A 122,799-nucleotide genomic window follows, 5' to 3' on the forward strand; every position below is an offset into this window, starting at 1 on the left:
GTTCATTGGGCTTACTTACAAAGCAATGGGTGAGACGTTAGTTACAGGACTGTGGGTGCTCCACCTCCAAAAGACCACACTGGACAGTCTTTATATGGCAGGGGAAATGGGGTTCCCATAGCTGCCTAGATGGAGCCCCCTCCCCTAGTTCTGCCCCACGTATATCTTCTAACTCGTCCCCCAAGTCCCATTCTGTGTGCAGAATTAGGGCAGAATTGCATACAGCCAGTTGGTGGGGGCAGTTGGATACCCAGATGAGGGTCCCATGACCCAAACTGACCTCTCCTATGAGGGAAGGCGAACAGTCAACAAGCTCAGGTGAGATGATATTTGTGGAAATACCCAGCCAAACTCGCAAAGGGTAGCAGTTTGACTTGGGGTTTCATGCTATACAATAGGCATCTTGTATCACAGTCTACCTCATCATATCCTACACAATCACACTCACATAAGCTTACAAAGTAAAAGCAACTCACAGGTTCTTAGTACCCAAGACCTCAACTAATAAAGGGGATAAAGATCTCTATTCTTGGATCATTTCTGTGATGATAATTATCCTTACATCTATTAGAATTTGACAGTCACAAATATGAAGTGACTGAATATCATGAGCTAAGTAACTAATCCTTTAGGGTTATAGGCAGAAAACACCAGTTACTTATAGTAGGAATAGGTAAAGGTGAGTTCCAACCTAAATCACAGTAACAGTCAGTGATTGAAAAGAGAAACTATTATGACCCAACAGTTTTATACCCAGCTAAATTTCCACTTGTGTATAAAGGCAAACAAAACACAATGTCAGAGCTGGGGAGATAGCTCAGACAGTAAAGTGCTCCTGATGCAAGCGTGAGGATTTGAGTTTTGATCTCAACCCACATAAAAAGCCAGGTACAACATGTGCCAGCACTAGGGAGGCAGAGCCAGGAGGATCCCTGGGGCCTGCTGGCCAGCCAATTTATCCAAGTCAGTGATTGCAAGTTCAATGAGAGATGCTATACTAAAAAATAAGACAGAGACACCTAGAATTGACTTCTAGAGTCTATACACGTGTGCATATGCACCTCTACACATGAGTACACACACACACGAACACACACATACACTTATATACACCTTTTCAAAAAAATCAGTTTCAAGCACTTAAAAGTTTATACTGAAACACTTTATGAAAGTTATCTGATGGTGAAGTCCAGTCAATGAAGAAATTACAGGATGAAAAACTGAAGAATACAGAAAACATAGCCTGTCATGAAATGTCAGACTGCATAAATCTAGAAATGAGGGCAAAACAATTATAGATAACTTAAATTAGGATCCACATAGTTAAACAAGGAAGATCATCTACCAAGCAAACTGAGGTAGATTTCCATGTGGTGATGAGGACCAGGATGGAGCCTTCGAATCTAAGGAGAGAGAAGGGAACATTTGTTCAAGGGAATAGCTCAGCACAGGGTACCAGGGTCTGTCCCCATCCCTCTGTTGGAAGACAGCTTCAGAGTGGGGCGAGGTGATGTAAAGTAGTGGCGGTGGCTCAGTGTAAGATCAGAGTCTGAGTCAGATGAAACAAGTTGTCTACGCAGAAGGCAATGCTGTCAGGGCCTTGGCAGGGTAGGCAGCCCCATGGGAACGTATCCTGGGCTGGAGCAAGACAGTTTGAGAAGGGTGACAACAGTGACGATGATGTCCTTGGAAAGGGGAATGAAAAGGTTTCTTTTTGTTTCATTTTTATGGACTGAGGTGGGGACTGCACTTGACTAGACTGTGCAAGGCCCTGGCTCTGATCTCTAGCATTATAGTTTTTAAAAGTTTCTGCTATTTCTTTGCCATTTTTCTTAAACTTTAGGACTGATTTTTAAAATATGCCTTGGGCTGGGGATGGGATGTATCTTAGTCGGCAGAGTGCTTTCCTGTATAAACCAGGTGTGGTGGCACTTACTTGTGTTCCTAGCACTAGAAAATCCAAGGTAGGAGGGTCAGAAGTTCAAGGTCATCCTCAACTACACAGTGAGTTCAAAGCCAGCTTGGGATACATGATGCTCTTTCTCAACTAAAAAAAAAGTCTTGAATCAGCAGATATTTGTTTTTTCTTGATATTACAAATAATTACCTGGGAAAAAACATTAATATATTCCTAAAGTACTATTTGATGCACATGTATAAAAATGCAAGTTATATCACATTATTAATACTAATTCCTTTCAACTTTGTCTTGCTTCCCTAATACATAATTTTAGGTGCACCAATATGGAGATTTGTTATAAGCATTTAAAAACTACTCCAAGGGATCAAGGGGATACAAATTGGAAAAGAAGAAATCAAACTCTCACTGCTTGCTGATGATACGATAGTTTACATAAGCGATCCCAAAAATTCTACCAAGGAACTTCTACAATCATAAACACTTTCAGCAATGTAGCAGGATACAACATTAACTAAAAAAAAATCATTAGCCTTCCTGTACACAGATGATAAACGGCTGGGGAAGAAATTAGAGAATCAACACTCTTCACAACAGCCACAAATAGCATAAAATATCTCAGAGTAACTCTAACCAAACAAGTGGAAGACTTGTATGACAAGAACTTTAAATCTTTGAAGAAAGAAATTAAAAAAGACACCAGAAAGTGGAAAGATCTCCCATGCTCTTGGGTAGGCAGAATTAATATTAATATAGTAAAAATGGCAATCTTACCGAAAGCAATCTACAGATTCAACGCAATGCCCATCAAAATCCCAGCAAATTCTTCAACAACCTCAAAAGAACAGTACTCAACTTCATTTGGAAAAGCAGAAAACCCAGGATAGTCAAAACAATCCTGTGCAATAAAAGAACTTCTGGAGGCATCACAATCCCTGACTTCAAACTCTACTACAGAGATACAGTACTGAAAACAGCCTGGTACTGGCATAAGAAGAGACAATGAAACAGAATAGAAGACCCAGATATCAATCCACACATCTTCGAACACCTGATCTTTGATAAAGAAGCAAAAAATATCAAATGGAAAAAAGAAAGAATATTTAACAAGTGGTGCTGGCATAACTGGATATCAACATGTAGAAAAATGAAAATAGACCCATATCTATCGCACAAAACTCAAGTCCAAATGGATCAAAGACCTCAACATAAAGCCAGCCATGCTGAACTTTATAGAAGAGAAAGTGGGAAGTACACTTGAACGCATTGGCACAGAGAACCACTTCCTAAATAGAACCCCAGCAGCACAGACACTGAAACAAACAATAAATGGGACCTCCTGAAACTGAAAAGCTTCTATAAAGCAAAGGACACAGTCAACAAGACAAAACGACAGCTTACAGAATTGGAAAAGATCTTCACTAACCCCACATCAGACAGAGATCTGATCTCCAAAATATACAAAGAACTCAAGAAATTGGACACCAAAAGACCACATAATCCAATAAAAAAAAATGGAGTACAGACCTAAACAGAGAACTCTCAACAGAAGAATCTAAAATGGCTGAAAGACACTTAAGGAAATGCTCAACATCCTTAGTTATCAGAGAAATGCAAATCAAAACAACTCTGAGATTCCATCTTACACCTGTAAGAATGGCCAAGATCAAAAACACTGATGACAACTTATGCTGGAGAGCTTGTGGGGAAAAGGGAACACTTCTACATTGCTGGTGAGAATGCAAGTCGGAACACTTCTACATTGCTGGTGAGAATGCAAGTCGGTACAACCCCTTGAATGTCAGTGTGGCGATTTCTCAGAAAATTAGGAAACAACCTTCCTCAAGACCTAGTAATACCACTTTTGGGTATATATCCAAAAGATGCTCAATCATGCCACAAGGACATATGCTCAACTATGTTCATAGCAGCTTTGTTTGTCATAGCCAGAACCTGGAAACAACCTAAATGCCCTCGACCGAAGAATGGATAAAGAAAATGTGGTAGATTTACTCAATGGAGTACTACACAGCAGAAAAAAATGACATCTTGAATTTTTCAGGAAAATGGATGGAGCTAGAAAACATTGTTTTGGGTGAGGTAACTCAGACACAGAAAGACAATTATCACATGTATTTACTCATAGGTGGTTTTTAAAGATAAAGCAAAGAAAACCAGCCTACAAACCACAATCCCAGAGAATTAGGACAACAATGCGGACACTGAGAGAGACTTACATAGATCTAATCTACATGGGAAGTAGAAAGTAGAAAAAGACAAGATCTTCTGGGTAAATTGGGAGCATGGAGACCTTGGGGAAGGGTTGAAGTGGGTAGGGGAGAGGCAGAGAGGGGAGCAGAGAAAAATGTAGAGCTCAGTAAAAATCAATAAAAAAAACCCTACTCCAAGGGTATGGAAAGACAGACTGCACATACAGAACCTGAGATCTCTCAGGTCACCTCAGCCTGCCATATCCAGTTACCGAGTTCCTTGCCACTACTAATAGACACACAGAACTTAGTCACTGTGCCAACTTTCAGAATTTCATGGTTGAATGTTGGAACCAACTTTTAAATTCATTTGATTTCACACTTGTTATTTTCTTTCTTTTGTGGTAGAAGGCATCAAACCCAAGGCCTGCACATGCTAGACAAGCATTGTACCACTAAGCCACATCCCCAGCCCCCGCATTAGCTTTTCGTGCTACCTTGCCACCACCACATAGATGGAGCCTCGAGCCTGCATCAAACTTGAGTTGCTTCATTTCCTGGCTTCTCGGAAGCCAAGGTTGCAAGGGCTTTGGCTGGGGAAGCTGGTGCCACATCAAAGGCACACACGGTAGACTCTAGATACAGGATAGCCAGACGAGCACTTGTCTAAATGCTTTAGGCAAGAATGACCCATTTCCCCAGCTCTTACTCAGCGTCTGAAAGGGAGGCCTCTGTCTTCAGTCTTCCAGTAGCTGTCTGTGGGACAGTTTTGCATGTTTTTCTTCTATATCTGAATGAAAGCAGCTTCTAGGACATGGGGGAAAAGATACTTTGGGTCAAAGTCAAGTCCTACGGGCTCAGAATTTTTAATTGGTGGTAGTACCATCAACTCACTTTTTAATCTGTAATGGTTCCAAACTCTAATTCAAACTGAAGCTGATTGGAAAGATTTTTTTTTAAATTATTATTTTTTTTTCAAATGACTTAGATTTAATCACTGGAAGCAAACTAAATGGAAAGCTTTTTAAATTATTAACCTACAATGAAAAACAAACAAACAAACCCAAGACACTGTAATAACATAGGAGAATATAGAATATATCCAGGTATATTAGTCAGGGGGTTCTCTAGAGTAACAGAACACACACACACACACACACACACACACATACACACACATATATGATGGGAATTTACTAGAATTAATTACAGACTGCAGTCCAGCCAATCCAAGAGTGGTTGTCTTAACTGAAAGTCCAAGAATCCAGTTGTTGTCCAGTCTGTGAGGCTGGATGTCTCAGCAGCTCTTCAGGATACACGGGAATCCCCAAGAAGCAGACTCTAATGCCAGTGAAGGACTGGACAGATAGCGAAGGCAGGAGTGAGCTGGCGAAGAGCGGCTCTTCCTTCTTCCACCTCCTTATATAGGCTGCCAGCAGAAAGCAGGCCCAGATTAGAGGTGGATCTTCCCTCCTCAAAAGTTCTGAACTAAAGGTATGTCTTCTCACCTCAAAGATTCTGATTAGAAGTTATTTTTCTACTTCAAATGATTCAATTAAGTAAAAATCCCTACATTTTTTTCAGCCATTTTTAAGTTTTACTTAATTCCAAATGTGACCAAGCTGACAACCAAACTAGCTGTCACACGGGGTGTCATTGGTAAGGAGCTATATTTATTGTGAGGCTATGTCCTCTGTATGTTTTTAGTATAAAAGACATCCCTTGTGCAATGAAATATAGGTAGAAGATATTGGGCAGACTGCTTCTGGAGTCCTCGTCCAGCAAAGTGAAAAACAGGCAAGCTGACCTTGTCCTGTGCAACTGCTTTTTAGTACTTTTTCCAATGTGGTAAAAATACACACAACTTAGAGTTTTCCCTTTCAATCCCATTTAAGCATACGGTCAGTGGTGTTAAGTATGCATACCTTGTTGTACAGGCTTCTCTACCACTTGTTTCCAAATTCCCATCATCTTGCCAAATCGGAAGTCTCTGCCTTCTGCTGGCAGCCTATATAAGGAAGTGAAAGCAAGAAGAATCGCTCTTTGCCAGCTCGCTCCTGCCTTCGCTATCTGTCCAGTCCTTCACTGGCATTAGAGTCTGCTTCTTGGGGATTCCCGTGTATCCTGAAGACCTGCTGAGACATCCAGCCTCACAGTCTGGACAGCTGCTGGATTCTTGGACTTTCCGTTAAGACAGCCACTCTTGGACAGTTGTGCTGCTCCATCCTTTCACCACTGAGAATAACCTTGCTATAAACATGACTACATGAATACTCTTTTTTTTAAAGACTGGACAATAATTTATATATACTCAAATGTATGGATTCCTTTCTTATTTCTAATTTGCTTGAGACAAGGTTTTAGACAGCCAACTGGACTCGAACTCCTGATCCTCTTGCTGATCCAGTGCTGAGCATGTTGCCATGTCTATCTAAAACATACACACGAGGAGTTTGATGAGTTTTGACGCAGGTATTGGTCAGTTTAACTGTCACCCAGAGTACAATACAAAATACCTAAATTGTCCTAAGAAGCCCCCTGGTGCCTCTTTTCAATCAGTATTCTCTCCCAAACAACCATGGTTATGACTTTTGTCACCGTGGATCAGTTATCTTGTTAACTTGCTACAGATGGAATTATAACAGCATGGAAGTACTTTCTTGGGTTTGGCTTCTGTAGTGATATTTGTTTGTATTTTAACAAATAAAGCTTGCCTGAGAGATCAGAGAAGCAGGGTGGCCAGCCACTAGAGAACCTTCTGCCTCTACCAATGTTCAGACCAAAGGGGCAATCCTGTCCTCAGACTTTGTACCCTAACTGCAGGGCGTTCCTCAGCCTACAACTGTCTCCATCAAACTTTACACTGCACTGAAATCCTGTCTCCTTCCAGTTTATATTCCTCTCTCTATCCAGTCATATCACTCCCGTTTCCAGCTCCCTAGTGCTGGGTTTAAAGGCGTATGAGCCCAAGTGCTCACCTTTGTGTAAGCTCTGTTTCTCTTTGAGACAGATTCAATCTTGTGCAGTCCAGGGTGGCCTTGAACTAAAAGAGATCTTTCTGTCTCTACCTCCGAGTCCTGGGATTAAAGGTGTGTGCAACCTTTCCCTGGCCTCTAGTGGCTTATCTCTGCACTCTGATCTTTAGGCAAACTTAATCTGTTAAAACATAAACAAAGTATCATTACATTTCCCCTTTTTTGTCTAAAATAAAAAAGAAGGTTATACCTAATAAAAGAAAAACTATATATAGTAACTATATATAATATATAAGGCAATAAGTACATCAATAATGTCTAGTCCATTTGCATTTGTCAAATTCAGAGAAAATGCTCCATCATCTATCCTATCTTGATGAGTCCAAAGTCTTGTACCTAATTTGCTTTCTATCATAACTTGTATTTCCATCCAACTATCCTTTGATATCTCTCAACCTTGTACACTTTAGTGAGTTTCTTTTCTGTGTCTGATAACAAAGAAAATTGTAACTATAACTATCTAGTCTTCAACTCCCTCAGAGACCCAAGAAGTAAACACTATTAACTGAGTAAGCAGGAAGTGCAAGCAGTTAACTTCCAAAAAAATTGAGAAATGACAGAAACAGATGGCTGCCTGAACAGTCACCCAAGTTTCCTCTGCAATGTTGGTGCATCCATATTCAGCCTACTGGCCTAGAATATTTGACAGACTTTTCTACAAAACAGGATTTTGGAAGGACTTTCCCACCTTGTCTTGGCAAGGTTTTGTAGTCATTCTCTTTTGCGAATTTTGCTTATCCAATTTGGACAGCATACCATCAGCAATTGAGGCAAGAGTACTTTCTTGCTCAATGACTTACTTTTGTCACAAAGAAAATAAACTCCACGTGGAGTTTTTTCAATGCCCATTATCCTTGCTGAAGTAGATTGGTGCTGCCAGAAGCAGACATGTCTCATTGTCATAAGAAAAAGAACCTATGTTATTAAAATACCTTGACTGCCATATTCTGATAACTTTGAAGTGTTTGAAGATGATCTATTTAAAATATATCTCTGTTTGACCTTGTAAACATACCAAATATGACTTCAGGTTTGATTATTAATAGGTGACTAATTACTAGCCTGCATTTCTTATTATCCTAAATAGTTGGTAATAATAACTTTCAAGAACTAGAAATCTTCATTACATTGTTAAAAAAGTTGTATAGGTACAATACCTTGAACAAGAGTATAAATGTATGTATGGTGTGCTCTAACAAAATTAGTCTCAAATTTGTATCAATATATAAAACTTGTATACAGTATACAAAAATCCAATCCAATGTAAAATATTTAAAACTAGTAGTTGCTTTCTTGAAAGTAGATTCAATAATCTACCCTTTTTTCCTATCATATCTATATCATCTTTTTCCTTTTCAAAACAGGAACTCTGAATCTATTCTCCTTTGTTTAGTTTTTTTCCTGACTATTAACAATAACAACTTGTAATCAATCTCCCTAAACAATCACAAATATTTATAACCCAATGAAAGACCAAAAACCACCCACCCCACTTCTTGGGAATGTGGGTGTCATGTTCTTAAATTTACTTCCTGCTATCTGTGGGCAACAGCATCTTTAGGAGATCCTGAAAAGAAAAATTTGGGTTGTCAAGTCCTGGGAGAGGTAGCTGTATCACTTATTGTCCAGTCTCTGCACAATGGGAAAGTACTTGTCTTAATTCCTGGTTAGAGTAGTCTGTGAGGCTGGATCATCTCAGCTAGCTACCTTGAAATTGCTCTGAGAAGTTTGTAGTTCAAAGTCAATCTTTAGGTGGTGTTTTCCAGCTTAATGGTGTTATCACAGTCCTGGAGGAGTCATCATTGTGGGGCTCCATCCTTCTTTTGAGGACTTCAAAGGTCGCTGGTAGGCATGGTCATGGTTCACTGCAGAGAACTGATAGAGACTCAAACCCAAAGTAATGTACAGGAAGGTAGATGAAACCTTGTTTTAGAATTAGTTAGTACTCTATATGACCATTAATATCGTGACAAAAAGTTCAATATTATATATATATTAATCTTATACATCTTGAGATAATATTTATACCTTAAGGAAAGCCGGGCGATGGTGGCGCATGCCTTTAATCCCAGCACTCGGGAGGCAGAGGCAGGCGATCTCTGTGAGTTCGAGACCAGCCTGGTCTACAGAGCTAGTTCCAGGACAGGCTCCAAAGCCACAGAGAAACCCTGTCTCGAAAAACCAGAAAAAAAAAACCAAAAAAATACCAAAAAGTTGAAATAAAACCAAAAGTTTATGAGATTAGTGGTAACATAATAGCCCTTAAAATTTTGCTTTTCTTCTGTCCCATATCAGGTGACTCTTGACACTCTTTAATGTTTTTTGGATTCAGCTTCATGGTTATAATTCATACCTCCTCATTGAACACCATTTTTAAAACTCCATCTCATTTTGGTGGCTTCAGGGTTCAAGATATTATAAACTATACAAACTGTTTTTATATGTTAATGTGTGTGTGTCCACGTATATTACCACTGATTGAACCTAAGCACATGCTCTACCACTGAGCTACATCCCCAAACATTCTTGTAGATCTTTTTTTGATGTATTTATCTTATTTTCTAGATATGAATGTTTTGCCTGTATGTCTTTAATTGTACCATATGTGTGCCTGGTGACAGTGGAGGTCAGAAGAGGGCCTAAAGTAATTTTTTTGTAATTTATTTATTTTTATTTTATGTATACTGATATTTTGCATCCATGTATGTCTGTATGAGGATGTTGGATCTCCTGAAAAAGGAGTTACAGACAATTGTGAGCTGCCCTGTGTGTGCTGGGAATTGAACTCAGGTTCTCCGGAAGACCAGTCAGTGTTCTTAACCACTGAGCCTAAAAGTACTCTAAAGTAGTTTTTTAAATATTTATTTTTAACATTTTAAAATTATGTGTGTGCACGTACATGCCCATGGAAGCCAAAGGCACTGGATTCTCTAGAGTTGGGATTACAGGCAGTTATGAGCCACTTGGCATGGCTACTGGGAACTGCATTTGAGACTTCTGCAACAATGCTGCATTCTCAGAGTAGAAGGTTGTAGTACATGCTACAGCCATGAAGCCTTCTCTCCAGCCACACCATTTTTTTTTTCTTTTTGGCGGGTTGAGGGGGGAATCTCACATAGTCAAGGCCAGCCCTGAATTCACTATATTGTCAAGGATGATCTCGAACTTCTGATCCTCCTGCTTTTACATCTTAAGTTCTAAGCTTACCATCATTTACCACTATGCCTGGATTTAAGCAGCACTGTGGTTCAAATCCAGGGTTTCCTGTATGCTACACAAGCACTCTACCAACTGAGCTACATGCCCAAACCACTCCAAAGGGCTTTTGCTTTTACCCGTTTATTCTCTTCTCTCCCAATGATAAATAAGAATCTCATCCCCTTCCCCAAAGTTCACAATTTGGTATTGTCAGTTTTTAGAATTTTAACCATTTCAGTGTGTGTGTGTGTGTTTATTCCTGTGCATATTTTTATTGGTTTGCTCAAGTAATTATAAAAAATAAATCTAGGGGATTTGCTAGAAAAGAACTCTTTGGACAGAAGTCAAAGAATCACAAATTAGTTTATGTGGAGACCAGAACTATTTGTCTCCTCAACCAAAGAGGAGACACAGGCTTGGATGGTCTCTCTCTCTCTCCCTCCCTCCCTCCCTCTTTCCCTCCCTCCCTCCTCCCCTCTCTCTCTTTCTGTCTCTCTCTCTCTCTCTCACACACACAGACACACACACAGACACACACAGACACACACACACACACACACACACACACACACACACACACACACACACCACTTCACTTTACCCACAAGTTCCATCCATATAAGCTCAGTTGGCTCCACAATCCTAGAAGCCTGTCTTGGGGGCAGGGCTAGGCTTTCTTCCACACGGTCTTCTACCTGCACAGAGAGGAGAGCTTCCCCCTCCACCAGTAATAGCTGGAGAACTCTGATTACCCTGGCGTAGGACAAGCTCCGAGTCCAGCATTTGGGGTGAAGGCTAGCCTTCAGCAGTCCTATTGGGAACTGTGTATGGAAGGTTCCCAAAGAAGTAGCATACTCTCTGAGGCAGGTAAGACAATAGATTTATTTAGCCTTCCTGTTGTTTTTAAAAAGAGGTTTTGTATTTTTGCAAACTCCAAAAGTTTTAGAAACTTGTTCTTTAATCCACGGGTCAGGGATGTAATGTGGACACTTGTAATCTCAATACAACATCTCAGCCCTGAACTTATCTAAACCATCCACAGACATGTAAAGTTCTGACTAGGATAACGTAAGAGCAGGAAAAGGAGCCCGGAGAGATGGCTCCTAGTTAAGAGCGTTTGCTGCTCTTCTAGAGGACCTGAATTCAGTTCCCAGCACCAATTGAACAGCTCACAATCACCTGTAACTCCAGCTCCGGGATCCAGTACCCTCTTCAGTGACTCTGTGGGTATACATGTACACACACACACACACACACACACACACTTAAAGAAAATTAACTGAGGGGAATGGCTACTCTTATGCAACATTTTGGGGCGGCGGCTCTGATTCCATTGGGTTTCAAGTTTCAAGAAGTGACTTCTAATTCTAGTGTTCTAGGTTACAGTGAGCAAGGACTCATTAGATGGAGGCGTAGCTTCATGATTTGGGTCCTGTTGCCTCCCAACTTCTATATTCTCAAAAGCGTTAATGAAAACTTTGACTCACCCTAAGGTGAAGTTCTTCTGTCGTCCGATAGTTCGATAATCTCAAAATCTTTTCCATTCTTGAAACAGCCAGCAAACATCTTGCAGCATTGATTTTTGTCGTTCAGTAAACCGGTCCCCTTTTAAGAAAAGTAATTCCACCTCCTATTGCCACCTCTTCTCATTAACAGTCAAGGTGGCTACCAGGGATTGAGAAAAAGGACAGCCAGAGTGGTCAGAAAGACAGAGTCCCCAAATTTGTTATTTGAGATGGGGGTCATGCAATGTCGCATAGTCTGGCCTTGAACGCAATCCTTCTGTCTCAGCCGCCTGAGTGCCGGGATTACAGATGTGTGCCATTACGTCAGCTCCATGAGCTTTTGGTTCATTTTTTCTTCATGAACTTTTTCTAAAGGAGGGGAAATGTCTGTAGCTGGCCATCCCTTGAAGGAGAAAACAAGCGTGACCGAAATGCTTGTCTTTAAATAAAAAAATCTCGATTTCATAGCAGAGAAAGAAGTTATTTGATTTTAGCATATACGTAAGTGTTCATGTCATCCTCAGCATAGGGCTTTATTTAGAATGCGTTTGCTGGGAAGGGACACCCCCATCTTTACAGTGCAAAAAGTCCAAGGTTCTAATTAACCTGACCTGTCTTTTCTTCACTTCCATAAGGCCGCAGAGAGACTGTGCTTACTGGAATCCACTGGGTGAGCCACTCTGTGGACGGGAGACTTTGTAGGGCACAAGTAAGGACCAAGAAAATGGTAAAGACGGAGCTGGGGAGCAGGGTGGAAGGCAACGTTGGAGACTTGACCGGAGCCTCAGTTGTCCCTGGAAATCTGCTACAGTTTCTGCCAACCTTGTCTTATCTTTGGTTTCACCAGTTTTCCTGATTTTTATCTGGATTCTTTATCTGGTCAGAGTTCCTACGCATAATGAGCAAGCAGGCAGTAATTATTTCCTATGAGGTACTTTTGCAAGCCTCTGCCCTGCTCTGGGAGGGGGTCTCCTTGGGTGCCCGGGCTCTCATGCAGGCTTGTGGTATGTGGGTAACTGCTTTCTCCAGGGCTCTAAGCATCACTTTTCCCCAGACCTGTGACAGAGAGGTGGCTGCAGAATGTCCCCATAAATAGCATCAGTTTCTTCACCTTCTGGTGCTTCAGCCTGTCCTCTTGAGACACAATCCAGCTGGCTCAGGGTGTGACTGTGCTTTATGCCAACTGAGTCTCAGCAAGCATTTTCATCAACGTTGGAGGCAGAGATTTTTGCCTACTGGAATATCAGTAGTAACTGAACTTTTTAATTTACTTATTTTTATTTTTTGGTGTGTGTAGTTTAAGGGTTGTGAGTCTTACTCTGGGTTCTGTATGCAGCAGAACACAGTTCTGATTTCTTGCCATTTTTCTTTCTTTGGAAAATGCCTTTGACTCTGGGCATACTTTGTTATATGTGGGCAACAGAGCAAGCACTTGGGACCATTTGAATTTGCTGCTAGAATCTAGGGCCAGTCTTTGGCAAACGTATAAAATTAATATAAGATACAACTGAAGTTGTAATCTAATTGCCTTGAGTCCTAACAGGAAAAGTCACAAATAAAAAAAAAATCCAGTTCCACTCCTATAAAAACATTGAAAACTAAGTGCGATAGATGTTCACTGTGGTTATGTTCGGGATATCAAGAAGGAAGCTCTGGGGCCATCGAGATGGCTCAATGGGTAAAGCCACCTTGCCTAGCTATGCCGGCCATTTTAAAGAGCATGATCCCGTGACATTCAGTATACTCAGACTAGCCCTACCAGGCTCTATAAAGTTTGCCATCGAAACAGGAGAACTTAGGTAGCGTTGTCCCTTTATCTCCGCTTTCATTTTCAATAGTTTCAGTTACCATCATGAAGCAAGATTCAAAAATATGAGATGGAAAATTCTAGAAATAAGCAATCCACATGTTTTAAATCGCATGCCACCCTGAGAAGTATGATGGAATCCTACAGTGTCCTGCTCTGCCCAGTGTGGAACATGAAATATCCTTTGTCCAGTCTCCACGTTGTATATGCTGCCTACCTAGGAGTGAGTTGATGGCCGTCTGTCTGTGTTATCAGATCCACTGTTGCAGGATTAAGGTGTTTGGGTCCAATTAACTTTTATTTTATTTTATTTAGTAGTGGTCCCAGAGCATGAGAGTAGGGACACTGGCATAATACTTTAGTGAGGGAAGAACAAAACAAAAACAAAGAACCATCCAAAGCCTAGTGTGGGGAGATGGCTCAGTGGATAAAGCCACACAAACAAGAGAACCGGAGTTCAGATCCCCAGGACCCTTGTAAGAGCTGGGTACAGCGGTATACATCTGTAACCCTAGTGTTGGAAGAGGCTGAGACAGGGATCCCGGAGCTTTTCTGGTTTTGGGCACCTACCAGGAATCTTAGGATCTCTTTTTCAAGAACAAGGAGGACTAACCACTGAGCTGTCACTGGCCCACTGAACCTGGTTTTGTTTGTAATCCTTGGTTAAATTCTCATGGATAACTAGGATGAGCACTGTCACTTGACAGTGATCTAGTCTGCCCCGCCCCAGTCCACCCCTGGAGCCGAGAACTGAACCCAGGGCCTTGTGCTTGCTAGGCAAGAGCTCTTCCACTGAGCTAAATCCCCAAACCACACATGTTTGCCCCCACCCATCCCCTACAATCTAGTCTTCTCTGAGGCGTTCCTACACAGAGCTCCATTCATTTTCCAGACGATGGCCAGCCAAGCCAATGATCTACTTTAGAAATGGCAGACAAGTTCTGCTTGCCCGAGCCGCATAAGTAGCCATGGCAACCAAACCCTTCTCCTTTTAGTATTTTCCCTCGTTCTGTGTGCTCTCCCTGCAGTCTACTCTCAGGGCTCTGGCTCCTATGCAGTCCATTAAATCCTTTCTGGGGTCAGAGGACTTAGAGGAATGCTGTCTTCAAAGCTAACCACCAGCGTTTCTTCATCAGAGGCAGCCGCGACGACTTGCCAGCACCCAGTCAAGATCCAGCCTGTTCATGTGCTGGCATAGAGGCTTGGAAGAAGGGTGGGAAGGGTCATGACATCCTCACCTGAAATTCCTGACACCCCGCAGCTTCTCCTGTTCAGGCGGAGGTAGTTCTGCCGCAGCTGTGTGTGGTCTCAGGGTCTCAAAGAGGCTGGGTATATTTTAAGTACCTGAAAGAGAGACTCCATCTACTCAGCTTTAGGAAAGTCATTAGCCACATAGGGCTGAGACTTGGTGTATTGCCATTGTAAGGTCACCATGGACACTATCAGTAACTGCTCCCCCATGCTCTGTAATTAAGCCCAACAAACTTGCTGTTTTACCAAGCTAGACCTAGTGGGTTCTTATTAGAGGGTAAGTGGTTGTTTGTTCACACTTCCCCATTGAAAGGTCAAACGCAACACCGCATCCCTAGATATCAGCAGTCACATTCTCAATCCCCGTGGAGTATTTACTTCCCCCCTCCACCACTAGACAGGGTTTCTCTGTAGCTTTGGAGCCCGTCCTGGAACTCTCTCTGTAGACCAGGCTGGCCTCGAACTCACAGAGATCCACCTGTCTCTGCCTCCAGAGTGCGGGCTTAAAGGCATGCTCCACCACTGCCTGGCCTTGCTTTTTTTAATAATATGTTTAGATTTATTCATGTGTGTGTTTTGCCTACTTGTATGTATGTGCACCGTGTGCTTGCTTATTGCCCTTGGCGGTCAGAAGAAGGTGTCAAATTTCTTGGAGCAACAATTATAGAGTTGTGAGCACCGTGTGGGTGCTGGGAATTGAACCCTAAGAGTAACAAGGGCTCGGACTGCTGAGCCATCTCTCCAGCTCATTTCCTTTTCCTTTTTTTCAACATAGTACTTTTATTGATTCTTTGGGAATTTCATATCATACACCCTGGTCACACTCATTTCCCAGTCCTTCCACGTTCACTTCCCCTCTCTTGTCATCCCCAATAGAAAAAATAATAATAAAATAGTCCAGTTTGTATTATCCATATACATGCCGCAGCATGGTCAACCTCTCAGTGGTCTGCCCCTCAAGCAGAACTGAGTCCTTCCTCCTGCCCCCCGCCCGCCAGCGGCCATCAGTTGTGAAGAGCTACACTTCGGCATCCTTACCATACTTTTAAACACTTCTCTCCAATGGCCTCTCATTTGCTTTTTTTTTTTTTGAAGAAAAACTTCAGAAGGCTGAAGCCCTTTCCTAATGGTGGGCTTAGGTACCAGAGAGACGGAGCAGCGAGGAAAGGGTGCTTTTTGGAAACAAAGGATCCTGTCCTGTACTCTTAACCTTGAGCAATGCATATGCTTAAAAAAAAAAGTGATGTCTGAAGTTTCCAGAGAAAGGTGACAAACATGATCCTAGGTGCCAGCTATTAATATCGTAGAACCTGTACTCTCTCCTGAAAAGTGAGACTAATTCAGCCCTCCAAGGATTGTGTTTCTGCAAGTCGCAGCCCCAAGAAACTAGTTCTGCTGTAAAACGCGTCCAGCACAAAGATAATGGCTGGCTGGGAGGTGGCCCTGATAGAGCACTTGCCTGGTATGCACAAGATTTGGCACTGCCCAAAAGAAGATAAAACATAAGCGAAATTTGTTTCTCTGTAAGTGGCCTGAGACGATCTGCAAAGAATACTTCACTATTTACTTGACTTGGAAAACCCCACAAAAATACGAATATAAAGAGGTCCAAATTATCCCCGAAGAGAAGGCTGCACAGGAAAAACACAAACAAACAAACATCCCAGAAGAAACCAAACCTATGGCAAGGCGTGTGTGTGTGTGTGTATGTGTGTTAGCTTTTCATTGCTGTGCAAACAACTGAGGTTAAATCAGCCTAAACAGAGTAATGTCTCATTTGTGGCTCACGATTTCAGTTCCTGGTTGCCTGGGCCCTTGCTCTGGGCCAGCGGTGGTACAGCAGGGGCCTCTGTCAGCTCTTTGCTACTAGGGAACAAGAGCAGAAGAGGCCAGTGTTCCCATTTCCCCTTCAAGGACAAGCCTCAGTAACCTAGCTTTGTTCCACCGAATCCCTCCTCCCAAAGGTTCTGTCAGTTCCCAGCAGTGCTTCTGTCTGGTGACCAAGCCGTAACACATGGGACGCTATTTATGACCCACACTGTGACCACACACAAACACATCCAGCTGGAAATAAACACAAAGAAGAGCAGAAAGACACTGACTCATTCATAGATTTGCCAGGACGTTGGACAGATTATACACAGATCAGAACAGTCGAAGTGGCCTAATTCAAGACACTGCGATCACTACGTGCCATCTGTTGCGGCTTGTCCCACCATCACCTCTGGCTCTGGAAGTCAAGTGTCCTGTTTTCTGTGTTGCCCCAGAAACCGGATTTCTGCCTTCTCCATTCCACCCCAGCTAGAATTAGCCACAGCCTCTGCTTCACTGTGTCCCCAGCTCCCAATGTCAACTCTGTCACAGGTTCATCTGCTTGGCCAGAAGTAGGCTAATCAGCCCTGCGCAGGCAGGGCAAGCCTGACCTTTTCAGTTTGAGGAGTGACAGAAGACTCCTGGGGGTGGGGGAGAGCGTTGCCTCAGCGGGGGAGGGGCCCAGATACTGAACAGCCAAGAACAGGACACTTGTTTCCTTTCAAACTGTGGTAATTATCAAGACGAACTGGATGACATGCAGATTGCAAACTAAATTGCCATGCAGGCCCTGGCTGTTAGCATTTGTTCTTATCGTTGCTAACTTCGCTGCAAGGCTCACTTCTCTGGTCCTTCGCTCAGTCACCCTAACCTCCAATCCAGGCAAGGCATCCTGGTAGATGGTCCGTGAAAAAGATGCTCTGCAGGTCGGGGTTTACAGGTGGTCTCCTCAGATTCTGCTCCCTGATGTCTCCTTGCCACAACCTTGATTTCCACTGTGGATCCAGGTGGCTCGTGGGAATTAGACACCATCCCCAAGGCCCTCAAAGGTTACAGGTGTCTTCCCCTTGGTCACAGTGATTGCTTCATGGGTAGTCTAAGTGAAACCAGATATTTGGCTGCACCAAGGGCACGATCTGTTTTTCTTGCCAGGTATGAATGAGAAGACACGTGGCACTGGGAGCTCCCAGCAACCTTCTTGGAATCACGTGGGGGAGCCAAACTTGGAATAAAGTAAGCACTGTAGAAGGCAGGGCCAAGAGGCGAAAACAAACTGGGTGCTTGGATAAAGCAGTGCCTGGAACCAGATTTCTCCTTTGGACTTCTCAGTTATATGAGCCAATAAATTCCATTTATTATTTGAGCAAGACTGAGTCAGGTTTTCTAACACATACAACCGAAAGGGTCTGAAACCTGCTTGCTTCCCTGCCTGTCTTATAGAGACAGGACTGTCCCTGTTGTTGGCTCGCAGCCTTTTGGAAATAAAGATCAAAATCACTAACCTGCTTTCATGATTCAGTACCAATGACCTATGCCCTAGACACTAGTTCTAACAGACATTTAAACAGGACTGGGAGTCTAGCTCAGTGGCAGGGCATTTGCCTAGCTCACTACACGGCCTTGGCTTCCATCTCCAGCACTGGAAAGAAAAAACACCTTTTAAATAGAACAGTACTACCTATGGTTCTATTCTAGTAGTTTCAAGACCAACCTGAGCTACAGTGTGAGATCTCGTCTCAAAACAAAACAAAGGAATAAATAGAATAGACCTACTTAACCAAAACCAAATCTGAAACTTCAATAAACATATTTCATTTCCCTATGGCACAGAAGGAAGAAGAATCAAAGAAACTAAGAATTCTGTAAAGCAAAAAAGCTACAGAAGCATAACATCACTAAAATAGAAAACAAAACAAATTCCAGTTTTTAATTCTTTTACATGTATGAGTGTTTTCCTGCATGTGTGTACGTGTCCATGCACATGCCTGGTGCCAGCGGAGGCCAGAAGAGGGTGTTGGGTCAGCTGGAACTGGAGTTACAGGCAGTTGTGAGGTGATAGGTGGGTACCAAGAACCAAAGTCAGGTCCTCTGCAAGAACTCTCAGCCTGAGCCCCCTCTCCAGGTCCACATGGGGCTCCCTAAATGCAGGTTTTTTAGAAGCAAGTCCTGAGACAGGAAGCTGGCCTGAGGGATTTGCTGGGGGGGAGTGTCTTGAGGAGAAACCTTTGGAGTTCTAAAGGAAACAAGCTAAAGGAAGAAGCTAAGCAGGGACAAAAGAGCTCTAAGTACAGTCTGGTCCCCCCCCAAAAAAAAACAAGGAGGGGAAACTGTAACCTGGAAGAAAAAAAAAAAAGGTAGGTTGAAGGCAAAAGCCACTCCTGTCAGACAGGAGAAATCTGCCTGCGAAAAGTTCGGGTGGAGCGAGGAGGTTGGTAAAGACAACAGCTGCAAGAATTGCAGCCCATCGTGAGTTTTTCCTTCATTAACACTTAACCCTCTGAATTACAATCACTTTATTTTCCAACTTGTAACATTCTGGCAAGTACTTGAAAATTCTAGCTGTGCTGCACGGTTTCTGCCAGCTCCCCTGCTTCTTTAAGCTAGTGGGTCTCTGGAGTCCCGAGTCATTCTTCAGGTTTCTTCCTCCACAGGCTCTAACCACATACAAGCTCACCTACAGATTGCATTGCATGCCTTTGTTAGCGATCAGTGAACCTTAGCATTACTCACATGTAGTTCTCCCGACATGCATCTCTGTTCTAGGCTTGCTTGTGACTATCCTTCACTTTTTCTCACCGTGAGCCACACACTTGTGCAATGTGCATGTGCCTGTGGAACAAAATGCAATGAAGTCCATGCTGCCATAACAGGAGCTTCGGAGAGTCTCCACAGATGTGGCAGTCTGCAGCTCCACTGGGTGTCTTGCTGTATTCCTACCTGAGCTAGAGAGTGGCAACTTAAAGCTAGGACCCTCCAGGGTGACCCGCCAGCCTGCAGTGTTGCTGTGAGCATTGCTTGAGATGATGCACACAGGAGCACCATAAACATCAGGGGATGTTACTTTTATTATTATAAAATGTTTCATTTATTTTACATACCAACCACACTTTCCCCTCCCTCCCCCCACCTCCCATCTACCTGCCCCTTTCTCTTCTCCTCCATTTTGAAAGGGGCAGGCCTCCCATGGCAGTCAACAAAGCATGGCATATCAAGTTGAGGCAGGACCAAGCTCTTTCCCCTGCAGCAAAGCTGGCTGAGGTTTCCCGGGATGGAGAATAGGTTCCCAAAAGCCAGCTCAAGCACCAGGGCAGGCCCTGATCCCACTGCTAGGGGCCCCACAAACAAACCAAGCTACAACTGTCACCCACATTCAGAAGGCCTAGGTCGGCCCATGCGGGCTCCCTAGCTGTCGATCCGGAGTCTGTGAGCTCCCAGGAACTAGGGTCAGCTGTGTCTATGGGGTCAAGAGGATGCTAATACACAGACTATGACTGACATGATATTTTTCTTTCCTATCCCAAATTTGCTTTCAGACAGGTTGCTACTTATGGAACTACTTATCGAGTTTGAGGCCAACCTGGGCTACATGGTACCCTGTCTCATAAAACAAAAACAAAAGAAAATTCACCAGTAGTCTCTGCATTGCTAAGCTCAATGACTGAATCATGGTTGAACCTGGCCCTGAGTAACATTTAACACGATTCCTTCTTTCTCCTTCAAATACATGTTTCCCCGATCCCTCTCCATCCCACCTTTTCTCTTCCTTCATCCTCCCCCCCACCTTTCTTTTTCTTTTCTGAGACAGGCAAGCTCTCTCTATCCTCCTGCCTTACCTCCCAGACATCCAGGATCACACTTGACAATGACTTTCAAGAACTCCTGTTCTCTTGACCTTTCGCCCACTTACTGACCACCCAGAGGCTTTTCCTCTTTCATTCTTCTGTTTCCCACCTGCACACATCAAAAGGCCCCAGGGGGATAGGACCCAGTGTTCACATCTCTGTTTCCGGCTCTCTTCCTTCTTTCTCACTCCTATGGTGATCCTGCCTTCCTGTTTAAATGTCTCCTACCCTGAACTCAGATGAAGATCCTCCTCCCCGACCTCTCCTAGGACCTCAGATCTACATATCCGACTGCCTATTTCACCCCTTGGATGTCTAATAGGCATCTCTATAAGCCCTGCTTCATCTATTTCTCCACAAACCTGCTCTTTCCCCAAACCTTCCTCTTCCAGTAAACAGTAGCCCTCCCTTTATTGTTAGTTGAGCAGCTTAAATCCTAGACTTAGCATCAATTCTTCTTGTTCCGTCACACTAATCCATCAGTGAATTTTATCATTCTACTTTGAAGATATATTTAGAATACATCTACTTCTCAGCTGCTCGACTTCTACCATGGCCTGTTCCATGTCATCCGCTGGCAGGGATCCTGTAGAGAAGGAGGAAGTGAGCTGAACACCGGCATTCATTTCTGCTCCATGACTACAGTGATGACCGCTTTGCTCACACACGTCTCCATGCCGCCCCCCCCCCCCCGTGACAGACTGGATTCCTCTTACAACATCAACCCAAATAATTAATTTTTTTCTTCAGATGCTTCTGTCAAACGTGTCACAGCGGGGAGAAGAATAACTAATACGCTGTCTGAAACCCGTTTATTTTGAATATTCACTTTCCATCTGTTCATATTCATGCTTCTTGTATTATATAAGCTCTCCCAAAGGAAGGGATCGCTTTTTGTGGTGATGGTGATGAAATTCAGGGCCTCATGCATACATGCTAGGTAAGCACTCAGCCAATCAGCTGCAACCCTAGTCCAAGTATTTTCTTCTATTTTGCTTCTTGCTGTTAATTATGTCTGGCATATCCATTTAAATATGCATAATCAATATTTATTGAATAGATGAATATAGTGTCTCACATTTAAGTTGAGAATTCTTAGATTGCGGCTTTGATCTGTAAAGAGATTCATTTGCATTCAGATGGGCCCCAGTGCTTCCTTTAGGGCCTCAGCTATGTGAGCTCAGATATCATCCAGCCTTACTGGAAGACAGACTTCTGGAATACTGCTTCAGAAACTGTCCCCACTGCCTCCAAGTCATGGTCACCCCTCTGAGACCTGGTCTTACACACACACACACACACACACACACACACACACGCACGCACGCACACACACGCACACGTGTATCAGAAGTTAGAGGCAAGAAGAATAGGAGCTCAAGGCCATTCTCAGCCACATAGTTAGTTGGAGGCCAGCCTGGACTACAGGAGACTGTCTCAAAAGGAAGAGCATACAATGACAGGCATGCCCACTCTGGATTTCACACAGGCACCTCAGATCTGAAAGGTCTCCAGCCTAAGACCCAATCCCTTTCCCTCACCCCAAGATCTGCCCACTTAGCTTCCTTTCTTCTGAAGTCTTTCTTTCTGATAACAGCAAAGCCACCCACCTGGCACCCCCACTGGTTGTCATCTCTTTTTTCCTTCCTTCCTTCATTCTTATCCAGGCATTTGTTAAACCTTGTAAACCCGACAACCTAAACATCCTCCAAATTCCCCTCTCCTTCTTAAGTTTTGTTAATTTTATGTGTATGAGTGTTTTGCCTCCATGTATGTCATAAGGACACTTGTGTGCCTGGTGTCTGGGGAGGTCAGAAGAGGGCATCAAATCCCCTGGAACTGAATTTATGGGTGGTTGTGAGCCACCTTGTAGGTACTGAGAACAGACTCATGTCTTCTACAAGAACAGCAAGTGCTCTTGGTTGCTAAGCCATCTCTCCAGCCCACTCTTTTTTAAATTAATTTTATGTGCATAGGTGTTTTGCCTGCATGTAGTTATATACACCATACACATGCAGTGCCATTGAAATCCAGAAGAGGGAGTATGATTCCCTGAAACTGGAATTAAAGACAAGTGTGAGTCACTGTACTGGTACTGGGAATTGAATCTGGGTCCTCTGAAAGAGCAACAATCTCTCCAGCTCCAAATTGTTTTTTCGTTTTGAATTTAGCAGAATCAGCTCTTGTCTAAACAGGGCTTTTATGCCCACTCCACACACTGGGCCCGCTCTTGCTAAAGCACAAATGTTGTCTATACCACCCTCACATAGAGCTCTGCAACTCTTCCATTTGATGTAGAATTAAAGAAACTCTTCTAGGCATGACATTCTAGATCATTCATTATTTGACCATCCTACCTTGTGGTTTTGCCTTTTACTGCTTTTCCCAATGTGCCTTCTGTTCTTCACGTTGTTCCCTGCATACCTTGCTGGTCCCTCTCCCTGGAGTGCTTTTCTTCATCTTTTTTTTTTTCTGTTTGAGATTTTTTTTTTATTACTATTAAAAACAACACTAGGCATATGACTTATTGGTACAGCATTTGTCTAGTATGCACAAAGCTGTGGGTTCAGTCCCCAGAGCACGCATGCACACATGTGTGCACACATACAGAGAGATGACTTGTTATATAGTGTACATGTAAATCATCTCATTTGATTTTCATAAAAATAAAAAAACTTACTCAAGATGAAGAATCTAGAAAATGATTGTTGGAGGATAGAATCTCAGTACTGACATCAAAACCAATGGACTAACCACATGATGGAGGCTTTCTCTGACTCTTCATAAACGTTTTTTCTTTAGGGCTCCAAAAGCAAGCATTTGCTTTTCAGTTCATGACATTGAGACAATGTTTGTAACAGAGGTCAAACGCCCAGATTCTTGAAACAAGATTTCTAGAACTTGCACCTCACTGTCTTCATCTTTGAAGTGGAAATAGTACCTACCTCCTGAGTCCACCAGGGTTGTTGCAAAGTACGTGATACTAGCTGGCCCTGATGACATGTTCTTGTCATTTGTTATGTCTGTGCTGGTCCTTCAGTAGATTCTGCCTCTGAGAGAGAAGAGATCTTCCCCATTCATCTCCCAATCCTGTTGTGACCGCAAAGCAGAGCTTTCCTTAGCTTGTGAGCTCCATAAACGACTGTCACATTCAGTTTCTAAAAGTGTAGGTGTTATACCAGACAATGAGACATTTACAAGTGCATGATTATACTGTTTTAATTATCTATAAATCTTTCGAAGAAAGTGGATATTGACTAAGGCTGGCTGTCCACTGTCGTTTATTCTGTTTTTTTAAAAATCCAGATTACTACTCAGTTACTGTAAACGGGAAGCCAGTTTTTTAAAACCTTTTTAAGCTTTCCCAAAGTTTGCTTCTTTGTGAGCCATTGCTTTTGTGGGAGGTGGAGTAGGAAAGGGACACCTGTCCCAAGCTCCTAGAGTTCTGGAACAGAGGGTGGTATTCAGCTGTGGGTAACTACAAAGCCAGCCCTGCACCCTACTTCACTGAACAGTGGGTGACCTGGTCTGCAGCTTTGAGTTTCAAGACAGACCAAGCTGTACATGAAAAGAAAAAAGCTCCAGCCCTTTCAGAGCCCAGAAGTGCACCGTGGGAGGCCTAAAGTTGCCAGGGAGGGCACTGACTCAAGTTACGTACTATTATTTCCTTGACACTTGTTAACTATGAAAATCAAGTTACATTCTGTTATTTCACTGACACTTGTGGTTCAGCCACCCTTCCTAGGTGAAGCTGCTCTGCCAGGATGAGGAGCAGTCAAAGAAGCATGGACATGCTAAGAGAAGGAAGCATGAGATTCGAGGTTAATGTGTCCCCTGGGCTCCTCCGATTTGGGCGATTGCAGAAATGCACAGTGGAATGATTAAGCATCCCCAGGGGAGAAGAGGGTCTCTGCATGCTGTGGGGCTTTATTTCTGAAGAGCTACAGCTGTTGTGCGTGATGCAGTCAGTGTACGTGGGACATGGAGAAGAAGTGTTCCCAGAACCTGAATGATAGACAGTGTGTTGTGTAGCAGCTTCCTCTGAGATTAAACCCTTCCATCTTGGAGGAAATCTGATTAAGATGCAGAACGTCAAAAGGAGAGGAGAAACTTTCCATCCTGCCAGGAAGCTCCATTAGCTCCAGAAGTAAGCACTTCAGTGGCTTCAGGAAGGCCCTGAAACTGACCAGATTCAGTAGATTCCTTCCTCCCTAAGCATGTAAACCATAAAGACGGCTGAGAGAAACTCTTCAAACCTGCTGAGTTGCCTAGAGGAGGCTCAAAGCAACCGAAAGAGACAAAACACGGCAAGTTGTATCGTGCCCTCCAGTTTTCCAGTTTATGAACCAGCACTCACACTGGGTGGACTTTTGGTAATGCAACTGTTGTCTTTGAGTCATTTCTGCTCCTGTAAGTAACCCCTCACCCATATTCCTGTAGCCTCAATAAAATTCACTAGTTCACCATGTTGAACTTTGGTGGTGTCCTTGCTTTGATTCCATATCTTTGATTCCATATTTGGGGTGAGCAGACATTTGTTCATGTGTCTGTAGGAATAGTGTCACCCAATGCTTTCGTCACCATGGCGAAGTATTAGTTCAGTTTGGAGCCAGCCTACCATCCTTTCTGGGTTGGCAGGACCTGTCCCATTTCCCTCCTTTGCATCCATTCCATTTTCCCCACTTTCACCAGCTCTGCCCTTGTTCAAGGCCTCATCATCTTCTTGGATGATGTGTTTCTTGCTGATCTCTCAGCCTCAGCTCATAAGATTGCCTCTTCCATTCTCCAAGTTACTGCCAGAAGGGGATTTTTCTAATTAGCTTCAAACCCCTCCTTTGCTCTCCATGGGCTTCTGGACCAAATAGAGTCCCCAGATCCTGGTTTGCAGGGTCTTTCCGTTTTGGCCCTACATATCGTGTTTGTTGTTTACTCCACATCTGGGAATCTCTTCACTAGTAACCTGGACCCACAAACAATTCTAGAACACACAGTCTCTGCTCTCAAACTTTGCAACCTTGTGTGTTGGCTCCTCTTTCTACCCAGAATTCTTTGCTTCTCATAGCGTCTTCCTTGTCTTTCTGTTTTCCTCCTACTCAGGCTGAATGAGTTTTTCCTCAGGAATGCCCCCACAGATGTACCGCAGCATTTATGACAAACTGCACGGAGTCTCTCACTAGGCAGAGCTACGCACTGTTTCCCAGAATCCAGCACACACTAGTTACTCCAATAGATATTTGGTAATCAGTGAATTCCACTGGTCCCGTGAAGAGTCAATTATACTTCAGAAGAGAGATGTCCAGCACTGAAAGCAGGGGATAATGATGATAATAGTAGTAGAGTAGTAATAATAACTATCACAATTATGTTGTTAGACGGCTTAGAAATTCATTCTTCAAACTTCTTCAAGCTAAAGTGATTAACGTCTACTTAGAAGGATAGGTTTTCTGGATTTACCCAAACACCAGATTGGGGAAATTACGCTTGCCGAGCAGTTATTTCTAGAAATGCGAAGTCTATCTCTTAAAAACAGCATTCCAAAATTACAGTTAGAGCTGTACAGAGGTGATCCGGATGCTCCTACTCGAAAGAAGTGTGCGAGAAGGGAAGGATTACTAATAAAATGGTCTCTCCTCTATGAGGGCCGAGACCAGTACACACAGAAGACCAGTGGCAATCCAACACTTGCGGGTGTCCGATGAAACAGACGGCATCACCGCAGGGGGAGCCTACTACAGTTTCCCCTTCAGAAAGGAGTCATCTAGCCACGCCGCATATCAGAAATAGAATGAATTTATGCTTCATGAGGTATGCCAGGTGTTTCATTCTCTTCAATGGCATGCCGGCAGGTGGGCTCAAGCCCAGGCAGGAGGGGGGAAAAGGTGCAAAGAAGCAGGGACTAAGGAGGCCTTTGATTCTTCAACGTAGGTTCTTCCTAACTTACTAATTTTCTCAGGAGTCTTTTGCATTTTTGGAACCGTTTAATTCTTTCGATTATAGGCTCGAAAGCGTTAAAGTGTAGCTGAGAAACGCTGCAACAAAGAAGGGGGCTAGTAAAAGCTCTCAGGGAAAAGGGGGTAAGAATTTTAGGGAAGAAGCCATAAAGAAGAGACTGCGCGAAAAGAGAAGCCCAAGAGCAGATGTAGAAGAAGAAATAAGAAGGAGGAGAAGACAGAGAAGAGGACCTTACTGAAAGAAGGGAAAGTGACTCAAGTCCCTAGGGACTGGAGTGGAGGGAGAAGGCACGCCCAGAGGGAAATCGAGCACTTTAAGGAAAGCCCCGCCCCCTAGCCTGACGTCCAGACATTTCGGGCCACGATTGGCTGAGGCCGGAGGGCGGGATGGGGTTGCTAGGCGCGGAGGGGATCCGGCGGGCCGCCGCCGCCCGGAGTGCGGAGCCGCTGGAGCGGAGCGGTGTTAGCGGCGCTGCTGGAAGATGGCGAGCGGCAGGGATGAGCGGGCGCCCTGGCGGCTGGAACGCCTGCGGCGGCGGATGCGGTTGCCACCGCTGCTGTTGCTGCCGCTGTTGCTGCTCCTGAGGAGCTCGGCGCAGGCCGCGCACATCAAGAAGGCTGAGGCGACCACGACGACCGTCGCGGGCTCCGAGGCGGCCGAGGGCCAGTTCGACCACTACTACCACGAAGCGGCGCTGGGCGAGGCGCTGGAGGCGGCGGCGGCCGCGGGGCCGCCCGGCCTGGCCCGTCTCTTCAGCATCGGCAGCTCGGTGGAGGGTCGGCCGCTGTGGGTGCTGCGCCTCACGGCCGGTTTGGGGCCGCCGCCCACCGCCGCCGCCGCGGGACTGGACGCCGCGGGGCCGCTGCTGCCTGGCCGGCCGCAGGTGAAGCTGGTAGGCAATATGCACGGCGACGAGACGGTGTCGCGCCAGGTGCTGGTCTACCTGGCCCGTGAGCTGGCGTCGGGCTACCGCCGTGGGGACCCGCGCCTGGTCCGCCTGCTCAACACCACCGACGTGTATTTGCTGCCCAGCCTGAACCCTGATGGTTTTGAGCGCGCCCGCGAGGGCGACTGCGGCCTCGACGACAGCGACCCGCCGGGGACCAGCGGCCGCTACAACAGCCGAGGCCGCGACCTCAACCGCAGCTTCCCGGACCAGTTCAGCACCGGCAAGCCCCCCTCCTTGGATGAGGTGCCAGAGGTGCGCGCCCTCATCGACTGGATCCGCAAGAACAAGTGAGTGTTGCCTGACCCTGCTCTCGCACCCACGTGAGTGTTCAAGGGCAGGAGGCTGATTCCTGCACCCAGTAGGCGCTCAAGCAATGCTTGCCATCCTAAAGGGTGGGGGGCAGTCAGGGTGGAGAGTGACACCTTGTAACTGGAACGGAGGCCGGGCTGCAGTGCATCCTGGTCTTGCTAATTGTAAAGAAACCTGCCTGGAGCTGTCGTTTGTGCAGGGCATAGCCCGAGGGGAGACTTTCTGTCATTCTGTCCCGATTTTTGAAGGGCCGTCGTGTGGGAGCGCTGGGTAAGATTTGAAGGATTCTTAAGTTAGTACCTTGATTATGTAGCTAAGCTATCAATGTCATCACTAGAGACAGCGTGGCAAGCACTTTCTGTGACTGCATTATATCACTTGATGTTGACCACAGCCGGGCGACCTAGACACCACGCATATCCTCTAGACACTCACTCATACTCTTGTTTTGCATACGGGGAAATTGAGGGCAAACTGGCTAACTAGACTCCGGTAATCCAAGCCTGGTTCCTCATTGCTCCACCGCCAGGGAGACAGAATGTAGCTCCGAAATAGCAAATGACACCCCCAGTACTTCTGATATTGGAAGGGAACAGTTCTCCTGTCTTTACTTCTGATTCTGCTTCGGGGAGAAAGGGATAAGGGTTTGGAACTCCCACAGGTCGGAACTGTTTCTGCGCATCTTCTTATTGGGGTAGCACAACTAATCATTTACATTGATCACATATTAGCCTTGTGTGGGATTTTAAAACTTAAGAACTGGAAGGACCTTCAGAAATTAGTTTCACTCGGGAGGCAGAGGCAGGCGGATCTCTGTGAGTTCGAGACCAGCCTGGTCTACAGAGCTAGTTCCAGGACAGGCTCCAAAACCACAGAGAAACCCTGTCTCGAAAAACCAAAAAAAAAAAAAAAAAAAAAAAAAAAAAGAAAGAAAGAAAGAAATTAGTTTGTAACAAGAGCATGTTATAAATATATATGTGAGCTAAAGAGTACCTCTTGTGAAGAGGCAGAATGTGGTGTATAGGGAGAGGAAGGAGAAATGAAGGAAGATAATACTCCAGCTGGAATCGGATCTGAGGTGAAGAAGGTGCCTCTTTCTCAAGCATCAGCTTTGCCAGCATGCTCCCATGCCTGTCTTCATAAGGCGTTTGAAGGCGTTAGTTAACGATCTTTATGTCTTGAGTTGAAGGTTTTTTTTTTTTTTAACTGGCAGATGAGGCAAAGGTAAAAATGAACAAAGAAGTTTCTCTGTGAGATTTGGAATCTTTTCTTATGTAGCCCAGGCTAGCTGCGAACTGACTCTGTAGCCAGGTGTGACATGAGCTCCTGATCCTCCTGCTTCTGCTGTAGCTGGAATTACAGGCATGTGCCACCACCCTTGGTTTACACGGTGCCTGTGACTGAACCAAGGCTTCATGCATGCCAGCAAGCAGCGCACCAGCTGAGCTTCATTCTACCCCACTGAAATAATTTTTTGTAAGATTTCAGTCATATATTATAAGACCTAGAACATTTGTGGACATCTCAATGATTCCAAATGTTGTAATCCTCTGCCTTCCACTTTACTAGCATTTAGAAGGTCCCTTGTAATTCCTAATTTGTTTAAATGTTCTAGGACGATTTCCTTTCCTTGACCATGTCAGATCTCTGAACAGTTATATAGAAATCTGATTTTGATATAATACTGCCATAAGCTATAGTGAGCAGGGATTTTTATTTTATTTTTTTATTGTTGTTTTAAGACAAGGTCTCACTATGTAACCCTGGCTGTCCTGAAATTCGCAATGTAGACCAGAGTGGCCTCAAACTCACAGAGATCCTCTTGCCTCTGCTGGGATTAAAGGTGCTTGTCATTGCCAGCTAGGACTTTTTTGAGAAAATGTACCAGCTGCACTGTTTCCATTGCTTGGGTTTAAACATGTCCCAACATAACTCTTGTAGGGATTTTTGTCTTCGATTGTGACCAGTATGAAGAATTTCCCTTGGTATAAGTTACCTTAAAGTTGTCTTGATTTGCTTTGGCTATAGCCTAGGCAGTTTGGATGCTCACCTTACTAAACCTGGATGGAGGTGGGCGGTCCTTGGACTTCCCACAGGTCAGGGAACCCTGATTGCTCTTCGAGCTGATGAGGGAGAGGGACTTGATTGGGGGAGGGGGAGGGAAATGGGAGGCGGTGGTAGGGAGGAGGCAGAAATCCTTAATAAATAAATAAATTAAAAAAAAAAGTTACCTTGAGGCTATACTGAAAGTCTCAAACCAAAAAAAACCAAACCAAACAAAAAGAAACAAAAAAAAAAAAACAAAAAGTGAATTTTTTGCTTAACTCTTCCAAATTATTAGTATTATTTAATGATCATGAGTTACATCATGGTTTTGTAAAAGCTCATGGAGTCACTTGGTATTTACAGAGTTTTTTGCCTTGTGGCAGTGGTTTGGTTACTTTAGTCAATCCCCAGATATGTAGCTCTAGTCAAAAAGGAAAATTCAGTTATAAAAATTAACTCACAATATATGTTCATTAATGATTAATCAATAGCAAAGAATGTTGACATGTAAATAAAATTAGAAACACAATTAGAGATTGATGGATGGGAGTGATATTAAGAAAAACACAGACATTGTCTATATGAGAAAACTACTCTTTTGTTTGATTTTTGAGACAGGGTTTCTCTGTGTAGCCCTGGCTGTCTGTAAAGTAGACTGGCTTTGAACTCACAGAGATTCTCCTGCCTCTGCTTTCTGAGTCCTGGGATTAAAGAACCGTGCCACCACTGCCTGGCAAGATTCGTATATTTCATATTGTGTATTTAGCATTTTTTTAAAAATCTAAATTAGCCGGGCAGTGGTGGAGGCAGAGGCAGGCGGATCTCTGAGTTTGAGGCCAGCCTGGTCTACAGAGCTAGTTCCAGGACAGGCTCCAAAAACCACAGAGAAACCCTGTCTCGAAAAACCAAAAAAAAAAAAAAAAAATCTAATGAAATTGAAGCCAAGTATGAGAAATACTTGAGTATTTAAATGAAAATTTTAAGCTATCTTCCAAATAGGATTGGAATTGATACACAAAGCTGCTTTGACAAAGCAGTTTTACAGCTGCTGTGAGACCGATTGCTTTGTTTTGAAACTGGCCCCAGAAGAGTGACATTGTATTTTAAGGCTATGTAATTAGAATACAGAAAATAAAATTTAATCACGATCAGACACTACTATTGTTTCCCTGCTATAAAAGTAGTTGAAGTCTCAGGTCCTCTTTATGAAATTTCTGAGAAGTGTTGCAACAAATGTTGAACAAAATGATCTCCTATTTAGTGGAGTTTAAATTAAAATATATGAAGTGGCATGTCCACTTACACAGACTATTCAGAGCCTTTTTGTTGTTGCTCATAATGTATTCTTAGTGCCCACAATAGCATTCTGCTCACAGTTAATACTTTAAAAAAAATGCTTGTTGCTAAATGAAGTACCTGACCTGGAAGAGCATTTTTATAGTTTTCCCAAAGTAAGTAGAGGGGAAAAAATGCTCAAGTTGTTTTAGAAATGCAACCAGAAAGGAAAGAGTTAATACATTAGTGTAGGGAGGGTAGCTAGTAGAGTTAGAGAGCAGAAAGGAAAGAGTTAATACATTAGTATAGGGAGGGTAGCTAGTGGAGTTAGAGAGCAGAAAGGAAAGAGTTAATACATTAGTGTAGGGAGGGTAGCTAGTGGAGTTAGAGAGCAGAAAGGAAAGAGTTAATACATTAGTGTAGGGAGGGTAGCTAGTGGAGTTAGAGAGCAGAAAGGAAAGAGTTAATACATTAGTGTAGGGAGGGTAGCTAGTGGAGTTAGAGAGCAGAAAGGAAAGAGTTAATACATTAGTGTAGGGAGGGTAGCTAGTGGAGTTAGAAAGCTGGAGTGTGACCTTCATTGTTGTTTCTGAGTTGCTCTGTCACTCAAGAGGTGGCAGTGAAAGTCAGAAGCAGAAAGAAAGCATGGCAGTTATTCTCTGACCAGGATGCTAGCGAGCTCCAGAGAAATGAACGTTTGTTGAGAGGCTAGCAGGCAGTCATTGTGATCACGTGTGCTGTCTCCAGTTGTAACAGTCCCGAGTGGTAGGTAGAATATTCCCATTTTATAGATGAGAAAGAAATTGGGATTTAGAGGCAGCGACTTCTGATCATGTTGCTGTTGGACAACAGCTCTGGGAGACATTTGCCCATTCCAGAGTTTGTACTAATGCCACTACACCAAACAGCGGTCTCTGGTGTCTGGAAGGGAGCTAATGAGAATTATAGTCATTAAAACTAATCTCCCTTACCATCAGCTGTTGTCTTAGTCATCACTGGCTTAGTTCTTCTGTTATAGTTTCCATTGTTTGTTCACCTCAGAGATGGTACTGATGATGGTAAAGTGGCCTTTCAGATTACACAGATGATAATTTTAGTTTTCTGTCAAGCATATAGAGAGACATGTGTAGACTCTCTAAAGGTCAGTTTATTTCAACTACAAGTAAGCAGGCACAGGAGAATTCTAGTTAGAATGCAAAGAGAAAAATTTTAACATCAGTTTTAGTAATGGTTTGAACTGTTACATAAAGGAAAGATGTATAACTGGAATGTTTGCCTTTACTTTCCTTTTCTCCACAAAAGGAGCTCTTGTGATTTTTCTCTATCTATAAACTGGACCATATAAGTGGTTCATTTAGACATAGAAATGAAGCTGTGGTCATAGCTCAGTGTTAGGGCATATGGCTATCATGAGCATGGAGTTTGATTCCCAGAGCCCACCTCTGCCTCAAGTAGAAACATTTTAATAGATGCAGCCTTGTCTGTTGGTCAGTTTTTTATTCAGTGGCCCAGTCAGCAGCCTTGGTGTAGCAGAGGTGGCTCTGTGGGGCTGGATTGGTTTGCTCTGAAAGAAGCTCACTGTATCATGTTCGTTCGTACATTTCCTTCCTTCCTTTCTTCCTTCCTTCCTTCCTTCCTTCCTTCCTTCCTTCCTTCCTTCCTTCCTTCCCTCCCTCCCTCCCTCCCTCTTTCTTTCTTTCTTTCTTTCTTTCTTTCTTTCTTTCTTTCTTTCTTTCTTTCTCTCTTTCTCTCTTTCTCTCTTTCTCTCTTTCTTTCTGTTTTCCCTGAATGTCTTCAACTTTGAAAATATAATTTGGTATAAGGATTTTATGAAATTGGAATCAGATAAAAAATGTGTTTTAAATTAGATGCCTTAATCTAAAATTCTTCTTTGGGCAGTAAGTATATAAAGCATGATATTATTAACTTATTTCTTCTATTTATCAAGTATTTATTATGTTAGCTACTTCTCCTATGAAACTGAAACATTGTGAAACATAGGTTTGAGATTATGCTATATGGAATTGTCAGTTTTGTAGTTAGAGGGGAAAGGTTAAGTTCTGGCAAGTTCCTGAAGGTCAATCTAATTAATGAGTTTGAAATTCCTTATGCAACATGACACTTCCTAAAACATTGGTTAATGCTGTATTATTCAGGAACATGTTCAGTAATAGAAAACTCTGTAAAGTACTTGTGTAAAGTGGAACGCACTTGAAATGTTACAGCAGCTTTGTTTGTTTGTTTATTGGTTGATTGCTGGGGATCAAACCCAGGGCTTATGCATGCTAGGAAAGTACTCAGCCACTAAGTTATATCTTTAGTTCTGAAATTTTAAATAACTTTTTATATTTATTTATGGGGGATACATATGCCAAGTGTGCACGTGGCGGTCAGAAGACAACTTGTGGGTCTCAATTCTCCACTTCCACTATTGTGAAGGGCACAAGGCTCGGTGGCAGGCATTCACTGAGCTGTCTTGCTAACCCAAGATAGGTATTTATTTTATTTTTGGACCTGGAGGATGGAGTCAGCATTAACAACATACGTAGTATGTGGCCCGGCCGTGGGTTCATCTTCAGGACGGATGAATGAATGAATGAAAAAAAATGAAGAAAGAAAAAATTAGTTCATTTATGAAGGATCCTGTGGAATTTTTAAATGCTTAGTATTTCTGTATTGTTTAAAGGTGATATGTAATTTGATTGTGTTTTCAAAGGTTTGTGCTTTCTGGAAATCTACATGGTGGCTCAGTGGTAGCAAGTTATCCTTTTGATGATTCTCCCAAGCATGTGGCCACTGGAATCTATAGCAAGACCTCTGATGATGAAGTCTTTAGATACTTGGCAAAAGCTTATGCTTCTAACCACCCTATAATGAGAATTGGTCAACCCCACTGTCCAGGAGATGAAGACGAGACTTTCAAAGATGGCATCACAAACGGTGCACACTGGTACGATGTAGAAGGTATGCAAAGCCCTGAAACTGCTGTATTTCCTCTCGGTTGCTTTAGCTTTCTTGTGTGTATTTTGAATACAAGACAAAACTGTAGCATTCCAATTTTTAAAAAGGTAATTTCTCTGTATTTTTGAGGTTTCCAAAGCTATGGTAAAATCAAAAGATGACCACAGAAACATGTATATATTTTTCATTTAAGTTCATCCGTTGTTCCTTGTCCCATATGCTTTACCTCCCCACTTCCATATGCCCACACACGCCATCTTTTCCCATGTCATCCAGAAATAAGCTGCTGACGAAGTATCTCTAAGTTCCTCAGCACTTGTCTTACCAAGCCCAGAGACTTTCTTCTGTCATGCACCATTACCAGAACTGAGAAATCAACGGTCACTCAGTACTATCATCCACATGCTTTCTATAGTTCGCTTCCCTCCTGGTCCCCAGTCATCCTCTCTACCTTCTTATTCTCCGAGTCCAGAATCTGATCTATGCTCAGCCATTGCATTTGATCTTATAAAGAGTCCAGGCTGGGATTAGCAAGACGGCCCAGTGGATAAAGGCTTCTGCCACCAAGCCTAACACCTTGAGTTAGGTTTTTAGGACCTACATGGTGGAAGGAGAAAACCAACTCCTGAATGTTGTCCCCTTAACCTCTACCAAATGCACTGTTGTGTGCATGTAGCTACACACACACGAATAAATGTAATTGTAATTAAAAAAAAAAGTCCAAGTTGCTGTCCAATAGAACATTTCAGTTTTTAGGTTTATCACTTTCCATATTATAATTCAACTCCAGTTTCCCAGTAAGATTATTCTATTGACCACATCACGTGTCAGAAGACATCGAAAGTCAAGTTATGTGTCTAAGTTGTTGGGTTAGAACACTGACCACCAATCTCACCTCTTACATAAAGGCACATTTGCTGTTGTGGGTTAATTGTGGAATTCTGGCTTGCTTTTTAGCATTTATCAGGAAGTTTGCCATATTGTTTTTTTTTTCCTATTCCCATGCATGTGGGTGTGTGTTTTTATTATTTTTTTTGTGGTGCTAGGAATCAAACTCTAGTGGCCCATGCAACCTAGACAAGTACTTTACTACTGAACTACTCATTAGCCCAAGCACTCTAGCTTTTGTTGTGTTGGTTTTGAGGTAGAGTCTCACATGACTCAGACTGGCCTTGAACATTTTATCATCTTGCCTTCAATCTTCTAAATACTGAGATTATGAGGTTATGCCACAAGTCTGGCCAGTTTTCTAGGTGTAAGACTCCAGCGTCAATGACAACATTCACGGTGTATGTAACCATTACTAACTGTCTATTTTCGAAATATTCCCTCACTTCAGACATTCTTTGATGATCAGGTAATAATTCCTGTTATTCCCCTCTCTCTACTTTCAGGAAACCACTAACCTATTTCTGTCTCTGTGACTCTGCCTATTGTAGATATTTTACATAACTGAAGCCATAAAATATTTGTGCTTTGCATTTAGTGTGCTTCACTTAACATAATGTTCTCAGGGTTCATCCTTCCTTAGCATAGGTCAGAACATCATTCCTTTTTATAGTTATGCATATTCTCTCTATATAGAATATATGCATGTATGCACGGGTATGTAATAGATTGTGTCTATTCATTCTCCTAATGGCACTGAGTCATTCTCCTTCACTGTTGTGAGTGATGCTGTAGTGAACACTGTTGTGTAAGTGAGTGTCTGCATCCTACTTGTCAATTCTTGGTATATATGGCTAGGAGTGGAATTGCTGGGTTGTGTATTAGTTCTTTATTTAGTTTTTAAGGGGACATCAAACCATTTTCCATAATAGCCATACTGTTTATTTTCCTAGCAGAAATGTGTGAGGCTACTATTTTTCATAGGATACTATTTTAACAGAATTATTAAGGTCTGGGTAGATGACTCAGTGGATAAAATGCTTGTGGAACAAATGTGAGGACTGGAGTTCAGATCTCCAAACCCCCCAATAACCTAGATGGGTGCCGTGGTCCATCTATAATCCCAGAGCTCCAGAGACATAGAAGGGGATTCCCTGGGCTAGCTAGGCTTGCTGAATTGGGTTCATCGAGAGACCCTTCCTCAGTAAATAAACTGGATTATGATTAAAGAGGACACCTGATGTCAGCTTCTGGTCTCCACACACATGCATGCACACCCACAGACATATGCACCCATATGCATGTCTGTCTGCAAACACATTTGCCTACGTGGATGCACACCCCACTCTCCCAGAAAGTTATTAAAGCAAGCTTGAATTGATTGCCTTTCTTTTAAAACTCATGAAAGTGGGGCTCACTAAGTAAGAGCACTTGCTGCTCCTCCAGAGGTTCGATTCCTAGTCTCTACATGGCAGCTCACAACTTCTCACAACTTTCTGTAACTCCAGTTCCAGGAGATGTGTAGTCCTCTTCTGGTCTCCATGTGCACCTGACACTCATGAAGTGCAAACATACATGCAGGCAAAAAACCCTATACTCATGAAAGGTAAATACAAAAAAACTTTAAAAGTCATGAGAGTAGCTATTATCTTAAAAACTTCAGTATACTATGAATAGGAAAGCATAAACTTAGAATTTTTTTTTTTGGTTTTTCGAGACAGGGTTTCTCTGTGGTTTTTGGAGCCTGTCCTGGAACTAGCTCTGTAGACCAGGCTTGTCTCGAACTCACAGAGATCCGCCTGCCTATGCCTCCCAAGTGCTGGGATTAAAGGCGTGCACCACCACCGCCCGGCTAAACTTAGAATTTTTTATTAAGAATATGCAGAAATGGGTCTAGGAAGTAAGAGCACTTTCTATGAAAGCAAAGGTACCTGAGTTCAAATCCCCAGCACCTACATAAGAGCCCTGCATGGTCATGTGTGCCTGTGACCTAGCCTTGTCAGATAGAGGCATGCAGATCCTGGAAACTTAATTGAAGAGTGAGAGACCCACTGTGGAGTGCTAGGGAGAAGATACTTGACATCCTCCTCTGTTGTCCTCATGCATGTACATGGGTGTGTACACCCTCTCTTCACACATACAGTGGCATACATCATACCCGCACATAAGTAATATGCAGAAAGAAGCTGGGCATGGTCGCACACATGTAATCCCAGCTCTCAGAAGACCAAGGCAGCAGGGTCACAAGTCTGAGGTTAGCCTAAGCTACACAGCCAGATTTTCTGAAAAATTCTTTAAATAGTAAGCAGAAGGGACAGGTGAACCCATAGGAATGTCATTAGACCCAATGGTGAGATGCTTTGGTGTCCTTGACCTTCCTGCTGGCACTCTCATTGTGAAATATCCCATGACATACCTGTTAACACACCTTTATTTAAGCCTTTGGTTTTTCTTTTTGTCTTTGTCTTTTGTTTTGTTTTGTTTTGATACAGGGTCTCACTGTGTAGCCCTGGCTGTCCTGGAACTCACCAAGTAGTCCAGCCTGACCTCAAACTTACAGAGATCCACCTGCCTCTGCCTCCTGAGTGCTGGGATCAAAGTTGTGTGCTGCTACCTGGTTAATTACTTATTTTACTTTTTATGTCCATCTGCATATACTAAAAATGAGTCCAAGTTTGAGGACTGAATTTCCTCCCTCCCCTGTAGTTTCTGTCCATATTTTATTTATAATAAATGCCCAGAAAAAAGGTTTGAAATATTCAGGAGCTAACCTTTGTCCACATTAGAGTGATTTTTTAAACCACTAACTTTTGATAAGGGGAATACATTAATGTGCAATCCTTACCTTTCAGTCTTTAGTAAATATGTATATATTAAATCTAACTTTATCAACTAGTAGTTTTGTGAATTGGTTGTTACTTTATGAATGAGATATGATTTAAGATAATAGGATAAAAGATAACTTCTCTTTGGGAAAAAACACCTTAAAAGGTTAAAAAATAATTTCTAATTGACCATTGATTGAAAAATATACTGAGACATATTGTTTAAAATTACCCATCCTGACTTCAGAGAGAAGAAGTGTACTTTGCTACATAGTCACAGTTTATTTGGTTAAACCAATTATTAAATTTTTCTGTTTCCTCCCACATCTGATGAAGCTAAGCTTTGTTGCTGCCATTGTTCATTGTTTTGGGAGCATCAACTCCACTCTTGTTTTAGCTGAGCAGTCAGATGTGCTGTGTTGTTTCTACAGTAGCTAGCTTCTCTTCCTGCCACAGCAACTGCTCCTTAAAGAGAAAGCTGTGCTGGCTCCAGTGGCTTGTAGAGGCCAAAGTCATCTTGTTTATCTCACACAAGACTGCAGTGTGATATAAAAACCTGTGACTGGGCATATTTTCAAAGCCGATGACCTGGGATGATTTTACTAATACTCTATGTGGGATATTTATGAATTCCTGCTCAAAGAAGTTTAGATGTCTTAGAGCTGAATGAAGAAGGACGCTAAAAAGAAATGTCACACTAGCTCATAATTGTCTTCTAGAATTACTTCCAGCTGTCATGGGGGCAATATTCTTTCTATAGGATCCTATGAAAGTAAAATGATGGTTAAGTTCCAAGATTACTGTCTGGTATAATTGCAAATAGTCTCTGAGTATTCCGTAGGGGTTTTTTTTTTTTTTTGAGGTTCCTATTTAAAGTTCTGGCCAGAACTTTGTAAAAAAAAAAAAAGTACACCAGTTCAGCTAACCAAGTTGGAACCCATCTTGAGCAGCTGGTACCCAAAACAGGTCTTATAGTAGCGCTATCAGCATCATGACGTCCTATCAACCAGGTGGAGTTGTTGTTGTGGGGCTCCATCTTCTTCCTAGAAACTTCAAAGATTACTACAGGAAAATTCATTTTTCATAGTGAAAAACTTAAACATTATTTATACAGACATATATTCAATGAAAGGTACAATAGAGACAAAAATATATATGAAGAAAAGTAAAAATTTTTCCTAAATTCCTTTTTTCTTTCTGTCCCATATCATGGCTCCTGATATAAGACAGAAACTTATTATTTTTATTTTAACAGCATGTTTGGATTTAGAGAAGGGCAGAGCCATTGTCCAACCCCAAAGCCAGCTTTATATATTTATAAATATATATCTATATTTTAAATGTATATGTTTTGATTACATGTCCTTTTAAGTCATATTCCTTTTTCTTGATGATCCTTATTGGATAGTTATTTTTCCTTCTGTCAGTGTCCAAACATCCAGGCCAGGGTCTCCTGAATTTTTGAAGATGTGTATTTTCCTTTAAAGACAAGAGCAGAACCCTGCTACAACCCTATATGGTTTCCTTAGCACCTGTATGGTTGTCACTTCTGTGGATGAGCTGGCATTTCTTTTTATCAAGAGATTTCTCTTCTTCTAACCGAATCTTTATTAATTTTGATAGTATCCATAACTTTTCTTCTCCTGTTGAAACAAAAGCAAAACCCCTTCCCCAAAATAGCACATCTCCTGGCTTCCATTGTGAGGTCAACACATCCTTGAAATACACCGGCTGATTTAATTCAGAAAACTTTTCTATTAAATCCCAGTGCCTCTCTGCTACTGTTGTCCCTTTCTCAGTAGTGTTAAGAAAATTCAAGGTCAATAAAGCATTATGTAATCTATTTGGGGGGATATTTTCCATCCCTTTATGTTTAATAATATCCTTTATAGTTTGATTTGATCTTTCTATAACTGCCTGATCTGTAGGATTGTGTGGTATACCTGTAATATATTTTATATTATAATAAGCAAAAAACTGTTTCATTTTCTTAGAGACAAATACTGGACCATTATCTGTATTTGTGCAGGTATACCCATGATGGCCATAACTTCTAATAAATGTGTAATTACTGAATCAGCCTTTTCTGAGCTCAAAGCAGTTGCCCACCGAAAACCTGAATAAGTGTCAATGATGTGGTGTACATATTTTAACTTTCCAAATTCTGCAAAGTGAAACACATCCATCTGCCAGATTTCATCCCTTTGAGTACCCTTGGGGTTACTCCCTGGAGATAGCGGTGTTTGGTTATAGAAAGAGCAAATAGGGCATCTCTTAATAATCTCTTTAGCTTGTTGCCATATAATACAAAACTCTTTCTTTAAACCTTTTCTGTTGACATGATGTTTCTTATAAAATTCTAAGGACTTCAACACATTTCTAACCAATAATTGATCAATTTCTGCATTACCTTGTGCTAGAGGACCTGGCAGACCCATATGGGATCGGATATGTGTTATGTATATGAGACAGAGCATATTCCTGATTATATCTTGAAGCTGTATAAATAATGAAGTCAATTCTGTATCATCTGGTATAAATTCGGCAGTTTCAATGTGCAAGACAACTCTTTTTGCATATTGTGAATCAGTAATTATATTAAGAGGTTCCTTAAAATTCCTTAGTACCATGAGAACAGCATATAATTCTGCCTTATGGACAGAATTATAAGGGCTTTGTTGCACTGTACTTAAATCTTCTGATTTGTAACCTACCTTTCCTGATTTATTTGCATCGGTATAGAATGTATGGCTCTAGTTATTCGTGTGTCCTGTACAATGCAGGGAAGGATCCAAGTAGCTCTATATGGTTAATTTTATCACTTTTGGGATAATTGCTATTGATCTCTCCTAAAAAATTAGCACAAGCTCTTTGCCAAGGTTCACTGTTTTCCCCTAATTTTTTTAAAATTTCAATCAGTAGTAAAAGGCACTATAATCTCTACTAGGTCTATACATGCTAGTTGACAAAGTCTCAATTTTCCTTTTATGATTAATTCAGAGACTTTTTCATCATGAGTTTTTAATTTTTAAATTTGGTTTATATGGTAAAAAGATCCATTGTAAGATAATACCTTCCCTTTGCATTAAAATTCCTATAAGAGAATGTAGTAGGAGCAGCAGCAGGCTGCGTCCCGCCACCTGGCTATCTTTACCTGAAACAATTACACAAAAACTGTATTTTTTTAAACACTGCTTGGCCATTAGCTCTAGCCTCTCACTGGCCAACTCTCACATCTTGATTAACCCACCTCCAACAATCTGTGTAGCACCACGAGGTGGTGGCCCACCAGGAAGGATCCTAACCTGCGTCCATCTTGGCGAGGAGAGCTATAGCGTCTGCTTGGAGAGGAGAGGCATGGCGTCTAGCTCACTTCCCTTCTTCCCAGCATTCTGTTCCGTCTACTCTGCCTACCTAATTTTCTGTCCTATCAGGCCAAACAGTTTTCTTTATTAATTAACCAATGAAAGAAACAGATAGATACAAGACCCACCTCCATCAAGAGAAATTCTGGAAGGCAGTATTACTAAAACGTAATTAAGATTTGGATTCACCCTATCCACATGTGCCTCCTGTAATTTTTCTTCAACAACAATCAATTCCTTTTCCACTTCAACTGTTAATTCTCTGGGACTATTTAAGTCTTTGTTACCATCGAAGGTTTTGTTTAGATCAAGTGTTATCCCAACAGCTGGTTGTAGACTGGAAATGTCTCCTAACAATCTTTGAAAGTCATTCAGAATCTGCAATCAGTTTCTCCAAATTGTGCCTTTTGTGTTCTAATATTCTGTCAACCTATTTTATAACCTAGGTAATTGACAGAATCTCTTCTCTATATTTTTTCAGGAACAATTTGTAATTCCTATTTTGGCAAAACTTTCTTTACTTCTTCAGACATTCTTCCTAAAGTATCTATGCTTGAATCAGATAGCAAAATGTCATCCATGTAATGGTAAATTATAGATTTAGGAAATTTTTTATGTATTATTTCCAGTGGCTGACTTACAAAGTATTGGCATAGGGTGGGGCTATTGAGCATTTCCTGTGGGAGGAACGTCCACTAGTATCTCCTAGTAGGTTGAGAATTATTATAAGTAGGCACTGTGAAGGCAATTTTTTCTCTGTCCTTTTCTTGTAAAGGTATAGTGAAGAAACAATCTTTTAAACCAATAACTATGAGAGGCCATTCTTTTGGTAATAGAGAAGGCAGAGAAATTCCAGATTGTAGAAAGCCCATAAATTGAATTACCTGCTAGATCTGTCACCATTCTCCATTTACCAGATTTCTTTTTGACAACAAATACAGGAGAATTCTAAGGGCTGGTTGATTCTTCAATATGGTGAGCATGTAGTTGCTCCTGTGCCAGCTGTTCTAAAGTCTGCAGTTTATCTTTTGTTAACGGTCACTGTTTAATCCATGTTGGTTTCTCCGTTAACCATTTTAACAGTAAAGTAAACTTTTAAAGTAAGTTGGTACCTCTAAAGGTTTGCTTTGTGTTTTTGTACAGCCTGAATGGCTAGTGACCTTTCCCAGAATTATGAGTTTCTGGGACTGCAGAAATGTTAATCTGGGTATTCCATTGCTGCAGCAAGTCATGACCCCATAAACTCACTGCAGTATTAGCCACATACGGCCTTAGCCTTCCTCTCTGTCCTTCTAGCCCTATACATTTAACCCATCTCATGCTTTGTTTCACTTGAGATAGGGTTCTAATTCCTAGTGATTGAACATCTGACTCTTGAAGAGGCCAATTTGGATGCCAAGATTCTGGAGTAATGATATTCACATTCGCACCCATGTCTATCAAACCCACAATTACAGTGCCATTTAAATGCACTGTTATCTTTGGTCTTTGATCATTTATAGAAGCCTTCCAGAATATATGTTTCCTATTTCCTACTGAAATTCTTGATTTATCTTCCATGTTTATTCCATCATCCAGAACAGTATGGTTTTTTACAGAAGGCTCTAGATTTTTTAATTTTCCTTATGAGACACTTCCTCCACAATGACTGGGAATGACTGAACTACTTTTGACTTGTGGGCCTGCAAGAAGCCCCCCCTCCCCCTGCCAAGGAGTTTCCCAATGTTATCGGGTTGCCTTGTTTGTCTTTTGTTGATCTGCATTCATTGGTCCAATGTCAGCCTTTGCCATACCTTCTACATATACCCGAAGGCTGAGTCCTCCTATTCTTGCCATTCCCAGAGGAGACATTATTCCCAGAAATTCTTTGTCTACAGTCCCTTTTCAGATGTCCTATTCTACCACAATTAAAACATTTGGCATTTTGATGTCTCCTCATACGTTTGGAAATTGTTTCCCCTACCCAAGATTCAGTGTTATAGTCAAATATCTCAATGTTCATTGTATGCAGGATCCATTCATCCATAGGTGCTGATCTACCCTTTAAAGGCCCAAGTATATTTTTGTATTCTAAGTTGGCATTTTCAAAAGCCAGAGATTCAATAAGTACTCATCTAGCATCTGGATCTGTTACTTCTATTTGTACAGTCTTAGTTAATCTTTGTAAAAGGTCACTAATGGGTTCTCTCTGGCCCTGCTTAACCCTGGTATATGATTCAGTTTGTTTTCCTAGTTCTTGATTCCTATACCAAGCATTTAATGCTGCTTTGTGGCATAGGGACAAGATTTGTTCATTGTAAATAGCTCGAAACTGTGGGTCAGCATAAGTGCCCTCACCAAGAATTTGATCATGGGAAGTCTCAAGTCCTTTTGCTTTTCCCTGTTGTTCTAAAATTTTAGCCTCTTCTCTGAAATAGCATTTAAACATCAGTTGAGGCCCATCATCCTGAACTGCTGAAATTAACTGAAGCCAGTCGTGTGGTGCGGCTTTAATGCTAGAAGCCCATGTCTTTACCATCTTCCTAACAAATGCAGAATGCAAGCCGTAAGTTACTACAGCTTGCTTAATTTCTTTTAGATCTTTCATTCCTATAGGTATCCATCTACCTTTTTTGGATCCTTTTGGGCCTTTAGAACGTGATGCTTACTCAGAGTAGATTACAGAGTAGGAAGCTAAAATCCTGGGTAAATCATCTCTGACAGCTACTGGTGATGTTAAATCCTGTCCTTGTACCTTCTTTCCCTGCTCATCAGCTCCAATAATTTCCTCAATCTTTTCAAAACTTTTTACTGTTGTCTTTTGTAAAGCCTGAATCTCCTGACCTGTATATATTTCTAGTGATTTCATTGAGGCACCTAACCTCTGGTCCTCATTCTGCACATGTGATTCCAAGGTCTGAAGTTTTTCCTTTAAAGATAACATCTCATCCTTGGACATTATTTGGATAATGTGCAGATTGCCTTCCTGCAGACATACTCTATCTGCTAACTTATCATAACTTTTTAACAAATTTTGATTGTCAAATTCAACGGTATGAATTCTTTCAGATAATTTGTCAGTATGAATTTTTATGATAACTTCTCAGTACCCTTAGACATGGATTCAATTTTGTCTGTCAAATTAATGTTACCATTTTCAATAGTATTAATTTTTTCAGGTAACTTTTGATTTTCGATGGTATTAATCCTGTCAGCTAGCTGTTCATTATTAGTCTGTAAAGACTGTATCATTTCTAAAAGTGTCTCATTCTTGGCTCTATTAGCAAACCTTTTTCTTAAGGATATAATATGAAGAAAAAACTGAGTCCCAATATCCAATAACTAGATGTATTACAATAACCATATAAACCGTTCAGAATACAATCCATAGTATTAGCAAAAAAGTTACTAAAATTTTCCATGGTAATGTTGTCTGCCATTATATATTGATTTATTAATTACCTGTTATAAGGTCTGGTAAATTGTTTTAGGTGTGATAATCTTTATGTCCAACATGTGTCGTGGTTGCAGAGTCATGACTAGCAGCAATGCAACTGGTGGTGAAAGGTACTGAGCCACTTTTTTTTTTTGCCTTGGTGTTGGTTACATACTGAGAAATATGCTTTGCTTCACAAATTAAAAGCAGTTAAATCAATTCTGTACATGGAATAAGAAGCCCTGAACTCACGGGCAGGGAGCACAAACTGGAAGCTGTACAAATTGCCATGTGCCAAGGAACACAGCAGTTGGGTAGGGGCTGTGCACGAGCTTGGGAAATTTCAAAGTTGCTGCATGTAGTTAGCAGTTAGCTGTGGAGGAGGTTTTACCAAAAAAAAAAAACTGCTTAGGTAAAAGCAAGCCAGTGGGTGGGGTTGGGAGATTTTTCTGGGCTGTGAACCAGTTAGGTCCACCTGGTAGGTGTGGAGTCTGGATCCATGTGGGTGCCAGATGAAGAAGGACTCTAAAAAGAAATCCCACACTAGCTCAGAATTGAGTATAATAAAGGGTTATTTATTTAGGGGTAGACTCACAGATCACAATCCTCTGTACAAACGGGAACAGGAACCGAATTACACTGCTGGAAGAGAGACCAGATACATGCTTTACATGGGTATATATAGTGTAAGAGGCCACGCCCAAGTGGGTGGGTAACTTAAAGGCTACTGGCTGGAGGAATTCCTACAGCAGCTGAAAATGAATATAATGATCGAGTTCAGTTCTTTTTGCATTGTAGAAACTCAGGGACTAAGACGAAATAACTTACACAGTCTGACTATTCCCTTAGCAGATGGTTCTGACTATCTGCCACCTCCCATATTGTGCATTAGCTGACAGGGACTCAGTAAGAATAGGGCAGAAACAGTTGTGCTTGCAAGGATCAAATAGCAGATAAGTAGTGTGGGAGTGGATGATTTGGCCACTGACACCTTTGCCTTCCTTGCTAAGGCTGACTCAACTGTCTAGCTGCCCAGGTGTAGTCCTTGCTTCTCTCAACATGCCTTTCAAACCCACAGGATCCAGTTAGGGAATGTCTGTCCTAATAGCCTGTGAATGGTTATACACACCTGCCAAACCCTGGTGAGAGAGAGAGTCTAGCCAGGATGTCATTTTTAGACAGCACCATGCTGACTTCTATGCCTTCTGCATACCTTTCCCCACTCTTCCTTTGTTTTTCTGTTCTTGTTGCTGGACTGTGTATTTTTTCCAAACAGTACTAGAGATTGGAACCTCTTGTGCTTGCTAGCAGCATTTTGCCAGTGAGCTACATCCACAGCCCCTTTTAAAGTTTTACATTTTTTAAAAGAAATTTTTGTTCTTTGTTTTTTTAAGATTTATTTATTTATTATGTATACAACATTCTGCCTCCATGTATGCCCACATGCCAGAAGAGGGTGCCAGATCTCATTACAGATGGTTGTGAGCCACCATGTGGTTGCTGGGAATTGAACTCATCACCTCTGGAAGAACAGCCAGTGCTCTTAACCACTGAGTCATCTCTCCAGCCCAGTTTTACATTTTTTTAAGATTTATTTTTATTTTATGTGTTTGTTTGCATGTATGTATGTGCACCACAGGCATGCCTCATGCCTTAGGCGGCCAAGAATGAGTTGGATCCTCTGGAGCTGGCGTTGTGACAGTCGTGAGCTACTATGTAGGTACAGGGAAGTCAACGTCCGTCCTCTGTAAGAGCAGCAGATGCCCAGATCACCTCTAGCCACCTCTCTAGCCTCTAAATTTTATTTTAAAACAGGTTCTCACTAAGTTGCTAAGGCTGGCATTGAATTTGATCCTTCTATCTCTGCCACTTGAGTTTTTAAGACATAAAAATTGGCTGATGGTTTGGTATGTACATTCCAAGTCATATTTAACTAGACTGTAGATTACGTCACCTTTTAAAGAGTTTCCATCTTTAAGAACTGGGGAGATAGTGTGAGCCCCTGAGTTTTGTGTAGTGGTGTGTGGCTTATTATCCCAGCATTGGGAAGACAGAGACAGGATGATCCTTAAGGCTGGCTGGGCAGCCATTGTAGCTCAGGTGGTGAGATCCAGACCAGTGAGAGACCTTTCTCAAAGAAGGTGGACCATGTTTTTGAGAATGAACTTGAGATCATTTTCTGGCCTCCACATATATATACACACACATGCATGCACACACATGAACAGTTACCCAAATGTTTACACACACAAGAATCTTCTCTTTACATATATGAAGTTTAGAGTTTAGGAAAGGCAAGTAACCTGAGACTGTAATTGAAATGATATTTGCTAAAGTCATAGTTCTGTATGCATTTTAAAAATAGTCCAGGAGCCAGGCGGTGGTGGCGCACGCCTTTAATTCCAGCACTTGGGAGGCAGAGGCAGGCAGATCTCTATGAGTTCGAGGCCAACCTGATCTACAAGAGCTAGTTCTAGAACAGGCTCTAAAACTACAGCGAAACCAAGAAAAAAAAACAAGCAAAAACAACAAAAAAGAGTCTAGGGCAGGCATGGTTATATTTTATTTTCCTGCAGACACAGGCATAGAAGCTAAGAGCAGAGCCTTGGAATCCAACAGCTTAGGTTTGAGTCTCAGTTCTGTGTGTGCATGCGTGTAAGAGATTAGTTGATCTTGAACATGTTAATGAATTCTTTTTTTTTGTTTTTTTTTTGCAAATTTTCATGTTGAAAACACATTTCTTTTTTTCTTTTTCTTTTTTTTTATATTTATTTATTCATTAATCATACAATATTCTGTCTGTGTGTATGTCTGAAGGCCAGAAGAGGGCACTAGACCTCATTCCAGATGGTTGTGAGCCACCATGTGGTTGCCGGGAATTGAACTCAGGACCTTTGGAAGAGCAGGCAATGCTCTTAACCACTGAGCCATCTCTCCAGCCCCTGTTAATGAATTCTTTAACCCTTAATTCCTATATATAAAATAAAGATAAAACTATATGATCCACTTCATAGGAATGTGAGGTTTGACTCAGAACTATTTTAAGCACTTAGCTTTGCATTAAGCACTGAAACTATCTCTGCTAGAGTTTCCACTTCCTCAGGGCAGGGCTTGGATTTCATTTGTCTTTCTAGTCCCATGACTTAGACTCATGCCATGGATAGAGAAGGCAAACAGTACATTTCTTGTGAATAGTTGAACAAACAAATTCTTGTTATCACAAAGAAATGGGTACATAGTGTTCTTTTTAAATATTAGATACAAGAACTTTTGGACTCAAAATTTATAAAAATATTCTTCCTTCCTTAAGAAAATAAGTTTGCCTTATGGTAGGCCACTGTGTTTTTAAAATTTTTAGTAGTATCCTGTAGTGTGAAATGCTTTTAACTTTTAAAAATTATGTGTATGCCTACATGTCTGTGCACAAGAGTGCTATTGCCCATGGCGGCCAGAGAGAGTGTCTGGTCCCCTGAGCTGGAGTTACTGGTGGTTGTGAGCTGCCTGGCATGGGTCTGGGAACCAAGCTGGGGTCCTTTACAAAAAGCAATATGCACTGTTGGCCACTGAGTATCTTCCCAGTCCCCTTTCTGGTTGCTTATATGCATTTCATCATGTGTATACATGTTATCTTTATTTTAAACTTCATGAGACAGGCAGTGGTGGCACACACCTTTTATCCCAGCACTCGGGAGGCAGAGTCAGGGGGTTTCTGTGAGTTCCAGGCCAGCCAGGGCTACACAGAGAAACCCTGTCTCAAAACAACAACAACAAAAACCCAACCAATTAAAAAAAAAACCCTTCATGAGCCAACACTTTAATGTGGGGCTAGGAATATAGCTCAATGGTAGAGCTAGCACACGGCAGGCCCTTGGTTCTGCTACAGAAAACTGATAAATGTCTATCATTGCAGAGAACTGATAACTAACTTACCATTGTAATGTGTATGGTATTATTTCTTCTAGTTTGCTCTCTTTCATTTTATTTTAAAAGTATAGTAGTGTATCTTACAGCCCAGTAATAAGCAATGGCCTGCAGCTTGACACAGCGCTGCTCTTGATCTCTGCTACTATAAGAATGAATTTCTTTCGATTTTTTTCTAATAGTAACAAAACATCTTACAATTTGCATGTGATAGCTATTTTCTTTCCTTTTGTCCTGGCTTGTTTATATACTTCATTTATAGTCATTATTAGTGAAGAATGAGCTATAACTTTCATGGGTTGCTTTCCCTAAAATTTGAATGAGTATGGACAGGAAATTAGTCAGCAATACAGCCACCAGCCCCATGTGTTGTTCACTGTCTATGCATACTGTTACTAGTTAAGACAGCTGGATGATGCTTTATATTTGTGGGGTTTTGTTTTGTTTCTTAAGTCGTTGCTAACATGGAGCTGAGCCTTTTCCAACTGGCAATTACATTTTTTTTCTTCCTTTGAAAGAAGGAAACATTCTGTTGATTTATCGACCCTTCTTCTCTATCTTTTTATACTTTTTCCAGAATTATGAAATGTGAGCAGATAGCACCTCATGTAACCAGAGCAGCCTGTGTAAGTGTGAGCTCCTATGATCATGTGGACATCATTCTTCCTCTAAAATGGCCATTACTGAGCAGCACTAATGAGCTCTCATCCTGAAGTGCACTGGCTTGAAGAGCTTGCTGCTATGAGGAGAAGCGCACAGAGAGTTTGTTTTTCCTTAAATAGGGCATATGCCAGAAAACTGGAGTCTAAAACAAGGACTTAAATAAGCAATGCATAACTGAAAAAAATCCACAGTATTTTATAGTAACAAAAGATGAGTTAAGTCGGGCAGTGGAGGCACACGCCTATAATCCCAATACTCTGGAGGCAGAGGCAGATGGATCTCTGTGAGTTTGGGGCCAGCCTGGTCCACAAAGCAAGTTCCAGGACAGCCAGTGCTGTTGCAAAGAACGAGTCCTTAAGGATGGTAAGGAGTTTAGATTGTGTTTCAGTAACTGTGAAATCATAAAGACTAGTGGATCTGACCAGTGTAGAGAAACCTGAAGACCTCGTGCAGAGACCTCTTCACAGCTTGTTTCCTGAAGTCTGTTTGCTAGTGGGTACAGTTGTAGGGCTTGGGAAAGGCGTGTCAGGGTCTAGTAAGTGTGACTTTGTTTTTTTAAAACTATGTGGTAAGCAAAAAAAAAAAAAATACATGAAGAAAATGTTAAAGCATTCCTCTGGCTCTGCTGGTTGCACGTTTCAGTAGGATCGGGTCAGAGCGGCAGTTGAGTCTCCGGGCTTTCCTGTGCAGTGGACGCCTTGTCCTTCCTGGGCAAACAGGACCTTTATAGGTCACTGTGCCTCTAGAGAGTCTCCCGTGTAGTAACTCTCCTGAACTCCTAGGGCATTCTCTTCTTTTGAAATCAGAAATTTAAATCTTGCCCATGCGTGTTGGGCAGGGTGGTACTGCTTATTTCAGAGTTGCCTTTGTTTAGCATATAGGAAGGGACAGAGTCCTAGAAGGAAGGGTTTTTATTGCTATTTGGAGTGTGATCTCTTGATAAGGACTTTAGCTACAGGTATATATGGAAACAAAAAGGGAATATGAGAGGTGTGAGAAATTGTGCAAGAAGAATCAAAGGACCAGCTCCAGTTAAGTGTCAAGGAGAGCCCATAGAAAAGACCCCCACCCTGCGTTGCTGTGGAGAAGAGTGACAGCAGAGGTAGTACTTAGTGATCCAGCCACACATCCCAACAGAACTGTTAAGAAACAGCTTCTAGAGCTGGGTGGTGGTGGTGCACGCCTTAATCCCAGCCCTCAGGAAGCAGAGGCAGGCGGAGCTCTGTGAGTTCGAGGCTAGCCTGTTCTGCAAGAGCTAGTTCCAGGACAGGGTTCAAAGCTACAGAGAACCCTGTCTCGAAAAACAAAAACCCCGGAAAAAAAAAAGTAAGAAAGAAAGAGAAACAGCTTCTAGAGCATGGGGGGATCAAAGTGAAGAGGCTCAGGGTTATGTGACATGTGAAAGGCTTATGTTAGTCCACAGGTTTGAAAATTGACACTGTTTCCTGGAACAATTTAATTGCTTAGAATCACAATTCAACTAGAAAGTAGTTGAACAGATGGGTGATTTTTCACCTCCAGAGTGAAAACGTTTGCAGCATTTAGTACCAGGATGTTTTCTTGAAGGAATGCTGACAATTCAAACAGTAATTCTGAGCCTGTTCATATTTCACAAGTATGACTGATAGTGAGGTGTGATGTGTCTTACTTCATCCTGGACATTAAAGACCTGGTTGAATTTTGCTTCCTTTTTCTTTCCCCTCTTTGGTCTGAGTGCTACCTAATGTTAAAGGTAAAGCCCTGTTCAAACAGAGCACTTGCTGCTGCTTGAGTCATGAGTTTGCTTTTGTGAGCTGTAGTTCACCCTAGCATAGAGTTTGACCTTTAGGCTCAGCACACTTTGTAACCTGATGCTGGGCTCAGGAGAGCCAGATATGCTAGTTAGGGTTCATTCATGTCCGAGGTTTTCAGAGCTTATGATTACAAATTAAATGTTTTCAGTCCATGACCTCTTTTCTGTATAATTCAGATGATCAAGAATAATTTTATAAGGATAAATACAATTCAAAGATGTGAGATGTTGACCAAATGGGAACCGAGAACAGGCAGAACTGTGTAATTAGTTCTGTTCTGTAGAATCATATCACTAGCAAATATATATCTAGTGGGAGTGGTGAGGAAACGGATGTTCACAGGAAGTTACCGGAGCACAAAGAACAAGTTCAGAAAGGAATTAGACAATTTGAACTTAAAGATTTAAGCCTGGGGGTGGGGGTTAAGACCAATTTGTACTTTCCACTCATTTGGTTCAATGTTTCTCCTTAAACTTTTTAATGAATGTCAGGTTTACTAACCTTTTAAAAGTAGCTTGGAGAATGCATAATTATTATTTATTGTACACAAATCAGAAGAAATAGAAATCATGAAAATTTCTTGCAACCTTTTGAAATGCTGAGAAGCCTGTCCTTCCTTATCTGAAGCTTCCTGAAGTTTCAGTTACTGGCTATCAATCATAATCTGAAAGTCTTAAATGGAAAATTTTAGACATAAGCAATTCATAAGCTTTAAATTATGCACTGCTCTGCATAGCATGATGGAATCTTACATCATTCTGCTTATATCTTGCCTGGGACATGACTCATCCTTTTGATGAGATTATATACACTGTGTATGCTACCTGCCCAACAGTGTCTGGTTTTCACAGGACTTTTCAAATATTGTAGTGCCCCGGTTAAGTAATGCTCACATGTACACCAGCACTGTATGACATCTTATTACCTCCTCACAAGAGAAGTGAGTTCCAGAAGACACTGTGAGGAGGCCGCATATTCCTGTGGCTTGCAGTTTGCTATATTGTTATACTTGTTTTAACCTGATGCTAATCTCTTATAGTATCTAACTTAAAAATTAAGCAGGTACTGTAAGAGTAACAACAACTGGTAAAATAAACCAAGTACAATCTTCTGGGTTGTTCCTTAACCCAGGAACTTGGAAGAGAAGGAAAGTTGTTCCGTTTTTTGTTGTTAGGTTTTTGTTTGTTTGTTTGTTTGTTTGGTTTTTCAAGGCAGGGTTTCTCTGTGTTGCCCTAGCTGTCCTGGAACTCACTCTGTAGCCCAGGCTGGCCTTGAACTTAGATATCTGCCTGCCTCTTCAGGTGCTGGGGTTAAAGGTAGGTGCTATCACACCCAGCTTTAGATAGTAGTTTGAACATGGAAGTTTTAACTGTATTCTTTCCATTAGCTTTCTGCTTAAGGTAGAAGAATATCTCCTTCCCTGCTCCCATATCCATCCTTCATCTCAACCTTCCCACTCCCCAAGCTCTCCCTTCTCTCCTTCCCCCCACCCCACCCCCACCCCTATGCTCCCAACTTTTGCCTGGCAATCTTGTCTGCTTCCAATTTCCAGGAGGATCTATATATGTTTTTCTTTGGGCTCACCTTATTACTTAGCTTCTCTAGGAAGGAGATATCTTAATTAAGGGAGCCATTTTGGGGTTGGCAAGAGGCTTGGCTCTAGAGGGGTTCCCAGGTGTCCATGGGGATGTCCCCAGCTAGGACCCAGAGCAGTGCAGGAGAGGGTGCCTGAACTGGCCTTGTCCCATAGTCAGACTGATGACTATCTTGAATATCACCATAGAACCTTCATCTGGCAACGAATGGAGATAGAGACAGAGACCCACATTGGAGCATTGGACTGAGCTCCCAAGGTCCAGTTGAAGAGCAGAATGAGGGAGAATATGAGCAAGGAAGTCAGGACTACAAGGGGTTGGTCCACCCACTGAGACAGTGTGCCTGAGCTAATGGGAGCTCACCAAATCCAGCTGGACTGGGACTGAATGAGCATGGGATCAAACTGGACCCTCTGAATGTGGCTGACAATTGGGGCAGACTGAGAAGCCAATGATAATGGCACTGGGATTTGTCTCTACTGCATATACTGGCTTTTTGGGATCTATTCTACTTGGATGCATACCTTCCTAAGCCTGGATGAAGGGGAAGTCTTGGACTTCCCACAGGGCAGGGTACCATGCCCTCTCTTAGGACTGGAGGGAGAGGGGGAGTAGGAAAGTGGTAGGGAAGTGGGAGAAGGGGAGGAAGTGGAAATTTTGATTGGTATTATTTATAAAGTAATAAAAAACAATCTGCTGAAAAAAGATATATAAAGCATAAATTATAAAAAAAGGTGGAAGAGTAAATTGGTAGTGTCTTTCAGTAAGAAGTTGACCGTATTGAAGTCTCTCTTCTCTTTAAAGCCAGATCTCTGTGCTAAATCAGTAACAAGGGCTTGTTCTGTTATAGAGGGAACTGAGTATCTTAAAGCATATGAAGATGAGTTGTGAGACAGTATTGATTTTGAATAGATCATTTGATCAGAAACTTTAGCTACCTGTAGCAATTAATACTGATATTGATAACAATTTGTTGTAGCACTGGATAGTTACTTTGGAGACTGGAGAGATGGCTCAGTAGTTAAGGTTGTTCTTCCAAAGTACTTGGGTTTGGTTCCCAGTCCCCACACATCAGCTCACAAACAGCATCCTCTGCCTCTGTGGGCATCTGCAGTCATGTGATACACATATAGATGAGCAGACACTCATATGTCACATACATTTTAAAAATTTAAGTTTCAAAAATAAATAAGTTGTTGAAAAATCAATAAAATAAGAGGCTGGGTAGATGACTGAGGGGCTAAGAGCACTGGCTGCTCTTCCAGAGGATCTGAGTTTCATTCCCAGCATCCACATGGTGGGTGGCTCACACCTGTCTATAGCTCCAGTTCCAGGGGATCTGAACCCTCTTTCCTCTGTGGCTTTGATTGTCAGCACCACAAAAACCAATAAATTGTGAGCTGCTGCTTAATTTTTAAGTTTAGTGTGAACAAGTTAAAGATCATTGGCTTGGATAGCTCCCTAAGAGATTAACTGATTATAGAAGCTTGCCTTTTTACAATTATTAATAAGATAAATGGTAGATCCCTTTTACTATTGTTAAAGTGTTTTGTTTACCCTGAGGAATGCCTTTAGCCGACTATTTTATTTCCCAAATTAAAATTTTCTTTGCCTATAGAAGATGTTATTGTGAAGTCTGACATTTCTCCTTTATGTTGAGCCAGATTACATACTAGCCTAAAAAAATACGTAAATGTCTCAACTGAATTTGGCAGTGACTGCTGGTGGCAATGTCAGATCTGTTTACGGAGAAGTGGTTGCTTCTTGTTAGAGTGAAGTTAGCCTTGTGTGGATCAGTATTGTGTTGCTGAAAAAAATCAAGACAACAGATCCAAGCCAACTGCTTCTATTTCTCAGTTACTTTTGAGGTCTTTGACATTTAGTACTAGAAAAACAAATGTTAAATTTAACATAGATGTCAACTGATGCCTACTTGTGGTAACTCACAAAAAAATTCTTAAATTATTCATGTCAGACAGTATCTCCATTTGTTTCTAGATAATTTTAGAAGAATTTCTAAATTATGAATTGAAGCTGATGGCTAAAGACTTTGATTTTTTTCTAAAGGTAGGATAGCTTTTGTGTTCTTTTGCCTTGTGAAATAAGTTTGTTTTCTGTTTTTTTAGCTGATAAATTATGAGTTTTAGAAAAATGTAGATTAAGGTATGGAATGCAATCCATGAATCAGCTTCTGATTTGGATTTCAATTTTAATTAGTTTTCCTGTTATGCCTCTGGTTTTGGGAGCTTGGGGTAAATTTTGAGATAGGATGTTTTTATGTAGCTCAGTCTGGCTTTAAATTTATGATCCTCCTGCCTTTTTGCTGAGAAAGCAAACTAGTCTTTCGTGGGTATGCCTACTGGGAACTGAACCCAGGACCTTGTGCTTGTACTTGCTAGGCAAGTGTTCTACTGTGGAGGAACTTTCCTAGCCCTTGGTTGTTAAAGACAGGATCTTCCTGCCTCTGCCTTCTGAGGGCTGGGATTACGGCATGTGCTACTCCACCTGACTAAAAATAGTTTATATAGTTATATAGTTACCCAGATAGTTACATCTACTGCTTTTTATTTGTTCTTTAAATACAACATCATTTTTCTTTTATCTGAGGAACTTTCTGGTTAATTTATGTTAAGGTCAGTTTGTTTAAGTAGATTCTCTGCTTTTGTCTTATTGGTTGTCTGTTCTTTCTTCCTGGAGGGTATTTTTTTATTGGATATAAAACCTCTGGCTGCCAGGTGTTATTGGTGTTTTGTTCTGTTTTCTTTAGCACTTTAAAATGTTTACCTCCTGCCACCTGACCTCTGTAGTTTCTGTTGACAAAGCCACAGTCGCTTAAACTGTTCTTCCTGAACATTCCAGAAAACTCCCCACATTGCTGCTGTCTGCTTTCAGGGATTTTTTTTTTTAATTTATGTTTGGTTTTTAGAAGTTTAGGAATAGATTTTTATTTTTTGATCTTTGCCAAATTGGTGAAGTGTTTGGCCATTATTCTATCAATTTCCTTTCCAGCATGGTAGTTTCTCTTAGCTGATACCCCAGTATAGTAATATTTTATTTGTTTTAATAAATAAAGCTTGCCTGAAGATTAGAAGGTAAATCTAAACCACTAGAGGCCAGGTAATGGTGTCACACACCTTTAATCCCAGGATCTGGGAGACAAAGGCAGATGGATCTCTGTGAGTTCAAGGCTACCCTGGACTACACAAGATCAGTGCAGAAACAGATCCAGGTGGTGGTGTAGGAGGTTCTTCTGTTCATGTGTTGCTTTTTAAAATTATTTATTCTTTAATGAATAAAGAAACTGCTTTGGGCTTGATAGGGCAGAACTTAGGTAGGTGGAGAAGACAAAACTAAATGCTGGAAAAAAGGGCGGAGTAAGAAAAGCCATGGATCTTCTGCCTGAGATGGATGCTGGTTAGAATCTCTGGTTAGCCACTGGCATGTGGCGATACACAGATTAATGGAGATGGGTTAAACTAATATGTAAGAGTCAGCCAACAAGAAGTTAGAGCTAATGGCCAAGCAGTGTTTTAATTAATACAGTTTCTGTGTGGTTATTTCTGGTGTAAGCTAGCTGGGTGGCCAGAACAAACAAGGGATCCTCTCCTTGTAACAAGGTGGTGGTGGCTCGTGCCTTTAATCTCGGTACTATGGCGTCACACACCTTTAATCCCAGCACTATAACACACCTTTAATCCCAGCACTATAAGGGAAGACAGAAGGAGACAGAGGCTCAGAGCTCAGTCTGCAGTCACTCAACCTTGGTAGACGTTAAGACTTTTTTAGTAGCTTGGCTGTTTTGCTTTTCTTATCTTCAGCTTGAACGCCACTATTTGTGTCTGGGTTTTTATTATTCATGCTACACTCCAGCAGCAACACTGCTTAAGCCTTTTGACCCATTCATTGTCCATAAAACTCCCTCTCTCCCTCCCTCCTTCCTTCTGCTCCTTCTACCCTTCTTCCCTGCCTTGTTTATTTGCTTGTTCTAGCAGGAAGTGGCCTCGTTAGACTTAACTGTAAGTTCTGACCCGCCTTAGGTGGAGTGTGATTCCAGTCTCAATTCAGTTTTCAAAGGCTGTCCTCAGTATTGCTCAAGTCAGTCTTGAAAATATTCTGGACTTCAGTTTACAGAGGTTTGGGTGTATTGTTTCAGGTCAGACATACACTTCCGGAGTCTCGTTCAGGAGCCAGGACTTGATAGATAACCTTTGGAGAACCCTTTGTGAACATCCTCATATTTCTCATATTTGTAACATTTCCCAGTCTGGCTTCCCAATTTTCTCAATATAAATGATATAAATGTAAGTGAAAGATGTCTCTTCTTGGGAAACGATGTGCAATTGTATCAGGGAAATACTAATTAAAATCAGAATGAGATACTACTACACATTCACGTATCTCCTAGAACGCTCTCTACATCTGTACGTCTACACATCTCCTAAGCCATTTAAAATTGGTCAGTGGCTTAAGAACTTGTCTAGATAATACAAAGCAGTTGAATATCTACCCGTTGCTTATGGGATTGTGAAAACAGTACTGCCACTTTGGAAAACAGACTTTACATCGTTAAAGTTATTTTATGATTTGTTCATGCTGTTTGAGGTTATTTACCCAGAGGCATGAAAATACTTCCACTATAAAATTGGTGTATAACTTTTTAAAAAATTCATTTATTTTATGTATATGAGTGCTCTATCTGCATGTACACCTACACACCAGAAGAGAGTTTCAGATCCCACTATAGATGGCTGTGAGCCACTATGTGGTTGCTGGGAATTGACCTCAGGACCACTGGGAGAGCATCCAGTGCTCTTAACCACTGAGCCATCTCTTCAGCATCCTCTTTTCTCCCCCCCCCCTTTTTTTTTTGGTTAAACAGTCACACACACCAAAATAAAAACAACCAAATTTGGACTGTTCATCCCTCACATGGAGACTGATATCACTGTATTTACAAAATTGTTATTTTTATGCTAGTATTTTTAGAGATATTTTATAGGTTTTAGGTAGCTAAACCTATTGTTCTTTAGTGATTTCATATTTTGATATCATAATTGAAAACACTATTCATATTTTTCATTTTGGCTTCTACTTTTGTTTGTGACTTAATTTTTACATTAAATGCTATATAGATTAAGGCATTTATTTGATATGGTACAAGCTTTCATGCCTTTTGGGTAAATATCTTCAAACACATGTGAGAGAACATATGTTACTTCTGAGATTGTGTGACCTTGCCTGATATTATATTTAATATTTGCAAATTAAATTTGGAAATTTTTATATCTTTACAAATTAGTTAATAAGTTTAAGATCTATGTCACTCAGTAAATTTCAGGATAATGATATGTGTCATACATTTTATTATATTTAATCCTACAATTTTTTTTTCATTTTGGCAGAAATGCTTACAGTCCAGCTTAGTCCCCAGAGTCTATCACAGTCTCTTAAAGGGTCAGGATAGACCATTACATTCCCATCTCTTTTTTATAATAAAAAAAAACAGGAGGTTAGGTACAACAGGTTAAAGGAATTGGGGCCAAGGATTCTCAAGACTGTTTCCTGCTTATTTGTGGGCATCGTCTTGAGGGGGTGACCTGAGAAAGCTGGGTGCTGGTCACATCCTGGGGTAGCTAGTCTCTTTGTTCCTGTCCAGTGTTTGTGGTTTAGAAATGTCTGATGTCTCTTATACCTGTTTAAGGTATTGGCAGAACAGAGGACACGGTTAAGTTTAAGAAAAAAAAAATTAGGACCAGGGAATTGAGAGGGATGCATCTGACCTGTTTAAGGTAAATTCTTCAATTCGGCTCCCTGGGACTCAAAATATTTTTCTGGGTTTGTCAAAACGTAAGTTTTAGCATATTTATGTCAGAATAACTGTGACAGATGTTTTGCACAATGAAAAGTATAAACTGACAAAACCTCTTAGCTGTCAAACTGCATCAGAGATCTTTGATAAGGAAAAAATTTTACTTGAGTTATTGATTAAAAAACGATGGAGAACTTACTTGGCTGCTACCTAGAACTACTCCTCAGGGTCCTCCATGGTCACTGAAGGTCATATTTTTCTTTTGCTGTTTAGCACAGGGCCTGCCAGACTCCAGAAGATGGTGTGGGCTAAGAAATTTATAGGAAGACAAGCCTACCTTAACCTGAGTAGCTAGGTTATCAATTCCAGCAATTCTGTCCACTGTTTGGTAATCTTCAGTTTAGATGAAAGGCAGTTTTGACCAATGGTCAGTGCTTGGCAGTTGAAATGAATTGTGGAAGGATTGTTTTGTGCCCAACTGTTTTCTGTCTTCTTGGGAGGAAGTAGAGTGCTGCTGCTAGGAGCCAACCTGTCTCTTTTTGTTATGAAAAAGTCTTTTAATAATTAAATATTTAAATGCCACATTCCTCAGATCTCTGAGCAGTTGAGGGCTGTTTACTGGGTATAGATGAGTTATAACTGCAGTATAGAATCTGCCTGGAGAGCTGTGTCCAAGCTTGACTGTACTGGCTCTCAACAGGTAAAGCAGGGTTGAATTAAATATACTATATTTTTGTGAGAGACTTAAAAGTAATACCAGTTTAAAACATAAGATTTACTGTTTTGTAGTCTGAAATGAGATGCAATGAACAGACAATTATAACATATAACAGTAAACATGGGTACATTTAAGTTACATGTATGAACACACACACAGTGAACAGGAATTGGGTGAAGTGGATGTTCTTGGTGGGCCCTACCAAAGGCATGCCACTGTGCAAAACACATATGCAACAGAGTCAGTTAGAGGAATGTAGAGACAAAAACATGAGTAAATGGGGGGACCAGGTAGGGAATAACTCAGTAAAGATGGCAGAACTTGGTCACCTGACCTGGCTCTCATTTAAGATGGCGGCGAAGTCATCTGACCTCAGTTAAGATGGTGGTAAGGTCACCTGGCCTCAGTCAATAGGGCAGTGGACGTATGTTGTATGGAAGAGAGACCTAGAGGTGTGATCTGCCCTGTTGCCAAGCCGCTGCAGCGGGGAGCAAACGCCTCGTGGATCTGACCAATCTTGTTGGTAGCAGGACACCAGCAGAGTGAGCATTACAGTAATCCCCTGTAAAATCAAAATAAAAAAAAAAGATCACATTCTTCTAACATATAATGGCACAGAATATACATTACCATTTCAAAACATAGGGAAAGGAGCATAATAGCATAATGAGGAAGTACTGGCCTAAAGCAAGACCGAAAAACAGATGGGCAAACTCCAAGCTCTGCATCTCCACGTCTGATGTCAAAGCGCCCTTCAGATTTCTTTCAGTTTTGCTGACTACAACCTGCTTGTCTCTCTTGGGCTGGCTCCACTCCCTGTCAGCAGCTCTCCTCAGCTGGTGCCCCACAACCCTGGCATCTCCAGTGTCTTGGGGTCTTCAAGGCAATCCAGGCTTCAACTTCACAGCTTCACACAATGGCCTCTCTAGGCCTCCATTCAAGGACACCCTGACAGTCACACTCCTGGTCTCACTGCTCTCCTTAGTCGTGGAGGCAAATTCCATAGCCCCTTTCTTCTATCTTTAACCCTAAAGCCAGAACCACGTGGCTGAAGCTGCCAAGTTCTGCTGCTTTCTGGGGCTGAAACATGGTCCCCTTGTTCAATTCTTTACCAGCTTTATGTTTCTATGATTCCCATCACTGCTTATGGTTGGCTGTCCTGGAACTTACTCTGTAGATCAGGCTGGCCTCACACTCAGAAATCACCTGCCTCTGCCACCTGAGTGCTGGAATTAAAGGTGTGCCACCACACCTGGATCTGAGAATTTTTCTTTTTCATAAATTGGAAACTTAGCTGGATGGGATCTTGCCCCAAGGACACCACTCCCTTTATTCCAGTTCTTTATCCATTTATCTTCCTGAACACAGGATTTAGCTCTATTCCATTTCCTGGTGCCCCTTTTCTCAGTCTGTACATTTTGTATTTTTATTTGCTCAGATTGCTCCTTCTCATTATAAATCTTTATAAGCATGAGCACTAGTAACCACACGACAATCTGTACTAGGCTGTTTTGAGATTTTTCTCTGCCAAAAATTAATTCAAATCTCTTCACTTTAGTTTCAGGCAGACTCTTCAGACATGGGCAAAAGACAGCCACATTCTTCACCAAAATATCACAAGAATGATATCTAAGCCACATATTAGTATTCTTTTCCTCTGAAACCACTCGAGCCAGCCCCCCACAGTTGAGAAACTCTTAGCACCACTGTCTTCCATGCTGCTACTACTATGGCCCACCAAGCAGTGCTTAAAGCATTCCACTGCGTTCCTAATCGAAAGTATCAAAGTCCAAATTCTTCCAAATAAAAATATCCTCAGGCCTATCACAACAATACCCCAGTCCCAGTACAAACTTGTATATTGCTGTGAAGAAACACCAAGACCATCCATGGCAACTTTTTTTGTTTGTTTGTTTTGTTTTGTTTTTCGAGACAGGGTTTCTCTGTGGTTTTGGTGCCTGTCCTGGAACTAGCTCTTGTAGACCAGGCTGGCCTCGAACTCACAGAGATCCGCCTGCCTCTGCCTCCCGAGTGCTGGGATTAAAGGCGTGCGCCACCATCGCCCGGCTCCTTGGCAACTCTTATAAAGGAAAACATTTAATTAAGGTGGCAGCTTACATTTTCAGAGATCTAGTCCGTTATCATGATGGTGCTGTACAGGCACACATGGTGCTGGAGAGGAGCTGTTTCATGTGGATTTGCAGGCAACAGGAAATAGACTGACAGACTGGACAGTATCTTGAGCATAGGGAGACCTCAAAGCCTACCCCACAGTGATATGCTTCTTCCAATAAGACCACACCTATGTCAACAAGGCCACACCTCCTAATTGTGCCACTCCCTTTAGGGGCCATTTTCTTTCAAACCACCACAGACCATTTCTTGAGAAAGTTCTACTCCATTCCAAAAGGCTTAAATTGGAATTTTAAAATTTTTTCTTGGATATTTCTATGTAAGTGTTCTTCTGCCGATACCTCAGACACATATGTGGCCCACCCCAAACCTAGGTTGTCACACCCCTCTGCCCACTCTGCCAAGCTTCTGTCCGTAGAGGCCTTTCTGATTCTCTTCTCCCCCTCACCTCCCACTATTCAGCAGACTCTGCCAGTATTTCGTCTTACATCCCTCCCATCCAGTTGCCACCACCTTTAGGTCAAACTTCTTTTGATTTGAACCCTTGTTAAAAGTGCCAAAACAGGCTGTTTATCTTCCCTGTCCTCTTCTCTCTTGTTTCTTCTCCTCTTTTTCTCTCCCTATTCTCCTTTTCTGGACCACCAGACATTCCATTCCTGATGCCATTTTTCTGTTCAAAACAAACAAAAGCAAAATAGTCTTTAAATGTAACCTCTTTTCCCATGTCCTCTAGACCTGCTCCCTCTCCAGCCTGACCTCTCACAGTATTCCCTGTTCCTGTTCATCTTGTAGCTTACTAGTCACTAGTTACTGCTTAACCAACATATGCCAGACCCTACCCCGCAGTTTTATAATTCCACTTCCACTTTTCTGACTCAGTTACCCATCTTTCTGTAAGACCTAACTAGAAAAATTGCAGCAACAAAACACCTCCCAAGAAGCCTTTTAGGTCTGTCCTCAATCCTAAAATTGAAACTACCAGCATAGGCTCATAATCTCTCCATTGCTGGTTTTTAAAAATTTTGACAAATATACATAATAGAAAAATAACCATTTTTGTAGGCAGATGTTTCCCTGACCCAACTGCCTGCTCCTACATAACCAAAATGGAAACCTAAGATTATTTATAAACGCTCGGCCCATAGCTCAGGTTTGTTACTAGCTAACTCTTACACTTAAATAACCCATATTTCTTATCTACACTCTTCCACATGGCTTGGTACCTTTTCTCAGTATGGCATGCCCATCTTGCTTCTCTGCATCTGCTGGTGACTCTTCTGACTCCGCCCTTCTTTCTCCCAGCATTCTCAATTTGGCTGTTTTGTCTATACTTTTTGTCTGGTTACTGGCCAGCCACCATTTTATTAAACCAATTTGAGTGACAAATAGTGTACAAAGGGAGTATCCCACAGCACATTTTAATAATTCTGAGTGTCCAACTCATTGGCATTAAGTATATTCACATTGTTGTGTAACCACCATGTGACCTGTATACTCATGCTTATAATTCTTTTTTATGGCTGTTGTTGTCACCTCTAGATTGTAAACAAAGACTTGGCCTCTGCTTGGGATCAGAGGAGTGGTGTACTTGTCTATTCATGTAGGTCCCAGATTCATCTCCCAGCACCTCAAAATGATTTAGAATAAATGTGAAACTCAATGCATTGTGTGCTAACCTTAAAATTAATTTTAAATCATTGTCCTTGTTTACAAGCATTTGATTAGCATGGATGGACATGTGTATATTGATAGCTTTCTTTATGTGTCCTGAGAGCAGATTGCATATATCCAGTTTCCATCTTTAGATTTCTTCTCTAACTGGATTTTTTTTCCTGATTCTTTTAAAAGTTCTTAGCTTAGTTTCTTTTATCATGAGTTTTCCTTACCCTAAATCTAGCTTTTGCTGTTAATATTTAGTCTATAAATATGCCAGAAAAATGGAGCAGATTTTCTCAAAGCACATACTACAACCTCAGCTGAAATAAGCTAACACTTGAGCTTGTTTACTGTGTTGTCAGAGTTGTATCTTGTACTAAATTACTTCTCTTTACTGGAGGGTAAGCCCTGCTTGATGGACATAGTAAGCTGTGCTTTGACAGTAACACTGACTTCTCTACAGATCAATTTCAGAGTTGTTTCTCTCTCCCAAGTGTTCTCTTCTCACCTCTCTTGTATAATCAGACTAGCATACACTCTTGAACACTGTAGAGTATGGAAGTCCTTTGTGATCCTAACGCTCACATTTTGCAAATAAAGATCATGTTAATAATGCCCAAGGTTCTAGTCTGTAAGAGACAGAAGAGCTGTCACTCAAAGATAACTCTTGGTGCTGGGTCTATGAAAGGAACTGTGTCTTCCCCTTCTGAGTGCTGAAGGATCCTGTGTTTATCATCTAAGACAGTGGTTCTCAACCTTCCTAATGCTGGGACCCATTAATGCAGTTCCTCATTTATGGTAACCCCAACCATAAAATTATTTCTTTGCTACTTCATAGTTGTAATTTTGTTATGGTTATGAGTCATAGTGTAAATAAATATGCAGGGTCTCTGATATCCAACCCCTCCCACAGGTTGAGAACCACTGATCTAATCTAAGATTACCAAGAGTTAAAGAAAGATAACACTCAAAATGCATGTTTGTATTTTGTGTTGCCAGGGGGTGGAGCCAAGATCTCTGGGAACTGTTGAGAGAGGATGCTCACTTTGCCCGGTATAGGTACCTAGGAGGCTTTTGATGAATTCTTGTTATTGACTCAGCAAATTTAAGCTTTAAATGCCTTTCTCAGAGATAATGGTAATGTAAGGTTAGGGCCTATTTCACATGCAAGAAAGGGTGGAAGGCTTCTGGTTCTGTGTACATTTGCCTACCCACATTTTAGGAGCAAGGTGAACTTATAGAGAAGTTATGTATGCCTCCCTCTTTCTCCACTCTTTATTCATCCTCCTAAAGCAAGATGTGAGAAAATCAAGTAGCAGGAATGACAAGGTAAAACATTTGTACAGAATGAGCTGTGGGCTTATGTAGGTGTGAAGTGGGCAAGGTGGTTGACTGTGGGCGCTTATTCTCTTTTCAGTTCTGTCTCCCATTAAGCACATTTTAAAAGAGTTTATTCTTTTATTTTTTTTTTTTCCTGATTGATGTAGCTGCGCCACCCTACATGGAGTCTTTTCTCTTGCTACCTTCTTGATACGGGACTACAGCTAGCATTGTAGGAGTTAAATGTCCTACAGGAATGTCCTTCATAGCTTCAGGATAGTGTGGCCTCTTTCTTCAGTGCATCATTCTATTTTAAATAGTAACATCTTTGTGCCTGATCTCTCACATGTGTAAGTGGGAAGAATAGTAATATCTGCATTTTACAGCTGCTAGAAACACTATGAATATACAAAAGAGAGCTGGTCTGATATTGTAAGCAACCGAAATAGCTGTTATTAGCTGATTTAGTAATACTTTTCACAGCTGCTCCTCCTACCAATTAAATGTATTTCTCATATGTGTATGTATATATTCCATATATATTTGGAAACGTACATAAACCTTCCTTCTTAGTTTATGTAATTGAAGAGCCTTCTTTCAATTTCAGACAACTTTATGGAAACAAAATGTAAACAAGGACAAACTGGGCGACTTAACTTCCTAGGTCTTTGGAGGGTGAAGTTCCTTCCCTTTGGCGAGTAAACTTGTTTTCCCATCACGTTGCAGGTGGTATGCAAGATTACAATTACGTGTGGGCCAACTGTTTTGAGATCACATTAGAATTATCTTGTTGCAAGTACCCACCTGCTTCTATGCTTCGACAAGAGTGGGAAAATAATCGAGAGTCTTTGATCACATTGATTGAAAAGGTAAAAATTGCTGCCTGGAAGGTTGGGATTTAGAAATAATGGGTTAAATAAGGGCAAAATTTGAATGCACAAGAATAACAATCCAAATAGCGTGTTCTTCATTTTATGTGTTTAATATTGTAGATTATCTCTAGAAATTATTAGTATGTAATCTATAAGAGTACATTAGGAATCACCTTTTCTATCCCCATGTCCAACCCTAGCACTGTGCTACACAGAAGCTTCCTTTGCCAGTCTTAGAACACTTTTTTTTAAAACATCATTCACTATATTTTATTCGTCATTTGTATAACTTGCTACATTTATTGTCTATGAAAATCTAGACCATCTCAACACTTAGTTTCATTTGCCAAATTTCTTTCAGTTTGCAAAATATTCTCACATATTTTACATAATGATACTATATCCATATTAACAAACTTTCTAATTAAATGATGATTTCTGAACAAACATTATTTGCAATGTTATAAATTTGAGGGTTGGGCTTAGTGTGTAAATTGTAGCAATACCAAAAGTACCCATAGATAAAATTAAGTATGTGAGTCTCTGATCTCCAGGAAAATTCATTTTTAAGTTGCAATCAGACATTCAAAGACCAAAGAAGAAATATGTCTCAGAATTAAGTATATTTGAAGTATATTTAATCGAATGCTTTTAAAAAATAAAAAAGAAACTAATGTCGCATATGTAATGAGACAGTAGCTCAGATTGTACTGTTAGCAAAATGTTTCTTAATTCTACATGAATCAACACAGTCCAGGCAGAGCCACCCTGGAAGATAATTTATCTCCCTTTCCCCCGTTTGGCTTTCAAATCTGTTTTCCTCATATTCCGATTTTCAACTATCATTCTAAATATTATGATAATTACTGTTTTAGGGTATTTGCTTGAAGCTAGCCTTGGGTTGTTATCCATTAGCATGATGATTCTAGGTGGAAGAAAAGGAAGAGAAACACAAAACAGATACTAAGAGAGGGAAAAACACTTTTTTAGTTTTGCTGTGGAATTGCCCTTTCCATTTTTATATTCACACCTGCACTCTGGCCTCCGCAAAACAACAGGTGCAAGCTCCAGATGGATCCTATCTCAGCTGCAGACAGACACATCTGCCACTGCTTACTTGAGTCTGAATTTTAAAGATGTCCAGCAGCAACCGGATTTGTGTCGTGTTGTGTCACTTAGAACACTTTTATAGATGGATATAATTGGCCAAATTTGTTCTGGGGGTTTGTGGGAAAGCTCAGTAGTAGAAGGAGTGTTTGGCACGAGTGAAGCTCTAAGTTCAATTCCTGGTACCAAGAAAACCCTATAAATTTGTACTATCAGCTTGACAATGCCATTTGTTCATATTTGCTAGAGACCCTTTATCACTCTATGAACTGTGGACATCAGTGTAATGTAATCATCAGAAAAGCTCATACAACTATTGACTATGCCAGAAATTATAGTTTGGAGAGAAAATTAGAAGCTTGGCTTCAAAAAGAGAAAACTTCATAAACACTCCAGGACTATGGAAATTTTTACAGTTTAAATTTAAGAATTTAGTGATGGGGCTGGAAAGATGACTCAGTGTAAGAGCAATGGCTGTTCTTGCAGAGGACCTAGGTTTGGTTCCCAGCGCCAACACAGTAGTTCCCAACCAACTGTAATTCGAGATAATTCAAGGGATTAAAAATTCTTTTCTGGCCTCCGTGGAGTACCAGGCACACATGTGGTGCACATACATACGTGCAGGCCACACACACACACACACAAATTTTTTTCAATTCTTTAAAATAAAAAGAATTTTTACTTTAGTACTTGGTATATATTTTGTTTCAACCTCAGGGTTTAAAAAATATGGTGGCACATAGCTTTAATCTCAGTACTCGGGAGGCAGAGGCAGGAAGATCTCAGTGAGTTTGAAGCCAGCCTGGTCTACAGAGTGAGTTCTAGGACAGCCAGGACTGTTTCACAGAGAAACCCTGTCTTGAAAAACCAAAATATAAAAAATACTTTGGCTCCTGGACATGGTGGTGCACACTTTTAATCCCAGCACTCCAGAGGCAGATGAAGGTGGATCTCTATGATTTGAGGCCATCCTGGTCACTATAAAGAGTTCTGGGCAAGCCAGAGCTATGTAATGAGACCCTGTGCCAAAAATAAAAATAGAAATTGGAATCTAGTATAATAGTCTATTTAGAAACTCTGGCATCACACTGATTTCTCTAGGTTTTGATTTTTGTCTTTTAGGTCCACATCGGAATTAAAGGATTTGTTAAAGATTCAGTAACAGGAGCTGGGTTAGAGAATGCAACCATCTCAGTGGCTGGTATTAATCATAATATCACAACTGGAAGATTTGGGGATTTCCATAGATTGCTCGTTCCTGGAGTTTACAATCTTACAGCACTTTCAACTGGGTAAAAGTTTTAAACCTGACTCTTAATTACAATGCCAACCCTCTCCTTAGGTGTAAGACAGAAGGACTAGCTAAATGCTACTCATCAAATGTGGCTTTTGTTTTTCCTTGTTCTCTGATGCTTTGGTCCTTCAATAATGAGAAAGTACATCACGGGTGTTTTGTTATAGTCCACCCGTGTGAAGCATCATCGTAACACTGGGAGGAAGAACGATTGGAAAAGCTCTACAGGAGACTCGGCTGCTGGAAGCATTGCTCAGCTGATCGAGCCCGAGTAGAGGCAGCTAGGCTCTGTAGATGGAATCTGAAGGCCTGTCTTCACAGCCTTCTGATACATTAAAGCAGGGGTTTTTCACCTGTGCAAACCTTACTGCATGCTCACCTCATGGGAATTTTATTGCTAACCTTTAATTCTGAGCTTCTGTAATGGGAGGGAAGTGGGAATGCTAGTCTGGGAATGCTAGTCTGGGAATGCTAGTCTGGGAATGCTAGTCTGGGAATGCTAGTCTGGCGATGCAAAGATGGAGAGCAGGAGTACACGGGATAATTTGAATATCACAGCAGCTTTTTTGGGCAAACAGTCTAGTGTGTGATACCTGGGAAGCTTTGCGAGAGAAGTAACTCTTTAAAGACTTACTGTCTTTCACGTACTGTGAAAAAGCATTCTAGGATGGCTAAATTTATACAGTTTTCTTGTTTAGTTTTGAGTTTTGATAAATCATTAAGTGCAGAAGTAAAGAAAAATTTATATAGTTTTCTTAGTTTAGTTTGAGGGGTTTTTTTTTTTTTTTTTTTTGGTTTTTCGAGACAGGGTTTCTCTGTGGTTTTGGAGCCTGTCCTGGAACTAGCTCTTGTAGACCAGGCTGGTCTCGAACTCACAGAAATCCGCCTGCCTCTGCCTCCCGAGTGCTGGGATTAAAGGCGTGCGCCACCACCGCCCGGCTAGTTTGAGTTTTAATAGATCATTAAGTGCAGAAGTATGGAAGAAGGTCATTGTGTTTTTATAATGCTAATAAAATGTGTGTGTCTTAAATCCATACCACCTCCATTTCCAATGTTTTAAGGTATATGCCACTGACTATTAATAATATACTGGTGAAAGAAGGACCAGCCACAGAGATGGATTTTCCTCTTCGACCAACTGTGATTTCAGTAATTCCTGACTCAACTGAGGCTGTAGCAACTCCTGGCACAGTTGCCATCCCTAATATTCCTGCTGGAACACCATCCTCCCATCAGCCAATCCAGCCTAAAGACTTTCACCACCACCACTTCCCTGATATGGAAATCTTCTTGAGAAGATTTGCCAATGAATATCCTAATATCACTCGTCTTTATTCGCTGGGAAAATCAGTGGAGTCAAGAGAACTGTATGTGATGGAGATATCTGATAACCCAGGTGTCCATGAACCAGGTAATTCAATGGCCTCACATGGTTTCAGTAGTGCCTCTCAAAATTGTATCACTGTGCTTTGTCTAGAAATGTCATCTGTACACTGTGTGACTTCAATTAGGAACACATAGTCAAAAAAGAACATAGAGCCAAATCTGTTCCCGGAAGAGAAAATCCATTTGCTAATCTACATCTGCATGGTATTAGTGTGTTCATAGATTGGATTCATTCAGCTGAGTTCAGTTTGGTACATGGATATACATTTATGTGGATTGGAAAGATATATATGTGATATGCAGATATATATGCTTTGAGCCTACCAGAGAGATATTCTTGTAAGGAAGCTATAATATGTTTATGTAGCTATTTCTTGATATTGGCTAATATATATTATTTAACATTTTGGTTTATGATTTTTATATAAGAGGAAAAAACAGACTTCATGTTAACTAAAGAAGAAAAGTCTTCCATGTAATTATTTGTTTTCAGGGGAGCCAGAATTTAAGTATATTGGAAATATGCATGGAAACGAAGTGGTTGGAAGAGAACTGCTATTAAACCTCATCGAATACCTTTGCAAGAACTTCGGAACAGACCCTGAAGTAACAGATTTGGTTCGCAGCACTAGAATTCACCTTATGCCGTCCATGAACCCTGATGGGTATGAAAAGTCCCAGGAAGGTAAAGCAGAGCTGACTGGTAAAACCTAATCTGTTGGCTGTTGTATAGCATGCTTATTTTGGAATAGAGAAGACATTAAACTTTATTTTTATGATTTGTGAGTGTTTTTAGCTTTTATGTACTTAGAAAATAGGGCAGACTTTTCATTATATATATATAGTGTTTGTGTGTATGTGTATGTGTGTGTGTGTGTGGTATGTGTACACTAGTATGCTTGTGGGAGGTAGAGGTTGATGTTGGGTTCTTATTCAATTGCTCTCATTTTCGAGAACCTGGAATTGGATTCAGATCAACTTGCAGATCAATGAGCTCCAGGGATCTGTCTAACTCCGCCCCCTAGCGCTGGATTACAGATGCACATTCAATGCCTAGCTTTTTTTAAATTATTTATTTATTATGTATACAATATTCTGCCTGTGTGTATGCCTGCAGGCCAGAAGAGGGCACCAGACCCCACCACAGATGGTTGTGAGCCACCATGTGGTTGCTGGGAATTGAACTCAGGACCTTTGGAAGAGCAGGCAATGCTCTAAACCTCTGAGCCATCTCTCCAGCCCAATGCCTAGCTTTTTAATGTAGGTGCCCAGGGTCCTAACAGGTCTTTCAGCTCTTAATCAAGATGTGGGATTCTTGTTTGGTTTTGCATTTCTGTAGTGGTTATTTGTCTTCATCAAGGTTCTCTAGAGGAACAGAACTGATAGAGGAGAGAGAGAGAGAGACCGAGACCATAAAAAGAGATTTGTTAGAATGATCAGAAGCTAGGCAATTCAACAGTGACCGTGTACATTAGAGAACTAGAGAACTTGGTAGCTGTTCAGAGCAAGAAGCTAGAAGCCTCAAAACAAGTAACCAATGACTCCGTCCAAGGCCAAAGCCCAGGCAGCTTCCTGGACCATGATGCAAGCCTCTAGTCTGAGGTTCGCAGCTGACTGCAGCAGTAGTGGATGCACTTGTCAGGAAGAAGGGAGCTGGCAGGTGCTAGCTTGCTTCCTCCTTCCCGTATTCTGTGCTGTCTGGGTCCCCCAGCCTATTGGACGGTAGCACACGTGTTCAAGGCCAGTCTTTTTTCATCATACTGCTCCATGTATGTGAAACACCCTGGAAGGCATACCCCACAATGTGCTTTCCTAATCTTGTAGGTGTCTAGATCCGGTCAAGTCGACAAGCAAGATTAACCATCATTTATTAAAAATAATGGGGGGCTGGAGAGATGGCTCAGAGGTTAAGAGCATTCATTGCCTGCTCTTCCAAAGGTCCTGAGTTCAATTCCTGGCAACCACATGGTGGCTCACAACCATCTGTCATGAAGTCTGGTGCCCTCTTCTGGCCTACAGACATACACACAGACAGAATATTGTATGCATAAGTAAATAAATGTTAAAAAAAATAATGGAATATTTTATAAATTGCTTCATTTTAACTGTTCTTATTAAGTTATTATATTTGTAACCTTACTTTATCATTGAAAAAGCAAACCAGATAATAGTTGGAGCCAGCGTCTTCCGTATTCATCCTATTCCATGCTTAAGTTACTGCTTTTTGTTTCTCTGCCTCCCCTAGGCAAGCCCATGTCTCTGAGGCAGTGCTGAAGGGGCTGGGAGGACAGGTTTACACAGGCCACCTTCTTCAGAACCCTAGAAGAGTAAGAATCCATTGTCTCTCAACCGTGATCCCATAGGGAACTTTTAAATTTTTTCCCTTTAAAGGTTTGATAATTTTCATCTCGAATGAACTGTTAGTGGGTAGCTTAACAGGGAAAATTTAAATTTATTTATATCCAGAAACATGAGATTCATACAAGTAGAAAGAAGTCTCAAGGGAGAACTAAGCAGTCGATATTTATATACACCTAAGCTAGGGCTTGGGTTTGGTTGGGTGGGAGGTGGTTATGGGCTGTGGAAGTCTGAGAAGAGAATGTAAGCCAGTAAGTGTTGTTTTGTCAGGCAGATAAAGACTGCTAGGTGACAACTATCTATGATCATGTCTGGGTGAGGTGTCAGACCCCAATTTCTTTTATGTAAAGGAATGGCTTTCCTAGGCACAAAGTGGGGTGTCAGGTAGAAAAGCTTTTTTATAAAAGGACAGCTTTGCTGAGCTATTCTGTCTCCGCAGTCTCTCCGTAGCCAACTTGAAGGATATCCAGCCATCCGTTTTGGTGAGAGCCTTTGCTCTCCACAGTTGCTCCTAGCAGTGATCCCTGCGTGTGGAACAGGCACTGCAGTGTGGATGCACAGACAGGATGGAAAGCTCACACTGCGCTGACATGGCTCTCACACAGACAGGCTCTGGTTGATCTTAGCGTGTTCAGGTTCTTGTTCCTCACTGTTGCCAGCATCACACACACTCTCCCACCTTCCACCCCACCCCACACACCTGAAGGGAGAACCAGGTCCCCCCAGGGAGCCCCAGTTGGCTCTTCCTCACTTGCAGTTCTCTGATTATGACAGCAGGTAGGCTCCTTGCTCATAGTAAGAATCCACACAATTTAATCTTGAATTGGACCTTCCTCTATTGGGTTAAACATCCAACAATGCTCTCTACTAATGTAACTTTTTGTGACCATTTTAATGTCAGCATGCTACAGTGTTCTTTTTGTTGGTCTGTTTTTTCATGATAAAGTCCCAACAACTCAAGGGTTGCTTATGCCATTGTGTGTTTCTTATTAACACTTGAGCAATGCTTTAGTGTCGTTTGTGTAATTTGGATTTTTTTTCCTTTTAAAGGATGAGTAGAGGGCAAATGCTAAAGAGTAATGATCTACCTCTTTCCTCTACAGATCTAGAAGAGGTTTGTTTTTTAATATACAATGTTAAAAAAAAGATACATTTTACTCACAGTGAGATTGGTAGCAATGGACTTAATGTGCTTATACTTTAAGATGGCTGAAGGTGTGTGTCTGGCATTAAAATAGTAAAACATGCCTTAAATTTTGATCTTTTGTCCTGCAGGAGACTCAATGAGTGTAGTTGGCAGAAACAACAGCAACAACTTTGACCTAAACCGAAATTTCCCAGACCAGTTTGTTCCAATCACAGATCCTACCCAACCAGAGACCATCGCTGTGATGAGCTGGGTGAAGGCCTATCCGTTTGTGCTGTCAGCCAATCTGCATGGAGGTATGGCAGCTCTGTGTGGACTAAGTAGTTCTTGTTGAGAGCATTTGAAAACCCTGCTGGAGTTCTATCTGCTTATAGTCCTAGGCTAGTCAAGTGAGTATTCTATCACTGCCTTGTGACAGGGAACAGTTAAAGCCTTTCCTCTTTGCTCTCTAGGTCAATGTCCTGGCTGTACCCTCCCCCCACACTCTTTCTTTCTTTCCTTTGTTGTTGTTTTTCGTTTAGACAGGTCCTCACCAAGTACCCAGGCAGTCCTGGGGCTCACCATGCTGGCCTTGCCTTTCAGAGAACCTCCTCCTGCCTCTTCTTCCTTAGTGCTAAGATCACAAGCAAACAGCAAGCCCAGCTTCCCCTCATCTTTCTTCCACCTTTTCCTCTCATTTTTAATTTTAATGTTATTTGTTACTGTGTATGTATGGTGTGTGTGTGGATATGTGCATGCTGTGGCGTGTGTGTGGCGGTCAGAGGACACCTTTCAGAGGTTGGTTCTCTCTTCCCACTGGATTTGAGGATCTAATTCAGGTTGTGAATTTGCCCACAAGTGCTTTTCTCCCACTAAGCCATCTCCCCCTCCCTTCTTCCCCTTCCCACCAGAGTATATCAAAATATACTCCATTTTTATGATCTGAATATCATCAAAGTACTTTACACATTCACTAAAATCCAGTGTGAAGCTGCACAGCTCCAGCATGGCTGTGCAGTTCATTGAGCTGGGAGGCTTTGGGTCCATTTAATTTCACCATGTGATATTTTTTAATTGCAACTTCTTTAAGACCTATTTAGTTAAGAGCACCTTTATATTTCATGCATGCGTATTATTTCCCCACTTGCTCACTTTGATTTTCAGTGGGGAAAGTAGTGGAGTTTTTTGTTGTTGTTGTTGTTGTTTGGTTGGCTTTTGTTTCTTTTTAACAGGCTTGGGGATTGGCACCAAGGCCATGTGCATGCTAGGACAAGCCCTCTGCCATGGAGTCACATCCCTAGTCTTTATTTTTCCTGTATGTAAAGATAATTGGCCTTGAAAGTCTCATGGATGCCCCTTCTGTCTTACTTTTTCTGCTGCTGTGATAAAGCACTCTGACAAACTCTAGCTAAGGGAGAAGGGTTCATCTCATCTCACAGTTCCAGGGCACAGTCCATCCTGGCCAGGAAGTCTTGGCAGCAGAAGTTTGAGGCAACCTCTCATTTAGGAAGTGGAGATTGGCCAGTGCTTGAGTTCAGCTGGTTTCCAAGGAACGGTGCTGCTGTCCTGTGGGTCTTCCAGTTAGAATTAGCATAATCTAGATAATCCTTAAAGTATGTCTAGAGTCTAACCTAGTCTAAATAAGGCTTCACAGGTATGTCAGAAGTCTTGCCTGCCCGGATTGTCTAAGTCACAGTCAGCATAATTCTGAAAAGCTTGTATCATGTTACTGATACATTTTAAAACAGTTAATGGTGCCTTTTCCTGTTTTCCTTGTAGGTTCTTTGGTAGTTAACTATCCATTTGATGATAATGAACAAGGAGTTGCTACATACAGTAAATCACCAGATGATGCTGTGTTTCAACAGATAGCACTTTCTTATTCCAAGGTATGTTTGTGTGTGAACAGCAGATGCTGGGAAGTTAATTCAGAAAAACTACCTTAAAATAAAGCATTCATAGTCAGACAGTGATGGTGTATGCCTTTAATACCAGAGGGAGATGATCTCTGTGAGTTCCAGGCCAACCAGCTCTACAGAGAAGTTCCAGGCAAGCCAGGGCTACACAGAGGGGAAAAAAAATAAAATAAAACAAAGCATTCAGGTCAAGTACTCTCTCTCATAGCTAAGATACCCATGATGCTTTGCTTTTCCTTTTTTCTTCTTTATCTTGTTTCTCATCTCATTTTTGAACATTTATGTCTCTTTCTCCATTAGCTTTTAAACTGAAGTCATGCATTTTCATCTATGGTTTTTTGTTTGTTTGTTTGTTTTGTTCTCCTTTTTATTCCTTTATCTCCTTTTTATTTATTATTTATTAGCTCCTCTTTATTCCTCTTAAATTTCATTTTGTTTTATTGGGGGGGTTGCAGGTGCAGAGGGTGGATACAAAGGGTTGGGAAAGTGAATGGGATGGAGATGCATGACATGAAAGACACAAAGAAAAATATTCCTCAAATTGTTCCACACAATAAAAACAGAAAGAACACTGCCAAACTCTTTTTATGAGGCTATAATTACCCTGATACCCAAACCACACAAAGACATTACTAAGAAAGGGAATTACAGACCAATCTTGGACTCACTCATGAACATTGATGCAAAAATATTCAATAAAATAAATAACTGGCAAACCAAATACAAGAACACACCAGAAAAATCATCCACCATGATCAAATTGGCTTCATCCCAGAGATTCAGGGATGGATTAACATACGAAAATCTGTCAATATAATCCATCATATAAACAAACTGGAAAAAAAACCCACATCATCATCTCATTAGATGCTGAAAAAGCCTTTAACAAAATCCATCCCTTTATGATAAAGGTGTTGGAGAGAGTAGGGATACAAGGAACATACTTAAATAATAAAGGCAATATACAGCAAGCCAACAGCCAATATCAAACTAAATGGAGAGAAACTCACAGTGATCCCACTGAAATCAGGAATAAGACAAGGTTGTCCACACTCTCCATATTTATTCAATTTAGTTGTTAAGGTCCTAGCTAGAGCAATAAGACAACAAAAGGAGATTAAGGGGATACAGATTGGAAAAGAAGAAATCAAACTCTTACTATTTGATGACGATATGATAGTTTACATAAGTGATCCCAAAAATTCTATCAAGGAACTTCTACAACTCTTAAGGTAAAGTTTTACCACAATATAGAAAAGGTAAAGCATCTGTGTTTTCTAAACTTTCTATAATGAACACGATTACTTTTCCAATTAGAAATATTAAGATAGGGACTGGGAAAGCTGCACAGCTAGTAACAAGCATGATGCTATGTTCAGATCACGACCCCATAACCCCAGCCCTGGGAAGACAGACAGGAAGACTCCTGGAGCACCCTGGCCAGCCTTGATGAATCCATGAGCTCCAAGCTCAAAAAATAAGGTGGAAAATGATTGTAGAGGACACCTTTCAATCTCTGTTCTCCACACACACTGGCATGATGAATTCCGCTGACATTTTTAATTACATACACTCCCACCAAACATACAAAGAAGGGTCAGGGTGTGTGTGTGTGTGTTGTGTTGTGTGTGTGTGTGTGCACGCGCGCAATTTAAAAATAGTTCTAAGAAAAAAATTCTATGTGACTTGAGTAGTAGGTGCAGCAATTTGCAATTTTGGGTACTGATTCTGTGATTTTATTGGTTCTGGATTATGAAGGTTATTACTGCAACTCTGTGTTTTCTAATTACAACCTTTTACCATTCCACCTTCATACGCCTTCCTTCTCTGTGAATGGACCTGTGAGATTCATAGTCAGAGTTGCTAATAAAAGAATGATTTTACTTTTAAAAATTATTACCTTTTACTTGGTATGGCATATCTGGGAGAACATGCATACAGTAAAAAGAATGTATATTATTGCCACCTGTCAACATCAAAATTAATTGATCAGTTTTTTCACATATTCCCATCATACTTTGTACTTATTCACTCAATATTTTGTTGTTGTTGTTGTTGTTTGTTTGTTTTTTGAGACAGGGTTTCTCTGCGTAACAGCCCTGACTATCTTGGAACTCACTGTGTAGATAGGCTAGCCTCAAACTCACAGGGATTCACCTGCCTCTGCTTCCTAGTACTGGGATTAAAGACATGTACCACCATGCCCACCCCAACAGTTCTTTACCTTAGTTTTATTTCTTTGAACTACTAAACTTTTCTTTTTAATTTATCTTCTCCCTGTAGCCATATCTCTCAGTGATATTTCTAAGGCTCGCGTACGCCCTTTGGTCATACCTGCTTTCCCAGTATCCAGTCCTCAGTAGTTAGCATTGTCTTCATTTGGTTTCTTTAGCTGTGATAAAGACCATGACCAAAAGCAACTTAGGGAGGAAAAGGTTTATTTGGCTTGCATTTCCTGGGTCACAGTCCATTGAGGGAAGCCAAGACAGGACTCAAGGCAGGAACCTGGAGGTTGGAGCTGAAGTAGAAACCATGGGGAAATGCTGCTTACTGGTTTGCTTCTCAAGGCTTGCTCAGCCTGCTTTCTTATAGCCCCTGGGACCACCTGCCCATGGGGTAGCACCACCCACAGCAGTCTGGACCCTCCTACTTCAATCATTAACAACAACAAAAGAGTGCCCTACAGACCTGCCTACAGGCAGCCTGACCGAGGCCTGATCTTAGCTGGATTTCCTCTTCCCATCTTCCCAGATGTGGCTATGTTTATGTTGAGTTGACAAAAAACAAGCAGCACAACGACCAGCTTTCTCCTCCATTGCATTCTACAGCTAGGACACAGAACAGCCACACAGCTGTGGCACCCACAAAGCATAGCTGAGCCCTCAGTCTGGGGTGGCAGTATTTCACATTTTGCTCCTTGACTGCCAATTCATTTCCCACTGTGGTGATTCTAAGCCTTTCACCTGACTCCGCGTTTTCTTTTATTTTTATTTTTATTTTTATTTTTTTATTTTTTATTTATTTATTTATTAAGGATTTCTGCCTCCTCCCCGCAACCGCCTCCCATTTCCCTCCCCCTCCCCCGATCAAGTCACCCTCCCTCATCTGCTCGAAGAGCAATCAGGGTTCCCTGACCTGTGGGAAGCCCAAGGACCGCCCACCTCTATCCAGGTCTCCTAAGGTGAGCATCCAAACTGCCTAGGCTCCCCCAAAGCCAGTACATGCAGTAGGATCAAAAACCCACTGTGATTGTTCCTGAGTTCTCAGTATTCCTCATTGTCCTCTATGTTCAGCTAGTCCGGATTTATTCTCACTCATATTTGGTGTCTAGCCATAAATAAAGGACAATGAGCTTATAATTCATGTTCCTAGAGAAGCTAAGTAAGAAGGTGAACCCAAAGACAAACACATAGTCATCCTCATGAACATTAACCTTCATCAGGCGATGAAAGGAGACAGAGACAGAGGAGTATGGGACAGAAATCTCAAGGTCCAAATCAGGAGCAGAAGGAGACGGAGCACGAGCAAGGACCTCAGGACCGCGAGGGGTGCACCCACACACTGAGACAATGGGGATGTTCTATCGGGAACTCACCAAGGCCAGCTGGCCTGGGTCTGAAAAAGCATGGGATAAATCCGCATTTTCTTAGTAGGTGACTTTGTACTGAACAAAAGCAGACCTGCATAAACTGGTGTGAGTCATCCAGATTCCGTCTTCGCAGCCATTTACGGGTGTCCTGCCTGGCCTATCTTCCTTTTCTGAATCCACTGCATCCTGCCACTGCTGGAGTCTTGTGTCTATCTGCTCTTGCTAATGGGAAGATGGTCATTAAAGTCCTCTGTCTTTGTTTATAGTCTCCTTTTTCTTGGATAGTAAGCAACTTGGGTAAAAGTAAGGACTTACATAAGCCTTAATAAGCACCTGCAAAGCTGTCTCCCTGGAATTTCATCTTGATGCTTCCACATTTCTCCAGTGTGAACAGTCTTGGGAGAGTTCTGAGTGACCAGACGGTGGCGGCTGTGTAGTAGCCATCCTCTAGTAGTCTCCTCATCCGGTACAAGCAAGCTTTGTAATTACCAAAATTCTACCCCCAGTACTAGGAAAGATAGCTCAACAGGCAAAGGTGCTGGCTGCTAAACCTGGTGACCTGAGATCAGTTCCTGGGATGGACCCAGATGGTGAAAGGAGATAACTAACTTCCACAAGGTGTTCTCTGACCTCCTCTATACATGCAAATAAGGAAATGGAAAACAATAATAAGATGACTTGTCATGCACCCATTCCACTTTACTCTATCAGGAGGGCTAGGCAGTGAGAAAGAGCTGATGAGACCTGTAGAAGGAGACAGGTTGTAGAGATCGGGGTGGAAAAGCACAGAACAGTGAAGTGCAGGCCAAAGGATGGAGCCCAAGATGCTAAACAAGCAGTGGAGCAAATGAGAGCACCGAGATACTGAGAACAGATTTCAAAATGCACACAGTTTAAAAGATCTAGTATTGCCAGGCAGTGGTGGCGCACGCCTTTAATTTAAAAGATCTAGTATTGCCAGGTGGTGGCGCACGACTTTAATTTAAGAGATCTAGTATTGCCAGGCGGTGGTGGCGCACGCCTTTAATCCCAGCACTGGGGAGGCAGGGGCAGGCGACTCTGTTAGTTCAACGCCAGCCTGGTCTACAGAGCTAGCTCCAGGAGAAACCCAGTTTCAAAACAAAAAACAAACAAAAGGATCTGACATGATCCAAAGGGATAGACACAGTTTAAAAGGATAGGTACATTAAAGGGGAGTCTTGAAATGCAGGGCTTCTGGAGGAGAAAGAAAGGGGAGAGAATTAAAGGGGCCTTCTGGCAGTTTGTTTAAGAGCAAGAAAAAGAAAAAGGGAAGTGTAGTGTTGTATGAGACAGAGAAGTAGTGCAGAACCCAAAGCCCTGTAATCTCCCACTTCCCAGCAGGGTGAGCAAATAAAACAACCTCATGCAAGTGTTGGACTTTGTTAGACTGGCAGGAATCATGTAAAAGAACCCCATAATAGAAAAATGAGCAGAGAGAAATATCCATGGAGAACAGTTGTAAGAGTTAGGAACTGAATTGTCACGTATATAAACAAGGAAACCCTCTTACTCCAAAAGGCAGTCAGCAGAAGAAAGTCGTAAGTTGGAACACCAAAGAAATTAAGTGTAACCCTGGTAAGTGCTGAGAATGCAAAGCAACATCTTCAGTTGGTCAAACTGTGGAGGCGAGAGGAGGGAGAGGGAGTGATAAGGCTGAGAGTGTACGGTTTACTGATCTTCTTGTCGTTTGTACTTCTGGTGTCGTATCTACTAAACCATTCCTATACTGAGATTTAGAATCTATTTTTAACTGATTTGAGGTGTTGTGAGGAAGGGTTATGGATTTATTCTTTTGCATGTATTCAGTGTCTTCATACTATTTGTAAAAGATATTCCTTGCCTGTTGAAGTGTTTTGGTGCCCTTGTGAAATATCAGTGACCAGAATAAACTTCCTAGGCCATTCATGTATCACATACCACCTTCACTGGCTCCTTACGGCTCTGAGAGTGAATCAGTATGCTGCCAGTTAGGGCCTAGAACAGTGGTGTCCATAGTGTGGTTTATACTAGATGATCTGAGAAGATGGAGGAAGAATGCTAGAAATCTAAATAGATTGCTCAGTGTCCTTTAACTTTTATAAATGTTTGTAATCTACATATTGGTCCACAGTAGAACAGTACTTCTGTGTAGTGTAATCTGATGGGTACGTTGGCATGGATGGACATGGATGTAGTCAGAAAGATAGCAGATTGTGATACCAGTCTTCAGCAGAAAACCAGAAAGCAAAGTATGGCTGGGTGTGGTGATGCACACCTTTAAGCCCAGCACTTGGGAGATAGAGGCAACAGGATCTCCATGGTCTACATAGAGAGTTCCAGGACAATGAGGACTACACAGTAAGACCCACACCAAGAAAAGCACATGAACAATTATTACAGTGATCTAAAATCATGGTTTTTATGTGAGTGTGGTGGGATCATATGCCTTTAATGGGCATAGTAAGTTTCTATTAGGAGCTTGTTTATATATTTTAAAGTTAAGTGGCTAATTCTAAAGGTGGTAGAAAATTTATATTTTTCTCTTCACTCTATTTTGTCCTTTTTAATTGCCAAGGAAGAAGACGAAACTTTAGCCATCTTTCAGAGTTTAATTTCTTCAGGAAAAAATTTCCCCAGTCAAAAGCCATCTTCTCTCCTCTGGATTCCTGTAGCATTTATTTGTGCCCCCATGGAACTGTAAATAATTTCACATGTACTTATACCAGGTGCCAGGCTGCATACTGAAGACACCAAGACACGGATTGTTTCCAGGAGTGTTGTTCTAAAAGAAGGAAAATGGCTGGAGAAATGGCAATAAAGAAATAAAAATAAGAAAAAATTTCCAGTCTTCCCATTCCATCCTAGAATGTTGACTGGCTTGGTCTTGTGTAGACAGCTGTTGCTACACCCAGCTCTTAATTTTTATTAATTCTTTTTCTTATTATTGTATGTGAATGTATGTTGTAGGGCAGGAGAAAGGGGTTGCATGCCTTGGCATGTGTGGAGGTCAGAGGACGACTCTGGAGTCAATGTGGATTCCAGGGATCAAACTCAGGTCTCCAGGCTTGTGCAGCAAGTATACCTTTACCCACTGAATCATCTCAGTGGCCCTTCATTTTTATTTAAAAAAAAATTCACACAGTGAAAATTCAACAGACATAGAATTGTATACATTGGAGTGTCTCAGACTTTATATGGCCGTGTTCTCCCACTTTCACACCCCTTGTGGTAATCTTTGAAAGCTTTACCTGTATCTATCCAGCACTTTTTTTTTAAATGTCGATGCAAACAAATAATAGTAAACATTCTCTTTTCTTTTTTAGGAAAATTCCCAGATGTTTCAAGGTAGACCTTGCAAAGATATGAGTGTCCTTAATGAGTATTTTCCTCACGGGATAACAAATGGAGCTAGCTGGTATAATGTCCCAGGTAAAGATCACGGCCTTACAGCTTGGGTTTTCTGTTCTCTTGGGTGTTGCTGCTTGTTAATGATCTTCTCCAGTTGTGAGAAAGAACTATTGTTTTTTAAAAAAGCTCAAATGATTTAAGACATTGCAATAACATTTTCAACTGTTTTGCAGTTGGTGCCCTTTGAGCTACATAGACATATTGCACTGCAGCCTGACTAGTGTACAGATTTTTACCTTCAAATCATTATGGATCTTTCATGTGCTAATGGGAAGACTGCAATACAATGAGTTATTAATGAAAATACAGCATGTTAACTCTCCCATGAGTTGCTACTATTTTTGAGTTATTGCAGAGACAAGATAATTTGGCTTTTTACTAGGAATGATTCTCACCCTGTAGAATCTAATCTATCTAAAATGTATTCCGAGTAATGTATTTTTAACTCCTTGTCTTTAGGTGGCATGCAGGACTGGAACTATTTACAGACAAATTGCTTTGAAGTAACTATCGAACTAGGCTGTGTGAAATACCCATTTGAGAATGAGCTGCCAAAGTACTGGGAACAAAATCGAAGATCTCTAATTCAGTTTATGAAACAGGTAACTACTAAGGAACAAATGGATTTCTTCCAAGACCAAAATGAGTTGTGTGTACATGTAGCTTTTATATAGTGAAGTTAGAATATGTCTTTAAGACATTTGTACATTTTAGATGTTGTATGAGTATCTACATATATGTATATGCACCATGTGTTCAGTGTCCATGGCAGCCATGTGGGTGCTGGCAAGCAAATCCAGGTCCTCTGCAAGAGAGGCTAGTGTTCTTTAACCACTAGCTTCAGTCCCAGAATATTCCTCTTTTAATTCTAGTTTGTTTTAGAATATTTGCCCAATTTCTATATTCAGTTTGTTTTGTATATTTACCTAGAAAATTTGTGGGTGTAGATGAGTTTATTTGTCTGATTAGGGAAGAGGACAAAAGTTATTAAACAAAGTACCATTTGCTGTAATGGTTAGTGATCCTTTTTTATCCTGCCTTTGTAAAATGTTGACATGAATTAGCTACTCACCAGCATTTGTTAGTTGATAGGAAGGATATTTTTTCTTATTGTCTTTGATTAATTGATTTGATTGATTGTGTGTGTGTATGTACACAAGTGTGTAACAGTTTCCTTTTATTTGAATATGCACGGTGGCCAGCAGGTAAAGAGTCTTCAGAAATATGTGAGTGGTTAACTAGAATAACCTAATATGTTAGGCTACCACATTTCTATAGTTTTCCTGAGTTTACACACGAATATTAAAAACATTCTGTGTTATGTATTGACATGTATAGAGAAGGCAAACAACTGGCACAGAAACCCCTACTCCCCAGCTAGGTTTATAGCAGTGCTTTTACAGTTTGCTGTGTTTGCTTTATATGAAAAATATACAGGTGGATGAACTATTTCAGTGAAAATTAGAGATGTTAGAATATTTTACCTTTAAATACCTGGACATCTATTTACTCTTAATTATTCATTTATTTAAATTTTATACATATGGATGTTTTGCACATATGGGTGCTTATGGAAGCCAGAAGAAGTAATCAGATCCTCTGAACTGGAGTTACAGGCAATTGTTAACTGCCATGTGGGTGCTGGGACATGAACCCAGGTCTGCTTTTAACTGCTGATCCATCTCTCTAGCCCCTAGGCATCTATTTCCTAAAAATAAGAATATTCTCCTATATGACATCTTTAAATGCTATTATCTCACCTAAGAAAATTATACCAGTTCTCTAATATTACATAATATCTGCTCCATATTCAAATTCCTATGTTTTCTCCATGTAATCTTACAAAGAAAATTTGATTGTTGTATCTCCTTACTCTTTTTTTAAATATTCTTTTTTTTTAAAGATTTGTTTATTTATTATATACACAGTGTTCAGCCTCCATGTATGCCCTCAGGCCAGAAAAGGGCACCAGATCTCATTACAGATGGTTGTGAGCCACCATGTGATTGCTGGGAATCAAATTCAGGACCTCTGGAAGAGCAGTCAGTGCTCTTAACCTCTGAGCCATCTCTCCAGCCCCACCTCCATACTCTTTTTAATTTAGAACATTCTTCTGTCTTAAAGCAGTCCATTTGAAACAGACCTGGCATGTTTTCTTTTGTAGTATCCTATATTCTGAAGTCGTCATAATGTCTTAAAATTTAAAATGTTGTTATGTTCTTCACATGGCCTCTGTTTTCAGACACAAATATACATTTTAATGAGCATTTACATTTAGCTTTACTCAGAACCCCAGAGTCCTGGTAGCTCCTTTGTTTGCATTATTAGTAATCTGTTATTTTGTATATGAACTCCCAAAGTATTTAGATGATCATTCCCCTTAAAATATGGTAATCTTGTTCTTTACCCAGGTTCATCAGGGTGTGAAAGGGTTTGTCCTTGATGCCACAGATGGTCGAGGCATATTAAATGCCACCCTCAGTGTTGCTGAAATCAATCATCCAGTGACTACTTACAAAGCTGGAGATTACTGGCGCCTCTTGGTCCCAGGGACTTATAAAATCACAGCATCTGCTCGAGGGTAAGTGGTAAACACTTTCAGATTAGAGCTTGGGAGTAAGACAAACATGGCTCCCTTCTAGAAGGCTATTTCTAGAAAGTTCCAGAGAGGCTGCAACGTGCAGTTCAATGCATGGAGGCTTAGAGATAGTTTCACTGCTGAGCACTGCTGCCTTGGCACTGCCCCGTCAAACAGGTCTCTGAGGTCACATTTCTGCTTTCCTGGCCCTGATCACCTGTCCTGCCCTGTGACTTCCCTCGCTGTTAGTAGTAGATCTGGGATGTACTTGTTGGAAGAAGGGGGAGAAAAGGCAAATGCTCTGCCAAGTAAATTCATGCTGCTCCACAGAGGACACCATTCTTTAGAAATATATTTGTTCCCTTTTATGGCTTTTCCAAGCTCTCACATGCATTCATTTCTCTGTAATACATTTACATCATTGCTTCAGTGACAGTTTCTGCTGATTGCAAGCTCTGAGTAATGCTATTTTCCTCTTATGGGCTTGTTTACCTTTTTATCTATCTGAAAGACAGGGTCTCAAGTAGCCCAGGCTGACCCCAAAACTCCTATTCCTCTCAAGTGCTTTCCCAACTGATTTATTTATTAAAAAGACGGTGAGCCTATGACCTGTTTTTTTCTTTTTTTTTTAGAAAACTAAAACAACCTGATTTTCTTTGTAGTTCTTTACAAGTGGCCTAGAATTGTAAACACTTATTTAATCTGAATCTTCTCTTGTTTTGAGGCAAGAGCTGGTGTAGTTCAGGTTGGGCTTTAAACGTCCCATGTAGTGGAGGTTGACCTTGCTTTTCTGATCCTCTTGGAATGCTAAGGTTACAGGCTTACCACACTCAGATGGTTTTCTTTGTTCTTGATTTAATAAGGCCAAGCACTACTGCAGAACATTCCCCTTTCCTTTCTAGCCAACATATTTGTGAAGCTAATCTACCCATCCATTGGAGGAAAGCTAAATATGCAGAGACACTTAGAGTTGTTGGTCCCTTTTCTTCTTTCCCACAAAGAACAGGTCTTTTAATATGTAGTGACTCATAACCAAGGTCAGATGTTCACACTAATGCATCTCAAAGTTATTCTGCTTTATTTTTTTTTTAACTTGGCAGAATATTAGAGAAACTAGAACACCAGGTGTCTGAAAAGCAGGCAGAGTTATCTTTGGTAGAGAATGTCCTAAGTTGCTACCTCAGGCTTTTCCACCCACATACCTTAAAGGCTGATTAGTGGACTCAGACTCCAGGAGCCACTGGGGATCTGCAGGAGTCTCAACCTGCCATTTGAAATCCCATTTTAATTTTTTTATTATTTTAAGTGAACGAATATTTTGCCTGCATATATGCCTGCGTATGCCTGTTGCCCACAGCAGCCAGAAGAGGGTGTTCGGTCCCTAGAACTAGAATTACTGATGATTGTGAACTCCGTGTGGGTCCTGGGATTTGCACCCAGGATTTGCACCAGCCCGTGAGTGAGTGCTCTTAACCACTGAAATCCTTTTTGTTGTTATTGTTGTTTTATGTTTGTTTTTGTTAGTTTTGAGACAGGGTCTCTCTACATAGCAGGGGCTGTCCTAGAATTCATAGCAACCAGACTGTCCTCAAACACAGAGAATCACCTCCCTATTCTGGAATTAAAGTTGTGTGCCACCATGTCCAGCATGAAATTCTAATTTAAATCTTAGACACACGTCCATATTATACTTTTACCTATGTTTGTTCTTTGTTATTATTTTTTTAATAGTAAGTTGCCTCAGAGTTGAAAACTTGACTCCTTTGGGAACTACATCACATGTATTCCATGGAGTCCTGTATTCTCTGTACACCTCTACTTCCCAGGGCTTGGATGCTAAGGAAGTACGGTTCTGATCCGTCTGCTTTATTCTAGGTATAACCCTGTTACCAAGAATGTGACCGTCAGGAGTGATGGTGCTGTTCAGGTCAACTTCACACTTGTTCGGTCTTCAACAGACGCAAACAATGAATCTAAGAAAGGAAAGGGGGATAGCACCAGCACCGACGATGCCAGTGACCCCACTACTAAAGAGTTTGAAGCATTAATCAAACACCTTTCTGCTGAGAATGGTTTGGAAGGCTTCATGCTGAGTTCATCCTCAGACCTGGCTCTGTATCGATACCACTCATACAAAGACTTATCCGAATTTCTGCGAGGACTGGTGATGAACTACCCACACATTACAAATCTTACCACGTAAGAATCACCTGGTTTTCTTTCACTTTCTTTAAGTGGATTCATTCATGCTTTGCCACATCCGATGGATCTTAGACTTACTTAGAGGTATTTGGGAGCTGAATGTACAAGAGTTGCAGTCTCACCATTTTCCAAGGAGATTTTTCTGATAGCACCGTCTCGGGTGTGTTGATGGAAACTGCGTGCTGGGTTAGAGGTGCAGACTGAGCCTTCTAACAGAGAAAGCTTCTCTTCCTAGTGCCTCCTCTGAGTGATCTCACACACTTGCCATGTTCTAGCTGCAAATTTATATTCTGACTAAATGTTATTTAGCTTGTTTTATTTTGCTGAGGGCAGTGGACACATTTTGGAACCATGACCCTACCTGCCTGTGATCATGTATGAGACTTTTTGTCAAATAAAAAAGAGGCCTGGCTGCTGTCACTGCTGCACTCTGGTCTGTACATAATCTCTCACTGGACACTTTAAAGACATGCTTGGTTGTGACCCTGGAAAGTCACGGTACTAGCTCATGTCACAGTGGTGATTGGGACAGCTTTCCCTCCGTTCTGGGGTTTCTCTGCCCAGGTTTCTGTGTCATTCTAGGTCTTCGTGCCTTAATACAGCTACTCCAGAACTTCCACCATGAGTTGACTGCTGTGCTTTGCCTGCTGCAGGAAGGACGTTTACCTCTGCCACGGGCTTACAAGCTGCCTTCTGCAGACCTCATGAGCATCGTTTAGACTTTACTTTTTTTTACTTCTCTCATTGCATTGATTCTTTTAATTTTTCCAGAAACTTTCACTTCTTAAAGTCTAATATACAGTGTTTATAGATGTAGAGCAGTATTTGCAGAGCCAACTAACTTCCTTTATTCAACTGATTTTTTTTAGCATTTCTGCCTTTTTGGGCTCTAAAGTCATTACCCTACTACCACATACAGTTTAGTCTCCTTTTTAAAGGAAAAACCCAAATTGAACATTATTCTGCTAACTCAGCTCATTTAATTGTTTGTGTTTGTTTGTTTTAGCTCATTTGATTATTTTAAACCTTCTAATTGAAGGCTTTTTTATTCGAAGGTTTCTTTCTTTTCATTTTATTTTTGGTTTTACAAGACAGGGTTTTTTGTTTAGCTTTGGCTTTGGAGTCTGTCCTGGAACTCACCCTATAGGCCAGGCTGGCCTCGTACTCACAGAGATCCACCTGCCTTTGCCTCCCAAGTGCTGGGTTTCAAAGCATGTGCCACCACTGCCAGGTGCTTTTGAAAATTAGATATTTCCTTAAAATGCAGCATATCTGCCATTGGTAGGGACAGACTTTTTTAGGCATTAAGTGTCACTGAATGGCATCATTAAAAACAATGACCTTTACCATTTAATGCTAATCCATTACTTCTGGCCAGCTCTAATAAATCTTCTGTCACAGGAAAGAAAGCCAGCTTTGAGCTCAAACCTCTTGTGAAAGTGGAAATTTGATAATTTATTTTGTTTTTATTGACTTAGCTTTTCCTGTCAAACTGATACTGCATTTATTATAAAGTGTATAAACTGTATTATTCATATAGATTAATTTAGATTTTAAAGAGACATTCCTACATTTAGTATATTTAAATATTTCTATAATAAGAGTTGAAGTGGCTCACTTAGAAGATAGACGCCAGCTAGAGCAGTGTGGTGAGGCATGAGGAGCAGAGTCTGCAGGGCTGCCCAGCAGAGTCATGGGCTCGAGTCTGGCGATGCTCTACTCTTGGTTTACTTCCTTTGCTCAAGGGAAACTATTCCTCCTAAGGTTTTCTGACACTGTGACTTTCTCTTTAAAAGACTTTCAAGGGTTTTTGTGCTTTGGTTTCTTCATCTTCGTTTCTATTTTTAGAATCCATAAGTTAAGTTTAACATAACACTTGATTACTTGCTGACTTTTTGTTTCTGACTTATAAAAGTTTGGGACAGAGTGCTGAGTATCGTCACATTTGGTCCCTCGAAATCTCCAATAAACCCAACATGTCAGAACCTGAAGAACCAAAGATTCGTTTTGTTGCTGGTATCCATGGAAATGCTCCGGTTGGAACGGAACTGCTTTTGGCTCTGGCAGAATTTCTTTGCCTGAATTACAAAAAGAACCCAGTTGTTACCCAAGTAAGAGAATAGCCTGTTTTGCCATTCTTTGAAGACAAAGCTTTGGGATCATTGACTTCAAGGCACCATTTAAAAATTTTAAGTTTCTTACTAGATTTCACACAGAAGCACTTTTAGTACATGTGTCACTGTGAGAAAAAGAACTGCCTTTGGATACAGTCAGTGTTCATAGTGTCTTTCTAGTGTATTTCTTTGTATTAGTCCTAAAAGTTTGCCTTCAGTCCCGTACTCCTTTAAGCTGAGGCTCCTTTTAACCTTGCCCACAATTCTGTGCAAATGAACTATACTGAAAAGTAGAGTGAAAGACATAATTCTTTTTGCCTTTTTATATAATATATAAAGTCATTGGGACTCTCAGCTGCAAGTAATTGTATATAAACTTATACAACATTATCTTATTTAGCGATCTGTGGCTGTAGAAAAGAAGTTTGTCTTAGGGGCTTAGGCATATATGACTAAGAAGCCTTGCTTTGTGCTGTCTTAAGGAAAGCAGGGCAAGAACACTCAGTAATTAGCACTGCCTGTACTGAATTTAGGAAAAGTGGGAAGAACTAATACTTGTTGAATGTACACTGACTGTGCCAAGCACTATTGCCCAGAACTTTGTACACATTGTTGTTCATTGCTCATTCTTTCAAGGATGGGGATCTCTAGTCCATAGATTGAAGACAGAAATAGAGGTGTTTGTTAATTTACAAAACATCTGGAAGCCCGTAATTAAACCAACAAACATAAACCAACATATAATTAGTGTTCTTTTTCTTGTAATGAAAAACAAACACCAAGTGTATCTTGCTATAAAGGCCACACAGTGCAGCTATATTGCACCCTCCCCCAGAGAGACTGGGAAAGAACTAGTGTCTTGATTAGGGTCAGAAGGAATCTGTATGCCTAATTGAAATCAGACTTAATAAAAAATTATTTTATCATCTCTAGCAAAGCAAATTTCATTAGCAACTTTTACAGGTTGCGAAAGTATCTCCCAGACATTTGTTTGTTATTTCTTAAAATGAGATAGTATAAGATAGTGAAACCCCTGGCTACATATTAGAAATACCTCAGAGCCTTTAAAAACACCAGTACTTGGACTTCATCCTCAGAAGGCATCAATATTTCTTTTATAACTTCTTAGGCGTCCCTCCACACAAACAAACAAACAAAAACAATTGTCACAGCTTTTTAGACTGTTTGTTTATTTGTTTGAGACAGTTTTACTATATAGCCAAGGTTGGCTTTGAACTTGCTATATAGCCCAAGTTGGCTTCAAACTTAACATTGGCCCTTCTGGGGTACATAACATTGCCCCCTCTGGGGTTTAGGCATGTGTAATCATACACTACAGATCAAAATCAGGACCTTGTACATGTTAGGCACATGTTCTACCACTGAGTTATACCCCAGCCCAAGTTGTTCTTATATATAGCTAAACTTGTACCTATTGGTCTTATGGTAATAAGGGACCATATCATAGGTAAAATACTTTAATAGGAATCACAAAGCTTTTGAAGCCAATTTGGGATACAGTAGAACCTGCCAAAAGAGAAACAAGGAGACAGGATTCGGAGATTCTGTTGAGTAGGTCTGTGTTGAATCATAAATTATCTTAGAAAGAATCGCCCAAAGGCAGAGATTTAGAAGCCAGTGAGTTAAAGGGTCTCATGTATTTTCAGGAAGAAAGGATTTAGTATGCCTCTTTCTTTGAGGGGATGGGAGCCTATATATAATTTCAGGAGAAGGAAGTGGCCAGTCAATGTGGGTCCAAAATCAGGAAGCACAGACATGAAGCAGTCTGCTTGCTTTCTCCTTTTTATTCTGAGACCCTGGTCTGTGGGATGGTGCCACGCTGAGGGTGGGTTCACTTAAACTTCTCTAAAAGCACCCCCACAGGCATTTCCAGAGGTATGTTCCTGAGGTGAGTCTAAATCTAGTCAAAATGATGGTGAAGATTAAGTATAGCACTATTAGAAATATGTAGAATGAAGCTCCTCAGAAATGACTTCATGTCACACATAGAGGTATTAATGCCTGTGGAGTATCTGGAGGAGAAATTATAGCAAGGCAGATGAACCTACCTACCTACCTACTTTGGGTTTTTGGACATGCTATTTCAGCTCTCCTAGTCTAAGAAGGCATTGACATTTTCAGATTTTACATTCCCACTTTTAATCCAGAAAAGAGTTCACCATTATTATTAAGTTAGTGACCAGCAATTGTTTTCTATTGGGGGCCAGATATATTTATATTTATACTTATATTTATAGGAGCAGACATCCTGTAGCTACTCAGTCCCGTCATTATAATGCACAAACGTAAACATAAATGAATGGGTTTGGCTATTCCAGTAAAAACTTAAATAGAAAAGCACCCAGCAATCTGGATTCTGCCTCCCTGAGGTGCTTCTATAACCCATATTTGGTACCAAGACACATGAAGAACATTAGTTATACAGTATTGTCTCATTTTTTAAAAAAAATTGAAGCAAATGAGAATTCTATTTTACATTTTAGTTTCTTTTAGTGTTCTGCCTTTTAAAATAACTATTTAAAGTGAACAATAAAGACTGTGTTTAGGGGGAAGTGTCTATCAGTTCCACATAGAGCTAATGAACTCTTGATTTCTTTTTCATTTAGTTGGTTGACAGGACTAGAATTGTGATTGTACCTTCTCTGAATCCAGATGGGCGCGAGCGAGCACAAGAGAAAGAGTGCACCTCAAAGATTGGGCAAACCAATGCCCGTGGCAAAGACCTGGACACTGACTTCACAAGTAAGACTCAATTTTAGGTCATTAAAATACTTGGAGGATAACTTTCTATACTAGGAGACTGATCAGCCCCACTTCGTAGATGAGGAATGGGGTGGTACTTGTCTAAGTTATGAGTGTGAAATATAAATCAATACAGACATCCAGAAAATATCTTGAATTTTTTCCCTTTCACTTTGACAAGACATCCAGAAAATATTTTCAATTTTTTGCCTTTCACTTTGATAAGTAATTGAAGCTTTGTATTTTATTTTTTGAAAAAAGGCTAAGATTATTGGGGTGTTCTAATGTGTATAGAGGTAACAAAGGCCCTCTTTCTCTCTACCTTTCTGAACATGTGTATGTACACAGGGTATTTGCATGTTGTTATATATAATGTTACTGATGTGCACACATGATCTCAAACTATGCACAACTCAATAACTTGCCTGTGAGAACATGTCTTTTTTTGCTTGAGGTAGCATGTGGAGAGACAGTTGCCCACAAGTTTTGTAAGCGAGAGTTATATGGAATTCAAATACAGTATTTCTTTATGTTTTCACTAAAATTTAGAACTTGGTATTTAACTTTTCTCTTTTTTTAGGTAATGCTTCCCAACCAGAGACCAAAGCCATCATTGAAAACTTGATTCAAAAACAGGACTTTAGCCTTTCCATTGCTTTAGACGGTGGTTCTGTGCTTGTCACATATCCCTATGACAAGCCAGTCCAGACAGGTATGTTCAATATCAGGGCACACATGTAGTATTTAAGCCTTGTAGGAAATTCCAAGTCACTAAGTAATATCCCTTCTAAATGTTTCTCAGTAGTGAGAAACATTAGTAGTGGTTTGCTCTCTGCTCAAATGATCAACCTCAGATAATTGTCCATCCTGTACTGGAAGAATTGGGGCAGATTGGAGAGGGAAGGGCTGACCAAGGCCAAGCTACATGAGTAGCAGGATCTAGTCACATCTGTTGAGTGTGGTCTGCAGTCAGGTTTTGAGGAATTGGTGTTTGTAGAACATGAGAATAACAAAAGGAGTGTGGCACAGTGCCAGATGCTCATGGTATCAGGCTAAGCACTCCCTCCCATGCTTGACACCTTGCCTAGTGGGCTGTGCCTCGTGTTAAGCTAAACAGTTGCTTGTTGAAGTTCCGCCAACTCACAGCATATGCAGAGAGTTTGAGTTATTTTCAATGCAGTTACAAAGGATATTGCTGTTAGGCCCCAGCTGTCCATAGCTGAGGTATAATAAACTAAAAGAAGAGTCTATCTCAGTATAGTAAGTAGCCTGTTGTATAAACTCACTGTATTTTTTTTAATGTAAGGAAGATGTTTGCTCCAAAGTATGATTATCTTGAACTAAACAAAACAATATTGTTATTTATGGTAGCTCCCGCATAAACTTCAGTGGGGTGCAGAACTTACTAGAGGGAGAGGAAGAGGACTTGAATCTGCAATACTGAACTTGAACAAAATCTTTCCAATTTCTCCACTGACTTTCAAATTTTTCTTCTTGGTAGTGGAAAACAAAGAAACTTTAAAGCATTTGGCATCTCTTTATGCAAATAACCATCCATCGATGCACATGGGTCAGCCCAGTTGCCCAAATAAGTCAGGTAGGCATTTCCCTACCCTGTGCTGTTCATTTTAGTTGATTGCTTTGGGGAGAAGAGAGCCTGTTGGTCTTGTTGATCATACATCTCTCAATGGTTTTACAGATGAAAACATCCCAGGAGGAGTGATGCGTGGGGCAGAGTGGCGCAGCCATCTGGGCAGCATGAAGGTATGTTTCCGAGAACACGGGTAGAGTGGCTTCAGACTCGTGGTCATTGAATGAAAACACAGGTTCTTTTTCTAAGACAGGGAAGTGATTGGCATCTGTCTTGTGACATTCTCAACATGTTTTCACCTTAAATTAACCTGACAGTCATCTTCTATTTTAAACATTCTTTTTTTGTTGTTGTTGTTGTTTTGTTTTTTCTTTTTTGAAACAGGGTTTCTCTGTGTAATAGTCCTGGCTGTCCTGGTTTTCACTTTGTGGACCAGGCTGGCCTTGAACTCACTGAGATCCACCTGCCTCTGCCTCCCAAGTGCTGGGATTAAAGATGTGTGCCACCACTACCATTCTTAACTACATAATTTAATAACATTAACTATAGTACAGTCTTGTACAACCACTACTAAATCTACTTCAATTTTTTTCATTATTTCAAACTGCATCTGTACCCGTTAAACAGTGACTCCCTGTTCTCCCTTTCCACAGCCCCTGGTAACCTCTACTTCTGTGTCTAGGAATTTGCCCATTCTAAATATCTCATAAAAAGACTTACATGGTAATCCTTTTGTATCTAACTTCTTATATTAACATAATTTTTGAAGCTTATCCATTTCATACCATATATTACATACCTTTAGAACAAAATATTCTATTATACACAGCATATTTTGTTTATGTATTGATAGACATAGCATATAGTGTCCTGAAGCCTAATTTTTCACTTTGAGTGGAGAACTAGGAATGGCATTGCTAGGTATTGTTTTGATTCCATTTTCAATGTTCTGAAGAACCAACCACCAAGCTTTTCCATAGCATCTCTGCCATCTTACATCCTATCAGCAGTGTTCAAAGAGTCCGTCTTCATCTTCTGTATATCCTGAACAACGCTTGTTATTTTAAATTTCTATCCTATGAGACATAGCATCATCTCATTGTGGTTTTGACTTTCATTTCCCTGATGGCAAATGATATTGGACTACTTCTTTATGTGCTTGTTGGCTATTTCTTCTCTGGAGAAGTATCTATCCAAATCTTCTGTCCGTTTTACAGTCAGGTTTGGGCTAGCAGGGGGCACAAGTGCTTTTTGCCAAGCTTGACTCTCTGAGTTCAATTCCCAGAATGTACATAGTAGAAAGCAAGAACCAACTTGTCTCCTGACCTCCACACATGTAACATGACATGGATGCATACACAATGTTAATTTTAAAAATTTAACTGGAGGCTGGAGAGATGACTTAGTGGTTAAGAGCACTGGCCACTTTCAATGGACCCAGGTTTGATTCTTGGTACTCACACGGAAGCTAACAACCATCTGTAACTCCAGTCCTAGGGCGTCCAATGCCCTCTTCTGGACTTCTTGGATACTGCACACATGGACAGACATACTTGCAGGCAGAACAGCATTCATACACATAAAATAAGAATGAAATTAAAACATTTTAGTTACTTGGGTTGTTAGTTTTCCACACTCTACATACTAAAGCCTTATCATGTATATGACTTGCAAATAGTTTCAACTACCATCCTATAGGCTGCCTTTTAACTTTAATAAAAATTACATCTACTTGGAGGTGGAAACAAGCACGTGCTACTTGTGGAAGCAAGAGAACAACTTGTGGGTGTCAGTTCTTTCCTTCCCCCATGTGGGTCCTAAGATGGAATTCCGCTGTCAGTCTTGGTGACAATTGCATTTACTTGCTGGGCCATCTCTCTGGACATTTTCCACTTTCTTTTTTCGTTTGTTTGTTTTTTGATATTTTTTTATTTGTTTGGTTGTTACTGTTGTTTTTTCAAGATAGGGTTTCTCTGTGTATCCCAGGAACTCGCTCTGTAGACTGGGCAGGCCTCAAACTCAGAGATCTGCCTGCTCTGCCTCCCGAGTGCCGGGATTACAGGTGTCCACCACTACCGCCTGACCCTTTTTTACATTCTTTTTTTTTTTTTTTTTTTTGGTTTTTCGAGACAGGGTTTCTCTGTGGTTTTGGAGCCTGTCCTGGAACTAGCTCTTGTAGACCAGGCTGGTCTCAAACTCACAGAGATCCGCCTGCCTCTGCCTCCCGAGTGCTGGGATTAAAGGCGTGCGCCACCACCGCCCGGCCCTTTTTTACATTCTTGATCATGCCTTTTTGACAGGCAAAGTTTTTTTTTTTTTAATTGTTGTCCAATTTATTCTTTCTAAGAATTTGTTGGCTATTAAGACTCTATTTTTCTTGTCAGAGTTTATGGCTTTAGCTCTTGAGGCTGTTGAAGTTCATTTTGTGCATCGTGTGAGGCAGGAGTTTGGTTCTGTGGGAAGGTAGGGATCTAGTTGTCTTGTTGGAGGGAGGCCACTTATTCGTTTCCCTGCTGCTCAGAACCCATATTATTTAAAACACTACTTGGCCCATTAGCTCTAGCTTCTTATTGGCTAACTCTTACATTATTTATTTAACCCATTTCTAGTAATCTGTGTATCCCGTGAGGCTGTGGCTTACTGGATAAAGTTCCAGGCATCTGTTCAGCAGGGCTACATGGCTTCTCTCTGACTTCACCTCCTTTCTCCCAGCATTCCATTTAGTTTTTCCCCACCTAGCTCTGTTCTGCTGTAGCTCTGCTGTAGGCCTAAAACAGTTCCTTTGTTCACCAATGATATTCACTGCATACAGAGGTGAATCCCATATCAGTCTTTTGTCAAAAATGTCTTTCCTCATTGGATGGTCTTGATGGCCTTTCAGAAAGCCTTTGAACACAGATGTGTGGGTTGCCCAGACTTGCTTTTCCCTGGGTCTACAGTCTGCCCTTTGGTTTGTTACAGCTTTGTAATAACATTCAGAACCAGGGTTCATAAGCCCTTTAGCTTTGTTCTTCTTAAGGGTTGTTTAGGCTATTCAAGGGTCCTTGCAATTCTAGCTGAACCTGAAATTGACTTTTCTTTTTCTGTATAAAAGGCTGTTTGGATTTTACTTAATAGTTGTGTTGAATCTTTAGATCTTCTCTCTGACAGTTAGCAAGTGATTAACTGGTCATTGGTTCACGCGTGCAACATAAAATTGACTTCATTCCCATTTCTTTATTCCCTTATTTTTTAAGAATTTACTATATGGGGGCGGGTGCTAGTGAGCTAGTTCATCAGTTAAGAACACTGACTGCTCTTCCAGAGGACCCAGCATGTGGGTGTTGGGAACATACTGGTTCACAGCCACCTGTAATTCCAGTTCCAGGACATCTGCTACATGATGACCTCTGTGGACACTTCATACATGTGGTGAATTTAGGTACATGCAGGCAAAACATACAAACACAAAAGATAAATTTTTTTAAAGAATTTACTATGTAGGAGGCATTTGCTCTGTTAATGATAAATAAAATATTTTCCAAGGCCTATTGAACAAGTAGCTGTCCAGAATTAATTGGTTTGATCTAGAAGTGAGCATCTTTCCACATGTTATGAAAATTTAAAGACAGAAAATATTATACCTAGTCAGAGCCCCAGCCTTCCCTTTCTTTGGAGATAGCATTTGCGATACAGAGGTGGTGAAGTGGGTGTTTAGAAAGGTTTAGGGCATACACTAAGGCCAGGAAGAAGTTCACTGAGCAGCCATTACCAGGCAAAGACAAGAATGAAAAGAGTTTGGGACTTTGAATTAGTGTGTTTTAATAAGGAATGGAAGACCACTGAAGGTTTTGAGCAAGGATACGGTGACATGATCTGAGCTGTGCTATTAAGAAATTAAGTTCAGGGCTGGAGAGATGGCTCAAGTGGTTAAGAGCATTGGTCCTGAGTTCAATTCCCGGCAACCACATGGTGGCTCACAACCATCTGTAATGAGGTCTGGTGCCCTCTTCTGGCCTGCAGGCATACACACAGACAGAATATTGTATACATAATAAATAAATAAGTATTAAAAAAAGAAATTAAGTTCATAATAGTGGGCTAGGATACTTTGGAAGGAGGAACTGCAAAGAAGCTGGTTTGAAATAGTCTAGACAAGAAGTAATTAAAGAAGGGTTTTGATTAGGGTAGTGACAATAGGCTAGGAACCAAGTGTTGAAAGTTTAGTCTTGGTATTGAAGTAGAGTTGGCAGGATCATGGATGATAGTGACACAAGTCAAAGATGAAGTTTCTGGACAATAACCCTAAGGGTTCAGTAGTGGCCTGAATACCTTGGCAGCGACCAACGGCTCTCCAGTTGGACTTAAGATGCGTTCAATAAAAGGGAAACCATGCCTAGTACGAGAAACCTAGGCTACTCAGGGCTAGTGAAGTCAAGGATCTTGGAAGAGAAACTACAATCACCACTTTCCTAAACCAGCACAACCCCTAATTACATTCTAAGTACTTGTCCTAACACCCAGAGAGAAGTGTAGTCTTCAACCCGCATCAAGGAAACCTTTCCTTGCAACAGATGGAGACCATTACAGAAAACCACAACCAGTCAGAATGCAGAGTTGCAGTGCCCAGTCCCAATAGATAAATCTATAAAAACAACTCCAGCACCTATAGGCTTCGGGAACATTACAGAAGAGAGGGCAAGATTTCAAGAGCCAGAGGATCAAGGAGTTTGTGTGAGATTGTCTCTCCTAGTAATGTCAGAAGCTACACCCATAAAAATCTCACCAACATGACTACCTAAATATGAGCTAGCTGAACAAGGACAACCACAGTAAACATGCTAAAGTGGATGGGGGAACCACAGAGCCTCAACCCTGTACGAGAACTACAGTGCCATGTCAGGTGGTGGTGGCACACACCTTTAATCCCAGCACCCAAGAGACAGAGGCAGGTGGATCTCTGCGAGTTTAAGGCCAGCCTGGTCTACAGCGTGTGTTCCAGGACAGCCAGAGCTACACAGAGAAACTGTCTTGAAAATCAAAAACAAACAAACAAAAAAAGAACTACAGGCAACTAAGGAATGCTTAGAATGGAAGATATAGTAGTCCCCAAAGAACAGCACACCGACTGGTTCTCTAATCCCATACCAACTGGGTATATCCCAAATAGTTGGCCTTGGAAACACACATATTAGTAACATTATATAGACTGATAAGGTTATATTTCAATGAAAAAGAGGTCTTGGATTTTAAAGAGAGCAAGGAATGGTCTATGGGAAGGTTTGTAAGAAGAAAAGAGAAGGGAGAAATGACATGATTACATTATAATCTCACAAAATAAGAGAAAAAATGGTATAACTGCAGAAATGATAAAGTTTCATGACAATGTGGGGAAGTTAGTTAATATCATTGGGTAAATGAAAAAAAGAACAAGTTGAGGGAGGAAGTGGCAAGTAAAGTTTGAAATCTGTCTGCACAAGTGGTTCCTGTACTTGACTAAGTGCTTGGCTCTGGCCATGGTCATTGTCACAGCAGGCTCATACTGACTGGTCAGGCCCAGGAGCTTGTCCTCTACCTCCAGTGCCGTGGCAGCAACAGGAGAGTTCTAGAGTTGAGAGGGAAGCTGGCTATCCACGTGGACTCATTTGTTCAGCAAACCCCAATAAACATCATCTATACTTAACAGCACTGTGGGAGAACTGCCACTTCAGAATGAACCAGACATAGTCACTGTCCTGTTTGTGACATTATTATTAATAATAATAATATTACTATTATTTTGGTTTTTTGAGACAGGGTTTCTCTGTGTATCTCTGACTGTCCTGGAGCTCACTCTTTAGGACAGGCTGACCTCAAACTCACAGACATCTGCCTGCTTTTGCCTCCCCGAGTGCTGAGATTAAAGGCTTGTGCCATCGTTGCCCAGCTTGTGACCCATTATTATATATGGTGATTTATTTATATTCTAAGATGCTTCACAAATGCTACTTACATCATCCAGTTCTTTTTATTTCATTTGTTTACAAAGCTAATTTTTGCATGTACTAATCTGATTCTGAACTTTATATTTCAGGATTATAGTGTTACCTATGGCCATTGCCCAGAAATCACAGTCTACACAAGCTGCTGCTACTTCCCTAGTGCAGCTCAACTCCCTGCCTTGTGGGCAGAGAACAAGAGGTCTCTCCTTAGCATGTTGGTGGAGGTGAGCTTGTTTTGAGTTATTTGTTTCCCTCTGATACTGAGGATCAAACCCAAAGTCTCATACATGCTAGGCTTCATCAGAGGATAAAAATAAAAACCATTATTAAAACCTTTATAAAAATATAGAGAGAATGATTTTGTTCATGTTTGTGTGTGGTGTTGGGGTATGTGTTTACATGCTGTTAATACATGGGCCATCATATATACATGTGTACATGGGCAAGTGGATGTCAGAGGTTGAGCTCACTTTCCACTGTATGTACTGAGACAGGATGTCTCGCTGTGCCCAAAGCTCATTAGTCTAGCTAGTCTAGCCAGCCGTCTTACCCCAGGGATCCCTGTCCCTGCCTCCTGAGCATTGGATCACAGGTAGGCTGCCATGTTCACCTGGCCTTTTACATGGGTTGTGGGGATCTGAACTCCAGCCCCCATCTCGCTGGGGTGGAAAGCACTTTCTTCCTCTGAGCCATCTCCCCAGCCTGAATTTTGTTCATCTTTTCATTGCCAAAATAGATGCCATGTGTGCAACATATCTTGAACCTGCTATACCTGGGAGCTTCATGTTCTTCCAGCTGAGGATCGCTGGTTACAGTCACTGTACCATGCGAGAAATAGTTCAAGGCATTTGAAGACTGGCTTCTACTGCTTTAGGCTTTCAGAGTTCTTTCTCTTACCTCTGGCTCTGAATCACTGACTGATGGGCAAATGATGGGCAAATGTGGTCAGGGTCAGTGGGGATGAAGGGTAACTTAGGCTGTGTGCAGTACCAAGAACCCTTTGCATACTCATTAAGCACACTACTACTGAACTATAATACACCATTAAACCCCTACTTCTTTTTAGACAGGGTTGCTAATTTGATGAGTAGCCTTAAACTCTGTTTCCTGTGTCTACCTACTAAGTAGCTAGGATTATAGGATGTGCCTCACTTATAACTACAAGGGCTTTGTTGTTGTTGTTGTTTTGTGTAGGGAGTGTGTGTGTTTGTTTGGCTGATTTTGATCAAGCCTCAAGCAATCATCTGCTGATATTGTGAAAACATAAATTATGTTAATATTTTTTTCAGGTCCACAAAGGAGTTCATGGGTTGGTTAAAGACAAGGCTGGTAAACCGATCTCTAAAGCAGTCATTGTACTCAATGAAGGAATAAAAGTGCACACAAAAGAGGGGGGTTATTTCCATGTGCTTTTAGCTCCCGGTGTCCATAATATCAATGCCATTGCTGAAGGGTACCAGCAGCAGCATTCACAGGTGAGAGTGTGGGTAATAGCATTTATGTATTATTTTGAAACTCTTGTTAGAAAGCTTCAAAGGAATAAAGAAGTGAAAAGTGTCTCCGTCTCTTGAGTACAGCAGCTGTCATCTTTTTGTTGCCAAAAGGTAGTTTTCTGTTCCTCAGCAACAAAGGAAAAACTTGCATAGCATTTTGTACAATGTAGATGACACTCAGCTGCCTTCCTGGTTTGGTTTATAAGCCCAAAAGCGTTAAGTGAAGCAGGGCTGTGGTATACCATAAGTGGCTTTTTAAAATTTAATTTTAATATTTGATGTGTATAGATGTTTGCATGCATATATGTCTGTGTACCATGCACATTCAATGCCAGCAGAGGCTAGAAGAGGGTTTGGATTCCTGGATTCTGTAGGGCTAGAGTTATGCCCAGGCTGGCCTCGAACTCGTGATCCTACTGCCTCTGCCTCCTTCAGCAAATCCTACCGGCGTGCGCCACCACGACCAGCCGGGCTAGAGTTATGGATGGTTGTGAACTACCATGTGGATGCTAGGAACCAAACCCAGGTCTTCTGGAAGAGCAGCCAGTGTTCTTCAGTGCACAGCCATCTCTCCAGGCCCCATAATGACTTTTTTTGGATGTTTTTATTTACTTTTTTAAATTTATTTAACTTTATGTGTTGCTATGAAGGTATCAGATCCCTTGGAACTGGAGTTACAGACAGTTGTGAGCTGTATGTGGGTGCTGAGAATTAAACTCGGGTCCTCTGGAAGAACAACCAGTGCTCTTAACCACTGAGCCATCTCTCCAGCCCCAATAGTGACTTTTTTATAATTCTTACACTTTATCTTTCCAGGTCTTTGTGCATCATGATGCAGCCAGTTCAGTGCTAATAGTCTTTGATACGGATAACCGGATATTTGGTTTACCAAGGGAACTTGTGGTAACTGTGTCAGGTAAAGATTTTCAGTTTTTAGTACCCGTTCTGCTATTGTGCTTTGAGAGTGGCTAGCCCCCACAGACACCTCTAGGTAATTGTTTTTTCCCTAGAGTCTACTTGGCTAAATGTGGTTTCCCCAAGCTGTTGCCCTATATGTTCTCCTGGCTTGCCCTAATTTCTGCAGGTCCATACTCAAATTCACCTCCACTGAGAGGCCTTCCCTCATCACTCTAGCTAGCACAGTAGCCCTGTTATTATCCCTACCCTATGTTTTTTTCCAATCTAATATTCATCACTGATACCATATGTACCTGTTCACTGTATTGACTGCATTTAATGTCCACACCAAAATAAAAGCTCTAGACAGCAGAGCTGATCTGCATCCCCAGACCCTAAAGCCATAGTTGGCACAAGTGGATCTTACTGGATGTTGTTAAATAAGCAAATGTTGCTCTATATCAAGATCACACTGACTGCTAGATCCAAGAACAAGGAAACACTTTCCCCTCTGGGTTAATTTGGGTCCTTGTTTGAATTACTGAAAGGTTAAGGGGAAAATATATGGAAAAGGCAATATTCTACTGTACCGCACCTGTTTGACACAATGATCTTCCATTCGTTTCTCAGTTCAGCTTGGACTTAAAGCAAAAACCCAAGCAGAGGTGGGGGTCTCAGGTGAATCTTGGGAAAATGGTATGGCCCAGGACCTCTTGTAGGGTTCTTAGCATTCTCATCTGAACCTGGCAAAACACAAAGAACTTGATGGTTAAAGGCACTGGAGCCACATTCAGCCATGGGTTAAATCTAGCTTTGCCAGCCAATTAGCTGTTGTGAACTTAATTTTTATTTCGTGACTATTATTTTTCGGTTGTTGTTCCTAAGGATGTTGTGTTGGTGACCTTGTAGACAAGTCTAAAAGAGAGCTTAAGGCAGAAGGATCACTGCAAGTTAGAGTCCAGTCAGGTCTACATAGCAAGTCTCAGGCTGAGATCCAGTGAGATCCATTCTAAATAAACAAATGCTGAGATGGCTTAGTGGGTAGAAGCTCTTGCTGCACAAGCCTGATGACCTAAGTTCAATTCCTGAAGCCCACATTAGAAAGAACCAATGCTTACATGTTGTTCTCTGACCTCTATATGCATGCATTGTGCACACATGTGCACGCACACAATATAAATAAACAAAATGTAACTGAACTATTTTTAAGTTAATAAAAGAAAGAAAGAACAATCTGGGGAGCTGAGAGTGCAGCTCAGTGGTGGAGAGCTTGCCCTAGGATCAAGTCCAGCACAGGAAAAAAAGAAAAGAAAAAGAGCCGGGCGGTGGTGGCGCACGCCTTTAATCCCAGCACTTGGGAGGCAGAGGCAGGCGGATCTCTGTGAGTTCGAGACCAGCCTGGTCTACAAGAGCTAGTTCCAGGACAGGCTCCAAAGCCACAGAGAAACCCTGTGTCGAAAAACCAAAAAAAAAAAAAGAAAGAAAGAAAAAGAAAAGAAAAAGAAAGAAGATCTGGGAATATAGCATTAAAGTAATTAGAAATTCTCTTCAGGTAGTAGAAATGTAGTGGTGTTGGGCTTTGATTCTTGCTGGGTTTGCTTATTGTTTTCTAACTTGCATACTGTACATGCGCTGCTTCTAGGGTAACAGGGGTGATTCTGTTGAGATACTAGAGATTCAAGCAGTCTACCACAGAAGAACATCTCAGACCAAGCAAATTACTCTTAACTGCATGAAATTAAAGTAAATAACAGATTAAAAAGTGCCAATGGAAGTCGTTGCTTGTTCATAACATCCCCATGTGGTCTTGTCGGACAGGTGCCACAATGTCAGCATTGATCCTAACAGCCTGCATCATTTGGTGCATCTGCTCCATCAAGTCTAACAGACACAAAGATGGCTTCCATCGGCTCCGGCAGCATCATGATGAGTATGAAGATGAAATTCGCATGATGTCCACTGGCTCCAAGAAATCCCTCCTAAGCCATGAGTTCCAGGATGAAACGGACACAGAGGAGGAAACATTATATTCTAGCAAACATTGAAAACCATGTTTTGCATATCTCCCTGCATAAGCACCAAGCAAAATGACAGCTCCTCTTGGGAGACACTGCAGTAAGAAGAGAGGTTCCTTCCTTCTTCAAAGAGCTTCGGGAAGTTAACCTGTTGAACTCTTATTCTCTGAATATCACAGGCAGATTTAAACTTCCCTTCCTTAAAGAACTCTAAACCTTTTCTAAAAATCTGATTTCTATTTATGCAGCAGAAGATGGGACAGCCACTTTGTTTTCCTTTTTGACTTAAGATGAGCTGTTCAGAGCTTAGACAGTAACAGCATAAAGCCATCGAGTAGACATTGTGTTTGCACAGCAGGTGTTTACTAGTGGCTTTAGTTTTGTTTCTCTTTACTTTAAAGGCCAAAAGAATCTAGAAACATTAAGGCAGGGACACCAGTCAGACTCTGACAAAAAGCTTTAAACCTCAGCTTCTCCTCCATCTACTGAGGCGTTCGTTCTCTTCTCCAGTTAGCAAACAGCTGGGGATTCTCTTATTCAGGTAATGGAGGCTGGATGATTCTTTAACATATATGACATTAGAAAACGGAATAAACGAGCTTCCGTATTTGTCTTTCTACCTGTTTCTAAGCTGGATCAGAACTGGTAGGCTGTGCTGTAAGCAGGATTTTACTACCTCTCTTGTAAGGTTTATCAAGCTCTAAATAGCCTCGTCTTAGGGGGAACTCATTGGTTTTGCTGTGGAGGCACCAGGGGCCCCCGTGAGTAGAGGTGAGAGGGAGATGGAGTAGAAGTGAGGACTTGCCTGTCTTAACTCGGGAAAACCCACAGGTGCTGCTGCTTTATCTGTGAAGCACTTGCTCTTCTAGGGATGCCTGTTCCTTAGTGTTTCCTAAATCTCAGCCCTTTCCATGTTACACACCTACAGTTTCCAGATGATTCCACACCTGAAGGTCCTGAATTTATTGATGAAAATATCTAGGAATGGAAGAGACCTACTTGTACACTCTTAATACATTTGGATCCATAATGTCTACACTTGATGCTCCAGCCCAAGCCTTCACCCTGTGATGGCATACTGTTATCGAAATACCGCGGCCTGTGTATGCAGGCCTCTGCCAGTCCTTAGCGATTCCTTTGACAGTCTTTTTTTTTAATCAAGTAATTATGTTAAAACTTTGAGCTCAAAGCTTTTAAGTACGGCTCCCTCCATTTAAGAAAGTCAGCTAAAGGACTGCCATGTGATGGGACAGTGATGTGAAGGTGTCCCCTTCACTGTAGTCAGGCGACGGCCTGAAAGATTTGCAATTTATGGTGTCTCTTAATGCTGTTCAGTGGAATGATGCTTTTTGTGAGTGTGAGTCTTACCAATGACATAACAGTTTAATATCTTTGAATGTTTTAATGGCCAAGTTGCTGCTGAACTTGTACTAAATCAGGGGATCAAAAAACTAGCTCTTACCTTTCCAAACTGTATTCATCCCACTACTGTATCAGTTACCCCAAAGCCTCGGCTCACCTGGGTCACTCGGCCATGCTTTGTGAGGAATGCATTCAAGTGGCTGTATGAAGTTGAGATCTCGGGTAGTGGAAGGGAATGATGAGATCATGATATTCGTTAGCTGTGGTCACTTAGGTAGCTTAGGTTCAGCCACGCTGGAATCGGTGATGGCATCAGCATAGCTGAATCCTTGTTTTGCCACATGAGAACAGTTCATGGAAGGCAACACTAATGAAGGGCACATTTCTTTTATAGTTTCATTTCTTCTAATAACACTTTGTGTTTTTCTAAATGATGTATATTGCCTTTCCAGCTTTATTTTTAAAAGTGCCAAGTCAGAAAACCAACAAGGGGCTTATGGCTGGGCCCTGCTTGGGATATTACAGCTAGAAACCAAGTTCATGTGGCAGCCTTTGCTTTACTAGCCTGGTGTTCACTAAGATACCTTTCCACGTGTTCTCTGGAATTAAGTGTGTCTTTAACAGTACATCTCAGCAATCGGAGGCCATGCCTTTTAAAATATGTATGAAATTTTTAGAGATGAATATACAGAATAGTTCTTTTGGTCATTTTTTCCTTAAATGAAACCCAAATTCTGCTTTAAGTTTCAAGTCTTTAATGAGCTTCTAATGCATCGAGCTGGAAAACCAGCCCTCCCCACCCTCTGTTACCAATGAACATGAATGTACACGATCCATGACTACTAAGACTGTGTTCTTAGCCCTGCCTTCCTTTATGTGTGGCTCGTATCTAATCTTGGACCACTTTGGCAGCAAAGGGCACTGAAGCCATATGGGATGGGGAATGCATTCCTTCAGTGTTTCTCCTGGAGACTTTCCGTTCCTTTAGGACCCAAATAAGTGTCACAGTATTAGGACCTTTGCCCCAGTCTGAGATGTGCCTTTCCTCTGCTCGCAGGCATTGTTTGTCCTGGTGATGAGTTTAAGCCTTCTTCACTCCCTGCTCCTTAACAAAAGCAACACGATTGGTAGGTAGTGTTTAAAGTGTCTGCCTGTGAGGATGCACTTGTACTGATAAAGATTGGCAAGCTTTTAGAGCATCTGGTGGAACTCTGGGTGGTGCTGGGATCTGATCTAGTGGAGAGGACTTGCTGTCCTCACTGAAGGGAACTGGTTTTGGGACTCTTATCAGCCTTGAGGAAGGAAACATTGTATTTTTGGCTCAGTGTGCTTGGTTAATCTTTGGTGATTTCATCTGAATGAGATTTGCTGAATTAGTGAATATTAAATTCAAACTAATATGAGTGGAACAATAAAAAGGTAGTGCTTATGTCTGAACTTGCTGTGTTTTCGAGCTAGCACCAGGTTACCAGTAACCGAGACTCACTACTCCGTTTATTTCCATTTATTCCCAGCATTAAATAGGTCTATTGTCTTGTCATACTCACACTTGTGCCAGGTCCGTCCCTGTTCTCTCAGGAGCTTCTTGGTTATGAATATGTCGTGGTGTCCTGCACTGTGGGTCTGGTGGGATTATTTTATGGTAGCAGCCCAGCATCTCCCCCAATTTTTTCCTTTATTATTATTAAAATTCCACTAATGGCTAAATATTCAATGATATTTCTGTATAGCAACTTGTTGATAACTTTAGGTTTTTGGTTTATTTTAATTATAGCAGTTTGGAGGGAGGGTGATTAGGGCCTTTGATTAATGTCAATTGAATTTGAATTTCTATTTCTTGAAGAAAACCCTCCCAATACCCACTTCTCCTTTATATATGGCAAAACAAAATTCACTAATGGTTCCACTGACTCTTAGAATGCTCTCCTGGTTGGTTTGGAAATTTGAAAGTAGGTTACCATTTTGAGGCAACTTGATAAAATATGCATAAATATAGACAACTTGTTTATCAATGGCATACCATGAATGTACTAGCTACATTCTGCGCTACAGATTTTTTGGAGGGGTATGACATGGAATTTTTTATGTTCTTTTCACCACCTCTCTGCCTTTTTTTCAGAATGACACTCCCCAGTTCCAAAACTGCCCGTAGCTATTTCTGTGACATGCTAACACCCTTTCCTCTCAAGTGCTTCAGTCTTGTTTTATTTCATGCACTGTGCCTTCAAAATGAAAACTTTAAAAGGAACTTTAAAAGAATTGAATAGTAGTTTTAAAAATAAATCTGTGTAATTTATGTGAAATCTAACTGTAATGAGGTCCTTTGTTTTTTATATGTAAACAGATCTACTAATCCTGTATAAAAGTTATTTTATGATGTTTGTCTTTCTTCGTGTGTTGTCTCATAATCTTTACTCAAAAACAATAGACCAAAGAAAGTTACTGCTCTAATCTTAGAAGTTTAAAGTTAAGTTTTTCTGCTTAACTTAAGCAGAAAATAGTACCAAAGTCAAAATGCCGGGAGTCACCTATAAAATGTTCCTGCCTATCTCAATGGACAAACAGAAATGTTTCAGAAGTGAGAGCATCACACAGCAGGCACAGATGTAGCTCGCCTAGAATGATGTCTTTGCTCACTCCACAGTGACACCACACACGGTAACAACAACGCAGGTTTTAACATTGCACCCACATCACATCTATTCTGTGTGCTATCTTTCGGAGCAGGAAAGCACAAGAGATTTATAGACCTGTGTTAAACTTGTTTGTTAAGATTATGGTCCCTGTTCCAGGTGAAGCCCAGTCCTGGCATGTCAGGTGTGGTAATGGTGAATTCAGTGTTCTTGTTTTTTAACAGGTTTCTTCAATACTGTTGCTCTAACGGGTTGGGAAAACAGATTTATATAATAAACATGGGCTGTGCTGACAAGGAACTCATAGTCCAGACTAGAGAGGTGGAAATGACAATAAACTGTGCTTCAGTAGCCTTTAGCATCTCTCAGTAGAAAGTCGTTCTGAAAGTTTTCAGCCTGGCCCAGTCTGTGACTGATGTCATTTGCAATATGGTCTTGCATTGCAGAAATCTCAAAACAGGCTCAGAGTCTCAGTTTCTGTAGTGTGGGTTGACGATGTGGAGTTAGCATGATACTTGATGCAAAACCAAATACCTGAGTATTATTTGCCTTCATTTGTTCTTTCCTGGTCCATTTTTTTTTCCCAGCAATATGAACAAAGATCTTTTAGAGGACAGCTTTCCAATTTAGAAAACATATTTAGATAGGAAAATTTGCTGGAACTTTCTTCCACTGTGTGGTTCAGTAGGTGGTCTAAATTATGACAGAAGGGGCTGGAGAGATGGCTCAGAGGTTAAGAGCATTGCCTGCTCTTCCAAAGGTCCTGAGTTCAATTCCCAGCAACCACATGGTGGCTCACAACCATCTGTAATGGGGTCTGGTGCCCTCTTCTGGCCTGCAGGCATACACACAGACAGAATATTGTGTACATAATAAATAAATAAATAAATAAATAAATAAATAAATAAATAAATAAATAAATATTTAAATTATGACAGAAGTTTTAATCTTCTAGATGCCTCACACTGTCTTTAGGTGGGATTAGGTTGTATTTATTCTCCTTTGATAAAGGCTTGTTTAACTGCTTGAAGTCCTGCCCTGAGTTTTACCATTTCTTTTCATGCCTGAATCAAGAAGTCTTTTGGTTGGTTTTATAAACACAATCTACTGATTGTGTTCAGATGTCTAGGAGCTGTTACCACCACTGTGAATACAGTGATCACCACTCGTATGCTTCTCAGTTATGAATAAATGCCAGCATGCAGGTCTGCACGTCTCAGTCTCACTTGCATTTAAAATCCAGTTCTACTACTTGGAGTGAAGAGGCAATTGTAGAAGGAACAGAGGGCTGCATTCCTGCCATCCAGCTCCTGGCCGCCTGGCTAGCTTATGCCCCAAAATAATTACACGGAAACTGTATTCTCTTAAACACTGCTTGGCCCATTAGCTCTAGCCTCTTACGGGCTAACTCTCACATCTTGATTAACCCATATTTAGTAATCTGTGTAGCACCACGAGGTGGTTGCTTACTGGGAAGGATCTTAACCTGTGTCCATCTTGGAGAGGAGAACTATAGTGTCTGCCTCATTGCCTTCTTCCCAGCATTCTGTTCTGTCTACTCCGCCTACCTAATTTTCTGTCCTATCAAAGGGCCAAGGCAGTTTCTTTATTAACCAATGAAAGTAACACATAGACAGATGATCCTCCTCCATCAACAACTGATTCTGTATTACTTATCATAAATTTAAATAACTATTCCATTAGTGACCTAAAACTTAGAAAGCATTGGAATCTGATAAAGCATGACATTTAATATTACAGCTTCCACCTGCATTAACCAGTAATGGATCAAAAGCAAGCATGCCACTTCTTTAGTTCTTTTGACTAGGGTCAGATGGAATTTGGTTCCCTGTTACTGTGTAAACAACTCGAATGAGATGAGCAAGAACGGCAGGCTGGTTTCAGTGGAGGAGAGTGGAATTGTGAGGTGTGTAGGAGTATAGTGCAATTTTGCATCAAAAGGCTACGAGTTTCATGAATAGATTGAAGGCAACATGGTGATTAAAAGTGATAGTATGGCTGGGCATAGTGTACACCTTTAATCCCAGCCCCCAGCAGGCAGAGGCAGGCTGACCTTGACGAGTTCGAGGCCACCCTGGTTTATATAGTAAACGCCTTATCTCCAAAGGCAGGGGCAGGAAGATTGGATACCTCGACTTTAGCACAAATCATGTATTCAAATAGAAGACTATGAAGAGACAAAGTAAAGTCAAAGCTGTAGTGGAAAATAAGAGAAATTTAAGGTGGAACATTTAGAAGCAGTACAAAATAATAAGAGTGTTCCTAGTCTGGGATTGTTGCTGAGGTTGAGCCAAAGTAAAGGAGGTGTGGAGAAAGTTTAGGCTGCTAGAGCTATAGCTGGGGATGGACGTAGCTCAGCGGCAAAGCAGCGGCCTACCATGCACAAGACCCAGGGTACCTGGTTCAGCCTGAGCACCACCACCTGTTAGCATTCCAGGTATTTCCCAAGACTCCAGCATCTGCACACACCGTCACTTGTGATGATCGTTGTTTCTGGAAGAGCCCAGCATCAGCCAAGCCTTTGGTTCAGGATATGAAAAGACATAGGAACCTAGAGTTAATCCTAAAGACAGAGTGTGGCAGGAGTGAGATGTGGACAGGCTATGGTGATGGCTGAATTAGAGGAATGCTGGATTTTGGGGAAATAACTTCAGGAGAGTTTCAGATACAAGAAGCTGCAAAGAGAATGCAGAATTAACTGCTGAATCTTAATATGGAGGATGTGGATGTTAGGATACAGGGAAGGACTAGTTATTGTGCTCTATTAACAGGACTTTAATGGGGTGCATTTGAGAAGGGACCAGGCATATAAAGTAGGATGCCTAGAAACTGACCAACTCTGCAGAACGCAGTTTCTGGAAGGAATCTCCATCGTAGAGGCAGAGGGGACCTCACAACTTTTTCCCATCATAAGGGCAAATAGAAAAGCTTCTGCTTTTTTCAAGTGGCATTATCAAATGTTGTAAATCAAGAAACAAAAGATAGTCAATGGGGACTATCATGAGAAACTATAAAATAAGAAACTTCTGGAAACAAAAGATACAAAAATAAAATTAGAGAGTTGTTTTGGCCAGAAGATAGACACGTAGACATTCTTAGAGACTTAAGAAATTTGAGCTAGACTTTCAGCCATGGAAGCTATCTTTCAATAACTCACCAAAATGCCAAACACAACAGGAAAGAGAAAGGGCACTCACTATATGTTCTCCAGGCCCTTTAGGAAACATGGAGTTGTTCCTTTGGCAACATACATAGCAATCTACAAGAAGGGTGATATTGTAGACATCAAGGGAATGGGCACTGTTCACAAAGAAATGCCCCGTAAATGTTACCATGGCAAAACTGGAAGAGTCTGCAATGTCACCCAGTATGCTGTGGGCATCATTGTAAACAAGCAAGTTAAGGGCAAGATTCTTGCCAGAGAATTAATGTGCAGATTGAGCACATAGGCACTCAAAGAGCAGAGACAACTTCCTGAAGTGGGTGAAAGAGAATGACCAGAAATAAAAAGGAAGCCAAAGAGAAGGGCACCTGGGTTCAGCTGAAGCACCAGCCTGCTCCACCCAGAGAAGGACACTTTGTGAGGACTAACGGGAAGGAGCCTGAGCTGCTGGAGCTCGTTCCATACAAATTCATTGCCTGATGTACAAAAAGAAATAAAAGACCTAGACTGTGAAGGGTTTTTCAAAAAAAGAAAGAAAAGAAGGAGAAATTTGAGCTAGGTGGTGGTGGAACACACCTTTAATCCGAGCATTCTGGAGGCAGGGACAGGCAGATCTCTGAGTTCAAGGTCAACCTTGTCTACAGAGATAGAGGACAGCAAGGGCTGCATAGAGAAATCCTGTCTTAAGAAAGGAGAGAGAGAGAGAGAGAAAGAGAGAGAGAGAGAGAGAGAGAGAGAGAGAGAGAGAGAGAGAGAGAGAGAAGGAAGAAGGAAAGGGAGAGGGAAGGAAGGAAGGAAGGAAGGAAGGAAGGAAGGAAGGAAGGAAGGAAGAAAGAAAGAGAGAAAGGACTCATTCCCAACAATAGCATGCACTGAAAGTCTACTTTCTTTTTGTTTTAATATTTATTTATTTATTATATATACAATATTCTGTCTGTGTGTATGCTGCAGGCCAGAAGAGGGCACCAGATCCCATTACAGATGGTTGTGAGCCACCATGTGGTTGCTGGGAATTGAGCTCAGGACCTTTGGAAGAGGAGGCAATGCTCTTAACCTCTGAGCCAACTCTCCAGCCTGAAAGTCCACTTTCAAAGCACTGGCTAATGCCTGAGTGATTCCAACACAGAATATATAACACATTCTTCAAGAATGGGGATGAATTTGCAGACAGCTGAAAACACACTTAGCTGCCTCGCTGTCTGCCAGTATTTCATTACGGAATAATACAAAACAGAAAGAGATGGGCATGGTGGCACACGCCTGTAATCTCAATAATCTGAGTCAAGAAAGCAGGAAGACCGCTAATTTGAGGCCAGCCTGTCTAAGTGAAAACTAAAATGTATATAGAAACCATACTCTTGATATAACTTGAAAGTAGAGAATATCAGAATCACATTTAATAAGATGAGACCAATAACATCACAGCATTATTTGCTAATACCCTTCTACCCTCCCCACCCTCAGTCCCTCCACCTGGCTGGGAAGTGAACTGCAAAGAAGACAGAGGAATGTCAGCAAATGGACGTGACGCTCCAGTATTGATTTAGAATTACTGCCAGGCGATGGTGGCGCACGCCTTTAATCCCAGCACTCAGGAGGCAGAGGCAGGCAGATCTCTGTGAGTTCGAGAGATTTAGAATTACTGCCTGAAAGATTAGCCTGCTGCAGTCTGAAGGCTATAATAAGGCTGTTTACAATGTTCACTTGCAGTCCAAGGAATTTTTATACAATCCTGGGTGTATAAGAAATAAGCGTAGATATCCAAATCAAGCATTCATTGATAATACAATAAATTCATAAAGAATTCATTTTAATTCTTTGGTACATGTAATTTCACCATTAAAGAGGAAAACATTTGCCTGCTACTGAGACAAATATTCTTGTTTATTTTTACCCAAATCTTGGTTGAGCATGTGATACTAACACAGCATCATCAATTTGTTTTGTTTTTCAAGACAGGGTTTCTTGGGGCTGGAGAGATGGCTCAGAGGTTAAGAGCACGGACTGTTCTTCCGGAGGTCCTGAGTTCAATTCCCAGCAACCACATGGTGGCTCACAACCATCTGTAATGAAATCTGGTGCCCTCTTCTGGCCTGCAGGCATGGAGGCTGAACACTTTGTACATAATAAATAAATAAACCTTTTTTTTAAAAAAAAAAAAAGACAGGGTTTCTTTGTGTAGCCCTAGCTGTTCTGGAACTTGCGCAGTATACTAGACTGGCCTTGAACTCACAGAGATCTACTGCCTCTGCCTCTTGAGTGCTTGGATTCAAGGCATCACTACCATACCCAGCTAAAACACGGAACTTTATAACATAGTCTCAAATCTGAGCTGGGTGTTTCAGGCAGCATTCATTCATTCCTTTTGTGTGGTGTGATGTCATGCTCAGTGCAAAGTCTTGGGCAGTGTGCTCACAGCCAAATCTCATGAAGTATTTTGAGAAAATGGAGGCAAGCACAGCTCCAGATTCCTTGGAATCATTGCACATCTTATTGGGGGTGGCGTTTTGATAGCCCTTGCTGTCCTGGAACTCACTGTGTAGTCCAGGCTGGCCTGGAACTGAAGACATCCACCTGCCTCTGCCTTCTGAGTGCTGGGATTACAAGCGTGTGCCACCACCACCCAGCATACAATTGATTTTGAATTAATTCTTAGTGATGGCATGTTCAGAAACTTTTTACCACTGCCAAATTTATAAAGCTTATGTTGGGTTAACATGTCAAAGTAGAGCAAACCACAGACTGGAGAGTGAGGGGGGTGCATCAAAGTAAGCATGATCTGACCTGGGTAGATGCGACTTGAGGCCATCTTTGAGACATAGCTACTAATGGAACAGGAACACAAAGAAGAAGCAGCCTTTAGACAATGGGGGATGAAAAGAAAAGCAAAGGACATGATTTAGAATCTTGTCAGAAACAGCAGAGTCGGAGGAGAACTTTCACCCTGTCACTAAAAGCACCAACTGAAGTATCCGAACGGTTCTCTGTCACAAGAAATCTCAGCATGAATATAACATGAATACCAGGGGCTGGGAGTTGGCTCAGTGGTTAAGAGCACTTGCTCTTGGACAGGACCCAGGTTCAGTATGCAGTGCCCACATGGTGGTTGACCATCCCTAACTCTAGTTCCTGGGGATCTGATATTCCCTCCTATCTTTGGACACCATGTATGCACACAGTGCACATACATGCAGGCAAAACACTCTTACATATAAAACTAAACTTTTTTGAAAAATGGATAGATTTTTTTAAATTGCAGATAGTATGATTATGTATAAAAATTACAAAGTAATTTACAAATAATATAATTTAATCCTACTTGTAACTCTGAGTAGATTGAGTTGAAACAGACTTTATTAAGAGCAGTTAGAAAAGCCGGGCTAGGCATGGTGACACACACTTCATCTCTGTAGCTAGGAAATTGGCAGGTGGACCTCTGTGAGTTCCAGGCCAGCTTAACCTAGGTATAGAATTTCAGGGCAGCCAGTGCAGCTTAGTGAGACCCATTGCACCCCCCCCCCAAAAAAAAGTTGGGATAGGAAAAATGAACACACACTGAAGAATTGGTGAACAACTAAGATCTTGGTAGCCTAAAGCAAAGTGAATTATGACCTGGATAATAAAATGTTTGCCTGCAGACATGTGTTGTTTCCTAGTGGAGTTAGGAGAAAGTGTGCTATCTAATGTAAATGGAGTAGTTCATTTCCCTGCCACCTATACCCAAATAATAACACAAAAATTGTGTTAATTACAACACTGTTTGGCCAATAGCTTAGCCACATTCCTAGCTAGCTCTTTAATTAACCCATTTCTATTAATCTGTGTATCACCATGAGGATGTGGCCTACCAGGAAGGTTCCTGCATCCTTCTTCTCCTTCGGCAGCTGCACAGCATCTCCCTGACTTTGCCTACTCTCTCTGTATCTCTGTTCAGATTTCCCACCTGGCTTTACTCTGCTAAGCCACTGGCCGAAACAGTTTTATTCATCAACCAATAAAAGCAACACATACAGAAGGACGCCCCACATCAATCTAACAGCACAGAATCAAGTGCAGAGCATCCAGCAGGCTCAGATCTTGTCACCGACTGAGTGACAGTATTCCAGCATGTCACACAGTGGACACAGGTAAATAGGCTTTCTCTTAGAAAAGTAACAGCTTCCCAGTAAAAGTCAGGGCTAACCTAAAGTAAATCAAATTTAACAGAGAACCCCACCTGGCATCAGCTCCGCCCATAGTGGATTGGACTGATGTGTCCCTACTCCGACAGTGATAAATCTGGGTCAGAGAAATGGGGTAGTGGGGATTGTGGATTGAATTGGAATGACCCCCATAGTTCCATGTGTTTGAATGCTTGGCCCATAGAGAGTGGCACTATTAGGAGGTGTGGCCTTGTTGGAGGAAGTGTGTCACTGTGGGGACAGGCTTTGAGGTCTCATATATGCTCAAGCTATGCCCAGTGTGGCACACAGTCTCCTCCTGCTGCCTGTGGATCAAGATAGAGAACTCCCAGGCCTTCCTCAGCACCATGTATGCCTGCATGCTGCCATGCTTCCTGCCATGATGATAATGGACCAAACCTCTGAAGCTGTGTGTCAGCCTCTGTTAAATGTTTTCCTTTATAAGAAAACATTTGCTGTGGTCACAGTGTCTCATCACAGCAATAGAAACCCTAACTGAGACAGTGGATAAAGCACTTGCCACACAGATCCAACTACCTGAGCTCCATCCCCAAAGTCTATGTTGTCCTCTGACCTCTCCATGCACACTGTGGCACTCGCGCCCACCCACACCCATGGTAACAGTAATCATAATAAATAAGAATTTTCAAAGGAAACAACAATTAAATTCTATTCCGTGGATGATAATAACCATCCAGGGCTACTTCTTAAAAGTTGTATCCACAATAGACTGCATTCTACCAAAAGCTACCTATCAAGAGAAAAAAAAAATCAAAGAAAGCCTGTGTCAGGTAATCCCAGAAATTAGAAGACCAAGGCAGGAGGATCACTGCAAATTTGAGGCTGGCCTGGGTTACATAGCTCAAGGCCTCCTTATATTGCAGATTGAAACCATGCATCTCAGAAGGGGTGGGGTGGAGTGGGAGTAAGGCATGCTGGGGAGCAGGGGAGAGAGCTGCTCTGGTTACTGGAATGTCTGAAGCCAGAGCACCTAAATGTTGTGGGATGTGAGCAAGGTGGATGTCTGAGCTGTTTAAACAGAGCAGAAACATCTTCCAGAGGAACTCTGAGAATTCCTACAGGCCAGCCAGACTATAGGACTATGGCCCCAGCCACTCAGGAGGATTAAGAGTTCAAGGCGCACGCCTTTAATCCCAGCACTTGGGAGGCAGAGGCAGGTGGATTTCTGTGAGTTCGAGGCCAGCCGGGTCTACTGAACTGTTTCCAAGACAGCTAAGACAGTTACACAGGAAACCCTGTCTTAAAAAAAAAAAGTTCAAGGTTTATAGGGAACAAATATGTTCAAGGCCAGACCAGGCAATTTAGTGAGACTCTTGTCTCGAAAGTTAACGAGGGTTGGTGAGGAAAGGGGAGGTGGAAATGGCTCATTCAGTACAGTGCAAGCACGAGGACCTGAGTTTGATTCCCCAGCACCCACATAAAAATGCTGGCTGAGCTGTATACACTCCCCGTGCTGGGAGGGCAGAGACAAGAAGATCCCTTGGGCTTGCTGGCCAGCCAATCCAGCCACATCAGCTTAGTTAGAGATCCTGTCTCCAAAAATAAAGCATAACGCAGATAATTGAGGAAAACACGGACTTCAACCTCTGGCCTACACACACACACACACACACACACACACACACGAGGGCTGGAGCTGCAGCTCAGCGGCAAAGCACATGCCTACGTGCGGAAGCTCTAGGTCCAAGGCTCAGCATTATATAGAAAAAATCCTCTCTGAGATCTGAACCCATGTGGCTACCTGTTCAAAAACCAGAATTACACCGTGGAAGGTGCGAAAGCTACCACTAGGGATGTAACTCTTCTGCCAAGCCAAGGAATGCCCCAAACCATCGTGCCTTGCTACATTAACATATCATGTCCTACGCTACTGAAAAGTTCGATCAGACTATCCCATAGCACTTACACCACATCTGTAGGTTTGTCCACCATGGACCTCAGTGTCCTGGTGAGACCCCAACAATCTCAGTGACGGCTCCACAGAACACACCCAGCACCAGTGCCGGTTTCCTTAACTCCTTCATGGATTATGGTGATGAGACCCTCTGAGCCAGGCACTAGAGGATGCCATCATCAGTCAGGGGGCGGAGTTCTAGCTGTCTGTCTCACGCGACAGGGCTTCCGTTACACGGTTAGTGTAAAGCCTTTAACTCCTACACCTTATCTGCACGATAGATTAGGAAACTAGCCATGGCAGGAGAGCAGGTCCTTGGATCAGAACCCTCTTTCCCTTTGGGCTCTTGCCAGTGGGTTTTCCCCACTATCAGCCTTATTTGTCATATGGTCTAGCCTTTGGTCCTCAGCTACTACCTGGAGATCCTGCTTCCTAGTCTGGAAGAGAATCCAGTTTCCCCCTCTACACATCATATCCTGTGGTGGTCTGAAAGAAAACGGCCCCCAAAGGGAGTGGCTCTATTATGAGGTGTGGCCTTGTTGGAGGAAGTGTGTCACTGTGGATGTGGGCTTGAGGTCTCCTATGCTCAAGCTACACTCAGTGACAGAGTTTACTTCCTGTGCTTGCAGATCAATGTGAAGAACTCTCAGTTCCTTCTCTAGCACCGTGTCTCCCTTGCATGCCACCATGTCCCACCATGATGACAATGGACTAAACCCCTGAACTGTAAGGCACCCCATTAAATGTTGTGGTTTTTTTTTTTTTTTTTTTTGGTTTTTCGAGACAGGGTTTCTCTGTGGCTTTGGAGCCTGTCCTGGAACTAGCTCTGTAGACCAGGCTGGTCTCGAACTCACAGAGATCCGCCTACCTCTGCCTCCCGAGTGCTGGGGTTAAAGGCGTGCGCCACCATCGCCCAGCCCCCATTAAATAAGAGTTGCTGTGGCCATGATTGTCTCTTCATAACAATAGAAACCCTAAGTCATTTCCCATTCATTCCCCTTGCCCAGTCTTCATTTCTCAGGTCCTCTAAGCCAGGTCAGGCCTTTCCTGGGTCCTCAATGGCACGGTCCAGCAGTGTCTCCTCTCTTTGCATGAACTGTGAGTGTGTTGACAGCAAAGCTCCTGTCGGGGCTGGCACACCTCTGTGCTGCCTAGCTGCCTGCTGTGGGTCTTTGGCACATCCAAAGAAACATGCCAAGAGCTCTCTGGAGGCAAACATTCTGAGTTCTGCATGATCTGATGCTGGGAGCTTTGATTAGAGATATTTTTCTAAACCTCTTGCACACCCTTAGAATAACTGGCTCTGTATTAAACACCTGCTATGTAATGATGCTACACACACTTAGTGGAGATATTTCTACGTTAGAGGAGTATAAATGCCTGTGTCATATGTAAGTGGGGCAGAGCATCTCATAAAGGAAGTGGAATAGCTTTTTGTTTCTCATTTCCGAATTAATGAGGTGTTTTTAGATGTTTTCACCTGAAAAGTAAAAAAGTGTTTTTACCTTTCTACAGGAAGCCTGCTTACACACTCACTCTGAAGCATGAAAAGGAACCTTCCAATCGGCTAAAGAGGGAGGGTTTAGAGGCTTCCATGTCTCCTGCTTGATAAATTAGATTAACCTGAGCACTGCTTTCTTGTCAGACATGGTGTCCATACAACCTGGTGTCTATGTGTACACTTGTTTTGTAAGACCCTGCCTTTCGATGCAGACCAAGACTTTAGGAAACCCAGTGTCAATACCCTGTTGTCTCTTCCAAGAAGACACTCAGTTGGGAAGTCATGGCACATTTCTGGGCATTTAAAAAAAGCTGTCTACCTCAAGAAATCTGCAGTTCGGCATGTCCACTAATAGCAGCAAATATGAGACTAAGATGTTGGCCCAGTCTGTAGGAGAAGATCCTCTAACTCACCAAAAAATACCATGGATTTGGGTTCATTCTTCTTTATTGCATGCCTGTGTTGGTGGGATATCTGTGTGTGTATACATACATGTTTGCTTGTGTGGGCATACCTACACATGTGTGTGTGCATGTGTGCACTAGAGGTTCCTGTCAAGTCTCTTCCTCACTACAGTCCACATTCTCTCACTTGAGCAAAGCTCACAGCCTAGCCAGCTTGCTTCAGAGATCTCCTGTCTCTGCCTCCCTAGTGCTGGGATTACAGGTGAGCAACCACTCTTGCCTGGCATCTATGTGAGTGCTGAGAATCTGAACTCAGGTCTTTACACTTGCACAGCACTTTGCCCACGGGCATCCCCCCACCCCCAGCTCCTGGTTCACTCCTCTATGTCACATATCTCTAGTCTGAATATGTAAGTTTTCTGCTGGTCTTTGTCTGAGGTCTGAAGTGATAGTGGACTTTAGGCTTGTACAGAGCTGCTGTGGGAAGAAGGGAGCCTCTTCCTGGGAACCTACCCAGGGAGAGCAAGCTCAGAAGCCTAGTAACTAGTGAACATGGGCTCATTTAGAAAAAACTATTTTTTCCTAACATGTTATTACTTTAAAGACTCAAATGTTAAAGTATATTTCATATCTACAATTTCTGCAATAAGGTCCCCCAGACCCTGAATTGAGATCATCTAGTAGAGTTGGGAAGGAAGTTTGACCCAAACCTTCACTTGAGGTACCCAAAAAAGCACACACCCACCTCACCAGTAAAACCAAACGCTTGTTTTCTTTCTTAAGCACAGAGTGTATTTCTAATAAAACTTTCCACAAAGTGAAATGCATTGTGTTGTGACTTATCAAAGTGAAATGTAAAAAAATTTCATTATTTTCCTAGAGAAATATCAATAGTCCTGTGGGAGGTACAAGTTTTTTCAGCTGTCAATTAACCATTATTAAAATGGTGGCAACGAATACATTCAAGACTGTAGATAAGATAAAGAGATGAGATGAACTAGTGCAGAAAATTTAAATCTAACTGGAAAACTCCATTTTTGGACAAGATAGACATGTTTCTATTCTTCTTGCTAGGGACAGTGAAAGCTAAGGACTGTGTATAGAATAATTAGATTTCGGAAGGAAGAAAGGCCTCAGAGGCTAGAGACCTCAGGATCTAAAGAGCAAGATGCACGTGAGTTCCCTGGGGGGTATTTTTGGTTTTATATATCTACATCTCACCCTAAATGGCAAAAGGCACAGACAAGAAACACTCTAAAGCAGTGGTTCTCCACCTTCCTAATGCTGCAACCCTCTAGTACAGTCCTTCATGTTATGGTGACTCCCAACCATAAAATTGTTTTGTTGCTACTTCATAACTGTAATTTTGCTACTGTTATAAATCATAAAATAATTATCTGATATGCAGGATATCTGATATGTGACCCCTATGAAGGGGTCATTTGACCCCCAAAGGGGGTCACAACCCACAGGTTGCTTAAGCAAAACCTTCTCTCTTAGGAAAAGAACCAAACAATGAATAGCCTAGCAAGTGAGGATATTGTTAGGTAATAAATGTGTGACTCAGCACAATGGCAAGCTGAGCTCTGCTCCACATCTTGACAGCAAAGGCTCAGAAGTGAGCCCTTTACTCTGGATTCCCTACAATAAACTCTTCTTGAAAACCTGAGCAATGTCATAGTGGGGGCAAGGCCCCCCGCTGAGTTTTCAGCAGCCACCTGGGGAGCAGTAAAAAGGCACTCCCCCAACCTGGAGTAAAGGCCAGGCAGGCAGAACCGGGAATTCAGCTCCCATCTAGAAGGATCAATGCAAGTCCCAGCCTCCCTACCAGTACAGTGTCAGAAGACATCTGCTTACACTGAAGACGGGAATAGGATCTGGAGTCTTGTCTTAGCTTCTTTCTTGTTGCCATAGTAAACTGCCCTTAACAAAAGCTACTTAAGGGAGAAGGGGTCATTTTGGCTTACAGTTCCAGGGGGACACAGTCCTTCACAGTGAGGAAGACAGAGGGCAGGGAAGGCATCGCAACAGGAGTAGGAGGCTGTCTACCACATTGCATTTGTTCTTAGAAAGCAGAGAATGAACAGGAAGTGGGGTTTGAAACCTCAAGGCCCACTTCTTGCAGCAATACTCCACCTCCTAAATGGTTCCACAACCTAAATAGCACCACCAGCTGGAGACCAAGTGTTCAAATAAATGACCCTGTAGGGGACATTCCACATTCAAACCATGATACCTATCATACCTAAAATATGCACGATACATTTTTAATTTTTATTTTCTATCATGTGTGTAATACATTTATGTGTGTGTGTCCATATGCACATGCAGGTAAGCATGCATTTGTGTGCATGTATAGGCCAGAAATGTATGCTCTATGTCCTCATCAATCATCCATTACCTTATTTTGAGACAGGGTCTTCCACTGCACCTTGAGCTTCACAGATTCCCTTAGGCTGGGGTGGGGGAGCAATGAGCTCCTGCAATCTGGCCATTTCCCCACTCTACCCGCACACTAGAGTCAGATTCAATCTGCTGTTCCTGGCTTATCTATTTTTAACATGCGTGTATGGATACAGGGGATTTGAACCTATGTCCTCATGTTTGCATGGTAGGCACTTTACCCACTGATCCATCGTCCCCTGCCCTGAAATACTCAAGACACAAACATAGATAGATAGATAGATATCACTCATATGCCAAGACCCCAGGAAATTTTAGCTAAAGAAGAAGCACAGCCAATGAACTCCAACATCTAGATGTTGGAATTATCTGACAAGTATTTAAAAATTCCTGAGATGAAAATAATTTGGTGAGCATTTATGAGCAAACTTTTAAAAAATAATTTTGCTTTTTTTTTGTTTTGTTGTTGTTCTTTGAGGTAGAGTCTCTCTTCACAGCACTGGCTGTCCTGGAACTCACTATGTAAGCCAGGTAGGTCATCCTCAGACTCAAAGAGATCTACTTGCCTTTGCCTCCCAAGCACTGGGATTAAAGGTGAGTGCCAGCACACCCAGCTATAAACAAACTTGTAACAAAGGTTTTTAAACAGAGTCTCAGCAGGAAACAGTTTGCACAAAGAAAAGAACATGAGGAAGTGAGTGCAAGTTTTCAAATCTGAAAATTCAATAACTGAAACAAACTCACCAAAGGGGCTCAGCAGCAACATGGGGAGGCAAAGGAAGGACCCACTTGTTTGTCAATCAGCTTGAAGACAGAACAGTGGCTATTCTCCAACCAGAACAACTCTAAGTTCTGGTTAAAAACTCTGGAAATAGATTTTTTAAAATGAGTACTGAGAGCCCTGGGAAGAGGGCTCGGTGTTCTGTGGGAAGAATGACCTGAATAGCCAGGCTACTCTCAAATGAATGCACTTTTTAGGTAGGCAGCAAGCAGAAGAAAAAGAAGGAAACAGCCGAACAGGAAGGAGGCAGACACTTACGTCATCCAGCAGAAAGCCACGGGGAAGCCTGGACAACAGAAACAGTCATGGAGCCTCTGATCCACACGAGGGCTCCAGGAAGAATGTCTTCTAGTAGGTGAGACTGCAGATGAGCCGTCCCCACCACAGCCATCTTTCTGTAGGGAATGATTGGCCTTCCAGCTGTGATGGAGGACACATTGTTTAGACTCAAACACTTCACCCTCTTCTGTTCTTATGCACATGGTATTTTTATTCTTTGGGCCGGTTTGCTCTTCTACTTCTCCTTTCTCACAGGGTCAGCCAGCCTGCCCATCCTCAGACAGGAAATCTTGTGAGACACTTAGAGAGACATGCTCCGGTATGCAGTGTGTGTATGTGTGGGGGCGGGGGTGGCAACCCTATATCCACAGCCAGCTTCTCAACGAACTTAGACAACACATTACAATTTATTAATAAAATGCATATTATATTCAGCCGGTAAAGGGCTTAGCATATAAGCATTAGGATGTGAGTTCAGATCCCTAGCACAAACCTGAAGTTAGGCATAGCTGCTAGGTCTGTAATTCCAACACTGGGAGCAGACCTGGGGCTTGCAGGCCAGCCAATCTCACCAAATCAGCAAAGAGCTTCAAGTTGTGGGCATATTAGGGAAGGCAAGGGAAACAGCACACCCTTACTGACTAGAAAGGAAAGAGGGCCGAGGCGCTGCTGTAGACATAAGGACAACAGACAGTGGAGAAAGACTGGCACACTGGAGAGTGAAGGACGGGCGGGCACAAGTGGAGGTAGGATGAGGAAGAGAGCAGCTAGCTCCAAGAAAGGAAAATGGGAAATGCTGACCGAGATAATCTCTCTCTCTCTCTCTCTCTCTCTCTCTCTCTCTCTCTCTCTCTCTCTCTCTCTCTCTCTCTCTCTCCTTTTTTCCCTCTCTCTCTTTCTTCTTCTTGAGACAGGGTTCCATTTATCCCTAGCCGCGAATTCCCTACGTAGCCGTGGATGAACTTAAATTTGGGATCCTGGGGCTGGAGAGATGGCTCAGAGGTTAAGAGCATTGCCTGCTCTTCCAAAGGTCCTGAGTTCAATTCCCAGCAACCACATGGTGGCTCACAACCATCTGTAATAAGGTCTGGTGCCCTCTTCTGGCCTGCAGGCATACACAGAGACAGAATATTGTATACATAATAAATGAATAAATAATAAAAAAAAATAGGATCCTCCTCTCCTCACCTGAGTACTAGGATTGAAGGCATGTGCTAGCACGTTCTGTTTATGGAGTGCTGGGGATCGAACCCAGAACATTTAGGCAGGCACCTTACACACTAAGCTACACCCTCCAAGTCCCAAAACATCTTATT

General features: G+C 41.5%; 1 protein-coding gene across 1 annotated transcript; it reads left to right on the forward strand.

Annotated features, from left to right (window-relative positions):
* The first annotated feature begins 26,942 nt into the window (after positions 1-26,942).
* On the forward strand, positions 26,943-106,579 carry Cpd (carboxypeptidase D). The gene is made up of 21 exons (XM_075991592.1): positions 26,943-27,766; positions 33,826-34,073; positions 64,898-65,040; positions 67,273-67,442; positions 68,506-68,855; positions 69,324-69,515; positions 72,464-72,631; positions 74,094-74,203; positions 81,143-81,248; positions 81,687-81,829; positions 83,639-83,808; positions 85,681-86,004; positions 87,923-88,118; positions 90,749-90,884; positions 91,465-91,596; positions 92,386-92,481; positions 92,584-92,648; positions 98,528-98,659; positions 99,725-99,910; positions 100,745-100,844; positions 102,644-106,579. The coding sequence occupies exons 1-21, from the start codon at positions 27,012-27,014 to the stop codon at positions 102,868-102,870; spliced, it is 4,149 nt and encodes a 1,382-aa protein (XP_075847707.1). The 5' UTR covers positions 26,943-27,011; the 3' UTR covers positions 102,871-106,579.
* The last annotated feature ends 16,220 nt before the right edge of the window (positions 106,580-122,799 follow it).

This window comes from Microtus pennsylvanicus, chromosome 11, assembly GCF_037038515.1.
Source record: "Microtus pennsylvanicus isolate mMicPen1 chromosome 11, mMicPen1.hap1, whole genome shotgun sequence".
Taxonomy (NCBI): Eukaryota; Metazoa; Chordata; class Mammalia; order Rodentia; family Cricetidae; genus Microtus; species Microtus pennsylvanicus.

Bases quoted from the DNA above. Each gene is read 5' to 3' on its own strand.
- Cpd (XM_075991592.1), top strand. From the start codon at position 27,012: ATGGCGAGCGGCAGGGATGAGCGGGCGCCCTGGCGGCTGGAACGCCTG. The intron at 86,005-87,922 runs GTAAGAATCACC...GACTTATAAAAG, and splicing joins CACATTACAAATCTTACCAC to TTTGGGACAGAGTGCTGAGT. The intron at 98,660-99,724 runs GTGAGCTTGTTT...TATTTTTTTCAG, and splicing joins TCCTTAGCATGTTGGTGGAG to GTCCACAAAGGAGTTCATGG.